This window comes from Scyliorhinus torazame, chromosome 16 (genome assembly GCF_047496885.1).
Source record: "Scyliorhinus torazame isolate Kashiwa2021f chromosome 16, sScyTor2.1, whole genome shotgun sequence".
In the NCBI taxonomy this organism is placed as follows: domain Eukaryota; kingdom Metazoa; phylum Chordata; class Chondrichthyes; order Carcharhiniformes; family Scyliorhinidae; genus Scyliorhinus; species Scyliorhinus torazame.
This window is the reverse complement of record NC_092722.1, coordinates 168,581,483-168,725,661: the sequence shown is the minus strand read 5'-3', so window position 1 is coordinate 168,725,661 and position 144,179 is coordinate 168,581,483. Positions and strand designations below refer to the sequence as shown.

Sequence of the window (144,179 nt, the reverse complement as noted above, 5' to 3'; positions counted from 1 at the left end):
TCAGGCCCACACTTAACAATTGTTTTCAGCAGTGGAGAGCTGAACCCGCCGATGAGATTGGTTCCTCGGATATCGGGGCGCCATTTTGAAAGAGCGCCCGATCTCTAAGTGAGCTTGAGGGCCCCCAACATCCCCCCCACACAAGGACAATGCCACCCCCTGCAGACATGGGTATTACCCCCCTCCCAAGTGAGCATACCCCGCAATGGAGTCACAGAGGGCTCCCCTCTTTCAGGACCCCACATTTTGGCTCCCCACTTCCCTCCAACCTTTATGATGCCACTTCATATCCTCCTTCACCCCCCCCCCCAATCCTTCAGAAGCCCCTTTCAGCCCCCTTTCATAGGCATGGCCCTCTGACCCTGACCCTTGGCAGTCCACACGTGAACTTTTCTGATAAATAACCATGTCTCTATTTTTTTAAACCAGATCTTATAAAACACACATCTGCGCAGAATCTAAAATCATTAATAAATTAATAGAAACAAAAATTTATACATTAAAAGGTTGTCAATGTAATTATGATTGACGCACCAAAGTATAATTTTGACAATGAGGTTGCCATTAATCTGATTGTTCCACTGTTTCAACTTGTGTTCCTCTTTAGACACTTATCTTTCTGTAAACATCCTTTCCTTTCTTGGAATTAGAGCCATCTATGTCATGGAATCCCCCAGCCTTCCAAAATCAACACCATTTCTGAATGGTGGGAAATCCTAACTGAAAGGCTGGCCAACATTTGTTGCATATTTGATGGATTTGATAACCTTTTCAACCTGAGCACAAGTGTAACATGGAGTTCGCAACAATTATACTACAGGGTACTCGAGTAATAAATACTTATTTTTATTGTCATATGAATTTATTATGCAAGATTGGCAATTCTTGCTAGAAACCTATTTGAAGGCAATGGTGTTCAACCTCTTCAAATTATGGCCCATGTATAACAAGGAATAACATTCAACCAGAATGCATTCACTCTTTTAAAGACTCCACTGCGTGCTACCATAATAATGCTACATTGTACTTACTCGTCAACAGATACCATCTCCACTGCAGAGCAATACAATATTTTTCATCTGCTTTTAAGTGAGATTTTAGTTGCAATTCTATTACTGATCACAGACTCTTGTTCAAAGCAATTTATAAAACATCACGGTTTTAAACAACCCATTAAAAATGCCAAATCTGTCTTAAATGTTAATACTGTAAACGCTTAGGGGATCACAATAGGCATGACCTCAGTTAAAAGGGAACATCTGTGTACTTTGTTCCCAGTTCACTGCAATAGGAATATAGAAATTGTGTTACCATGTTTAGAATAATTTATTTTACAATGAAAATCTGGGGAGCAGAACCACCTCAGTTGTACCAAGCAAGTCGTCCTGCTGAATTCCATACCTTCGCAAAGATTTCTGGTCACAAATGTGGATAATGTGGTAAGCCGTAGGTTAATGCGAACCACATTTTGACATTTTATTCAAAACTGACATGTTCAACGGCAAATAGAATTACTCGCCAGATTTGCAACTGAGGTACACAGCTGATGAAGAAGGACATTGGTTCAAAATCTTTCTTTGCTTCACTGCTGCGAAATGATTATCTAAATCCTATTATATTTCACATTACCCAGTGGGTGGCAGGTGCTTTAACAATGTTAAAAAATGGTTCTTTTCTAAAAGAGCCTGTGCCTGAAGGAATTGGAATACGGAAAACGAACGCACCTCAGACACTCCTGACAGCACACAATTCCCTGCTCAATTCACAGATACACAAATAGGAAATCAAAATGATCTAAAAGCGATGCAGTCCATCCTTTACTTATGAATTGTATCGAGATATTTGATACTATGCTAAGCTGAGTAAATGGCTTTTCACTTCCAATTAATTAGGATTATAATTAAATACTAACATTATTCCAAAATATCTAATGTATAAAATGAGGGATGGATATGGAGGGAGATTAAATTGAACTGGTAAGATCAACTGAACATCCAATTTCAGCCGTCACGTCTGTCGAACTGTTACAAACAAAGAAACATCCTCGGTATCAGTTAGCAGTTCCATAGAATACCAACAGCCACCAGCAACATTTCTGCTTAAAAACACAGAACGGGTGCGATTCACCCAGAAAATGTCAAAGATCTTCCGCCCTCGTTACACTCACGCTCAAGCGTAATGAGGCCGGTGAATAGCGGAAGAGGCCAAAAACAGGAACCGTGCCAGGAGCTGTACAGCCCACTCCCCTCGGCGAAATCGGAATCTCGCCGTAGCGTGGCGCGAAACCAATCATCACCACTTAAGCCCCATTTCCATACAATTAATGAGAGCCACACCTTATCCAACGGCCTCCCGTCATTCAGCGGCCTCCCCAGCAAGTGCTCACGCTGGCGCTGATTAGTACTTCTTTTGAAAACGTGAAGTTAATGGAAGGGCTTTTGTGGGGAGCCGAGGAGGTGAGTAGCCATCTTTGCTCACAGGCAAAGAGCCCGGGGGCTACCCCTGTGCTCGGAGGGGCATGGGGGACCCTCGGCTAGGGGGTGGGGAAATGCTCAGCAGGGGTGGGCTGCCATGGAAATGTGGGGGAGACGCGCTGGGGGGGGGGGGGGGGGGCATCTGGAGTGGAAATTGCTTGCGGCGCCCCCTAGATCCCTACTCTATTCCGGGGGCAACCCTTCTGCACCACTGATCACCCATAACCCTCACCGATTGCTGAGGACTCTGGCCTCGCGGCTGAGGGCTATTACTAATAGGAAATTGGCAATCGTGGGTAAGTGGTGGCAGGTTAGCACAGTAGCACTGTTGCTTCACAGCACCAGGGTCCCAGGTTCGATTCCCGGCTTGGGTCACTGTCTGTGTGGTTATCCCTGTGTCTGCTTGGACTTACTCCAGGTGCTCCGGTTTCCTCCCACAAGTCCCAAAAGGCGTGCTGTTAGGTGAATTGGACATTCTGAATTCTCCCTCCGTGTACCCGAACAGGCGTTGGAATGTGGCGACTAGGAGCTTTTCACAGTAACTTCATTGCAGTGTTAATGTAAGCCTACTTGTGACAATAAAGAGTATTATTATTATTATTTAGTGAGCACTTGACACATGCCAAGTGGATTCCCGTGGGTGGACGGGCCATGTAGCATGTGGGATTTATTGCCAAGCATCCCAATCGCACCTTGATGCCTGGACACTGTGGGAGGCAACACCACACACGCAACATCCGAACACCCAGGGGATGGGACACAGCTGAGGGTACATGTCCACGGCCAGAGGCTGGGTGAGCACCACGGGGCAGGGGGTTAACTGGAGAGATGGGCAAAGGGTCTGGGGGTCAGCCCACATTGTGGAAGAAAGTGACAGAGGCATCATAATGGTTGTGCAAGAAGTTATTGAATGTGCTGTACAATACCCCATTCCGGATAGTGCCGTACCTCCAACCCTCCCCAGCCTCCAACACCCCCCCCCCAACCCCATCCCCATCCTCCCTACCGAGGTGCCCTGAGTTCTCCTCAACGTGCCTGGCCCGTCTTACTCTACCAATACGTCTTGGTGTTTCCCCAGGATGCACATCTGAGGTGGAGCCAGCCAGCTGTTTACCTCATCCCGTGACCTTCGATGCCCCTGGAGGGCGTCTTCTGAGGGCTCTGGGCCAGCTGTGCCACCCTGTCCCGTGTGCTGACCCCAAGACGGGGCCTCATCAGAGGGGTAGGCACTCGGGAGAGCTGGTGGCCACCGTCACTGCCTCATAGGACGGGTCTGAGTTGGCTCTCAACGCCCCCTCCACGCAGTGGGTGACTGTTAGGCCCTATAGGGGTTCATCTTGGGATGGAGAGGCAGCTGAATCAAGCCTCGGCTTCCCCTGCATCATCTGGCTCTGCCAGCCCTGGCGGTTCCCCATGGTCCGCACCATCGCATCGACGCCCTCATCTCCAAAGCAATGCGCCACCGAAACACCAACAACGGGAGGCAGCTCTTGCTGTCATCTGCCAATCTGCTCTCCACACTTGCGTCGAAATCTCAGCTATAGTGCGAGTTGTAATCTTCAGCGTTGGCCTGGAAACCCAGGAACCCAACAATACAGATTCTTTCATACAGTGAAGTCAATTTAAGTTTGGTCTAAGTTTGAATTCCAACTTCAATGTGGAAAAATATTTCTTCAAGCAGTGAAGATAGAAAATAGTCTCAAGAAAAATCTGTTCTCAAATATCTTCATTGCTTTATCTACGTTCGATTGCAGCAGCTAAACTTTGTATACACGTAATCAAGGAGGGAAAACTAATCAGGGTCGTAAAATCTAATGATCTGTCTGTCCCTGGTGCTAAAATTCAGAGCCGGTGGAAATTGGAACATTTAAGATAGAGGATGTTCCGATGCTCATTACATTGGTCCTACCTATTAACAAGGGTGGGACCCTCTGGGAGTGTTTTGGCATGTCAACAGAAGAGTTCAGGGGCACTGAACAACTCTGTTCAGTCTGTTTCAGGAAGCCGTCCTGCAAGTATCACAGACACAGGGACAAAAATAGGCTCCGAATTAAAGAAAAACCCACAGTTAGCAGACTGACTCCATACTGAGGGCCATTTGGGCAAAGATATTACTTTGGAGCAGAGGTGTTCTCCTTGGCATGGCCAAGCATGCTTGTGAGCTCGTGTTCGAGTTACTCGGGAATCCAGGGTGCAGGAAACTTGGAAGGTAAGATTGAAAACCTGCCAGGGTATCCATTGTTAAAGCCGTTTGAGTGGGAGCGACATTTGGAGATAATTCCAAGGCAAGATCTTCAAAGGTGGAGATTTGAAACCTTCAGGAGAAAGATAAAGGGCGGGATTTTCCGGCTGCGCCTGCCTGGTGACCAGCGAGTTCCGCCTGAGGTCAATGGACTTCTCCATTGTCTGCCTCTCGCCTGTGGCGTTCTTGCAGCGGACGGGGCGTAAGAATCCAGGCCAAAGTTTCAGTGAGATTGGTTGACTCACAGTGTGACCGACGTCTGGATGATTTATTGAGAATTCCAAACACTCTGGGCAGAATTCTCCATAGCCCGACACCAAAATAGAGATTGGGCGGAGAATGGCTTCCGACGCCAGAATCGGGGCAGGCGCCGTTTTGACGCCGCTTTGTGATGCTTCGCCTCCTCTAAATCGGCGACATTGGGACACGCGCCATGCGCAGCCGCAATGTAATTGGCGCGTCATCAGTCGGCCCACCAGCGATGCTCTGCCTCTGATGGGCCAGGTTCCCAACATGCGAGCCACGTGTGGTCCCAGCGGTCGTGAGCCTGGTGTGCTGGCTGCAGACAGTGTCCAGCGCACCCACGCTCGGCCAATATCCGTGCTGCTGGCCGGGGGGGGCTTCTTCTGGGGCTCGGGGTGGCAGGTGGCCAGGGGTGGGCTGTGCGGTCAGGTGGGCAGGGCTGCCATTCACCATGGCCGGCGCCATGTTTTCCCGTGCAACCGCTGAGGGTGTAGGTTTGCGCGGCTGCAACATGCCAGCCCTGTGCATGAGTGGCCTAGGACACAATGGGCGCGATTCTCCACTCCTGCGCCAGTTGGGAGAATCGCCTGGGCCGCCAAAATTTCTGGGGATGCCGGTCCGACGCCCTCCCGCGATTCTCCCAAGCGGCGGGAATGGCCCGGTCGAGTTTCGCAGGCCGGAGAATCGCCGGAGACACCGAAAATGGCGATTCTCCGGCACCCCCGCTATTCTGAGGCCCGGATGGGCCGAGCGGCCAGGCCAAAACGGCGGGTTCCCCCCGGCGCCATCCACACCTGGTCGCTGCAGTCGTGGGCGGTGCGTGAACGCTGGGGGGGCGGCCTGTGGGGGGCGAGGGGGGATCCTGCACCGGGCTTCACCTGGAATGTGGGGTGGCCCGCGATCGGTGCCCACCGATCGTTAGGCCGTCCTCTCTGAAGGAGGACCGCATGCGCGGATGACGTCCGTTATGCGGCGCCGGCCGCGTCATCTATGCGGCGCCGCTTTTACGCGGACGACAAGGCCTGGCACGGGTAGATGACGCGGCCCCGATACTGGCCCATTGTCAGGGCCTGAATCAGTCGGGACCGGGGCCGTTCCACGCCGTCGTGAACCTCGACGGCGTTCACAACGGCGCGGCCACTTCGGCGTGGGGGTGGAGAATCCCGCCCAATGAGTCTCCAGCCGTTCTCCGCGGGTGTTTCCTGCAGCGCCGGTGCTAGCCCCTCAACGGTACCAGAAAAGGTGAGGGCTGCGCGCCGATTTTCCTGTCGTGAAACATCACACGTCCTCCGTTGGCGTTGGTACTTAGCCGCAGGAACAGGAGAATCCAGCCCTCTGTTTTGTTTGCCTTTGTCGTTTACCCTGTAGTGTGGTGTGTCTGACCACAGTTTCTCTTAATTCACATGTACTAACTCTGAATGTTACATTATAAGATAGATCCTGCAAGTCGTTCTGTCTTTCTGAACCTGTACAGCAAATTTTGTTTCTATTTGTCCAAAACCCGAGAAATTTTATGGCTTTATTCCAAATGCAGGAATCCTGAATCTCAACCTTTATCTACTTGAAAGAAAACATTATTGGTCCCCCACGTCCTCAGGTCTGGCCGATGATTGTAACATCAGTTACATGCATTTATACTACTAAAATAAATAAAAGGAACAACATTTATGTGCTAGATTTTACCACTGTATGACTAAAACCTGTACTTGCAAAAGTAACTGAATCAGCCACTTCTTAGCTCTCACAGTCTCCTTAACTAACAGGCCTGCTCATCTGCCCCTGCCCCTGGCTCAGCCGTAGTGTAATCATGAAGTTTCTGATCGTGTTTCTCCTTTGTTGTTGTATCAAAGAAAAATGCAGTTTAGCAGTTCGAGAGAATTAGTGTGAAAATTAATTTCTTAGGTGAAGAAAAAGTGCTGTTGAATATATGTACCCAAACCTAAAAAATAATTTTAAGTGCTGCCATATTACTGATCAAGTAATGAAAAGTTATTGAATATGTAAACTTAACAGTGCAAAATATCTGTACACTGTTACGCCACCCCGGGCAAGTGTGCGGTCAATTCTAGCCCCACAAAACAAGTGAATTAACCAATAATTATTATAAAGATTGTGAAGCTTTTGGCCCTTGGCTGCCCAATAATTACAGTCACCAGGTTTGTAAATTTAAACATGATTACTGTTTATTTATACCAAGAACTATCATGAAATATGCAGTAAATACATCAAGCTAATACCTACTACTCCCTTAAACTGTCCCACCCATCCTCTACCCACACAAACAAGACAGACAAACACAGAGGGGTGGAGGGGGGTAAAAATAATAAGAATGAAGGTCAAAAGATAACAGTCTTTGCTTCAAATGGTGGTTCTTTGGCATGCTTTCCAGACAGCATGCTGGTTGATCAAAGTCACTGGTTTACAGCTGGTAATGGTCTTCCTTGCAGACTCATTCATTCAGGGTCTCTGCAGGCGAGAAAACGCGGCACTTACAGGCAGCAGGCTTTCTGGCGAGAAGGTTTAATTCTTATCAAAGTGGACCTTTGGCTCGAGGTTCACATTCAGGCCTATATCTTGCTGTTTAGAAACTTTATTTCACATCAAACCATGCTTTCAGCTCGTGGTTTGACTTCAGGTCTTTGCCATCTCAAGAGAACAATGCCCAGATTTGCTGGAGAGAGAGTCAATCCTCACAGTGGCCTTCTGTAGAGTTTTAGTTAGTTCTTTCTGGAGACAGATGGTTAGATTCCTTCATCCAGACTGCAGAATCAAAAATGAAACCAAAATGGAACCCCGTGACTCTAAAAAATTCCACTGGGATAATATCAAATCACCACCTGTTACTGGGCGGAGCACAGCCTTTTGGGCTGATTCATTGGCCATCAGCCAAATCAATCAAACCGAGTCGTTCCTGATGCCGGCCAGCCTGCAATCACCAGTCTAAATCAGCACAGCCTTCCCGATTCTTCTGTTTGAATTTAAGGCACAGGCCACTGCTTCTTTCTGTTTGAATTAAAGATGCAGGCAGCCTTAAAGACACATGTTCATAAATCATCCGTGGATCAAAAATGTAACAGCAAAAATAAAAAAAGGGAGAAATAATGGAATAAACAGGAAGGACCCTTACAACACAAATGCATGTAATTGCATTTAAAAACCAAAACCTTTCTTTATAATTTGCAGTAGCCCCTGTATTTATGTTAGTGAATAAGTTAAACAAAAAGATTTCCTCATTAGCTTTTCCAAACTCCAGTTTACCAGAATCCCAGTACAATTTTCTCCGTTAGTTTAAACTATTGCAACTCCATTAAATCTTGAGCTTCAGGTAATAAACACTGAAACTTCCTGTGTTCTGTGGGAATGCTGGATCTAACATTTGTAGTATTATATTTCAGAAAAATTAGAAGCAAGATAACAAAAGAATAACCAAGAAAAACAGCAAGACAACATTGTATCATCAATATCATTCATAAATAGTGAGAGATTTTATTATATTTTGAAACATTTCACATTAAGCCCAAGTGATAAATCACTGTACTCCCATTAACTCAGCAATCTTGGTTATTTAATATTTACTTTGAACCTCCATTGGGTATTGTGAGTAAAGCATTACTGAACAAATAAGACTGTGTGAAATTTGTTATTTGTGCCCCATGTATTCTGCACGGATTACAAAGATTAATATGAGGGGCTTCAGAGCATCCTAGCTGTTATTATATGTTTCAAACAAACAACAACAAAGAACAATACAGCACAGTAACAGGCCCTCCGGCCCTCCAAGCCTGTACCGGTCATGGTTTCAAGAGCAACACTTCAAACATGGGTTTGAGGGTGGGGCAAAATTAAGTTCCTAGTTGTATTACTACTGTAAACATATTTTAAAATATGCAATTTCAGTGACAATTTCACTCCACATCACCAGCATAGAAATGTTTTGTCTGTGATTATAGGTGATAGATTCCAGCCAGACCTCTGTACAGGATATTCCAGGGTTCTCCATAACAACCTACTCATGATTTCCCCTGGTCTACTCATAGAATCCCTACGGTGCCAAGAGACCATTCAGCCCATTGAGTCAGCCCGACTCTCTGACCTCCCCCCCCCCCCCCATCCTATCCCTGTAACCCCATCTAACCGTTGGATACTAAAGGGCAATTTAGCATGGCCAATCCATCTAACCTGCACATCTTTGGACTGTGGGAGGAGGTTGGGGCTCCCGGAGGAAACCCACGCACACACTGGGAGAACGTGCCACCTTCACACAATCACCCAAGGTTGGAATTGGACCCTGACGTTGTGAGGCAGCCATGCTGACCACTGTGCCACCGTACCACCCCTACTGCTGATGAAACTTTGGTGGCAAATTGGATGAATCCTTGAGTAACTAATCAGCGAGGGTCATTTTATGTGGAGCTGGAAGATAGAAAGAACACAGAAGGAGGAAATATGTTAGCTGTAGGAATATGTCGGAGGCCACCATGAAATAAAATGAAAGGGTAACAGGACGGTGAGTACTATAAAATCAAGCAACCGAAGGCCAAGAAATTGACAAGCAGCACAAAGGGGGAGCATGAGGAATGCAAGGGAAAATATAAAGGACAATAACAAAATGTTCTTTAACTATATGGAGAAAAAGGAAGATCACCTGTTCCCATGGATGAGAAAATATTATGTGATGTGATTGCTAATGCACTGAAATCGCAAATAAATTCTTTCCCTCTATTAAGGAAAATTGTGGCTTCTTGTTTATAATAGCGCACCAAAGACACTATTAAAAGTAGACATAAATAAATCAAAATTTAAAAAATATATATTACTCTGTATTCGAAGTAATGGACATTAATATTTAAGCAAAGGAGTACCAGCTTGAGGCAGTGTAATTGTTAGTTAGAATGATGTGAATTACTTTGAGTTTCTAAAGCAACCTACGCCAAAGAATCCAACATCTTTCCCTGTGATTTCTTTCACCTTTACGCAGGAGTAGGAGGTCATTGCATTTCAAAAATATGTTAAGCAGTCTCCCATTGATGTACATCAGCAGCCACAGAAGCTAGACTCATGTGTTACGGAGCATGAATTATTGTTTCCACAGTAACTTGGATTAAGACGGTTCAGATTCAATTAGTTTCAGTGTTTGGTGTCACAAAAGGATTAAATGACATTTGTGTCAATGTTAAACAAAACAGTGGTACCAAATAACATAAGAATGACACAGTTGAAAATTATGTTGAAATCATAGTTTGATTTCATCAGTGTCACAATGAATATCTTTCTTATTTGCTGTAAAAATAACACATCTCATTATTATTTTACCCGCTTAATTTCTGTTTCACAAACTGTAGCCCTTGTACAAACCAATTAGAGGATGAAAGGCATAAAACCACGAGACACACATGCAATCGCCATGCTTTATGATTTTTTTAAAAATAGGCTTCGTGATCTGACCAGCAGGATGTTTCCCAGCCACATTATTTTCATGCGAGGATTGACAAACAGAGCAATGTTCCAGAATTTAGGTTGCTGCGAACAAAATTGTGAAAATGCTCCATATTCCCCGAGTGGCAGAAGAAAATAAGTGGATTCCTGAGAGGTTTACAGAGTGGTTTTCTGGCAGGGCGAGAGAGATTAACTTCTTGAGATTGAGGTCGCCTGAAATTTCATCGTGTGGGGTCATGTGAAGGTCCTGCAACTGATTCCACCTCACCCATTGCCACGATGGTTGGCTGGAACTGCCCTCGTTCCGACACATCTTGAATGGTGGTGGGGGAGAACTGTACTGTCAGAATCAAACTGAGAGACAGCATCCTCATCCATCCATATTATAACCATCATTCGTATTTCCCACTTTCACCCAAAGTTATTATTCAACTAAATCTCCAATTTTGACTAATATATCCAATAGGGAATTCAGGAAAAACCTCTTTAATCTGAGCTTGGTTCGAATATGGAACTCGACTCCACAAGCGGTTGTTGAGGTGAATAGCATAGATGCAATTAAGGAAAAGATAGATAAGCTTTTGAGGGAGTGAGGAATAGAAGGATATGTTGATTGGGTTAGATGAATAAAGGTAAGAAGGGGTTTGAGTTGGACATGAATACTGGCATAGATCTGTTGGACTGAATACCGGTTTCTGTGCTGTAATAGAATGACTCGTTATGAGTGGGATTTCCACAATGGGCAGCACGGTAGCATAGTGGTTAGCACAGTTGCTTCACAGCTCCAGTGTCCCAGGTTCGATTCCCGGCTGGGTCACTGTCTGTGCGGAGTCTGCACGTTCTCCCCGTGTGTGTGGGTTTCCTCCGGGTGCTCCGGTTTCCTCCCACAGTCCAAAGTTGTGCGGATTAAGTGGATTGGCCATGCTAAATTGCCCTTAGTGTCCAAAAAGGTTAATTGGAGGTTACGGGGATAGGGTAGATACGTGGGCTTGAGTAGGGTGCTCTTTGTAAGGGCCAGTGCAGACTTGATGAGCCGAATGGCCTCCTTCTGCACTGTAAATTCTATGAATCTATGAATGACTGTCTAACTCTGAATAAAACCTTATGGACGGCTTTTTCCAGATACCCCATGTCAGGGTTTGATGATGGGCGGGGTGGAAATTGTGGCAGAAGCCAAAAAGTCGGTTTCCTGCTAGGCTCGCCATTCCTGCTAGAGTCCAGTGAGAAACCATTCTCTAGCATTCCAAGGAAGCTCAACAGAAGAAAGGAATGACACTTCACCTTTCCTTAAACCTTCTGGGCTCAACATTGAGTTCAACAATTTCAGATTATAATCACTGATCCCATTTTATTCATCCAGTCGTTGCTGCTAATGATTTGATTTGTAATTTTCAGATCCTCCAAGCCCATCTTTTGTTTCTTTATTTGTCCCAATGCCAGTCACGTTTGTCTAACAACTCACCTGATGGAGGAGCTATGCTCCGAAAGCCAGTGATTCCAAACAAACCTGTTGGACTTTAACCTGGTATTGTAATACTTGTTACTGTGCCCACCCCAGTCCAACACCGGCATCTCCACATTATGGAAACAGTGGCAGTGAGCAGCTGTTTTTCAGACTGAGGGAGGTATGTAGTGGTGGTCGGTACTCAGACAACTGCCCTCCTCAATCACTTGGATTTACAAGGCACAAATCCAAAATTTGCAGACAACACTAAACTTGAAAGTGAACTGTGAAGTGGACAGTGATAGACTTCAGGAGAATATAGGCAGGCTGGGAATGGGACGGACACAGCAGATGAAATTTAGCGCAGAGATGTGTTAAGTGATGCATTTTGGTAGGAAGAATGAGGAAAGACAACAATAAAGGATACAATTCTAGGGCGGCACGGTGGTGCAGTGGTTAACACTGCTGCCTCGCGGCACTGAGGTCCCAAGTTCGATCCCAAACCCGGGTTACTGTCCGTGTGGAGTTTGCACATCCTCCCTGGGTCTGGACCCCACAAACCAAAGATGTGTAGGGTAGGTGAATTGGCCACTCTAAATTGCCCCTTAATGGACAAAAAAAAGAATTTGGTATTCTAAATATATACTTTTTTAAAAAAGGACACAATTCTAAAGTGGGTACAGGAACTTGAAAGGTCTGGAAAACACATGTGCACATTGAAGGTGAGAGGGCAGATTGAAGAAGCAGGTTAAGAAAAACCAGATAGGATCCTGGGCTTTATAAATAGAGTCAGAAAGCACAAAAGCAAGGATAAACTTATGAAGAACTTTTCTGGGACACTGATTTTGTCCCAGTCATAACTTTCAAAGGGGAATTGGGAAAGCACCATTTTTTAATTCTTTCCTGGAACATGGAGGTCACGAGCAATTTGTTGTGAGCATTTGTTGACCATTCCGAATTGCCCTTGAACTGAGTGGATGGTTGGCCCATTTCAGAGGGTAGTTAAGGTGCTGTGAGTTTGGAGTCACGTGTAGGCCAGACCAGGTAAGGTTGGCAGATTTTCCTTCCCTAAAGGACATGAGTGAACCAGATAGGTTTTTATGGTCACCATTACACAGACTAGCTTTCTTATACCACATTTTATGAAAGGAATTTGAATTGCCGAGGTGGAATTTCAACCCGTAACCCAAGAACATTCACCTGGGCCTCTGGTTTACTAGTCCAGTGACATTGCCACTACACCCATCATCACCCCTGAAAGAAAAGAGGGTGTCAGGGCATGGGATCAGGGCAGGGGAGTGGAATCAGCTAAATTGCTCTGGCAGAGAGCCAACATTACTCGACGGGCTGAACAGCCTCCTTCTGTGTTGTAACTATTTTGTGATCCTATGATTCTTCCAATTCTGATGAAAAGTCATCAGTCTGAAATGTTAATTCCATTTCTCTCTCTACAGAAGCTGACTGACTTGAGCATTCCCACACTTCCTGCTTTTAATTGAATTTTCAGTGCCATTAAATTGATTGGTTATGACTAACAGAAAAATAGGCACTTAAAAATAAATATGCTAGCCCAATTCTTCTTTATGGCTTCTTCGTATTTGGTGCCAATCTTAAAAGGAGGTTTGTTACACACTTCGTTACACAGCTACCAAGTCGGGTTTTGGGCAAAGTGCATAGGGGCGAGCCTCTCTTTAAATATAATTCCAAAATGATTGTGACCCCCAATCTATAAAGTTTATTAGGCCGACAAGTTTTTTTTTGTGAAAAGATAGAAAAGTTTTACTGTGAAAAAATAAAAAGATGAAGTACATATAGATCCTGGTGCATGTGTTCAGAGGAAATTTGACTGACCTCCGAGTTCAGAGATCATTAGACAAGCCCTGTGATAAATGGGAAGCATTTGCATGGAGTTTTATAGAACTAGGGAACAGTAATTGGCCACTTTAGGTAGAAAGGCATTTGTTTTTTGTATTGCAATGAAGCCTGTTTTGTTGAAAAATTGTCAATAATCAAACAAAGAAAACTATAGTGATCCCAGGACTCAGGATGATTCCAATTGACTGCCCTTGTGAAGCAAGGTAACTTAATTAGCCAGTTTTGTTTCAAGCTTAGGCAATGGTGGCATTGATAAAATGCTGGAAAATAGGAAGAAGTGACACTTGAATTGTGCGAGAGCAATCATTTGATTTTGATAATTAAACTTTTGCAAACCTGATAATCAATTTAGCTGAGGACCTGCTTTCTTTCTTTATTCCTTTCATAATAAGTTGCCAAGACAGAAAAACATATATAATTACAATTGTGTTAAATTTATCAAATTGTGACAAGGGGTGCAATTTCTGCTCGATAGACTAAGTGCATTCCCGGGTGGAGGTGGACAGGGAATATTCGAGGGTGCCCACCGTGGAGGGATTGGCGAGAAGGACAAAGTAAGCAAAGAGTCAGGCGATGGAGGAGCCCCTGGGGCTGAGGGAGGGGCTGGATAGTATCAGGGGTATGAAGTCGGGGAAGGCCCCTGGGCTGGATGGGTACCTGGAGTTTTATAAGGAATTTGCGTCGGACCTGGCACCACCTCTGTTGGGGGCATTTAATGAAGCACTGTAGAAGGGGGAGTTGCCGGAGAGATGATGCAGGCAGTAATCACACTAATCCCGAAAAAAGGGAAGGACCCGGCGGAATGTGGTCCTATAGGCCCATATCACTATTGAACACAGATGTGAAAGTATTGACTAAGTTGTTGGCGGGGAGAATGGAGGATTGTGTCCCGGGTGTGGTTGCAGAAGATGAAACAGGCTTTGTGAAAGGCAGGCAGCTTGCGAATAATATAAGATGGCTGTTGAATGTGGTGATGAATCCATTGGGGGCTCTGGTACCGGAGGTAGTGGTGTCCATGAATGCGAAGATGGAATTTGATCGGGTGGAGTGGCGGTACTTGTTCAAGGTTTTGGTTTGGGCCGAGATTTGTGGCATGGGTACGGTTGCTGTATGTGGCACCAAGGGAGAGGGTGAGGACGAATGATATGAACTCACAAAGCTTTGACTTACACAGGGGTACGAGGCAGGGGTGCTCCCTGTCACCGCTGTTTGCGCTGCCAATAGAGCTGTTGGCGATGGCTCTCAGGGGGTCGGCAGAGTGGCATGGGATAATGAGGGGACAGAGGGAGCATCGGGTGTCGCTCTATGCCGATGTATGTTCCAGATCCATTAAGGAGTATGGGAAGGATTATGGGCCTGCTGGGGAGGTTTGGAGCGTTTTACTGGGTACAAGTTGAATGTAGGGAAAAGCGAGGTGTTCCCCCAGAATGAGCTGGGATAGCGGGCTAATTTAGGTTGGATGCCATTTACGGTAGTGAGGGATTGGTTTAGGATTTGGGGATTCAGTTAGCGAGGGAATGGACGGGGCTCCATAAGTGGAACTTAACGAAGTTGGTGAAGGACGCTAGGGAGGATATTAAGAGCTGGGATACACTGCACTTAACATTGGCGGGGAAGTTCCAAGTGGTGAAAATATTCTGCCAAGGTTTTTGTTTATCTTTCAAGCTCTTCTGATCTTTATACCAAAGGCCTTTTTTCAGAAAGTGGACGCGATCATTTCTGACTTTGTATAGGTGTGGAAGGTGCCGAGGATGGGGAGGACTCTGCTACAGAGGCAGAGACAGCAGGGGGGTTAGCATTGCATTTGCCAAACGTGCTTCATTATTATTGGGCGGTGAATGTGGACAAGGTGCGCGGTGGTGGGATGGAGAAGGGGTAGAGTGGGTTAGGATGGAGGAGGAATCTTGTAAGGGGTCTAGTTTGAGGGCTGTGGTGACGGCAGTGTTGTCAATGGCTCCGAGTAGGTATTCAGGGAGCCCGGTGGTGTAGTCCATGCTGAAGTTATGGAATCAGTTGAGGAGGCATTTTCGGGTGAAAGGGATGTTGGTGAGGTGAGCGGGTGGTGGAAGATTAAGGAGAAATGGGAAGCGGAGTTGGGAGGGGAGATCAACTGGGGAGTATGGAGTGAGGCACTGCATAGGGTAAATGAGACCTCCACTTGTGCAAGGATGAGCCTGACACAATTGGTGCACAGGGTGCATATGACTCTGCAATAGGCAGTGAAGTGTTGGTGTGATGCTTAAAAAGACTGCGCCAATTCGACTTGCTTCCCAGGGAGCACTGGTGGATTCTCATCTGATAACAGAATTTTCAGATGCGTTTCCTGCCAAGGACGGGGCCAATGTAAGGCAAGATTGTGGCCAGTCACTCTGAGTTTCACGTACTTTAACGAGATGCTGAGGTCAGCAAAGAAGGTGTTAATGTTAATCTTTATTATCCTGAACCTTGTGTCTGTAGGATCTCATGGCGCATCTGCTGTGACTGGCCTGTGCTCTGGGCTCTTCCCCTGGGGCCTCAACATCCTCGTCCTCATCAAGCTCGTCCCTCGTGACATCCTCCTCATCCTGATAAGAAATGATCAAACCCTCCATCACTCCATTTGGCAACCCTTCCCCCGTTTAGAGCGCTAGGTTGTGTGGAGAAAGCCATGATGATGCGGGACACCCTCTGGGGTGAATACTGGAGAGAACCCCCTGACTGATCCAGACATCTGAAAGGCACCTTCAGCATACCAATTGTCTGCTCAGGCAAACAGCATGTCACAGAATGAGCCACACGGTAACCTCTCCTTTAAAGCACCCTCCAGCTGCTAAACTGGGCTTCATTAGCCATGGGCGGGTTTCTCTGTCCCATCGCACCGGTTTTCTGGTGCGGTGCACCCCGCCAGGAGTGGCATCCTCCGTTCCGTCAGCCAGCCAATAGGGTTCCCCATTGTGGGCAGCCCCACTTTCAGGAAATCCCCGGGCGTGAGTGCGCTGCCGGCGTAACGAAGAATCCCAAGAGCGGAGATTCTGGCCCCATGTTTTTTGAGAGTAGCCTTTGTCACCGATGAGCCATTTGTGAATGCACTGAGGGCCCTCAACAATCTGTGTCAGATGTGGGCGACTCAATCTGGTTGACTCTTAAATGCCCTCCAAAACACCTAGCAAGCCACTCAGTTGTATCAAACCACTAAGAAGACTACAAAAAGGAACTACACCAGATGGAAAACACGGCATCAACCTAAGCACCAGAAATGACAATGGCAAACCCAGCCCTACGGACCCTGCAAAGCCCACCTCACTAACGTCTCGATGAAGTGTGCAGGAGGGCGTCAGGAGCAACACCAGACATATATAAAAATAAGGTGCCAATCCAGTGAGACCACAACACAGGACTACTTGTGTCCAACAGCATGAACAGCAATAGTAGACAGAGCTAAGCAATTCCACAACCAACGGATCAGATCGAAGCTCTGCCATCTGCCACATCCAAATGTGAATGGTGGTGAACAATTAAACAACTCACTAGAGGAAGAGGCTCTACAAATATCCCCATCCTCGATGATGGGTGGCCGAGCACATCAGTGCAAAAGATAAAGACAAGACATTTGCTGCAATCTTCAGCCAGAAGTGCCGAGTGGATGTCCATCTTCGTCTCCTCCGGAAGTCCCCAGCATCATCGATGCCAATATTCAGCCAATTCGATTCACTCCACATGATATCAAGAAACAGCTGAAAGCACTGGATACTGCAAAGGCGCCCTGACAATATTCCAGCAAGAGTACCGAAGATTTGTGCTCCAGAACTTGCCGCACCCCTAGCCAAGCTGTTCCAGGACAGCTACAATACTAGCATCTACCCGGCAAAGTTGCTCAGATAGGTCCTGTACACAAAAAGCAGGACAAATCCAACCAGGCCAATTACCGCCTATCAGTCTACTCTCAATCATCGGCAAAATGATGGAAGGGGTCATCAACAGTGCTATTAAGCAGCGCTTGCTTGGCAATAACCTGCTCACGGACGCTCAGTTTGGATTTCACCTGAGCCACCCAGCTCCTGACCTCAATACATCCTCGGTTCAAACATGGACAAAAGAGCTAAACTCCAGAAATGAGCTGAGAGTAACTGCCCTTGATATCGAGGTCGCCTTTGACCAAGTGTGGCATCAAGAAGCTTCAGTAAAACTGAAGTCAATGCGAATCGGGGGGAAACCCTTTGCTGGTTGGAATTATACCCAGCACATGATTGGTGTTGTGGGGGTCAGTCATCTTAACTCCAGGACATCACTGCAAGAGTCCCTCATGGGGCCAGAATCTCCGCTCTTGGGATTCTTCGTTATACCAGCAGCCACTCACGCTCGGGGATTTCCTGACAGAGTGGGGCTGCCCACAATGGGGAACCCTATTGGCTGGCTGGCGGAACGGAGGATCCCATTCCTGGCGGGGTGCACCGCACCAGAAAACTGGTGCGATGGGACGGAGAATCCCGCCCATGGCTAGGACCAACCATCTTCAGCTGCTTCATCAATAACCTTCCTTCCATCATGAAGTCAAGAATGGGGATGTTCGCTGATGATTGCGCAATGTTCAGCAGCATTCATGAGTCCCCAGTCACTGAAGCAGTCCATGTCCAAATGAATCAAGACCTGGAGAAGATGCAACAAGACTAAATGCAACAAGACCTAGACAACATTCAGGCTTGTGTTGAGGTGGCAGCTAACAGTTACGCCTCACAAGTGCCAGGTGATGACCATCTCCAACAAGAAAGAATCTAACAATCGCCCTTTGACATTCAATGTGATTACCATCGCTGAATACCCATCTATCAACATTCTGCAGCTTCCCATTGACCAGGAATGTAACTGGACGAGCTATATAAACACTGTGGCTACAAGAGCAGGTCTGAGACAAGGAATCCTGCAGCGAGTAACTCACCTGACACCACAAACGCCTGTCCACCACCTACAAGGCACAAGTCAGGAATGTGATGGAATACTTCTCACTTGCCTAGATGAGAGCAGCTCCAAAAACAATCAAGAGCTCGACCCCATCCAGGACAAAGCAGCCCGCTTGATTGAAATTCCTTCCACAAACATGCATTCCCTCCACCGCCAAAGCACAGTAGCAGCAGTGTGCATCATCTGCAAGTTGTACTGTCAGAACTTACCAAGGCTCCTTAGGCAGCACCTTCCAAACCCATGACCACTGCCACCTAGAAGGACATGGTCAGCAGGCACATGGAAAAACCACCATCTGAAGTTCCCCTCCAAGCCACTGATCATCCTGATTTGGAAATATATCGCCATTCCTTCACCATCGCTGGGTCAAAATCCTACAACTTCCTCCCTAACAGCACACAGTGGATGTACCTACACCACATGGTCTACAGCAGTTCAAGAAGGCAGCTCACCACCACGTTTTCAAGGGTAATTAGGGGATGGGCAATAAGTGCTGGCTTTGCCAGAAAACCCACATCCCTTGAATGAATTTTTAAAAAGATGTGTGAGCTCTCGGGTTATCTCACACAGACCTGCATAATCGGCTTTTTGTGATCACAGATAGCTGCATGTTGGTAGAGTGGAAGCCTTTTCTATAGATGAGTTGTTGTGGCTGCTAGCAGGAAGCTCCAAATGCCACATGTCTACAGTCGATGACATCCTGTACCTGTGAGAAGCCAGAGCTTTCTGAAAATCTGGACCTTGGTTGAAGTTTATTCAGTGGTCACCTTTCGAGCCATTGGTAACGGTCGTCCCCCAATCCATGCGGCATCAGAACTTCCTGAAGAATTTGGCAAATTTGAACCATCACATCCCTTGACAAGCGAGGGCATCTTTGGCACGGTCACTAGCTCACCTGCAATGTACAAGAAACATCTTCTGTACACCCTGGGTCACACCAAATATCTCTGTGGAATTGCTCTCTCCGCCTCAACTTCTAGGTCTTCATGTGGGCCTTCCTGGCCCATGTTCCTCAGGGTCAGGTTCTTCCCTGACAGTGATGGGGCCCTTTGTCTCTTCCTCAGTTGCACTAAAAGCCATGTATAGAACCTTAGTTAGGCCACACTTGGAGTATAGTGTTCAATTCTGGTCACCACACTACCAGAAGGATGTGGAGGCTTTAGAGAGGGTGCAGAAGAGATTTACCAGAATGTTGCCTGGTATGGAGGGCATTAGCTATGAGGAGAGGTTGAATAAACTCGGTTTGTTCTCACTGGAATGAAGGAGGTTGAGGGGAGACCTGATAGAGGTCTACAAAATTATGAGGGGCATAGACAGAGTGGATAGTCAGAGGCCTTTCCCCAGGGTAGAGGGGTCAATTACTAGGGGGCATAGGTTTAAGGTGAGAGGGGCAAGGTTTAGAGTAGATGTACAAGGCAAGTTTTTTACGCAGAGGGTAGTGGGTGCCTGGAACTCGCTACCGGAGGAGGTGGTGGAAGCAGGGACGATAGTGACATTTAAGGGGCATCTTGACAAATACATCAATAGGATGGGAATAGAGGGATACGGACCCAGGAAGTGTAGAAGATTGTAGTTTAGTTGGGTAGCATGGTCGGCACGGCCGAAGGGCCTGTTCCTGTGCTGTACATTTCTTTGTTCTTTGTTTGTTCTTTGAAGAAGGCAGCCTTGCTGAGATACCCTCAATTACGACTCAGGAGAGAAGATTGATAATTTAAAGGCTTTAATTACCAGAGAACCAGACAGCTGCCGAGAAGAGTGCTCACTGCACGCTGCCTACTGAACGTAACCTTATACACAGTTCCCTGGGGGTGGAGCCGGAAGCGGAGTCCCCCAGGGTTCCAAACCCGGTCTTAAAGGGGCCTACGCATTAAAGGTACATGTGTATACAGATATCATTCATCACATTCACCCCATGTTTAAAAAAACGCATAGTCCGTCGGGGGTGAAGTGGCATTACAAGTTCAGTCTTTTGGGTGGTCTGATTGCCCGTGTCAACCTTCTCAGCTCCAGTGGTGGTGCGGTGGATACGGTCGTCCTCGGTGGTGGTATATCCGGGAGCACGGTTGTCTGAGCCTTTGCCCGCGTTGGACCGGGGGGGTATCCGGGGTGACTAGGGTGACTGGTACCGTCGCTGGCTGGGGGGAGGGAGGCGCTATGGGGGGTGCGCTGTCGGAGTCGACAGCCGGTGTGGGAGGGGAGCTTCGGTAGAAGGGGGGCGTCGGTGGGCGAGCCAGCGGGTGCCAGGTCTCGCAGGGAAACGGTGTCCTGCCTGCCTTCGGGGTGCTTGACATAGGTGTATTGAGGGTTTGCATGTAGTAGTTGGACCCTCTCGACCAGTGGATCGGTCTTATGGCTCCTCACGTGCCTCCGGAGTAGAACTGGTCCCGGAGTCGTCAGCCAACGTGGAAGCGAGACCCCAGAGGCGGACTTCCTGGGGAAGACAAACAAACGGTTGTGAGGGGTCTCGTTCGTGGCCGTATAGAGGAGCGACCTAATGGAGTGCAGGGCATCGGGTAGGACCTCCTGCCAGCGGGCGATTGGGAGACTTCTTGACCGTAGGGCTAGAAGGACAGCCTTCCAAACTGTCACGTTCTCCCTCTCCACCTGCCCGTTTCCCCGCGGGTTATAGCTGGTCGTTCTGCTCGAGGCGAAGCCCTTGTTGAGCAGATATCGAAGCAGCTGATCGCTCATGAACGATGTACCCCGGTCGCTGTGGATATAAGCGGGGAAACCAAACAGCGGAAGATGCTGTGTAGTGCCTTGATTACGGTGGCCGAGGTCATATCGGGGCAGTGGACAGCGAAGGGGAAGCGGGAGAATTCATCTATAACAGTGCGGAAATAACTGTTGCGGTTGGTGGACGGGAGGGGCCCTTTCAAGTCCACGCTTAGTCGCTCAAAGGGCCCAGAGGCCTTTACCAGGCGAGCCTTGTCTGGTCGATAGAAGTGCGGTTTTCACTCCGCACAGATCTGGCAAGCCTTGGTCATGGCCTTGACCTCCTCGGTGGAGTAAGGTAGGTGCGTGACTTTATGAAATGGGCAAGCCGGGTGACCCCCGGGTGGCAGAAGTCATCGTGGATGGCCCTCAGGCGGTCTTTTTGCGCGTTGGTGCACGTGCCGCGGGACAGGGTATCTGGGGACTCGTTGAGCTTCCCCTGACGATACGTAATATTGTACGTGTAGGTGGAGAGTTCGATCCTCCACCTCAGAATTTTATCATTCTTTATTTTGTCCTGTTGTGTGTTATCGAACATAAAGGCGACCGACCGTTGGTCGGTGACGAGGGCGAACCTCCTATCGGCTAGGTAATGCCTCCGGTGCTGCACGGCCTCCACTATGGCTTGTGCCTCCTTCTCGACTGCAGAGTGTCAAATTTCCGAGGCGGTGAGGGTTCGGGAGAACTGGTCTGCCCGCCTGGTTGAGGGTAGCAGCCAGGGCGACGTCTGATGCGTCGCTTTCTACCTGGAAGGGAATGGTTTCGTCCACCACGTGCATGGCGGCCTTGATGATATTGGCCTTGATACGACGGAAGGCCGACTGAGCCTCAGCTGTCAGGGGGAAAACCGTGGTCTTAATGAGTGGACGGGCTTTGTCCGCATATCTGGGAACCCACTGGGCATAATAGGAAAAGAGCCCTAGGCACCGTTTGAGTGCCTTGAGGCCAAGGGGGAGGGGAAGTTCCTTAAGGGGGCGCATGCAGTCGGGGTCTGGGCCTAGGACCCCGTTTTCCACGACGTAGCCGAGGATGGCTAGCCGGGTTGTGTGGAACACACATTTCTCTTTATTGTATGTCAGATTGAAGGCCCGGGCGGTCTGGAGGAACTTCCTCAGGTTTTCGTCATGGTCCTGCTGGTCATGGCCGCAGATGGTGACGTTGTCCAAGTACGGGTATGTAGCCCGTAAGCCGTACTGGTCCACCATTTGATCCATCGCCCTTTGGAAAATGGAGACTCTGTTTGTGACACCGAAAGGGACCCTGAGGAAGTGGAAGAGCCGACCAGCTGCTTCGAAGGCCGTATAGGGGCGGTCCTCTGGGCGGATAGGGAGTTGATGATAGGCAGATTTTAGGTGACCGTGGAGAATACTTGATACTGGGCGATTTGGTTCACCATTTCTGCTATGCGGGGAAGCGGGTATGCATCGAGTTGCGTAAGGCAGTTTATCGTCTGGCTATAGTCCACCACCATACGTTGTTTTTCTCCGGAGCGGACTACCAGTACTTGTGCCCTCCAAGGGCTGTTGCTAGCCTCTATGACCCCTTCTTTTAGTAGCCGCTGAACCTCTGACTTGCTGAAAGTCATGTCTTGGGCACTGTATCGCCGACTCCTGGTGGCGACGGGCTTACAGTCGGGAGTGAGGTTCTTGAAGAGCGGGGGTGGTGCAACTTTGAGTGTCGCCAGGCTACATGCCGTGAGCGGGGGCAGGGGTCCACCGAACTTCAGTGTCAGGCTTCGGTGGCTGCACTGAAAGTCCAGACCGAGCAGCAGGGGGGCGCAGAGGTGAGGGAGAACATAAAGTTTAAAATGGGCGTATTTGGCACCTTGAATAGTGAGGTTCGCGACACAGTACCCCGTGATTTGGACCGAATGAGATCCAGATGCGAGGGTGATAGTTTGGGAGGTGGGATAGGTGCGCAGGGAGCAGCGTCTTACCGTGTCTGGATGGATAAAACTCTCCGTGCTCCCGGAGTCAAAAAGGCAGGGGGTGTTGCGGCCGTTGATTTGAACCTGCATCATTGAGTTTCGCAGGTGCTTCGGCCGACATTGATCGCTCCTAGTCGTGGGCAGTCAGAGTCCTCGGTTAAATCGGACTCGCAAAATGGCCGCCGCCGTCGGGCGCATGTTTTGGGTTTTGAAAATGGTCGCCGCCAAGATGGCCGCCCCACGACTCGCACCGGACGTAGGCGTGTCCAGCCGTCACGTGTCCGGCCGCCATGTGGCCGCGTTGCGGGGCCTGTGGTCCCGGGAGTTTGATTTCTGGGCCCGGTGTTTCTGGCCTTTGGGCTCAGCCAGGCAGACCTTCGCGAAGTGCCCCTTCTTTCCGCATTCGTTGCAGATAGCGGAGCGGGCCGGGCAACACTGGCGTGAGTGCTGGCCTTGCCCACAGAAATAGCATGGGGGGCCCCCGGTGTGAGCGGGCCGCCGCGTGGCGCAGGCCTGTAGCGTGGCCGAGTCTGGAGGGGATCGAGAGGGGTTTGCAAGGTCCGCGGCGTATGTGCGGAGTTTATGGTGGGCCGCTTCCAGGGAAGAGGCGAGCGTTACCGTGCCTTGGAGGTCCTTCACTCCGTCTTCTAGGAGCCGCTGCCGGATGTACGTGGATCGGATACCGGACACGAAAGCATCACGAATATGTAAGTTCCTGTGGGCTTCTGCTGTCACCTCTTTATGGTCGCAGTTCCTGGTGAACGCGGTGAATCTCTCCAAGTATTCGTCTAGCGTTTTCCCGGGAGCGCTGGCGGCAGCTCGAGAGCAAATGTCTGGCGTGTACCTCGTTTATCGGCTTTACGAAGCGCTTCCATAGGATTTTGACCGCCGTTTCGTACGTCGTAGCTTTCTCGATCATGGAGGATAGTCGGTGGCCCACCCGGGAATGTAGTAAGCTCAGCTTGCGAGGTCCGTCAACTTCAGTCTCTGAGGAATTCAGATAGGCCTCAAAGCACCGGAGCCAGTATTTAAAAATTTCAGTAGCCTCCGCCCACCGAGCGTCCAAATTGAGCTTCTCCGGCTTTAGACCGCTGTCCATCTTGATGTAGTCTGGTAATTAAATCGAGATACCCTCAATTACGACTCAGGAGAGAAGATTGATCATTTAAAGGCTTTAATTACCAGAGAACCAGACAGCTGCCGAGAGGTGTGCTCACTGCACGCTGCCTACTGAACGTAACCTTATATATAGTTCCCTGGGGGTGGAGCTGGAGGCGGAGTCCCCCAGGGTTCCAAACCCGGTCTTAAAGGGGCCTACGCATTAAAGGTACATGTATATACAGATATCATTCATCACACTTGCATGCTGCCTCCATTGTGTCTGTTGCGAAATCGATACGAGACATGATCGAACATTACCCTGCAATGATCACCTTCCATCGCCAAGCTGGGGACACATTACGAGTTGCCCTCATTCCAGGCATTCCATTCCCAGATCCTCCCTTGCAGCTGTAGCACAGCCTTAAGGATCACTGGAAGCTAATGGATTCTCACAAGAATGTGCACTGTGAATTAAATTGTCCAAATTCTTCCATTGGAATTTGAGTGCCTCTTACTGAACATGTTGAACCTTGCTCTTTGTGGCCTGAAGCAGAAATTAATAGGGTGTCACTTCAACCGGCCCAAAACTGCAGTCATGGACTCCTCCCACAAGCTCTCAGACCCCTCCCCGCCAACTCTTTTCGAAGATTTTGTCATTCCATCGACTGCCAAAATGGTGCTGCTCTGCCTCTATTCTGAGACCAGCTTCCCTCATCCCCTTGCCTTCCCCGTCACCAAACCATCGCGACTGTCCAAGTCCATATCATCCTGGAAGGACAGAATGTGCAGTTTCTCTCCCTACGATCACTCTCCTGCCTCCCCTTTTCTTCCTGGAGCCCATTTTAATTCTTGTAGATATCCCCGTCTTCCTCACTATGTCTATCCTGAGTTGTTTCCATGCTCTATACAATAAAATCCATTTTCCTTCTAAAATAAACCCACCCTCTGGCTGTTTCCAAAACAATTGCAGTCAGCCAAACTTCCCCCAGGCTTTATGGCGTATTTTACGGCCATCAAATGAATAAGCACATGTGCTCTTGTAGAATGAGGGATTTCCTGTGCATGCACAGTGTTGGTTGGCTCGAGTGGGTGGTCTGCATTCAGTATTTCAGGCCTCTGCCAGCGACCACCCAAAATGTGACAATATAGCTCGCATTTTGAGTAGCAGCAGTTAAAAGTCACTTTGGACAGTTGAAAGAAAATATGCCTGCACATGAAATTTCCTTTTTATTTTTTGAAAGTTTTTTCTATAAGTATTCCAAAAGGAAGGGACAGGAGATGAAATTAGACCGTCACTTCTGTCACTGCCTTTAATATGCTGATGAAATGAATGTAGTGGGTCGGATCTCAAACAACGATGAGTCAGAGTACAGGAGGGAGATAGAAATCTTAGTGGCATGGCGCAATGACAACAAACTCGCCCTCAATGTCATCAACTTCAGGAAGTAAAATGTCATCCATTCCCCTGTCTGTATCAACGGTGCCGAGGTGGAGATGGTTGACAGCTTCAAATTCCTAGGTGTAAACATCAACAATCTGTCCTGATCTACCCACGTCGATGCTACGACCAAAAAAAGCACAACAGCAACTATACTTCCTCAGGAAACAAAGGAAATTCGGCATGTCCACATTGACTCTTACCAATTTCTGTAGATGCACCATAGAGAGCATCCTATCTGGCTGCATCACGGCCTGGTATGCCAACTGCTCGGCCCAAGACCGAAAGAAACTACAGAGAGTCGAGAACACAGCCCAGGGAACAAACTTGGCCTATCTACAAATCTGTCGACAAATAGTGTCTAAAATTTCAATAAAGTCTGGTGGAAAGAAAGTTATGAATGGAAACCATTTGAAGGAATTGTGGAGTCCACATGGCTCACCAGGAGAGAAAAGGCGGCAGTGTTGACGATGTCGGCTGATGTACAGGAGCAAGGAGAGAAGTTGAAGGGGGTGGAGGAAGCTCAGTCGCAGCATAGCGACCAGTTCACCTCGATGGATGAGGGTGATGGAGACCAACAAAGAGCTCAGAACCAAGGTGGAGGACCTGGAGAATAGGTTGAGGCAGCAGAACTTAGGAACAGTGGGCTTGCTTAAGGGGGTGGTGGGCCCACGGCCGACTGAGTACTTCGCGAAGATATTGGCGGAGTTGTTGGGGGAGGGGGAAGAACCCTCCCGCAGGGTGAACTCCATGTCCTCGTGTGTGAGGCTGGGCTTGATCCAGTTTGAGGTAGTGTTTAGGGCACACCTAACCAAAGGGAGGATGAGTAGTTCTTCATAGAAGATGGACGATAGGTGTGAGCGATACTCCAGAGGTCTGGCCAACCACATGCTGGTCCTGTCAAACTTGTGAGCTTTTGGGTATCTTTCTTTAGCACCATGTCGGCGATTCTCAATATCGAACTGGTGCCCTGCTCTTCAGTTGCCTTAGTGGGGTGTCAGGCTCGCTGGGGCTGCAGACGGGGACGGAGGCAGATGTATTTGCCTTAGCCCCATTGATTGCCCAGAGGCGGGTCCTGCCAGGGTGGAGGTTTCCAACCCCACCAAGTGTCCCAGCATAGTTAGGGGATATTATGGAGTTTTTACACCTCAAGAAGGTTAAGTACACCGTAAGGGGATCAGCCGTAGGGTTCTACCGGAGGTGGGGGTCTTTTATTACCTGCTTCAAAGAACTAATCACCATCAGTTGCTAGGTGGAGGAGGGGAGGTTTGGGAAGGTTGGTGATGGAGGTGGGGCGTGTGGGATTGTATTCACTTTTGTTTTGTTTGACGTTTCAAGGGTTTTATAAAAATGTATATGTAAGATTTTGTAAAATTGAAAGCTTTAATAAAAACTTTTTTTTTTTATATGAAGGACAAAACTGAGAATTGATAGTGGCAACAGGGGTGAAATGGAGCATTCATTCAGGTTTGGCTTTCGACTTGAAATAGGTTTCTATTGTGGAATTGTCACTGCATGCCAGCTGCTAAGTGCGACTTGTACCTTATTACTGAAGACAGGCTGAAAATATGCGAATGTGAAGTTTAAAATAATCTTGTTCTATTCCATTTATTGGATAAGTTCATGAAATTTAGAGATAGTATTCATTAGCATGGGACAGAAATAATGTTACTTTATGCTACATATTATTAGACATCATGTGTCCTACAAATTCATTCTGTGCTAGGTTTGCACTTATCTATGGTAAGCATAAGATATCAGATTTCATTCTCGAAAATAAACCACAGGCCTTTTAAACGGTATCAACATTTCCTTTTGGAAATCTGAGATACGACTGCTGCAATATTTTCCTCCTGCATTGCAGCGTGTTACAAGTATAAGTACGGTTGTCTTTGTTACTTTGTGTTTTTGTGAGAGGCTTTATTGAACTGATCTCAAGATGCCAGCCTCCAGAGGCAGCCTCATTGCATGGTCACATGACTACTGAAACCATGAGGTATCAATCAGACTGCTTACATTTCAAAACCGAAACATTCCCCCTTTTATAGTCAATTAAAGGTACAAACAACCCCCTTTTCCTCGAGAACAAAAGACACATTTGCATGCACGACACTTTGTGACTGAGTTACCCAAATTTCCCACTATTCACATGCATTAATACTGTTTATTTTACTTGCCAGTTGCTGGACAGGCATTGCGCACATAGTCTTCAAATCATACAGAACTCTTACTTATCTTTTAATCTCTCATTTTCACTCCAAACTCTCGTATTGAATACATAACACTCACATGTAATAGTCACTGTTCAAAATGTGCATTCAAGGCTTTCAAAATCTCTGCCATCTATTCCCTTTGATCATCTATTAGATTTAGGGTGGTATACAATTTTTAGCAGTCCCATTCCAGCAGTGTTAACAGTATGACTACTCTTAACTTTTCAGGCTTGTTCATTAAGTCCGTTGCAATCTCATAGTTTTGCCATTGTAAGTGGAAAAACTGCCATGTATGCCATACATTATCATCTATTGTAAGTGGGGATGGGATTGAAAAAATTACTGCAGCCTTTTTTACTCATGCAGTTGTTTATCAGTCATCTTTGTCTGTGTTTCCTTTTTTCTGTGACCAGTAACTTTACTTGCAGCCTGCATGTGCTTTTCGTTTTGTCCTTTTTCTATAGCCAGCAACTTAACTTGCAGCCTGTGTGATTTTCTTTTGTCTCGTGCCGCCTTCGCCTGTTTTCCTTTGTTCTTTTCAGTAGCTGTTTGCAGATTTGAAACCTTCTGCATTCCTTGGTTCTCAATGCCATCTGTAATAATCCACAGGAGGCAGGGGTACCGTCACTAACCAGTATTTATTTGCAATAACTATATCCAAGAGCAGCTCCAAACAGTGCTGCTAGCATTCCAGTCAACTAAAGACTGGTTCACAAAGCCTACACAGGTGCTTATATGGGCCCTCTCAATGAGCTATCATTGAGGGAGCTCATACTCCAATTGGCCAACCAATAATGCCAATTGGAGGTCATTACACATCTCTGCTCCTTTTGCAGGTTTGAAAAACATCTATTTTTTGCCACTCTCTCCTGACACCATGTTGCAATTATAAGGACAGCAGTCTTCATTCGTGTGTGTTTTTGTGGGAGGTTTATTGAACTGATCTAAGATATCTGCCTCCAGAGGCAAACTGCCTTATGGCATGATGACATGACCACAGAAAGCCTGAAGTGTCAATCAAACTGGTTACATTTCAAAACTAACACAGTTACTTGAACGCTCACCAAATATTCTCTAACATTTAATTTTGATCATTTATGTATCATAAAAAGTTGATGGCATCATCATTTAAATAAATACATTCAGCCATTGCCATGTTACACTTACTTTGACACCAAAACTGGGCACGTGAATCATTTGAGAAACTACTGGATATTCCATTCGGCACTCTTTGATTGAATCAAAATGAAAAAACTTTCCTAATCTGTAAGTAGTGACCTGTAAATATTGAGTGTAATTCTTTGCTGGCATGGGGTTGATAGGAGGGAGTATCACTGTTTATCACATGGGTGTCATCTCCAACACCTACATTCAAAGGAATGGTGATAGCGCCAGACTCTATTTACTTGCTGGAGGAAAAGTGATAAAGTTAATGCAAACAAAGCATTTATCACTTACTTGATACATGTGCACTGCAGATGCTTCTTTCAGTGAAAGGATCCTGTAATTTCAAAGCTCTGGTAACGTTCACTGTTATAGGATAAGCCATCAACACTCAAGGTCAAACTGCACCAGTCGGTAATGTCTGTGTCATTCTCACTTGAAGTTGAGGAAATGAGGGTAAGTTCCCCCTTGCATGCCCAGATACAGGTGGAAGGATGTAAATGTACCACCCCATGATGTGCCCTGAATACGTGAAAAAGAAAAAAAAATTGCATTTATATAGCACCCTTTGAGAGTTCAGGATGTTCCAAGCACATATCAGCTACTCAATTACTTTTTACCTGTTGTAAGGTTGAAGGTGCAGCACTCAATTTTACACACAATAAGGAGCCGAGTCTTCCGAGGAATGGCAATCACCATCAGACTGCCATTCCAGCACGGTAGCATAATGGTTAGCACTATGGCTTCACAATGTCAGGGTCCCAGGTTCGATTCCTGCTTGGGTCAGTCTGTGTGGAGTCTGCATGTTCTCACCGTGTCTGCGTGGGTTTCCTCCGGGTGCTCCGGTTTCCTCCCACAAGTACCGAAAGATGTGCTGTAGGTAATTTGCCCATTCTGAATTCTCCCTCTGTGTACCCGAACAGGCGCCAGAATGTGGCGACTAGGCGCTTTTCACAGTAACTCCATTGCCGTGTTAATGTAAGCCTACTTGTGACAATAAAGATGATTATTATTTGTATTCATTTATCTTGCCTCAGAGCTCCACATTTCTTAGACTTCTGAACCAGGCCTACTGAGAAATGTGGAGCATATCGGCTCTTGGAGTCCATCCGTCATTGTGTGGGAGCATCATGGGAAGCCAATCCATGGCCCCTTTTTACCCCTTTTTAAGGCACTGGCTGCTGTATGCCAGTAAATGTAAATGTCCCAAAGCCACTTTGATATGCTGTGGAGGGAACATAAATGTGCAAGCTCAGTGGATGAAAGGTAGGGTGGGTCGGTGGGTGTGGGGTAGTCAGGGGGCAGGAAAGTGAGGGGTGGTCGGAAAAGCAGTTGGATGGACTTCCGGTTGCGGCGATGCGGAGCTAAGCCGCACATTTCGGCAGCTCCCGCTATCACGGACTTTTGGGCTCTCCAGAGGAGCCCCAACGAAAATGGTTTGATTTAATCCCGTGTGGGAAGGTGAAGTAAGGTTCCCCCCTTACGTGGTATGGTGGAAATTAGCGGTGGCAAGGAGGAGAGCTGGCTTCAACCGGGCCAAGGCGGTGCTGCACAAGAAAAGAGTCAGGTTCGTCATGCTGCAGCCTGCGCGACTGTGGGTCACTTATCAGGACCGACACCATTATTTTGAAACGCCAGAAGAGGCTTGGACCTTCATCCAAACGGAGAAATTGGACTCGAACTGAGGGGCTGTGGCTGTGGGGGGGGGGGGGGGGGGGGGATGTTGGTTGCATACGGGGTTGTAAAGAAGGGTAAAGAACATTTCATGGGTGGGATGAGGGATGGGGATGTGGGTAGAGTTCTGGTTAAAATTCCTTTTTCCTTTCTTCTCCTTTCTCTGTAAACAAGATGGTGGGGAATGTGGGCGTCGGTGCTGGAGGGAGGTGAGACTCGGGGATGGGGGAACTGGGAAAATGGCCGCAACAGGAGCTGCGCCACAGGGGGCGGGGCTGGCTCAGGAAAGCGTGGGCTTTTTTCCACGCTGGGGGGGGGGGGGAGGTAAGGAGGAGGAGAGACTCCCACACAGGGGAGATCAACGGGAAGGCGGGGGAAGCCGGGGGAAGCAGAAGTCAGCTGACTCACGGAAGTAATATGGGGGAGCAAGACTGCTCGATGCGGATCTAGCGGGGAGGGGGGGAGGGAAGGGGGGAGATATTAGGGTTGCTGCTGCACTGTCCGAGGGGGAGCTGAACATGGTCGGGGCGGGGGTTCCCCGTCTGGGGGACTGGAGAGTGCGGGAGGTGCGGGCACGGGACTGGCCTAAGAGAGGAGATGGCTAGTCGGGGGTGGGGGGGGGGGGGGTGGGGGGGGGGGGTGGGTATCCCCCAATCCGGCTGATCACGTGGAATGTGAGAGGCCTAAATGGGCCGGTTATGAGGGCCCGAGTGTTCGCGCACCTAAAAGGCAGACGTGGCCATGCTCCAGGAGACACATCTGAAGGTGGCAGATCAGGTCAGGTTAAGGAAGGGATGGGTAGGACAGGTGTTCCATTCGGGGCTGGATGCGAAGAATAGAGGGGTGGCAATATTGGTGGGGAAGCGGGTATCGTTTGAGGCCAAGAACATAGTAGCGGACAATGGAGGCCGATACGTGATGGTGAGTGGTAGGTTGCAGGGGACGGAGGTGGTACTGGTGAATGTATATGCCCCCGAACTGGGACAATGCTAGATTCATGAAACGGATGTTGGGGCGTATTCCAGACTTGGAGGTAGGGAGCTTGATAATGGGTGGGGATTTTAACACGGTGCTGGACCCAGCATTAGATCGCTCCAGATCCAGGATGGGGAAGAGGCCGGCTGCGGCCAAGGTGCTTAGGGGGTTTATGGATCAGATGGGGGGAGTAGATCCGTGGAGCCAGGCCTTTGGCCTTTGGCCTTTGGCCTTTGGCCAGAGAATTTTCTTTTTTCTCCCACGTGCATAAGGCCTACTCCCGGATAGATTTATTTGTTCTGGGCAGGGCATTGATCCCGAAAGTGGAGGGAACGGCGTATTCAACCATAGCCATTTCATACCATGCCCCGCATTGGTTGGAGCTAGAGCTGGGGGAGGAGAGGGACCAACGCCCGTTGTGGCGGTTGGATGTGGGACTGCTGGCAGACGAGGAGGTGTGCGGGAGGGTGCGGGGGTGCATCGAAAGGTATCTGGAAGCCAATGACAACGGGGAGGTGCAGGTGGGAGTAGTATGGGAGGCGCTGAAGGCGGTGGTCAGGGGAGAGTTAATCTCCATCTCCATTAGGGTGAAGAGAGAGGGCAAGGAAAGGGAGAGGTTAGTGGGGGAGATTTTAAGGGTGGACAGGAGCTATGCAGAGGCTCCTGATGAGGGACTACTCAGGGAGAGACAAAGTCTCCAGACAGAGTTCGACCTGTTGACCACAGGGAAGGCAGAGGCACAGTGGAGGAAGGCACAGGGGGCGATATATGAATATGGGGAGAAGGCGAATCGGATGCTGGCACATCAGCTCCGTAAGAGGATGGCAGCGAGGGAAATAGGTGGAATCAAGGATGACTGGGGAACTACGGTGCGGAGTGCGGGGAAAGTGAATGAGGCATTCAAGGCCTTTTACGAGGAGCTGTATAGGTCCCAGCTCCCAGGGGGAAAAGAGGGGATGCGACGATTCTTGGACCAACTGAGGTTCCCGAGGGTGGAGGAGCAGGAAGTGGCTGGTTTGGGGGCGCCAATTGGGGTGGAGGAGCTGGTTAAAGGACTGGGGAGCATGCAGGCAGGGAAGGCCCCGGGGCCAGATGGGTTCCCGGTGGAGTTTTATAGGAAGTTTGTAGACCTGTTAGCCCCGTTGCTGGTAAGGACCTTCAATGAAGCAAGGGAGGGGGGGACCCTGCCCCCGACAATGTCGGAGGCGACGATCTCTTTGATCTTGAAGCGGGATAAGGACCCATTGCAATGTGGGTCGTATAGACCGATCTCGCTCCTTGACGTAGATACTAAGTTGCTGGCAAAAATGTTGGCCATGAGGATTGAGGACTGTGTCCCGGGGGTGATTCACGAGGACCAGACGGGATTCGTAAAGGGTAGGCAACTAAACACCAATGTGCGAAGGCTCCTAAATGTGATAATGATGCCATCGGTGGAGGGAGAGGCGGAGATAGTGGCAGCCATGGACGCGGAGAAGGTCTTTGACCGAGTAGAGTGGGAGTATCTCTGGGAAGTGTTGAGGAGGTTTGGGTTTGGGGGAGGGTTTATTAGTTTGGTCAAGCTCCTTTTTAGAGCCCCGGTGGCGAGTGTGGTCACGAATCGGCGGAGGTTGGAGTATTTTCCGGCTGTATCGAGGGACGAGGCAGGGGTGCCCCCTGTCCCCTCTGCTGTTTGCATTGGCAATTGAACCTTTGGCCATGGCATTAAGGGAGTTGGGGAAATGGAAGGGGGTGGTCCGAGGGGGAGAGGAACATCGAGTGTCGTTGTACGCAGACGACTTGTTGCTGTATGTGGCGGATCCAGTGGAGGGGATGGTTGAGGTCATGCAGATCTTAAGGGAGTTTGGAGATTTTTCGGGCTATAAGCTCAACGTGGGAAAGAGTGAGCTCTTTGTGGTGCATCCGGGGGATCAGGGAAGAGGGATAGACGACCTACCGTTGAGGAGGGCGGAAAGGAGCTTTCGATATTTGGGGATTCAGGTAGCTAGGAGCTGGGGGGCACTGCACAAACTTAATTTGACGCGGCTGGTGGAACAGATGGAGGAGGATTTTAAAAGGTGGGACATGTTGCCGCTCTCGCTGGTGGGCAGGGTACAGTCAATTAAAATGGCGGTCCTCCCAAGGTTTCTTTTTGTATTCCAGTGCCTTCCAATCGTGATCACCAAGGCCTTTTTTAAGAGGGTAGGCAGGGGCATTATGAGTTTTGTGTGGGCGAGCAAGACCGCGAGGGTAAGGAGGGGGTTCCTGGAGCGTAGCAGGGATAGAGGAGGGTTGGTGCTGCCGAATTTGGGTGGCTACTACTGGGCAGCCAACGTGGCGATGATCCGTAAGTGGGTGATGGAGGGAGGGGGGCGGCGTGGAAGAGGTTGGAGATGGCGTCCTGCAAAGGAACGAGCCTGGGGGCGCTGGTGATGGCACCGCTGCCGCTCTCGCCGATAAGGTACACCACGAGTCCGGTGGTGGTGGCAACACTAAAGATCTGGGGGCAGTGGAGACAACACAGGGGAGCGCTGGGTGCCTCGGTGTAGTCCCCGATTAGGGATAACCATCGGTTTGTCCCAGGAAGGATGGACGGGGGGTTTCAGAGCTGGCATCGAGCAGGGATTAGAAGAATGGGGGACCTGTTCATCGATGGGACGTTTGCGAGCCTGGGGGCCCTGGAGGAGAAATTTGGTCTACCCCCGGGAAATGAGTTCAAGTACATGCAAGTGAGGGCGTTTGTGAGGCGGCAGGTGAGGGAATTCCCGCTGCTCCCGGCACAGGGGATTCAAGACAGGGTGATTGCTGGCATATGGGTCGGAGAGGGCAAGGTGTCGGCGATATATCAGGAGATGAAAGAGGAGGGGGAGGCTTTGGTAGAGGAGCTGTAAGGTAAATGGGAAGAGGAGCTGGTGGAGGAGATTGAGGAGGGGCTGTGGGCTGATGCCCTAAGTAGGGTTAATTCCTCTTCCTCGTGTGCCGGGCTTAGCCTGATACAGTTTAAGGTAGTGCATAGAACGCATATGACGGGGGCGAGGCTGAGTAGGTTCTTTGGAGTGGAGGACAGATGTGGGAGTCCGGCGAACCATGTCCATATGTTTTGGTCATGCCCGGCACTGGAGGGGTTCTGGAGGGGAGTTGCGGGAATTGTATCTAAGGTGGTGAAAGTCCGGGTCAAGCCAAGCTGGGGGCTAGCACTATTTGGATGTAGTGGACGAACCGGGAGTGCAGGAGGTGAAAGAGGCCGGCATTCTGGCCTTTGCATCCCTAGTAGCCCGGCGAAGGATCTTGTTAATGTGGAAAGAGGCGAAGCCCCCCAGCGTGGAGGCCTGGATAAATGATATGACAAGGTTTATCAAGTTGGAGAGGATAAAGTTTGCCTTGAGACGGTCTGCGCAGGGGTTCTACAGGCGGTGGCAACCGTTCCTAGACCATCGCGCGGAGCATTAGATGAAGGTCGGACAGCAGCAACCGCAACCCAGGGGGGGAGGGGGGGGGGGGTGGAGGGGGGGATATCTTTCGTTGGGGGGGGGGAGGGGGAGGAATGGAGGGGGAAGGTTTTTTTTCTGGGGGGCATTTGAGCAAGAAAACACATGAATGATCCAGAAAACTGCCATGTACGGGAGGAATCCAATGTACAAAGTTCTGTATCATATTGATTTGCCATGTTCATGTCCGGCTATGCGTGCATTCTTTCTTTGTTGTTACCTTGGGGGGGGGGGGGGGGGGGGGGGGGGTTTGCTTGTATGGTTGGGATGCTGTCAGTAGTACAGTTATTCACGAGCCAGAACTGGTTTTAACCCTAATTTTTCCTGGCTATCTATTTGTAAGTGCGACGGAACTGTCTGAAGTCTCAGACTTTAAATCAGAGTTTCAGAGGGTTTCAGATGCATGGAAATTGCCCAATGGGCGTTGAAACTGACCGGGAAATTCCAGTGCAGTTATACATGGGGGCTTCAGAGGGGTCGCCCAATGCATCTTCCAGGGTATCTCCCAGGTGCACCTACCCAGAGATTGGAAGATCTGGGCCAATGTCTCACAAACAACATTGTGATAATGTCCAGAGAATTGCTCTTCGTAATATACATGGAGGGAAAACACTGACCAGCACATTGGGAATAACTCCTCGACTCTCGTACGAAATAGATCCTGTGAGAGGGCAGATAGGGCCTTGGTTTAATGCCTCACTTGGAAAATGGTACCTCTGACAGTGCAGCACCTGAGCGCGGTTCTCCGAAATGGAGTCTAAGTGCTGACGCCGGAGTGAAAACCGGAGTGTTTCACTCCGGCGTCGGAGCCCGCTCCTAGACCCCTATTCTCCCGCCCCCGGGGGGTTAGGAGCGGCTTCGCGCAATTTACGCGCGCTGGGCCTTGGCGCCGCATAAAAAGCGGCGCCGCGTAAATGACAGCTTCCTCCCCAAGGCCGCCCCGCAAGAAGATGGCAGATGGATCTTGCGGGGCGGCGGAGAGGAGGTCCGCACCGGCGGGTGGGCACCGATCGCGGGCCAGACCCCTTTTGAAACCCCCCCGGTGCAGGAACCCCCCTCTCCCCCCCCAGCGTTCCTGCGCAGTTCCCTGCGGCAGCGATCAGGTGTGGATGGCGCCGGCGGGAACCTGTCGTGTTGGGGCAGCTGCTCGGCCCATCCGGGCCGGAGAATCGCCACTCGCCTTTTGCAAACGGCGAGCGCCGATTCTCCGAGCGGCCAGGCGATTCTCGACACGCTGGTTTTGGGGTGGACGGAGAATCGTGTGCGGGTGGCGGGGCAGCGTGGCGGGACTCGCGGGGCACCCCGGCGATTATCCCACCCGGCGTGGGCGGGGAGAATTCCGCCCAGGATTATTTGCTTAGATCATGTGCTCCATTCACTGGAGTGGGATTTGAACAAACAATGCCCTGAATAAGAGGTAAAAGTGTCACCCACGAAACCTTTGTGAAGGTGCTGTTGCACCTCTATTTGTTGACTGCTCAAGCCCCTTTTTGATTTCTGAATCATGCGGCATGATTAGAGCACCTCAGTACCCACCCTGACCATTTTGCAAAGGTGCAATAGAAATGAACAGGGATGCATTGATCGGGAAAGAGCAAGATACAAAAGTAGAGGACTTCCCAGCAAAGAGAATCTAATGCACAATGCAAAACATTAATCTAAACACGCAATTTATTTTTAAAGACTGGCAGGAAAATCTGTGGAGCAACAGCAGAGAACTGAAGGCGCAGGAGGTGTCATCTGAACAAGAGCTTTCAAGGCTGATTCCCCTTTCCAGCTCTTGCTCTGTGTAGCCTTGTGGATTACAGAGCCTATTCCAATGCAGGGTGGGGGGGCGGGGGGGTGCTACTGCCGCTTCACCACTCTTTCAGCAAGTGAGTACCAGGCCTTCACCCTCCATCAGGTGAAAATATTTCTCAATACCCTTCTGATCCATTATTGAAACAAAGGAGGGTCCTTGTGTTTCACACAAAATTTGCTCACCTCAGAGTTCCTTGCATCCAGCTGATGCTGCTCAAAGAACCGAGCAAAGTCGAACACCCATCTGAAGAAGCAAAAACAGATAATTATTTAAAATAATGAATGTACCTTCCAGAAATATTTATTGCATGGAAATGAGTCATGATTAATAATCAGGGAGCATCTAGTCCCAATGATATGTCACCGTAGAAGAGTTTAAGTAGGTAAGTCAGCCTCGGGTTAAAGCAATAACGCTTATATATGAAATCTGTGCGTTTTATTGTCAGAAGGAAAATGGGATTTTCAGCAGTCAAGCTTGTTTATTTGCATTTTCAGAATCTTAGGTTAATGGTGGTTGAATTAATGAACCAGCTGCCTGAATTCCATTAACATTGGATCTGTCTAGTCCCTTCGGTATTTTCATTTAAATAAATTGGACCGCAATCTGAATTTAGGGGACCATTAAGATTCTAGTCAGATTCTAACCATCCATTTACTATTTCCTTTCTTCTGTAAGAAATAAATAAGTTGCTGTCACAACTTCCTGATTGGGAAACACATGCTGGAATTCCATTCGCAATTGACGTTTACGCACAAGCTTGTTCGAGATAGAGGTTTGGCAATTCCAGACAGGTGTCTCGGAGAGGGAAGCAGAGGGTTCCTTCCCCAATAACATGGGGGTGAATTTTCATTTAAGGGTTGGATTCTGATACCCAGAAAAGCTCCAGTTCCCAACACTGCTGTAATGTGGGGATTGTAATGTAGACTTCCGGTTGCGGCTATGCGGAGCTAAGTCGTACATTCGACGGCTCCCGCAAAAACAGACTTTTGGGCTCTTTTCAGGGCCCCCAACGGGACTTTTTTGACATTTCCTGGTGTGGGAAGGAGATGACAACAATTCCCCGATAGTATATGGCTTTAGCCATGAGTGGGGCAACTAAAAAGGTGGTGCTGGGCTCGAAGAAGGTCCGGGGAAGAAGAATAAAATGGCGGTGGGCGGGGACCAGGCAGCGTGGATGCAGTGGGCGCAGGAGCAACAGGAGGGTATCCAGCGCTGCTTCAGAGAGATTAAAGCGGACCTGCTAGAGCCGATGAAGGCTTCTATTGATAAGCTGCTGGAGACACAGACGGCCCAGGGGGTGGTGATCCGCGAGGCCCGACAAAAGATCTCTGACAATGAGGACGAGATCTTAGGCTTGGCGGTAAACGTGGAGGCGCATGAGGCACTCCACAAGAAATGGCAGGAACGGTTCGAGGAGATGGAGAATCGGTGGAGGCGGAAGAATCTGCGGATTCTGGGCCTCCCGGGGGTGCTGGAGAGGCCGGACGTGGGGGCCTATGTGGTCACCATGTTGAACTCGCTGATGGGAGTGAGGTCCTTCCAGGGGCCCCTGGAGCTGGAAGCAGCCCATAGAGTGTTGGCGAGGAGGCCCAAGGCTAACGAGCCTCCGCGGGCGGTGCTGGTGCGGTTTCATCGGTTCGCTGATCGGGAGTATGTGCTATGGTGGGCCAAGAAGGAGAGGAGCAGCAGGTGGGAGAACGCGGAGGTTCAAATATACCAGATCTGGAGTGCGGAGGTGGCGAAGAGGAGGGCCGGGTATAATCGAGCGAAGGCGGTGCTGCACAGGAAGGGGGTGAAGTTTGGCATGCTGCAGCCGGCGCGACTGTGGGTCACCTACAAGGACCGGCACCATTATTTTGAGTCTCCGGAGGAGGCGTGGGCCTTTGCTCAGGCCGAGAAGTTGAACACAGATTGAGGGTCGGGATGGGCGTTTGGGGACTGCAGTTGATATGTTACTTTTTGAGGGGGGGCCTTTGCTCTTGGTTTCTTTTTCTTTGTGTTTTTCTCTTTCTGGTCGGTGAGTGTGGTTAGGGCGGGTTGGGCACTGTTTGGGTTGGGTTGGTCGGGGGGGGGGGCTCTTGGAGGGGAGTAAGCAAATGGAACAGGGGTGGATGGCCGGCAGTGAGATGGGGCCCCGCGGGGGAGGGGGAGGCCCGAGTCGGGGGTGAGGGGACTTGGCCTGTAAAAGTAGCTGCGTCAGAGGTGGCGGGGCCGGGGCCGGGGCGGGGAAGCGAGGGTTGTTTCCCGCGCTTAGGATGGAAGGGGGAGGGGCAGAGCCTGTGGATGGGGAACGGAAGAGGAGGGTGTGTCACACAATGGGAGGAGTCAAAGGAGAGGCGGGAGTGGCCGGGGTCAGCAGGAGTCAGCTGACTTGCGGAAGCGCAATGGGGGGAGTAAAGCAGCTAGGTTGGGTCCTAGCCGGGGGGGGGGGGGGGGGAGAGAATCGAGTTGCTGCTGATATGGTCAAGGGGGAGCTGGAGCGAGTGGGGGGGGGGGTCGAGATGGGGGTCTGCCGCCGTGGGGATGGGGCCGGGCGTGGGGTGCGGGCGCGTGGCTGGCTGAGGAGGGGTTATGGCTAGTCGGCGGGGGGAGGGGGTCGGGTAGCCCTCTGATCCGGCTGATAACCTGGAATGTAAGGGGACTGAATGGGCCGGTCAAGCGGGCCCACGTATTCGCGCACCTGAAGGGGCTGAAGGCGGATGTGGTTATGCTCCAGGAGACACACCTGAAGGTGGCAGACCAGGTACGATTGAGGAAAGGGTGGGTAGGTCAGGTGTTTCATTCGGGGCTGGATGCCAAAAATCGAGCGGTGCCGATCTTGGTGGGAAAGAAGTTGTCATTCGAGGCGTCGAGCATTGTGGCAGATAATGGTGGTAGGTATGTAATGGTCAGTGGTAAGCTGCAGGGAGAGAGGGTGGTACTGGTCAATGTGGCTGCCCCGAACTGGGACGATGCGGGTTTTATGCGGCGCATGTTGGGTCAGATCCCAGACTTGGAAGTGGGGGGCCTGATAATGGGGGGAGACTTTAACACGGTGTTGGATCCGGCACTGGATCGCTCCAGGTCTAGGACAGGTAGGAAGCCCGCGGCGGCTAGAGTGCGAGGGGGTTTATGAACCAGATGGGAGGGGTGGACCCTTGGAGATTTGCAAGGCCAGGTGCTAGGGCATTTTCATTCCTCTCACATGTCCGTAAGGCTTATTCCCAAATTGATGTTTTTATTTTGAGCAGGGCGCTGATAGCGAGAGTAGAGGATACTGAGTATTCGGCGATAGCCATTTCGGACCACACCCTGCGTTGGGTGGACTTAGAGCTGGGGGAGGAGAGGGACCAGCGCCCGTTGTGGCGCTTGGAGGTGGGGCTGTTGGCGGACGAGGAGGTGAGCGAGCGGGTCCGAGGAAGTATAGAGAGGTACCTGGAGGCCAACGATAACGGGGAGGTCCGAGTGGGGATGGTATGGGAGGCGCTGAAGGCGGTGGTTAGGGGAGAGCTGATCTCCATTAGGGCCCACAAGGAGAGGAGGGAGCGGGGGGAGAGGGAGAGGCTGGTGGGGGAGATGGTGAGGGTAGACAGGAGGTATGTGGAGGTGCCCGAGGAAGGATTGTTGAGGACGAGGCGCAGCCTCCAGGCCGAATTCGACCTGGTGACCACCAGGAAGGCGGAGGTGCAGTGGAGGAAGGCCCAGGGGCGATTTACGAGTCTGGGGAAAAGGCAAGCCGGATGCTGGCGCATCAGCTTCGGAAGCGGGGCGCAGCTAGGGAGATTGGGGGAGTTAAGGACAGGAGAGGGAATGTGGTGCGGAGTGGGGTTGGCATCAATGGGGTCTTCAGGGTCTTTTATGAGGAATTGTACCGGTCCGAGCCCCCACGGGAGGAGGGAGGGATGGGCCGCTTCATGGACCAATTGAGGTTTCCGAAGGTGGAGGAAGGACTGGTGGTGGGATTGGGGGCCCGGATTGGGCTAGAGGAGCTGACCAAAGGGATAGGAAGCATGCAGGCGGGGAAGGCACCGGGGCCAGACAGTTTCCCAGTTGGATTCCATCAAAGATATCTGGACCTGTTGGGCACGTTGCTAGTTAGGACCTTCTATGAGGCAAGGGAGGGGGGGGGGGCATTGCCCCCGACGATGTCCCGGGCACTGATCTCCTTGATCCTGAAGCGGGACAAGGATCCCCTGCAGTGTGGGTCTTACAGACCGATTTCCTTGTTGAATGTAGATGCCAAGGTGCTGGCGAAGGTCTTAGCCACGAGGATTGAGGATTGTGTGCCGCAGATCATCCACGAAGACCAGACGAGGTTCGTGAAGGGGAGGCAGTTGAACGCGAATGTGCGGAGGCTTTTGAACGTTATCATGATGCAGGCAAGGGAGGGGGAGGCGGAGATAGTGGTGGCGATGGACGCTGAGAAAGCCTTCGATAGGGTAGAGTGGGGGGTACCTGTGGGAGGTGCTGAAGAGGTTTGAGTTTGCGGAGGGGTTTGTCAGGTGGGTAAGGCTGTTGTATGAGGTCCAGATGGCAAGTGTGGCCACAAACAGGAGGAGGTCCGAGTACTTTCGGTTGGATCGAGGGATGAGGCAGGGGTGTCCCCTGTCCCCCCTGCTCTTCGCACTGGCGATTGAACCCCTGGTTATGGCACTGAGGGAGTCGAGGAACTGGAGGGGGTTGATGCGGGGTGGGGAGGAGCATAGGGTGACGCTCTATGCGGATGACTTGCTGCTATATGTGGCGGACCCGGTGGGGGGAATGCCGGAGGTATTGAGGATCCTTAGGGAATTCAGGGATTTTTCAGGGTACAAGCTCAACATGAGGAAGAGCGAGCTGTTCGTGGTTCACCCAGGGGACCAGGAGAGGGGGATTGGCGAGCTCCCACTAAAAAGGGCGGAGAGGAGCTTCAGGTATTTGGGGGACCAGGTGGCCAGGAGCTGGGGGCCCTGCATAGGCTTAATTTCACAAGGCTGCTGGAGAAAATGGAGGAGGAGTTCACACGCAGTACAGGACAGGGTGCTCTCGGGGGGGTGGGTGGGATTGGGGAAGATCTCGGAAACTTACCAGGTGATGCAGGAGGAGGAGGAGGCCTCGGTGGTGGAGGTGAAAGGTATGTGGGAGGAGGAGTTGAGAGAGGAGAGTGAGGAAGGGACGTGGGCAGATGCCATAGCGAGGGTGAACTCTTCCTCATCGTGCGCGAGGCTCAGCCTCATACAGTTTTAGGTGCAGCGCAGGGCACACATGACTGGGACAAGGATGAGCCGGTTTTGTGGGGGTGAGGACAGGTGTGTTAGGTGCTCAGGGAGCCCAGCAAATCACACCCATATGTTCTGGGTGTGCCCAGCGCTGGAGGAATTTTGGAAGGGCGTAACGAGGACGGTGTCGAGGGTGGTAGGATCCAGGGTCAAACCGGGCTGGGAGCTCGCAATATTTGGGGTCGCAGAGGAGCCGGGAGTGCAGGAGGCGAAAGAGGCCGGAATTCTGGCCTTTGCGTCCCTGGTAGCCCGGCGAAGGATTCTTCTTCAGTGGAAGGATGCGGCCCCCAAGCGTGGAATCCTGGATCAATGATATGGCAGGGTTTATTAAGTTGGAGAGGGTGAAATTTGCCTTGAGAGGGTTGGTACAAGGGTTCTTTAGGCGGTGGCAACCATTCTTAGACTTCTTGGCAGAACGGTCGACATTGGTCAATGGCAGCAGCAACTCTGGGTTGGGGCGGCGGGCGGGGTTACTTTATTTTTGTTCATGTAATTTACACTGGGGGGTCTGAGGGGGTGTATACACCTGTTGTGTTAAGTTGGGGTGTTAATGTTCATTTATTATTTATGTACAGGGAGGAGGGGGGTATGGAGGGTTGCTTTTCTAGACTGTGTTTTGTACTTAACCCTGTTGGGTTCCTTTTTCATTTTGTTATTGATATTTTATGAAAACCTTAATAAAAATTATTTTAAAAAAAGACATTGTAATGTGTATGTGCAGCTGCAGCTTATCGACCTCCCGAGTGTCAATCATGGATCCGGCGAATCCCGCACCGTTTTTCATTGGAATCGATTGTGTTCCACGCGGTGCCGTTGCTAGACCCTCCGCAGTCGCTGAATCGGTCCAGGTTTAGCGCCAGTTTTGCTGTTGTGAAAGTCCACGAATCCTGCCCTGGCATCAACACTTTAGTCTCAGGACAGGGGAATCCAGCCGGTATTCTTCCTACAGTGAGCCAGACTAACAGCAATGACTAGAGGTGGCCACAAGTGCCAGCAGCCTCATGCTCAAGACGTCAAACACTCTCTCCTCACACAGTCGAGCCTCTCAGCTCCAGAGATAGAAACCCTGTGCCACTGCATGAGGAAATGAGTTTCACTCTCTCCTTTTATACAAGTCCTTCACACTGCAGTCTCTCTGCTTAAACACGCCCCAGACTGTTGCTCGCCTTTCTCCTACCAAACCCTACAATGAGCTCAACAAGCAATTCATCGGAGGTGTGCGGTTTCCAATCTCCCCTCAGCTTTGAAAATCTAAAATAGCCACTGAGACATTGAGAACCAATGATACCTCCTCAGTGCACGATTTTCCCAGCCTGTACCTGAACTTGTCCACACTGGAGTTTGGAACATCAGCCCACAGTGACCAAAGGGTACTATCGGCAGAACCAACCTTGTAGACTTGCCCAGGAGTCTCCAGGAACTTAACATTAATCTCCAGGACTCTGAAGTGAGCAATGCTGCGAGAAAGTTCATCGGGGCGTTTAAAAGAATTGTGAGATTTTTGTTTTCATTTTCTTTGACATAGTTTAGTTTATCAATTACGAAACTAGTGGCGATGCAATATGGGCGAATGAAGTTGAAAATACTGGAAAAAAAATCAGCAAATCTGGCAGCATCTGTGGAGCGAGAACCAGGGTTAACATTCAGGTCCGCATGACTTCCTCAGAGCGACATTGGCCAATTTGTGACTGTCACTCAAATAGCCTATCAGGTAACTAAGTGTTCATTTTTCCAATCGGGTGGAGCGATACATAGAACAGTACAGCACAGAACAGGCCCTTCGGCTCTCGATGTTGTGCCGAGCATTGTCCGAAACCAAGATCAAGCCATCCCACTCCCTGTCATTCTGGTGTGCTCCATGGGCCTATCCAATAACCGCTTGAAAGTTCCTAAAGTGTCTGACTCCACTATCAGAGTAGGCAGTCCATCCCACACCCTAACCACTCTCTGAGTAAAGAACCTACCTATCCCTCCTATATCTCCCACCCTGAATCTTATAGTTATGCCCCCTTGTAACAGCTACATCCACCCGAGGAAATAGTCTCTGAATGTCCACTCTATCTATTCCCCTCATTATCCTATAAACCTCTATTAAGTCACGGACATGTCTGACAACTAGTGAAGACTGGGCACTTGGAGGTCAGAGCTCACGTGATTAAACCCTCCAGGAATACCCGTTAAACTAGAGCCTATCAATAGAGCTGCCATTCTTTCCATCACAGGGACTGAATACATGCACCTCTGTAACATCACCGTCTCCATAGCTGCCTCAGTACACCTGCTGCTGAGATCGTGCTCTGACGAGTCAAACTCAACTATTCAAACACTCTCGTCGCTTAATCGAAAAATAGATTAGAAACAGTTTACTTCACGCAGTAGATTTACTGGTTTGTTGTATCTCGGGAAGCTTTATCCCAGCTTCTGTGCAAATAAATTAACTTTACTGTGCACTTTACACAGCAGGTGTCCAGAGAATGTCGGCAGAAATGTTTCTTGGCCTTCATTTACATTCAGATGGAAATGAGAACCTGCCTGTTGTTAGTGATGGCAATTAATAAATTCAACATTCTAAGTTGGAGACAGCTGGTTATTTAAAGCAGCAAAGTTTCTTGTGAAGTCAAGTTGTGATCACAATGTCGTTTAGCAATTCATTCTGAATGGAGGTTGAAATGATTTCAGTGTTTGCCTATTACAGGCTGCTTATGCGCTCTGTTATTCTGTACTTTATAGCTAGGTAAATTTTCTTTTAAATTTTTAATCAGTATGCTTAATTAATGAATTCCTTCTGTTGTATTGTATCATGTCAAACTTTATACCTGTACATTTCGATTTTAATATATTTTTAATATAATGTTAGTTGTTGACCAATAATTTTTCAGCCTGATTTCTCACAGTTGACAACTTTAATTTTCTGTAAGTTATGTATCTGGCCAGTGATAGGATACTCCAGCTACAAATAAATTATGGGATTTCAATTTCTATTTTTTTATTCCAGTAAAAACATTCCAAGTCGCATCACAAGGGCACAATCAGACAAAATTTGGCACAAAGAAGATATTGGGAGGGATTCTTTGACCGTTCTCACCAGCGGGACCATCTGGTCTCTCTGATGGCGAACCCGTCAAGGGGTTGATTCAATGGAAAATCCCATCAACAGTGGCAACCAATGGCAGGCCGCATTCTGACACCAGGAAACACGCCGTGAGGAGGCTAGAGAATCTCGCTCATTAGCTTCAGTGAGGAGGCAGGTTTTAAAGAGTGTCAACAAGTAGGAAAGGGAAGAGGAGAAGCAGTAATGTTCAGGGATGGGATTCTAGAGCTTCGGCCCTAGAGCTGGAGGCACGGCCACCAATAATAGGCAGAGGAAACTTGGGATGCACAGCATCCGAAATTGGAGGAACACAGAGATCTTTGACGCTTGTAGGGCTGGCGAAGGTAGCAAAGATCAGGAAGGGCAAGACCATGAATGGCGGTGGGGGGACGGGGAAAGAGGGTCGGCGGTGGCAGGTGGAACAACCAGGGTGGGGGCAACAGCCGGCAGGGAGGGGAGGACAGCTGGGGGGGAGGGGGCACATCCAGTGGCGGGCAGCAAGGGGGGACAGAGAGGAGGGATAGCAAAGGTGACAACAAACTAGCTGAAGCCAAGTGCCGACAGCAACAGAGGCGGGTGGCAACCTGGGCACCCATCCACCCATTCCTCCAACCACCATTTGCCCCACCTATGACAGAGCCTGTAGCTCGCGCATTGGACTGCTCAGTCACCTGATAAGATATTTTTGTAGTGTGGAAGCAAATCATCCCTAACTTGAAATGAAATGAAATGAATGAAAATCGCTTATTGTCACAAGTAGGCTTCAAATGAAGTTACTGTGAAAAGCCCCTAGTCGCCACATTCCGGCGCCTGTTCGGGGAGGCTGGTACGGGAATTGAACCGTGCTGCTGGCCTGCCTTGGTCTGCTTTCAAAGCCAGCGATTTAGCCCTGTGCTGAACAGCCCCTGTTCCCTAACTTTGAGGGACTGCTTAAGAAACAAAGCACTTCTGGACCTTGTGGCAATCCCCAACCCATGATAATTACCCACGATCAACTCGTAATGTCCTACACTAGTGCCAGCTTGCGAGTAAATTCCAAAAGACATGCTGTTAGGTAATTTGGACATTCTGAATTCTCCCTCTGTGTACACGAACAGGAGCCGGAATGTGGCGACTCGGGGCTTTTCCCAGTAACTTCATTTCAGTGTTAATGTAAGCCTACTTGTGACAATAAAGATTATTATTAAATAAACATAGACAGCATTATGTCATGTGAAGTTTGTGTCTTCCCCAGAGCCCTGCACTGCTGGTAGTGAATGTTCCTCATGTCATTGCAGAGTTTTACCATCACTTGGCCCGTTGCTATCAATTTCAACTGGCTTTTGTAGTTTTTGCTCAGTTGTGTTGTTCTTTCTTCAGTGAAATTCAACTGAAATTGTTGTAACCGGTGCAAACGACTGCAGCATTGTGAGGCCAAATTGCATTTCCATGATCTTTTGCATTTGTTTATTTTTTTAAAACATTGCGCTGGAAGAAAGCCCTGCCCAGAAAACGGGCCAAAATTCAAGGAGTTACTACATCACCATTGGGAGCTTCTGCTAACTGAATGTTCAAGGAGACTTTAAAATTAAGTTAATCCTTTTGGGTGAACGGAGACTAAAATATTCATTTTAAAAGATCTTAATGTAATTTTTGTTTAAATCTACTAAAAAAATTGACCACATATTTTTAAAAAGAAGATAATTTAATATCTGGATTAGCCAGCGATGATGAATTAACATGGTGATTAAAACACTTTTGTTTTTGTTCTAAGACCATTTTCAGCCACTTTAATCAAACTTCAGGTTACCGCTAAAGTTATAAAACAATAATGTGATTGAAGTACGAAGCTTAAACCTAAATTATTACATTTTACAGTTCATGGTAGATTTTGCATTTAGAGATATGCAAGTGATGTTGAGTGGAAGCTAGGGGTGGAGAAAATACCTTTTTGAAAACAGGCACAATTTTGAGCACAATTTATTCCAGAATCACTGCACCGAAAGCCAAAACTCAATATATTTTACTCTAACCCAGTGATAGGCAATATAGGCTAGTGAGTGGGCCGCATGAGTATTTATCTTAGCGGGCCGGAAGATTTTAATCGCGCATGTTCTTTAACCATCATCCCGTGGATAAGATTACATACATTTAATACATGACAAATATTTTATAATGAGTGATAGAAAACGCTTAATCATTCATACATTAATAGAACTTCCAACTTCAAATGGTATAAACAAAATAAACATTTACACATTTTGATTGCACGCAGACGGCTATCACAGTCAATGCTGTGTGCAGTCAGTATGCAGCTTACTTCACGTGTCCTTTCTTTACCTGCACATCAATTCAGACATACGGTAAGAAAAAAAAATCTATGTGGGTGGAAACCAGCGGAATCTGGCAACACGGCGTTTGGGCAATGGTCAACAAAATGTCTCATGGGCCCCACTCAGGACCCTGATGGCTGCAAGTTGCCCACCACTCCTCCAACCCCTATCCAGGGAAATGCTAAGTCGCAGTCTGAATTGTGTTCTCGATCTGCAGTGTGTGCTGAATCTTGGCAACGCATACGATCATTTTCACCTATTCGTCAGGAAGCGACATTTGGAATACTAAGCCAAGTTAGTCTCTCCTCCTGTATCGTGCAATGTTCACTGTCTGGGAAAACAAGCAAGTTTGCCTGTCACTTCAGAATAAATTCCGTGATGGCCTGCCTGGAGGTATGGATCCGGTTAGCTCATCTAATTTAGCTGCAGGGAAGTGTCAAGATAATGTTCAGTGCTTCCTCTTAACTGGCTTGGGCTTGAGCCTCAGAACAAGCAGGCAATCTCAACATCCTTCTATTCGACAATGCCACATGCTCTACCTTAATGCAATGAATTATATCATTTATCAGATTCCCTTCCTCCCTGCCCAACAGGACACTGTCTTAGCATCGGAGAATATAAGGATTTTCTGATCATTTTGATGTTCCAGCTAAAAGATAAGCAGTTACAGAAAGAATCTGTTTGGTGTTAAATAAGAATTGAGTGGTGGGAAAAGAAACATTGATGCAGAATTTCAGACTTAACAGGATAAGCTTTTGCTTAATAATGTAAAACTGGTAATAGTTCACCAACAGGGATACACCAGTGAATGCATTAATATTTACTCATCTCAGCAGGACTGACTGCTTATGGAAAGAAAAGGCACATTTGTGCTTGCAAAGTCACCTTGAACAGGACAACCCAGTGCTAATGCTCTTCAAAGCGCTGAGAGCACATCTTATGGTAATGAGACTTCAAATTAATCAAAAAGATCCTGTTGAGGAGTCACAGTACAAAGGTGCACCTAAATTATGTGAACATTACCTCGGATTCATTGATGAATTTTTAAAAAAAAATCATATCTTGGAACAATGAATCTATGTCACATTGCACAGAACAAATCAACACTGCTTACGACTATATGAGTATTTGAGAATAGATTTGTGTTAGCTCGGGGATGTGGAGCATAATCATTTTCTTTAAAACTGTGTGGTGCACTTATTTTAAATAGAAAATAATTATGTAGTTCCCAGCAGATATTCTGTGATACTGGTCGCAGGTTGGGTCCAAACAGTTAATCTACGATTTAACCTTTCCCTTCAGGATCACCAATCCAAATACACATCAACCATTTTGTAAAGTCCTTTCCACCTTCTCAGCTGTGAGTGAGAACGCTCCAACTTCTATGTCTCTCTTCACAACAGCAGCTCTTCAACCCTGGTTCCACCCCAAAGTACCTCTTCCTTGCTTTTACATCTTTCTGCTAAATGGTAGCTAAAAATGTAAGTTATAGTACAACTGTGCCTGTGCCATAAGTAAGGTCTTGGTTACGTTTAACATGGCCTCTTTCTCAAATATTCTATGTTTCCAAATATTAAAAACCAGAGATTACATCAGTCTAACTCAAGATCATTCATATTTTCTGAAAACTAGTACTAACCACATCCACACAGGGAGGTGTAAGACAAATTGAGGGGCTAGAGCAGGGTTAGATACACCCATAAACTCCAATCCAAATGGAGAAAACTTTGCGAGTGGGCAAACACCAGACATTAGATACATGCAGTGGTATGGTCAGAATTAAATGAGTTAAACTGAAAATAAAAATGTGTCTCAAGGCCTGGAAACTGGAGGCATGAAAAAAGCTACCCCCGCATCATACCTTCATCACACCACACTGATCCGCCCACCCCCACATCTACCCCAAAACCACTACCCACCCATCTCCCCATCACAAGGCTCAAGACCAAAAATAAATAAAAATTCAGTATAAAATTGGTGATCCTCATGGCTGATGGACAAATACGGGAGTCTGTAGCTGAGGGCGGGCTGGGGTTGGGGGAAAGAGGTGCTGACAGCTGTGACAGGCCCAGATCAGAAAATTTAACACTTGGAAAATAAATAGAAATAACGGAGAGTGAGCCAGAAAATCAGATGGCTGAGAAAAACAATCTGAAACGTATGGAAGAATATGTTTGAAAGTACAAAGTTAAAGAAATATGTAGACATTAAGAGCCGGACAGGCCAAAACTCAATAAATAGATAATTTAAAAGATAATAAATGTCTGCAATTGGGTGGCACATTTATTTATGGGGAGTACAATAATTAATTGATATGTTTGTGTATAACCATGCACAAAACTTACACATGTCACAGTTGCTGTGTGGTGCAACAGGTTGGGTGAATTTGTGACATGAAGATGTTACACTCTTCAAACTGAAACTCATTACTGCACAGCCCACAGATGTGTCAAGCACTATAATGGGCATTTCCATGCAAGACAGGTTCAATGACTCATGCAGCAACATTAACATATAATCAATTAACATCCTACGGCTTTGCAGACAACGGTACAGACCAAGGGCATTTTTCAGGTTAATAAAGTTAGTGGTTGGTAAGATAATTTAACCAAGGTGAAGAAGGGATAGGATAGAGAGAAAAGAAGAAAGAGAATTGGTGGGGTGGTGGGAGAAGGAAAGGAGAAGAGGGGTTGAGGGTAGGAGTGTTGCTCTCTCTGGTTGTTTCTAAATATGGTCAATATGGTCGCCTTCCTTAATTCTAATTACGTTTGTTTTAGAGTCGCCAGGTATCTTTCGATACCGCCACAAGGTTCAAACCCGTATACTGATCAAAGATTTGGTACACCAGTTAGTTAGTTCAAAGACAATACTATTTATTTACATACTCCAGCAATATATACTCATGCACGAAATACTACAGGTTAAACTATCACTACTGCTAAAGCCTATACTTAGCTTCAGGCGCCCACTCAGTCAGAGGAACAATGGCCATTGTTCGGTTCTGAGGCTGCTGGGGTCGAAGTGGTAGAGGGGAACAGCTAAGGTCGTCCGTCTGGTAGCGAGCGTTGACCTTGGACTTACTTGCTTCTGGTGTAGCTGGTGGAAGGGTCTCTCCGCTTGAGAGCCGATTCCAAGAGAGCGATTCTCTCTTGGGGCCTTCTTCTTATACCCGAAGGGGGCTTCGTGCACTTTTGGGCGGGCCTTGAACTTGGCCCCAATCAATTGGGCCATTTCTTGATCATTCGCATTGATCCTGACCAATAAAGGGGTGGGTGCCCTGATGGCTGGGTGTGCCCTAGGTGGCCGTTGGCCTGCTTTGTTTCCTGCTTTCAGTTTGGGGAACTGGCACCGCGAGGTCTGGGGCCAGATCAGTTACTTAAGTATCTTCCTTTGTTCCCGGAGATGGGCCATCCATATGCTAATGGGCCTACAGTTTCAGTCTTGTCTGGGAGCTGTTTCTCCAATATGTAGACAGGCTTTGTGCCTGCTTGCTTTCTCAACATTGTCCATTTTTCCCTGCAATCTTTGCAAATGTCCATTTTGTATTCTGGAAGTGGCCATCCCAGATGACTACAGAAGGAAAGGAGAAGAGGGGTGGGGGTAGAAGGAAATGAGAAGAGGGGTGGGGGTAGGAGGAAAGGAGAAGAGAGGTCGGGTAGGAAGGAGGAAAGGCAAAAGGGCTGGGGGAGGAGAAGGGTCGGTGGGGGGTAAGGAGAAGGAGTGGGAAAGGAATGGAGAAGGGGAGTGAAGGGGGTGGAAAGGAATGGAGAAGTGGGGTGAGGGGGGAAGGAGAAGGGTGTGGGGAGGAAGAAAGGAGAAGGGGAGAAGAGAGTAGAGGAGAAGAAGGGTAAACAGAAGAAAGATGTGAAAAGAAACCAAACTACCCACTAACCCCATAACTCTTTACATTATTGTTAATCATAAATCGTAATCTCTACTTTAAACATACTCAATAACTGAGCTTCCATGGCCCTCTGGGGCAAAGAAGTCCAAAGATTCACAACCCTCTGAGTAAAGAAATTTCTCCTCATCTCGGTTCTATGTGGCTTTCCCCCTTATTTTGAAATTGTGTCCCCTGGTTCGAGACTCCCCAACCAAGGGAAAGATCTTTCCTGCATCTACCCTGTCTATTCCTTTAAATATTTTGTAGGTTACAACGAGATTATCTCTCATTCTTCGAAATTTTAGAGAATACATCCCGCCATCCATGGAACAAGTCTGGTGAACCTTCGTTACACTCCCCCTATAGTAATTATATCCTTTCTGAGGTAAGGGGGCCAAAGCTGCACACAGTACTCCAGGTACAGTCAAACCAATCTTCTATACAATTGAAGCAAGACAGCATTGCTCCTGTACTCAAATCCTCTTGCGATAAAGGCGAACATTCCATTAGCCTTCTTCACAGCTTCCTGCACCTGCATGGTAACCTTCAGTGACTTATGGACAAGGACACCCAGGACCCTTTGTACAGCCACACTTTCTAATTTCTTACCATTTAAGAAATACTCTGCACATCACAATCTTATGCTACATAAACAGCAGAGACTCTATTACCTTTATGACCATTATATGGTATTTTCAGCGATCCATGAATTATCCTTATTTATGCTCGAGCCTTTATTGGTAGCTAGGATTAATTTATTGCTTCTTTCGATTTCTGCTGTCCTTCAATATGTAAACTTATTTTAGTCTGGACATTGGCAAATCAATGAGTAGCACTCCTGGCAAGGGGGATTGAGGTTTCCAGCTTGTCAAAGAGTGACAAAGATGCCCTTTGCAAATTGCACATTTGGATGTATTTCACATGTGTGCTCTTTGAAAGTGACACAGAAGTGGAGAAGTCAGAATTTAACCAGGGCAGGTACATTTCAAAAGAAGTTGAATCTGATGAAACAAGACTGCTTCAGAAACATTTTGATAGAAAATGAATCAGTAAACTGAAATGAAAGCAAGAATATAGCCACATAAAAGGCTATTCAAATGTAAATAACTTAGATCTCATTATTGGCATTGCTCACAGGCAATAATATGCGCCCTCTCGTAAACATTTGTCTGTTCCGCTTTCTCTCTCATTTGCCATCTGGTTTCTTTTGTGTCCTCTATTCTTTGGGGAAATATGACAATTGCCATCTCCAACCTCTCTTTGCTCAACAAAGTCTTTGAATGTTTTGGCACCTCTTAAATGTTTTCCATAATGTGGAGATGCCGGCGTTGGACTGGGGTGAGCACAGTAAGAAGTCTTACAACACCAGGTTAAAGTCCAACATGTTTGTTTCAAACACTAGCTTTCGGAGCACTGCTCCTTCCTCAGGTGAAGATTCACCTGAGGAAGAAGCAGTGCTCCGAAAGCTAGTGTTCGAAACAAACTTGTTGGACTTTAACCTGGTGTTGTAAGACTTCTTACTGTTTCCCATAATACCATTCTTGAATCCCTCTACTCAGGTTTCTGCCCCTGTCCAAATCATAAATTGCATGTCATGTGATTGTGACTGTCGTAAACATTCCTTCTTCATCTTTCTCATACTGTTGAAGTGTTCAGCGCACCATCCTCCACCAAAGCCTCTCTTCCATTATCAAGCTGGATGGCACTGTCCTCACCTAGTCCCATGCTGATCTACCCAGTCATAGCAATGGTTTCTCTTCCCATTCCCTTGCTGTTACATCTGGAGTCCCGCCCAAGGCTATACTCGATGACATCATCTGAAAATATGTCATGTATGGTACCCACATCCAGCTCAGCCTCACAAGTACCTCTTCTCAGGCTTCAATTTCTTTCAACGGAATATTGTAAAGATCAAAGCCATTGTCGTCATTCCCAGCTGAAACTCCATTATTTAACCACTGACACCAGCTCCCCTCCCTGACAACTGTCTGAGACTGAATTGGACTGTTCACAACCCCAGTGACACATTTGACCCTGAGGTGAGCTTCTGATCACTTGCACCTTTGGAATTAGATTGGATTTGTTTATTGTCACATGTACCGAGGTACAATGAAAAGTATTTTTCTGCGAGCAGCTCAACAGATAATTAAGTACATGAAAAGAAAAGGAAATAAAAGAAAATACATAATAGGGCAACACAAGGTACACAATGTAACTACATAAACATCCGCATCAGGTGAAGCATACAGGGGTGCAGTGTTAATCAGGTCAGTCCATAAGAGGGCCGTTTAGGAGTCTGGTAACAGCAGGGAAGAAACTGTTTTTGAGTCTGTTCGTGCGTGTTCTCAGACTTTTGTATCCCCTGTCCGATGGAAGAAGTTGGAAGAGTGAGTAAGCCGGGTGGGAGGGGTCTTTGATTATGCTGCCCGCTTTCCCCAGGCAGGTATAGACAGAGTCAATGGATGGGAGGTGGGTTCGTGTGATGGACTGGGCTGTGTTCACGACTCTCTGAAGTTTCTTGCGGTCTTGGGCCGAGCAGTTGCCATACCAGGCTGTGATGCAGCCAGATAGGATAGGATGCTAACGTCACCTGTCCCAACCCCACTTCAGCATATCTGTTGCTGAAACCCCGATCCTTGCCTTTGTTAGCTCTAAACTTGAATAATTTAAAGCATATTGTTCCCAGACCAGCATCTTTAATTTCAGATGGTTCCATTGCCTACAATTCTGAGGTCCCTGCAACTCTCCACAACTAGACGCCCGAGCTTCTCTGATTTTGATCAGTCCACCAATGGGAGCCTTGCCTTTAGCTGTCTGGGCCCGAAGCTCTGGAATTCCCGATGCAAACCTTTCCACCCTCTTTCCTCTTTTTTGACACTTAGTAAAATCTGGCTCTTCACCTGTCCTAATATTAATGTGATTTAGTGTCAATGTTTTGTTTTACAGTGGGCCCGATTTAATGGAAGAATTTCTAAGTGTCGTTTTGGGTGTGATTGGTGGCGTGTTTTTTGGCGCCTGGAGCTCCAAGAACATCACCTTGCCGTTTTGTTGGGCCTCAGTGAGGAACGCCCCGCTGAGGCCGCACTGACATCATTTCCTGCACTGACGAACTCAGTTCACCAGATTTATGTCGCTGTTCGTAGTTGCGGTGTCTCACGAGATTTCGTTAAAATCCCGCGAGGCACTTTGAGCATCGCAAATCTCGCGAGAGGCCTTTCATGAGATTCAACGTCCTCATCGCTCCACCAAGTCAAGACCAACGAGGCCGTCATCATTTCTATTAGGAACCTTGGATAGTTTTAAGTACACTAGAAAAATGCAAGTTGCCGTTCCTGCTCGGAAATTCAACATTATTCGACCTGACCCCGAAAACCTCTGTGTTCCATGGGTTTGTGCACAATAATAGAATAGTGACATAATGCAACATGGAACTCATGGACAGATCACGTGGCAGGCTAATTATTGTCTGAAAATGTATTTGAAAGAGTCCTTCCTCTAATGCGATCTGGAGCATCAATCAATAGGCTAAACACCTGAATATAACAAGCACTACCAGGGAGACATGTACCTTTCACTAAATTGGTGTTATTGCTATCCTTCTTTCGCATGGTTTCAGAAATGAATTTTCCAAATTTTGTTTGAATCTTTGAACAGCAACATAAATCTGGACTCATGTTTGTGGCACTGGCTCTGCAGCTTTAGTTAAGAGAACTCATTATTTCTGAGTTACGGTTCTCTATTTGCAGGAAGAGGTAATACACCGGCTCAGTCCGCATTGAGACAAGTTTTCACATTAACACATGTCTACAGGGCTCTGTCTCTGAGAAGCTGTCTGGAGAAATCTGTTAGCGACAAGTCGTCGCTGAATTCAGCACACTCCTGTTCGGTGGCAATCAAAGTCTCAAGAAGAGACAAGGCACCTCTCGGAAACGCATTCAGCTGCATCTCACAGCACTTGTCTGGCAGTCTGGGAACAAGTGCTTTGAAGAGGCAGGATATGATTCACACATGCTGAAGTTGGTCCTTTAAAGGACCTTCATTGGTCTGAAACAGATTCTTTCCTGCTGTGTCTGCCATAGATCTTGCACAGAAATTGGACCTAATAAGCAAATAATCTGGAGTAAGACATTAAAAAAGCCGAAGGTGAAGCTGAAGCTGATCAGTAGAGAGAAGAATGGCCTGTTGTAGAGTCTAATTATCCTCCTGTCCTGGCCAACATTCCATTTTCAATCCCTGCTATTAATAAAGTAACTCAGGGGACGTCCACTTGCGGCTATGCGGAGCTAAGTTGCACATTCGGCGGCTCCAGCAAAAACTGACTTTTGGGCTCTTTTCAGGGCCCCCACCGGCATTTTTCCGACGTTTCCAAGTGTGGGAAGGAGAGTACAACAGTTCCCCGACAGTATATGGCTTTTACCAGGAGCGGGGCGACTAAAAAGGTGGTGGTGGACCCGAAGAAGGTGCGAGAGAAGAAGAACAAAATGGCGGCGGGCTGGGACCAGGCAGCGTGGATGCAGTGGGCGCAGGAGCAACATGAGGTTACCCAGCGCTGCTTCAGGGAGATTAAAGCGGACCTGCTTGAGCCGAGAAGGCTTCTATCGATAAGCTGCTGGAGCCACAGACGGCCCAGGGGGTGGCGATCCGCGAGGCTCGACAAAAGATCTCTGACAATGAGGACGAGATCTTAGGCCTTGCGGTAAAGGTGGAGGCGCACGAGGCGCTCCACAAGAAATGGCAGGAGCGGTTCAAGGAGATGGAGAATTGGTTGAGGCGGAGGAATTTGCGGATTCTGGGCCTCCCGGGGGGGCTGGAGGGGCCGGTCGTGGGGGCCTATGTGGTCACCATGTTGAACTCGCTGATGGGAGCGGGGTCCTTCCAGGGGCCCCTGGAGCTGGAAGGGGCCCATAGAGTGATGGCGAGGAGGCCCAAGGCTAACGAGCCTCCGCGGGCGGTGCTGGTCTGGTTTCATCAGTTCGCTGATCGGGAGTGTGTGCTCAGGTGGGTCAAGAAGGAGAGTAGCAGCAGGTGGGAGAACGCAGAGGTTCGAATATACCAGGACTGGAGTGCGGAGGTGGCGAAGAGGAGGGCCGGGTACAATCGAGCGAAGGTGGTGCTGCACAGGAAGGGGGTGAAGTTTGGCATGTTGCAGCCGACGTGACTGTGGGTCACCTACAAGGACCGGCACCATTATTTTGAGTCTCCGGTGGAGGCGTGGGCCTTTGTTCAGGCCGAGAAGCTGGACACAGATTGGGGGTCGGGATGGGCGTTTGGGGACTGTGGTTGATATGTTACTTTTTCAGGGGGGGTCGTTTGCTCTTGTTTTTCTTTCTTTCTGGTTCGGTGACGGTGGTTAGGGCGGGTTGGGCACTGTTTGGGTTGGATTGGTCGGGGGGGGCTCTTGGAGGGGGGTAAACAAATGAACAGGGGTGGATGGCCGGCAGTGAGATGGGGCCCCACGGGGGAGGGGGGGGGGGGGCACGAGTCGGGGGTGAGGGGACTGGGCCTGTAAAAGTAGCTGCGTCAGAGGTGGCGGGGCCGGGTAGGTGGAAAGCGCGGGCTTTTTCCCGCGCTGAAGACTGGAGGGGGGTGGGGGGGCAGGGCGGGGAAGCGAGGGTTGTTTTCCACGCTTGGGATGGAAGGGGGAGGTGGAGAGCCTGCGGATGGGGAATGGAAGAGGAGGGTGTGTCACACAATGGGAGGATTCGAAGGAGAGGCGGGAGTGGCCGGGGTCAGCAGGAGTCAGCTGACTTGCGGAAGTGCAATGGGGGGAGTAAAGCAGCTAGGCTGGGTCCTAGTTGGGGGGTGGGGGTGGGGGGTGGGGGTTGGGGGTGGAATCGGGTTGGAGCGAGTGGGGGGGGGGGGGGTCGAGATGGGGAACGGGCCGGGTGTGGGGTTCGGGTGCGTGGCTGGCCGAGGAGGGGTTATGGCTAGTCGGCGGGGAAGGGGGGCGGGTAGCCCACTGATCCGGCTGATAACCTAGAATGTAAGGGGACTGAACGGGCTGGTCAAGCGGGCCCGTGTGTTCGCGCACCTGAAGGGGCTAAAGGCGGATGTGGTTATGCACCAGGAGACACACATGAAGGTGGCAGACCAGGTAAGACTGAGGAAAGGGTGTTTCATTCGGGGCTGGATGCCAAAAATCGAGGAATGCGATCTTGGTGGGAAAGAAGGTGTCATTCGAGGCGTCGAGCATTGTGGCAGGTAATGACGGTAGGTATGTAATGGTAAGTGGTAAGCTGCAGGGAGAGAGGGTGGTACTGGTCAATGTGTATGCCCCGAACTGGGACGATGCGGGTTTTATACGGCGCATGTTGGGTCGGATCCCAAACTTGGAAGTGGGGGGCCTGATAATGGGGGGAGACTTTAACACGGTGTTGGATCTGGCACTGGATCGCTCCAGGTCTAGGACGGGTAGGAAGGTGCTGAGGGGGTTTATGGACCAAATGGGAGGGGTGGACCCTTGGAGATTTGCAAGGCCGGGGGCTAGGGAATTTTCATTCTTCTCACATGTCCATAAGGCTTATTCCCGGATCGACTTTTTAAATTATGAGTAGGGCACTGATAGCGAGAGTAGAGGATACCGAGTATTCGGCGATAGCCATTTCGGACCACGCTCCGCATTGGCTGGACTTAGAGCTGGGGGAGGAGAAGGCCCAGCGCCCGTTGTGGCGCTTGGAGGTGGGGCTGTTGGCGGACGAGGAGGTGAGTGAGCGTGTCCGAGGAAGCATAGAGTGGTACCTGGAGGCCAACGATAACGGGGAGGTCAGAGTGGGGATGGTATGGGAGGCGCTGAAGGCAGTGGTTAGGGGAGAACTGATCTCCATTAGGGCCCACAAGGAGAGGAGGGAGCAGAGGGAGAGGGAGAGGCTGGTGGGGGAGATGGTGAGGGTAAACAGGAGGTATGCGGAGGTGCCTGAGGAAGGACTATTGAGGAAGAGGCGCTGTCTCCAGGCCAAATTCGACCTGGTGACCACCAGGAAGGCTGAGGTACAGTGGAGGAAGGCCCAGGGGGCGATTTACGAGTATGGGGAAAAGGCAAGCCGGATGCTGGCGCATCAACTTCGGAAGCGGGACGCAGCTAGGGAGATCGGGGGAGTTAAGGACAGGGGAGGGAGTGTGGTGCGGAGTGGGGTTGGTATCAATGGGGTCTTCAGGGACTTTTATGAGGAATTGTATCGGTCCGAGCCCCCACTGGAGGAGGGAGGGATGGGCCGCTTTCTGGACTAATGGAGGTTTCCGAAGGTGGAGGAAGGACTGGTGGTGGGATTGGGGGCCCCGATTGGGCTGGAGGAGCTGACCAAAGGGATAGGGAGCATGCAGGCGGGGAAGGCACTGGGGCCGGACGGTTTCCCGGTCGAGTTCTATAAAAAATATATGGTCCTGTTGGGCCCGCTGTTAGTTAGGACTTTTCATGAGGCAAGGGAGGGGAGGGGGGGGGGCTTTGCCCCCGATGATGTCCTGGGCACTGATTTCCTTGATCCTGAAGCGAGACAAGGATCCCCTGCAGTGTGGGTCTTACAGGCCGATTTTGTTGCTAAACGTAGATGCCAAGGGGCTGGCGAAGGTCTTAGTCACGAGGATTGAGGATTGTGTGCCGCAGATCATCCACGAAGACCAGATGGTGTTCGTGAAGAGGAGGCAGTTGAACGCGAATGTGCGGAGGCTTCTGAACGTTAACATGATGCCGGCGAGGGAGGGGGAGGCGGAGATAGTGGTGGCGATGGACGCTGAGAAAGCCTTCGATAGGGTAGAGTGGGGGCACCTGTGGGAGGTGCTGAAGTGGTTTGGGTTTCGGGAGGGGTTTTTTCAGGTGGGTTAGGCTGTTGTATGTGGTCCCGATGGCAAGTGTGGCCATGAACAGGAGGAGGTCTGAGTACTTTTGGTTGCACCGAGGGACGAGGCAGGGGTATCCCCTGTTCCCACTGCTCTTCGCACTGGCGATTGAACCCCTGGCTATGGCATTGAGGGAGTCGAGGAACTGGAGGGGGTTGGTGCGGGGTGGGGAGGAGCATAGGGTGTCGCTCTGTGCGGACGACTTGCTGCTATATGTGGCGGACCCGGTGGGGGGAATGCCGGAGGTAATGAGGATCCTCAGGGAATTCGGGGATTTCTCGGGGTACAAGCTCAACATGGGAAAGAGCGAGCTGTTCGTGGTTCACCCTGGGGACCAGGAGAGGGGGATTGGCGAGCTCCCACTAAAAAGGGCGGAGAGGAGCTTCAGGTGTTTGTGGGTCCAGGTGGCCAGGAGCTGGGGGGCCCTTCATAGGCTTAATTTCACAAGGCTGGTGGAGCAAATGGAGGAGGAGTTTAAGAGGTGGGACGGGTTGCCGCTGTCCTTGGCGGGTAGGGTGCAGTCAATCAAAATGACAGTGCTCCCAAGATTTTTCTTCCTGTTCCAGTGCCTCCCCGTGTTTATCACGAAGGCCTTTTTTAGGCGGGTCAACAGGAGTATAATGGGGTTTGTGTGGGCGCGAAGGACTCCGAAGGTGAGAAGGATGTTCCTGGAGCGGAGTAGAGATGGGGGGGGGCTGGCGCTGCCCAACCTCTGTGGGTACTACTGGGCCGCCAATGCGATGATGATGCGCAAGTGGGTGATGGAGGGGGAGGGGGCTGCATGGAAGAGGCTGGAGACGGCGTCTTGTGTGGGCATGAGTCTGGGGCGCTGGCAACGGTGCCGCTGCCGTTCCATCCAAGGAGGTATACCCTCAAAATCTGGGGGAAGTGGAGGCGGCACAGGGGGGACGTTGGGGCCTCGGTGTGGACCCCAATGCGGGGGAAACCACCAGTTCGTCCCAGGGAGAACAGATGGAGGGTTTTCGGGGTGGCACAGGGCAGGGATACGAAGGTTGGGAGACCTGTTTGTGGACGGGAAATTCGTGAGCCTGGGTGAGCTGGAGAAGTATGGGCTCCCCCCCCCGGGGAACATCTTCAGGTACTTACAGGTAAGGGCGTTTGCCAGGCGGTAAGTCGTGGAATTCCCGCGGCTGCTGCCACGCACAGTACAGGACAAGGTGCTCTCGGGGGGGGGTGGGTGGGAGTGGGGAACATCTCGGAACCTTACCAGGTGATGCAGGAGTAGGAGGCATCGGTGGTGGAGGTGAAAGGTAAGTGGGAGGAGGAGTTGGGAGAGGAGATCGAGGGAGGAACTTGGGCACACACCCTAGGGAGGGTGAACTCTTCCTCATCGTGCGCGAGGCTCAGCCTCATACAGTTTAAGGTGCTGCACAGGGCACACATGACCGGGACAAGGATGAGCCGGTTCTTTGGGGGCAAGGACAGGTGTGTTAGGTGCTCAGGGAGCCCAGCAAATCACACCCATATGTTCTGGGCATGCCCAGCACTGGAGGAATTTTGGAGGGGTGTCGAGGGTGGTAGGTTCCAGGGTCAAGCCGTGCTGGGGGCTCGCAATATTTGGGGTGGCAGAGGAGCCAGGAGTGCAGGAGGCGAAAAAGGCCGGTATTCTGGCCTTTGCGTCCCTAGTAGCCCGGTGGAGGATTCTTCTTCAGTGGAAGGATGCGAGGCCCCCAAGTGTGGAATCCTGGATCAACGATATGGCGGGGTTTATTGAGTTGGAGAGGGTGAAATTCGCCTTAAGAGGTTCGGTACAAGGGTTCTTTAGGCGGTGGCAACCGTTCTTAGACTTCCTGGCAGAACGGTAGACATTGGTCAATGGCAGCAGCAACTCGGGGGGGGGGGGGGGGGGGGGGGGGGGGGGGCGGTGGGTTTAGTTTATTTTTGTTTTTGTTATTTACATTGGGGGGTCTGAGGGGGTGTATATATTTGTTGTGTTAAATCGGGGTGTTGATGTTAATTTATTATTTATGTACAGGGGGGAGGGGGGTATGAAGGGTTGCTTTTTTTGGACTGTGTTTTGTACTTTACCTGTTTGGTTCCTTTTTCATTTTGTTACTGATATTTTATGCAAACCTTAATAAAAATTATTTTTAAAAAAAAATAAAGTAACTCATTATCTTCACTACCATTTGTGGTAAATTCACTGCTGTGTTTTCCTAAAAACTGCAGGCCTGAATTCGACAGCCACTAATTTTTGTAATTCTATATTTTGTGTTTTATTTCTGCTTTACTCGAGTTTAAGCCTATAGTGAATACTTAAGTGTCACATTGTATTTTATTACTTGGTAGACATTGATCTTAACGCATCACGTGCTTTGATTAATTAATCAATAACAATCAGTAGTGACCTGGGGCGAGATTCTCCGACCCCCCGCCGGGTCGGAGAATCGCCGGGGCCAGGCGTGAATCCCGCCCCTGCCGGTTGCCGAATTCTCCACCACCGGATATTCGGCAGTGGCGGAAATCGCGCCGCGCCGGTTGGCGGGCCAAACACCGGATTCTCCGGCCCGGATGGGCCGAAGTCCCGCCACTAAAATGCCTGTCCCGCCGGTGTAAATTAAACCACCTACCTTACCGGCGGGATAAGGCAGCGCGGGCGGGCTCCGGGGTCCTGGGGGGGGGGCGCAGGGCGATCTGGCCCCGGGGGGGGGGCCCCCACGGTGGCCTGGCCCGCGATCGGGGCCCACCGATCCGCGGGCGGGCCTGTGCCGTGGGGGCACTCTTTCCCTTCCGCCTTCGCCACGGTCTCCACCATGGCGGAGGCGGAAGATACTCTCTCCACTGCGCATGCGCGGGAATGCCGCGCTGAGGCTCCCGCGCATGCGCCGCCCAGAGATGTCATTTCCGCGCCAGCTGGCGGGGCACCAAAGGCCTTTTCCGCCAGCTGGCGGTGCGGAAATTCGTCCGGCGCCGACCTAGCCCCTTAAGGTTGGGGCTCGGCCATTTTGGGCGCCATTTTGGGCGCCAGTCGGCGGACATCGCGCCGTTTCCGGAGAATTTCGCCCCTGTTTTTCCAGACTTTGGGCTGGATTCTCCGCAGCCCTGTGCCAAAATCGCATTTGCCGCAGGGGCGGAGAAACAGCATTCGCGCCGAAATCGGGCCCAGTGCCGCTCCGCCGATTCTCCGGGACCGGAGTAAATCTGGGATGGCCATTGCCAGAGAACCTCCCAGCGATCCTCCACTCCCGACTTGCCGAGTTCCCGATAGCGTGGAATTAACATGCTATGGCCGGTCGGGACTCTACCCTGGTGGGGTGCGGAGGGACCGGGCACTGGTGGGATGGGGGCTTATGGGTGATGCGGCAGGGGGGGGGGGGCTTATGAGCGGCTGGGGGAGAGATTGGGCCAGACGGATCCTCAGGCACGCGACCGATCGGGGGATGATCGTGGACTGAGTCCGCCATGGCGCTCGGCGCAGCCGCTGGACGTTGTCTCTGTTTGTATGCGCGGACTCGAAACCGGAAGTGCGGGGGCCCGTATCCATAGCCAAAGCAGCATGAAGCACTCCGGATCCCTGCTAGCCCCCTGCAGGGCATTGAATCAGCTTGTATTTTTTCAGGAAACTCGGGAGTGCAACGCCAGCGTTTTTACACCGGCGTGGGGACATAGCCCTATTTTAGGAGAATCCAGCCCCTTCTTTGTAAGCTGAAATGCCATGTTGGTCTTTAGACTATATTTTCCATTTTTTTCAAGCTAAATTAGTAAAACAATATTTTTGTATATATTCTGAAGTATGGCAATTGGCCAGAGAATCCCCGTTTGTGTCAATATCGGGGGTGGCGGCGCTTTTACGATGCATCCACCCCTCAAATACGGCGTACTCAGAGTATGCCGTACACCGTCAGGATGGCCTCAGGGTGTCAGCTGAGGCCCTCCCCCGATGCTCCACCTCCGATGGGCTGAGTTCCCGACGGCGAGCAATACTTATCCTTTTTTTTCTACTGGACCCTGCGTGGCGGCTGCGGACTGAGCCCAGCGCCGCCAGTCGGGTGGCAGGGGAGGCTGGTGGTGGTGGTGGTGGTGGGGGGGGTCCAGAGGTGGCGAGGCTGGTTACAGGGGGGCAGTTTTGGGAAGACTGGGTCCGGGCGCGGCCGCAGACCCGGCAATTCTCCGGCCGTATCTGCAGGTAAAGCCAGGGGCTTTACGCTGCGCAGCTGCTAGCCCATACCGAACGGAGGATCGGTGTAGCTTTTGCCTCGTTTTTTTTCTGGCATAAAGCTCCACTGTTCCCACGCTGGCGTCTGCACTTAGTCTGCAAATTGGAGAATCCAGCCTCACGCCTTTTGGAGCATAACAAGGAAAGGTATGATACATACACTGAATTCTATAATCTCACACATCCGCCACTAGGATGTTTATCAGGAGACAGGACTGAGAAGGAGCTAACTGGTAACCAAGAAGCTGGTTTTATTTCGCTTAAAATATCAGACTAAACAGAACTGATATGGAATGCAATATAATCTCTTCTAGTCCTGATAACATGAAAATACCAATTGCACAAACATGCCCTAGTTTCACATTTATAGTCAGCAATCACTGCGCCAACTGGGTTTAACCATGGAGGTTAATCGAAGAGTGTTTCCATTATCTGTTGAGTGTTTCCAGCATTCTCTGTATTTATTTTATATTAATGCACCTTTATTCTCTCTAGATATTTCACTGAAACCTTTACTAACCTTTACAGATTGGTGCTGCTGCTATATTCGGTGCATTTAGCCTCAATGCTTTCTCCTTGGGTGTCAGTCTTGGTCCAGTGATAATTCTCTGAATCAGGAAGATGTGAGGTCGGGCAGCACGGTTTGCGCAGTGGTTAACACTGCTGCCTCACGGCACCGGGGACCCGGATCACTGTCCGTGTGGAGTATGCACATTCCTCCCCCCGCCCTGTCTGCATGGGTCTCACCCCTACAAAAGATGTGCAGGGTAGGTGAATTGACCACGCTAAATTGCCCCTTAATTGGCAAACGAAAGAATTGGGTACTCTAAATTTATTTTAAAGAAGGATAATGTGAGCTGAAGCCATATTTTAAAGTCTTGAGCAGGAAACCTAGATGAGAGTGCTTTTCTGCTCTGTCTGAGGTGCTGTCCTTGGACGAGTTCTTAAGCCAATATCTTTTCATCTAGAATCCATTTAAAGAGGAACAGCATGTGTTATTGTTTCCCATCTCTTCCCAGTTTGCAGCCAAAGTTCCGATATTACATTTATTTTCCTGTTCCAATATCGGTTCTATTTCACCTAATTTATTTTGCACACACTGAGCATTGCAACCTATGAGTTGATTCTTTGTTTGGTTTACATTTAAAGCTACTTGTTCCATTTGTGAAAACTAATAAACCTTGTTCCTTTACCATCTTTTTCCTTCATTGTATTTTCATTTTCTACTCCTGTTGGTCCATTTGAATGCTATTCTGCTAAATTCGTTAGTTGTTTTATCTCATCTATCTTATCTGCTCTTTGATTTTCTGTCCCCTCTTGCTTCTTAGTTTTATTTATCCATTTTCCCAGTTCATCAGTTTCTTTCCTGCAGTCGATCTTTGTAAAAGTCTGCCCAAAGCTGGTGTCAATGTGTCAGAAAGTAGAAGCCTTTTTCTGGCACCACATTTTTATTGTTTTAAGTTTTCTATTCTTTCGACCATTCTTTATCTTAGTAGTTGACTGAGTAACCATGCTCACGTTTTGCTCCTAAACGTGATTCATGATCTCCTAAACTCCTTTCGCATAACTTTGAACCTCTTTTTCCTCACCGAGTGCCAGGTTCACAAGCAAAACTGTATTTATAGGCCTCCAATAAGTAAACTCTGCTGGCAGTCTTTGTAGCCAGGTGGGCCTTTCCTGTGAATGAGCTCCCTCCCCCTGCTTTGTATCAGGCATCAGCATCCAGATCAGTGAACCATCCCAACCAGTACCCATCATTTATAGTTGTCCCACTTGAAGTGCAGCTTCAAGGGTATAAAGCTGCCCTTTATCAGCTGGCAACCTGGCGATGACCAACAAGCCAGAGCCGCAGAGTGGCCACAGCGCCTGATCCACCCTAAAAGCCACACTCAGTCTCTTGACCAGGGAAGACCACGACTAGTTTGACGAGAACAATCAGAAGATCCAGGATCTGAACTGGCAGCTCCACCAAAACTCAAACAAGAGGAATTAAGCATCCAGGCAACTGAAGGCTGAGGTGCAACAAAGTAGTTGTGGCCTAAAGAACAGATAGTGGGTGGAATGAGTGCAGGAGATTCAGCAACCTGCCGACAACCGCGACGTGCATGGCTTCTTAGTGTAATTAAAGCCATCAATTTCATGAGACTTGAAACCCTACCCAAGTGAACCTACGCCAGAGAGCCACAAATGGAGAGACTGTCATTAAAGACAGAGAGGCAGTCAACTCCCGCTAGAGAGAGCACTTCAAGAACCGCCTCAACCAAGATGGAGCCCTCGACAAATGTGCCCCATATGCCATCCCGCCACCATCTCAGCACAATCCCAGCATGTGTGTGTTCGAAAAAACCATCCAACAGCTGAAAAACAAGACCTCCTGCGGAGGTGGAATCCCTGCTGAGGTACTAAAATACAGTGGAGAGGCACTCTTGACATGAATGCATGATCCTATCACCTTTGTCTGGAAAGAAGAAAGAATGCCGGGAGATCTCAGATATGCCATAATTGTGACTATCAAGAAAGGAGACAGGTCCGACTGCGGAAATTACAGAGGGATTTCCCTTCTGTCTGCCATGGCAAAGACCATCGCGAGAATCCTCAATCGCCTCCTCCCAGTAGCTGAAGCACTCCTCCCGGGGTCTCAATGTGGCTTCCATCCATCTAGAGGCACAATGGATATGATCACCAGTGTGCGACAAACCCAAGGAAAGTGCAGGGAGCAGCACCAACCCTTCTACCAGCCTACAGGGGCTGGTTTAGCACACTGGGCTAAATCGCTGGCTTTGAAAGCAGACCAAGGCAGGCCAGCAGCACGGTTCAATTCCCGTACCAGCCTCCCCGAACAGGCGCCGGAATGTGGCGACTAGGGGCTTTTCACAGTAACTTCATTGAAGCCTACTCGTGACAATAAGCGATTTTCATTTCATTTTCTTCGATCTCGCAATGGCTTTAAACTTTGTCAACCATGAGGGATTGTGGAACATCCTTCTCAAATACGGCTGCCCAGAGAAATTCGTCACCAATTTCCGCCTGCTTCACGATTCATGTGCAAGCCGTGATCCTCACCAAAGGATGTGCCACAGATCCAATATGAGTGAAAACCAGTAAGAAGTCTTACAACACCAGGTTAAAGTCCAACAGGTTTGTTTCAAACACTAGCTTTCGGAGCACTGCTCCTTCCTCAGGTGAAATGCACCAACGTTCTTCTCATCCTTCCTCACTGCTGGCACTCCACCCCATCACCATGTAGCTTCTCACGAGAGTGGAATTAACCTCAGGACAAGTGGGAAACTGTTCAACCTTCAATGCCCCCAGGCCAGAATCAAGACCATCTGAACTTCTGTCAAGGAGCTGCAGTAGGCAGATGACGTCTGCATGTGCGCACACTGAGGCCGAAACGCAAGCCATCATCAACGCATTCATCAAGGCATCGGATTGATTGGGCCTCAGAGTAAACAACTGGAAAACAAAGTTCTCTACCAGCCCACTCCTGCCACTCTGCTGATGCTGTAAATTCATACTGCAGTATGAATTGATGAATACATAACAAATGCAAAAGAAAAGCTGTGAAGTATTTTAGGATGTCCTGCATTGTGAAAGGTGCTTTATAAATGCAAATCCTGTCTCTCTAAGAAAGAATGTAATTTGGCTATGCAAATGACCAAACTTATACGCAGAGCGCTGATCAGAAGTATAAATATCCACAGTGTAAAATGGAAAGTGCAACAAACAATGCATCAATTGCTAGTTGTGGTCTATCATTTTCAGAACAATACTTGCATATTTCCAAGTTTACAAGGTAAATACCATGAAGAATAACACATTTCACGGCTTCCTCTTTATGACACAGTGGTACTTTGTCACAATGCCCTTTCAGTTGTCACCTCAACAGTTTATCATCAGTCCTGCCTCTGATTACCGATAGTAATGAGGGAACAAAGTTCAAATCTTGAATGAAGAACAAATTGCCCCAATTAGTACCAAATACTTAAGATGCATTGTGCAAAAACAATGCAAAAAAGTAATTGCTTCTTTTGTGAGATTGCAGCAGCACTTCTGGAGCCTTGCATCACGCATAGCGTGCTTTACATCTGACTTGACAATGCTCAGTGGTGTGAATGGCTCGAAAGAATGAAGAGCCATGACTAAAAATGTATCATTAACCCACAAAAGAAATACATCCGATGTCTCAGCGGGCATCTGAAACATTCAGAATGTAAGCTCATTGCTTCAGTAACTCCATCTGTGCCGAGTTAGTTGATTTCATCCACAGCACAGTGATAGTGCGACAACTGACTCTCGCTGTCAAAGCTCAGTGGGTCATGGAGGGTTAGATCAGCCAGGTTCACATTCGACAGCAGCAGTAATGGGCATTTCTGGCTATCTTGAGAGAATAGAATTAACCTGTTAACTAATATTAAAGCTCTGGCATTATGTCAAAACGGTGAGCAGATGTGTAGCACTGCGTGATTCTTTGTCAATAGCCAAAATAGTGAAATTATTGCAAAAATTAGATAAGAGATGTACCGGTATAAAAACCGAGTAAGGAGTCTGGACTGGGCAGGCTACCTTCTCCATTTAGCACTGCTGTCTCAGCACAAAGGATCCGGGTTCAATTCCAGCCTTGGGTGACTGTGTGGAGTTTGCACATTCACCCCTGTCAGCATGGGTTTGCTCCGGTTTCCTCCCACAGTCCAAAAGATCTGCAAGTTAAGTGGATTGACCACGTTAATTTGCCCCTTAGTGTCCAAAGATGTGCAGGTTAGGTGGGGTAACAGGGTTCCAGTGATAGGGCGGGGGAATGGGCCTAAGTATGGTTCGGTTCGGAGGGTCGAATGACCTCCTTCTGCACTATAGGGATTCTATTAAAAAAAAGACTAGGACTTGAAGTCTTTTGCTGAAAGTGGCGTTCAGGAAGAAATGAGTAAATGAAAAACAATGTAGAAACCAAAAGTGATGATTTAGACAGAGTTGAGTGGATCGGACAGAGGGTGACATTGACTGGGCCACTGTTGATTAAGCCAGGATATTCCAGTGAACTAAATGTTTCAACCTCATGGTTGGTTAGCCTATTTAAAGGCATCATGAAATAAAGCAATTAAGTGTGGAGATATCACGAGTCAACTTAAAATTACGTAGTCGAGTTTGCCAAGTTAATTGCTTATGTAAGTCTTTCTGCTGAACATATCTATAATGCCAATGAAACATCCCTGTTTTGACATTATATACCAAGGGAAAATTTAGCTACAGATGATGAGAAGGCATCAACAGGTTTAAAAGAAGCAAAAAGATAGGCTTACTGAGCTTGTGCTAATGCAGCTGGGACATACGAGTATAAATTGTGTGTTTTGGAACCAGTCAACTTCCGAGATGTTTCAAGGGGGTAAGAATATTCACAGCTCATTATTGCTCAAACGGGAGAGGAGGTGACCAAGCATATTTGTTCGCACTGGTTTAAGAAGCACTTTGTTTCCAATGCTCACGCTCATTCTAAGCCAGTTGAATTTGATGGGAGTGTTCAACAATTGCTCAGCGCATCCCGATGTTGACCCTCTCGTGAAAGACAATGCATTTGGCATTTTGTTTTACCTCCAAACGTAACTCACTGTTGCAGCCAATTGCACAGGGAATTTTAAGGTCCATCAAATCTATGAAAAATGAATTTATAAGGTGTTTGTGCTGTGAACCAAAACCTTTGGATAGCAGAGTTCCAAACATATTTTGTGAAGAATCTCATTTGGCTGCTGCGCATGCATGGGACCAAGTGAATAAAGATGCCATGATTAACACTTTGTGTTAACCCATGGTTGGCAACTATGTTTAATGTTAGTGAAGATGATAATGCTAATTTTTAAGGGTTGATGTGTCTAATGAGAAGAAAATTATTTCAGAACTGTTAAAGAGTATTAATGTCAGGCTGCACAGTGGTTAGCACTGCTGCCTCACGGCGTCGAGGACCTCGGCCTTCCCTGCCCCTCTCTGCTCCAGTAGATCAGGAGCGTGAAGCTGAAGTGCAAGCAAAACTTCAACAATTTGACAAAAAATTAAAAAGGGGGTGCAGCCTATAAACACGTAACATAGATGTGGTCCACGGACTCCACAAGGCCGCAAAAAAATGGCAGGCTTCTTGGGAGTTCGTGAACCGGTGGTTGTACGCCACTGCTGCATGCAACACCCTACGCCCCAGGTCCCCAAGATTGAATTGGAGGACTTCCCCATAGAGGAACGTCCGCCGCCGGATGGCAACAAGGCACGCCATGGCGCGTCCGGACGACAGGCAAGGGCTTAGCGGTGAAGGGTGTGCAGCAGCAGCCCGTATTGGGAACTCCTCCGTGCAGTGCAGAAAGGCACAGAGGACAGTTCAGTGAAGCGGCTAGGATTGTGAGCCAGACGTTCACCGCCGCGCGTTGTGCTAACACATGGGGTGCCATCCAGCCCTCTCCTCCGCCACCGAGCATGTCCCTTATTCTGGTCACCCCGGCATCCACAACGCGCTCCTCCGCCAGCCACTCGAAATGTTTTACCAGGATCTGCTGAAAGTGTGGAACATGGTCGCCTCGTACTGCAGCTCCCCCGCCCCCCCTCGTCAGGAGTAGCGACTCCCTGACAACAGCCACCACTCCTGACGGTGGGGAGGATCCTGGTAAAAAGATGGGCAGCACCTGCAGAGGGTAACGAAGACCCTGCAGATCTATGAACAGGAGCCGTGCATCTGCCGAAAGAAATGCTTCGCCAGGACACACCATCGTGGAGGGGGCTCAACGTAAAGGTATTGCTGCAGGGTCTGAAGGCGGAAGGTCGCTACCTGGGTGCGAAGGCACACCAGCACTTGGACCCCTCCCTAAGCAGGAGACTCAGAATCTCAGCAGCGACCCAGTGTAGTCTCTTGTCCCAAAACTCTACAAGCATTCTAGGGGTCAAAGTGACCAGCTGGTACAAAACATGGAGGCTATCCGTTGATTATGACGGGAAATTGATCCCTTGAAGACTGCACTCGGAGCAGTCTTGTCCAGCACCTCAAGGGAGCGCTGACCTTGGCCTCCAGCTCCTGCCGGTTAGCTGGCCAGGATTCCTCAGCCAGACAAAGATGGACTCCCAAGTAGAGGAGGCTGGTCCTGCTCCAGGTGAAAGGCCTGAGCTCCTCTGGGAAGGGGTCCATCTGCCACGGACCGACCAGATCGGAACACAGTTGATCCAGGCGGAGGCGCAGCGGAGTACACAGCCTTGCATTCTCACATCCTCCGCAGGTCAGCAGGGTGGGTGAACATGAGGAGCACATCACCAGAGTAAGTAGAGAGGACCACTCCAATGCCCGGCCCACGTAGCAGACCCAACCTCTTCCGCAGGAGCGCACGAAAGGCTCCACGGAAATAGAAGAGTTGGCCAGACAAGCGCAGCCCTGGCGCACACATCTCCCAAAGGGGCGCCATCAGGGACCGTTAAACTTAACGAGACACTCTGCGGCAGTGTACAGAACTCGGATCCGGGCGACGAAATGCATCCCAAACCTAAATGCTTGCAGAGTCACGAATAAATATTTGTGATTCATCCTTTCGAATGCGTTCTCCTGATAAAGGGACAGGGAGGCGCTCGACAGATCAGCCCTCTGGGAATGATGGATCAAGTCGCAGACCAGATGGATGTTGTCATGGATTGTGCGGCCCGCGACTGTGTAGACTTGTCAGGGAGGTTCATGGGGTCCAACACGGTGCCAAGGCACAACACATCATTTTGGTGAAGATCTTGTGATCCGTGTTGAGGGGGACCGGTCACCAGTTTTTAAGGTGGCGGAGATCCCCCCCCTCTTTGGGAGCAGGGTAATGGTGGCCTTGTGCCACAAGAGGGGCATCTCCCCAGTTGCGATACTTTTCCCTAGGACTCCCGTGTAGTAGCTCCCCAGGACACCCTGAAGAACTCCACGGTCAGCCTGTCCAGCCCTGGGGTTTTGCCTCTGAACAGGCTGTCAAGGGTGCCGGTCAGCCCCCCCAGGCTTATAGGGGTATCAAGCCTCCTGGCGCCCTCCGGGCTGACCTGCGACAGTTCCTGCCACAAAACTCTACAAGCATCCTCAGGGGACAGGTCCGGGGAGAAAACGGTACTGTAGAAGTTTCACCTCCTCCACATCCAACACGTGCGGAGCATGGTCGGAAATTACAATCACAGGGTACTCCGCTTTCTTTACCCCGGCAGCAGAGCCCTCCCTATTATAAAAATAAATAAATCGATACACGAGTAGACCTTATGCACAGGTGAGAAGGAAAATTCCCCCCCTCCCCCAGATGTAAGAATGGGCATGGGCCGCTCCCCCATCTCTATGATAATCAACAATATCATCACTGCACCCCCCCCCCCCCCCGAAGGGGGAATCGACTTTGGCCTGGAGCAGTCCTCTTTTGGGTTCAAGACCATGTTCAGGTCTCCCCCTCTCAGAATCACCCCGTGTGCCCATGGCTGGTATCGCCACCACTATCCTCTTTATAAAGCCTGCATCGTCTCACTTCGGTGCATGAGCACTGAACACTCATCACCATCACATAAATACCTCACCATTCCCCCCCCCCCCGATCTTCCTCTACCTTCTCCATCTAGAATCGGATTCTTTTGTTCAGCAGAACTGCTACTTCCCACACCGTACTTTCAGAGCCCAAATGGAACACCTGACTTACACCTTTACAGAACCTTATCTGGTCCTTCACTGGGAAGTGGGTCATCTTCAACAGCACCACATCAGTTTTCAAACTTATCAAGTGTGCGAAAACCCTCGAAACGTTTCACCGGGTCTCCTAGCCCCTGGACATTCCATGTCATCAATTGGATGGGGGGTTCTCAAAACCCCCCATCTCAGCCATTATCCTTCTGGGGGATGCTCCCACTCAACTTCCAGGTCCCATACAAGATGGCACCTTACCCTACACAATGGGTGGTCCAGCCACTTCCACCCCTACGTCAGTTAGCAAACTAACCCATCTCCCCCGTCCCCGTCCCAAAAAACCCCCACCACTTCCTCTCGATACCACCTCATCCCCATACTATTCACACCTGCTAGGCTCACCAAAACCTACCAGAACAGGATCGGCAGACCACAGCAACCCACCCGCCTGCTAGCTAACCAAAGCTTGCTAGCGCGGGTGCCCCTAAACCAGAGTCCCCTCCCCCCCCCTACCCAAAGGAATAAAAACCTCACCATCCCGTCCATCAACCTACCGATCAGAAAAAACAAAACACCCACCAAAGGATCGGGCCCCGAACTCTTACCCCCTCCCCAGCTCCCCTCCAAGAAAATAAAGTCATTAGAACAGCTAGGTAAACAAAAATGTACAAATTTATCAAAACATGAGTTCCACACCCGCCACAACCCACTACCAACACCTCTCATCCGCCACGATCAGCCAAGTCCCAGTCTTTCTTGCCTCTGCATTCTCCACAGTCTCAAAATAATTGGGCGTGACTCTCATTTTCATCAGGTACAACATCCCAAAATACACTCCACTCTTATACAGTGGCAGCTCTCCTTTTCGGCAAAACCGTGAGATCCTGGTAAATTTGAATCACAGTGCCTTCCCATTTCATCTCCTGGCAGATTAACGCTCAAATCCTTCCTCCCAGTTTTTCCGCAGGATCTTGGTCATCCTCCACCAACTACTTCAGATGGGGACAACCTTTCATGCAATTTCCCCATAAAACAAACAGCTGAAAAGGGCCCAACTGGCAGGAGCAACCAAATGTGCGATCTCCTCCTACATGCCGCTGCCGGAAGTCCCCGTGAAGATTTAATTAATGTCCTAGAGCAACACCGCTTCATAACAGAGTAAGAAAGATTTATAAGATAAGAAAAACAAATCACGAGCAAATTAACGTAGCCTGTTCTTTTACGTCTAAAGCTCTTGAAGCAAATCCCGAGAATTGCAGTTATTCAAATTGTTGTTGCAGGATAACTGTGATGGCTGCACATTTCAGACTTAAGGACAGGGTCCATTTACCTTTTTTAAAAAATGTTGTTTTGTATTTGTAACAGAACTTGATTGGCTGGATGTGACAGACATTTTACACAAACTATATATGGAGTAGGAAGGGATCGTCTTGGGGAGTGAAGGGGTAATTTGTAATGAACTAGGCCATAATTGTTAATGAGGAGGAGGATATTACAATGAATGCCAGAGTAAAATATCCCTTATGCTCAATCCCAAAATATTCACATTCAGCATTATAAATTACCAATTTGCGGCAACGAAAAAAAAAATCATGAACAAAATATACGGGTTAACAACAGTAATAGAAGTTCTTATTCATCGGTTACTTCCTAATTATTCAAGTGTTATTCATATCTTGCTTGAAGGGTGAATTATGCAATATGCAACACAGCATGAACACATCAACAGAGAAATGTCTCATGGATGTAGATTGAATCTCCTTCGTTGACAAGGTCCATCTCAGGAACAGCAGCTTTGAAACTGGGAAGCTAGTTACAGATTAATTGCGCAACATAACGGCTCAACAGTTTTGGCAATTGAAGTGAACTTTCAACGTGCCGTTATTCAGAGCTGTTTGGCTTTCAGAATGTGAAGAGTACAGAAGAAATAATTCAGATTACGTTGTGTTCTTTATTTTGTTTTATCATTGAAATGCAGCTGAACATCAATCAGCTTCTTTTACTTGTTCAGTGTTTTCCTGGGGGTTCATCTTCAATTGCTTGCATGCTGCTTCAGATGAAACTAATTCCGTGCAGGATTCTATTGCTTTTACTACTTCATCTATTGTCCATTTCTCCTCTTGAAGGGCATGTTCATCCAATGTGAAAGGGCCCTGTTTGGTTCTGATCAACTCCTTCACATGGGCACACGAAGAAAGTTCTTTTTAAAAAAAAGAGTAAAATATTGTATTAGTATCCGAAATGGCATTTCATCGGAATTGCTCCAACAGGGAGAAAAAACTGTTACTGCTTCTAATTTTAGCAGCTTTCCAGCATTGTGTTTTTTGCAAGTTAAAATTGCTTATTTGTTCCTACCTTTGCCGAGGTCATTAACCAAACTGCGGACATAAAAACCACCTCCACATTCAACATCTGCAATAAAAACACAGCACTTTAACCAGCTAATTTGGAGCAGTCCTTTTCCTTCCTTTACCACCATTTTAAAAGCCAGAATGTCTGCATTTTGGATGGCAAAACCAAATTTTATTTTGTAAGTCCACAATGTACAAATATATAACATCCATATGGAGAAAACGCTTGATACAGAAGACTGAGCTGCTACAACTTGGGATTAACAGCTCTGGATCCACTTCAGCAGGATATATTCCGAATTCATCACAAATAGGTAGAGTGAGCATGGCCATTTTACCTTATCTCAGAAATCCCAAAACCCCTGTCACAACATCTATGTTTCACATCTTCAGCATTTTTGCCCAGATTATTCTACTTAAAAACCATGTGTTGGTTGCTCACTATGCAAGAACAGTTTCACATCAGTCCTTAATTTGTCCTTTAGTAATATGAACTTACCCCATCAAGATTTAGATTGAACGCGTGTTCTGGATCTACTTTTTTGCCATTTACAGACCTCTCGACAAGATCATCATTCAGTCACTTGCCTTCATGGCTGAAAAGACCAGGTTGAGTATTTTCGCCTTCCTAACTCAATCTTCCTAACTGGCATGGAGCTTGACGATAGAGCCGGGTGCATTACAAATTGAATAGTGGTGACTGTAGGAATTCGGTAGAGTGGAAGCAGGTGATTTCTCAAATGCAACTCAAAGGAAATGAAGATTCAGAGCCAGAGGATTCCAAAATAACCATCAAGGTTACCTATCTAGGTATCTAGTACTTAGATTGTATGCGTTTAGCATCTTGGTGGTTTTTGCTAAGCTCGAGTAAATAATTCAGTCACTGGGTATTTATCTTTGAAGAGTGACTAGAAAAAGAGCAGTGTAGTTTAAGTCTAGCTAATAATAATTATACAAATCTTATATTTTTAACTAATTTTAACTAGAATGGAGAGACATCTATGGGCTGTATAGCTTGTAATTATGCATCATGTGGAAACTGAAAGATGCTTCATGTGCTCTAGGGGGCTATATGCACAGCAAGTGTTTTCAGCGAACTAAACTCATGCTGAGGGTTTCTGAGCTTGAGGCAGCCGAATTCACTGTATGGGTATATGGGTGGCCAAGTTTTTCCTGAGTCATGGATACTAGGATGGAGATCATCCTACAATTAGACAGAATTCAGAAAGGCCATACAGATGAGCATGAAGAGGGAGATGGTGCAGGAATTCTCTGAGGTTGTGGTCCTCACAACGAATATTTAGCATTGAATACCGGTTGGTGTGACGCCAACATATCGCAGTTGCGTGATAACTGTATTAATTGTTTTTATCGTGTGCAAGTGGGTGGCATTAACTGAGGATTCATTTGTGCCACTATAAATAGACACCCAACAAACTGTGGTTGCTAAGTTAGGAGGTGCTCTGTAAATAAGAACTTATAAAACTGTGTAAAGATTGGCTACAGCTCCACTCTTCACCAACTGGCCTTTCCATGTCTCACCATTGAGCAAGTGAACTCCATGGGGAATATAGCCATGTATAGGCAGGTGATGGCACAGATGGGTACTTCTGTCACCATTAACACGAGATCCATATGATATGCTGCCTCTGTGCCGCCAGGGTAAGGGACATCACGAAGGGGAGGGGAAAAAAGAGCTGTGGCCATGTCACAACCAATGTGGTTAATAAGGTTGTTGAGCTGCAGGTGCAATAGGATGGGGATAGAATGCAGTGTCAATGACTTAGACCTGACTCAAAAAAGGGGAGCACTAAATGCTACATTTTCCTGATACAAGGTCATCAGGAAACAGAGGGAAGGAAAAAGGAGCAGGGGTAGCAGTTCTGATTAGTGAAAATATTACACAACTGAAGGAAGAAAGAACATCAAGAGAGAAAAGACAGAATCTATTCAGTTTGAATTTGGAAACAATAAAAGGAGTTTTTACCCTTATTGGTGTATTTTATAAGCCAAAGGTTGGTCAGGAGTTCTGAGAGGTGCAAGAACTATTGAGTTATGATAATTGAACATTTTTAACTGCCCAATATTGAATAGGGCAGCAATTATGTTAAGTGCAGAGAAGGTGAGGAATTCCCTTGATTAGTATGTTTCCAAAGCAATGTGGAAGAAAACATTGATGGATCCAGTTCTGGGTAATGAAATGGGTCAAGTGGAGAAAGTCACAGTTGAAAAGCATCTCTGAACTAGTGATCATATTGCTGTGAGGTTTAGATCAGTTACGGAGAAGGGAAAGGATAATAAAATGAAACAAAAATATTTAACTGGAGGATTTATTCAGTAGATTGAGGAGGGATCTGGCCCAGATAAACTGGAGTCAAATGCCTGACGGGCAGAAATGTAATGGAACAATGGGTGGCCCTTAAAGATGAAACAGTTCAGATAGATGCTTACAAACATGAAAGGGAGGACAACCTAAGCCCAGACTCCCTGGGAGACCAAGAGTTGGAGAGTAGGATGATTTATTATGGGTAAAACGTGTTTGACTAACATGATTTGTATTTTTTGACAAGATGCGGTGTCCCGCAGGGTTCAGTGTTGGGGCCACAGCTGTTCTCTTTATATATTAACGATCTAGATGACGGGACTGGGGGCATTCTGGCGAAGTTTGCCGATGATACAAAGATAGGTGGAGGGGCAGGTAGTATTGAGGAGGTGGGGAGGCTGCAGAAAAATTTAGACAGTTTAGGAGAGTGGTCCAAGAAATGGCTGATGAAATTCAACGTGGGCAAGTGCGAGGTCTTGCACTTTGGAAAAAATAGAGGCATGGACTATTTTCTAAACGGTGACAAAATACATAATACTGAAGTGCAAAGGGACTTGGGAGTCCTAGTCCAGGATTCTCTAAAGGTAAACTTGCAGGTTGAGTCCGTAATTAAGAAAGCAAATGCAATGTTGTCATTTATCTCAAGATGCTTGGAATATAAAAGCAGGGATGTACTTCTGAAGCTTTATAAAGCACTAGTTAGGCCCCATTTAGAATACTGTGAGCAATTTTGGGCCCCACACCTCAGGAAGGACATGCTGGCACTGGAGCGGGTCCAGCGGAGATTCACACGGATGATCCCAGGAATGGTAGGCCTAACATATGATGAACGTCTGAGGATCCTGGGATTATATTCATTGGAGTTTAGGAGGTTGAGGGGAGATCTAATAGAAACTTACAAGATAATGAATGGCTTAGATAGGGTGGATGTAGGGAAGTTGTTTCCATTAGCAGGGGAGACTAGGACCTGGGGGCACAGCCTTAGAATAAAAGGGAGTCACTTTAGAACAGAGGTGAGGAGAAATTTCTTCAGCCAGAGAGTGGTGGGTCTGTGGAATTCATTGCCACAGAGGGCGGTGGAGGCCGGGACGTTGAGTGTCTTTAAGACAGAAGTTGATAAATTCTTGATTTCTTGAGGAATTAAGGGCTATGGAGAGAGAGCGGGTAAATGGAGTTGAAATCAGCCATGATTGAATGGTGGAGTGGACTCGATGGGCCGAATGGCCTTACTTCCGCTCCTATGTCTTATGGTCTTATAACAGAAGGTAGATGAGAGTGGTGCAGCTGATCTAGATGCAGACTTTCAAAGGCATTTGATAAAGTAACATATTAGGCTATAATTGACAGAACATAGAACATACAGTGCAAAAGGAGGCCAAAAGGCCCATCGAGTCTGCACCGACCCACTTAAGCCCTCACTTCCACCCCATCTCCGAACCCAATAACTCCTCCAAACCTTTTTGGACACGAAGGGCAATTTATCATGGCCAATCCACCTAACCTGCACGTCTTTGGACTGTGGGAGGAAACCGGAGCACCCGGAGGAAACTCACGGGGAGAACGTGCAGACTCCGCACAGACAGTGACCCAGAGGGGAATCGAACCTGGGACCCGGGCGCTGTGAAGCCACAGTGCCAATCACTTGTGCCCACCGTGCTGCCCAATTCTATGTGATAAAATGGCAGAAGCAACATGGATTCAAATGTGGTGCATGGTTGTTCTTCAGACTTGCGGGAGGTATACAGCAGCACTCAATGTTCGGTACTGGGGCCACTGCAGTTTCTGATATGTATTAATAACTTGAACTTGGGAGTACCCAAGTACTTGGGAGGCCATAATTTCAAAATTTGCATAAAACATGAAACTGTAGCAAACAGTAAAGAAACAAAAAGCTGGTGTCTATTCATTTATGTTCCTACTAATAATCTGAAAATTCTAATCTCACTGCCAGTCCATTTGGCATTCATAAAATCCATGTGTGCAAAAGGAGGCCATTCTGCCCATCGAGTCTGCACCGACCCTCTGAAAGTGCAGCCCACCTAGACCCACTCCCTCGCCCTATCCCCGTAATCCCACCTAACCTGCACATCCCTGGATATTAAGGGGCAATTTTATCATAGCCAATCCACCTAACCTGCACATCTTTGGACTGTGGGAGGAAACCAGAGCACCCGAGGAAACCCACGCAGACACGGGGAAAATGTGCAAACTCCACACAGACAGTCAACCGAGGCCGGAATTGAACTCGGGTCCCTGCAGCTGTGAGGCAGCAGTGCTAACCACTGTGCCACCGTGCCGTCCGTATTGACAGTAAAATAACAGCTGTTAATTCTATATTTAATTGAATTCACCTCTTCACTCTATCCCCACCAGGTTGATAAGTGAAACTTTTTTCAAATAACAAACTGTAACACCGAGCTTGCATGCATCGCCATGAAGTGACAGAACACGCGACTTGGCTTACTTAGAGTAAAGAGAGGAGGATTGTAATCTTGTAGAGAAAGATCAAAGACCACAACAGGCCTGGCAGGTTTAGCTTCTACAGCTTCTCCTTTCTTTACCAAACAGGAAAGACGTTGTCCATTTTGTTTCAAAGCAGAATACCTGAAAGCAAGAATGTTAAAACAATTAATAAATATATTTATAAAGGCTAAATGCAAAAGGTACCTATGTGATTCCAATAGATTTAAAAACATTCCAGTTACAACCAGGTGTTAAAAAAATAAAAGTGGACAGCATATGATGGCGCAGTGGTTCGCATTGCTGCCTCACGGCGCTGAGGACCCGGGTTCAATCTCGGCCCCGGGTCACTGTCCCTGTGGAGGTTACATATTCTCCCCGTGTCTGCGTGGGCTTCACCCCCCCCCCCCCCCGAACCCAAAGATGCGCAGGTAGGTGGATTGGCCGTTCATCGGAAAAAAGGAATTGGGTACTTTAAATTAAAAAAAACATTTGGAAAAAAAACCAACTTGCACAGCAAGTTACTTCCACAGCTTCCTTCCTTCTGCTGCCAAGAAAAACGAGAGACAATAGAAGTGTCTAGCATAGCTTTGAGACATTCTCTAAACAGGACCCTATCTGCAGATTTCCAACGATCATTAAGTGCAAGATTCCTGGAGTACTTAGGAAGTACTTGCAAAAGGTGATAAAGCATTTATACGTTTTCAAAGCAGGATAACTAAATGTATACGACAAAGCCATAACTGTATAGCAAATGCTTCATGAATATCAGTATCTCTGGAAGAGGCTTTTGGAACAAATAACCTGGAGTTGCAAAAGTTGCAATTTAGTTAAATAGTTTTCAATAACAATTACAAAATCGAGACTAAATTACAGATTTTAGCTTTATGACTCAGCGATGCACAAAGAATAGCCAATGATGCAAGGCTAATGGCCATATTTTTTTTTAAAAAATAATTTTTATTACAGGTTTTCATAAAATATCAATAACAAAATGAGAAAGAAAAAAGAACCAACAGGGTTAAGTACAAAACACAATCTAAAAAAAAAAGCAACCCCCCAAACCCCTCCCCCCCTGTACATAAATAATAAATTAACATTAACACCCCGACTTAACACAACAGGTGTATACACCCCCTCAGACTCTCCAGTGTAAATAACATAAACAAAAATAAAGTAACCCCCCCCCCCCCCCGAGCTGCTGCTGCCATTGACCAATGTCTATCGTTCAGCCAGAAAGTCTAAGAACGGTTGCCACCACCTAAAGAACCCTTGTACCGACCCTCTCAAGGCAAATTTCACCCTCTCAAGGCGAATTTCACCCTCTCCAATTTAATGAACCCTGCCATATCGCTGATCCAAGATTCCACGCTTGGGGGCCTCGCATCTTTCCACTGAAGGAGAATCCTTCGCCGGGCTACCAGGGATGCAAAGGCCAGAATTCCGGCCTCTTTCGCCTCCTGCACTCCCGGCTCCTCTGCAACCCCAAATATTGAGAGCCCCCAGCCCAGTTTGACCCTGGATCCTACCACCCTCGACACCGTCCTCGCTACGCCCTTCCAAAATTCCTCTAGTGCTGGGCATGCCCAGAACATATAGGTGTGATTTGCTGGGCTCCCTGAGCACCTAACACACCAGTCGTCACCCCCAAAGAACCGGCTCATCCTTGTCCCGGTCATTTAATGGCCTTACTTTTGAGGAAAAAAGTTTTTTTAAAGTAAGTTACAGAACTTGGTACCTAGCATGAATTATATTGAAGAATAACGGTCACCCAGGATGATTAAAAGCCAGCAATAATGACAAAACAGAAGTCACAAGTTCAAACAGTTGCTTATCGTTCCAAGAGAAGATAGCTGCCTTGTAATGATTTGATGCATCAGCTTTTACAAAAGGAAAATTATGTTGTGAGAGTATGTGGTGATATTATGTTTTGACAATTTTTTGGTATCAGCCATGGATTTCATGTCAGACATCAGCCCAAGTGGACTGGGCAGAGAGAATAAAAGATCGGAGAGCAGCAAACATTTAAGAAGATATTAAATTCCTCCCAACTAAAATATATTCCAAAGAGGGAGAAAAATTGTAAGGGGGGATAATGTATCCATTCTAAGCAAGGAGGTTAAAGATAACAAAGGGAAAAACTAAGACATAGCATATTGCAAAGGTCTGTAGCAGACTGGAGGATGGGGAAACTTTTAAAGACCAACAAACATACTAAAAATGTAATAAAAAGAGCAAAGGTAAATTCTGAAAGAAGCCTCGCACAAAGTATAAAAACGGATAACAAAAGATTCTATAAGTATACAAAAAGGAAGAGAGTAGCTAAAGTCAATGTTAGTCCTTTGGAGGACAAGACTGGGGAGTTAATAATGGGAACACAGAAATGGCAGAGACACGATCAATATCTTGCCTCAGTTTTCATGGTGGAAGACACTGGAATCATCCTAAAAGTATCAGGTAATGCAGAGGTTGTTGCAAAAGGAGGAGCTTAAAACAGTCGCCATCACGAGGGAAAAAGTACTGAGCAATCTATTGGCATTAAAGGCAGACAAGTCCTCAGAATCTGATGGCCTATATTCTGGGGTCCTAAAGGAAGTGACAGCAGAGATAGTGGAGGCATTGGTAATAATATTCCAAAATTCCCATGATTCTAGAAAGGTTCCAGTGGATTGGAAAAAGGCTAAAGGCCCGTTCAAAAAAGGGGGAGAGTCAGAAAACTACAGAGCAGTTGGCTTAACATCTGTTGTTGGGAAATTGTTGGAATCCATTATTAAGGAAGTAGCAACAGGCCATTTGGAAAATCAAAACGGAATCTATCAGAGTCAGCATGGTTTTATGAAGGATATATAGTATTTAACTAATTTGCTAGAGATCTTCGAAGAAGTAGCAACCAAGTGGATAATGGGGGTCCTGTAGATGTAGTGTATCCAGAAGGTATTTGATAAGGTGTCGCGCAAAAGGTTAATACACAAGGCACGATCCCATGAGGTTGAGGATAATCTCTTAGCTTGGATAGAGGATTGGTTTACAGGGGCTGGTTTAGCACAGGGCTAAATCGCTGGCTTTTAAAGCAGACCAAGGCAGGCCAGCAGCACGGTTCAATTCCCGTACCAGCCTCCCCAAATAGGCGCCGGAATGTGGCGACTAGGTGCTTTTCACAGTAACTTAATTTGAACCCTACTTGTGACAATAAGCAATTTTCATTTCATTTCATTCCAGGAAGTAAAGAGTGGGGACAAATGGGTGTGTTTCTGGTTGGCAAACTGTAACGCGTGGTGTGCCACAGGGTTTGGTTCTCAGGCCCCAACTATTTACAATGTATATTAATGACTTGGAAGCAGGGATATACTGCAAGTTGAAAATCACTTATCCGAAATGCTTGGGATCGAGTGTGTATCGGATTTTGGAATTTTTTGGATTTCAGAATATACTGTGCATGTGCTTCATGCGTTGGGAACTGCAAATTGCCAGGGAGCCTTGTGGGATTTCCCACTCGTGATGTCACGCCAGCGCTCAAAAAAAAAAAAAGTGGATTTCAGAATTTTTCGGTTTTCGGATAAGGGCTGGTCCATCTGCACAGCCAAATTTGCATATGACACTGTAATAGGTGGGAAAGCAAGTTGCAATAAGGAAATAAAAATTTTTAAAAAGGGAAACGAACGTGGAATGGGTGAGGATGAAGGAGTCCTCCTGCATTGGAACGGCCCTCCGAGCCCTCTCCACGACAGTGCTCCCGTCCCTGCCGGCAAAACACACATGTAGCCCAGTGGTAGCAGCAACACTAAGAACCTGGAGCCAGATGACACTTTGGTTCAACCAAGATATCCACCATGGCCTTCAACTGTGGCAACCATTGGTTCCCACCAGACATACTAGATGCCACCTTTAAGAGATGGAGGCAGGATGAGGGGGATGCCCGTGATCAGGGATTTTTACGCGGGGGACAGACATGTGACCAGACGGGGGAGAGATTGAAACTACCGGAAAGGAACTCCATCATTTAAAAGTCAAAAATGTTCTCCCCTAGAGCCCTGAGACACACAATGTTGGAGAAGCTACTGGATGCAGACAGTGTGGAAAAAGGGAACTGCGGGGACATATAATAATAATCTTCATTAGTGTCACAAGTAGGCTTAACACTGCAATGAAGTTAATTTAAAAGTCAAAAATGTTCTCCCCGAGAGCCCTGAGAGACACAATGTTGGAGAAGCTACTGGATGCAGATAGTGTGGAAAAAGGGAACTGCGGGGACATATAATAATAATCTTCATTAGTGTCACAAGTAGGCTTAACACTGCAATGAAGTTACTGTGAAAATCCCTTAGTTTCCACACTCTGGCGCCAGTTCAGGTATACAGAGGGAGAATTCAGAATATCAAATTTACCTAATAGCGCGTCTTTCTGGACTTGTGGGAGGAAACTGGGGCACCCGGAGGAAACCCATGCAGACACAGGGAGAACGTGCAGACTCCGCACACAGCGACCCAAGGAGGTATCGAACCCGGGACCCTGGCGCTTATGAAGCAACAGTGCTAACAATTGTGCTGCCCAATGGACAACTTTTGGAAAGGGCAAGATCACCAATGGACAAAGCAAGTCAGAAATGGGAGGAATAATTAGGGACGGAAGTACGGTAGGGACTCTGGAGCGAAGCACTGAGCAGGGCCAACTCTACCTCCTCCTGTGCAAGACTGAGCCTCATGCAGTTTAAAATGGTGCACAGAGCTCACCTGATAAGAACCTGAATGAACAGGTTCTTCCCGGAGGTGGAGGACAATGTGAACGGTGCCAGGGAGGCCCGGCCAACCCCAGCCACATGTTCTGGGCTTGTCCCAGACTTGTTGGCTTTTGGACAGCCTTCTTCGAGGTGATGTCCAAGGATGTTGGGTGAGGGTGGAGCCATGCGCGAGGGTAGCAGTCTTCGGGGTATCGGACCAGCCAGAACTTCAAATGGGGAAGAGGGCTGACGCCCATGCCTTTGCTTCCCTAATCGCCCGCCGAAGAATCCTGCTCGGCTGGCGATCAGTAGCACCACCCACAGCTGCAGACTTACTGGCAGACCTGTCAGAGTTTCTCTACCTGGAGAAGATCAAATACACCATCCAAGAGTCAGACGATGGCTTCCACAAAGTGTGGGGGCCACTCACCAGCCTGTTTCAGGACCTGTTTGAAGCCAACAATGGATAAATGGGGTGAGGCGAGGGGGACGCACGGGAACCACAGGAAGCAGACAGGGACGGGGAGGGGGTGCGTGTAATGGAGACCCAAGGAAACGCGAGGAAGGATTCCAGAGAGAGACCGACACGGGGGCCAGAAGGCAACCCCCTCCCCACAAAGCTTTAAGACAAAACAAGCGACAAATAAACCATCTATGGCGGAGGAAAGGGCCCAAGATAGAGCCCAAATATAATAGAAAAGGGGAGGGAAGAGGGGGTGCCAAAAAGGACCGTGTAAATAATAACCGTTTCAGTCATCTCCTGTAGTATAAAAATGGCAAACTTCAATTAAAAATATGTATTTAAAAAATTTAATTTTGGCATTCATTGCTAATGGAAGAGAGTATTAAAGTCGGGAACTGATGTTGCAACTGTATAGGGCATTGGAGAAACCTCAGCTGGAGTACTGCGCACAGTTTTGATCCCCTTACTTAAGATGGTTCAGAGAAGGTTCACTAGATTGATCTCAGTGATGAAGGACTTGTCTCATGGCGAGATTGGGCAATGTAGGCCTATACTTGCTGGAGTTTGGAAGAATGAGAGGAGATCTAATTGAGGCATGTAAAATGTTAATGGGGGCTGTCATGGTAGACATAGAGCATATGTTTCCCCTTGTTGAATATTCTAGAATGAGGGGCCATAGTTTCAGGCTAGGGACTGGCATACTGGTGTGACAATAATCTCTTCCTCAATGTCAACAAAACGAAGGAGTTTGTCATCGACTTCGAAGCGTAGTGGAGAACATGCCATCTACATCAATGGGAACGAAGTAGAAAGGGTTGAGAGCTTCAGGTTTTTAGGTGCCTAGATCACCAACTACCTGTCCTGGTCCCCCCATGCTGACTCTACAGTTAAGAAAGCCCATCAATGGACTTCCGGGTGCGGCGATGACCAGCTAAGTCGCACGTTTCGGCAGCTCCCGGTGGAACGGACTTTTGGGCTCTTGATAGGAGCCCCAACGGCAATTATAACGGCTAAAAACACTGTGCGGTAAACCAGAAGGGAATCCCCCCTGGACACGGATGGAAAAAGGAGAGGAAAGTGGCCGGATTGCGGTGGATCCTTTAGAGCAGCGGCAAGGAAGGCAAGCAAAAACCAAGATGGCGTCGGAAGGTGGCAGTTTAATATGGGGCCCTGAACAACACGAGTTTTTGAAACGCTGCGTGGAAGAGCTTAAGGAGCTGTTGACCCCGATATTACAGGCGATTGAAGGGCTAAAAGATGAGCAAAAGATCCAGGAGCGGGAGCTTCGGGTCGTGAAGGCAAAGGCTGCCGAGAACGAGGACGATATACAGGGCCTGGTGGTGAAGACGGAGATGCACGAGGCACACCATAAACGATGTGTGGAAAGGCTGGAGGTGCTGGAGAATAATGCGAGGAGGACGAATTTAAGGATTCTTGGTCTTCCTGAAGGTGCAGAAGGGGCGGACGTCGGGGCATATGTGAGCACGATGCTGCACTCGTTGATGGGATCGGAGGCCCCGACGGGTCCGCTGGAGGTGGAGGGAGCCTATCGAGTTATGGCGCGAAGACCGAGGGCTGGAGAAATTCCTCGAGCCATAGTGGTGAGATTCCTCCGTTTTAAGGACAGAGAGATGGTCCTAAGATGGGCAAAGAAAACTCTGAGCAGCATTTGGGAGAACGCAGTGATCCGCGTATATCAAGACTGGAGTGCGGAGGTGGCGAGAAGGAGGGAGAGCTTTAATCGGGCCAAGGCGGTGCTTCACAAAAAGATCAAATTTGGAATGCTGCAGCCGGCAAGACTGTGGGTCACATATCAAGGGAAGCACCACTACTTTGAAACGGCGGATGAGGCGTGGACATTTATTGTTGAAGAGAAATTGGAATGAGTGGGTTATTAAAAAAGAACGTTTGAGACAAAGTGGTGGGGCGAATATGGGGGGCGAAGAGGGGGGAAAAAGGGGGGAGAGATGATTTTTATGTTGTTAATCCTGCGACCCGGTAACTTTTCTCTCTTCCACAGGTTGTGGGGGAGGGAGGAAGGGAGGTGGAGGAGTTGGGGGCGTTGGCCATTGGGGGCGGGGCCAAAAGGGAAGTGCGGGCTTTGTTCCCGCGCTATGATAATTATGGCGGGAATAGGGAAGCAGGAAGGAGGGGGCGTCGCACGGTGCGAGCCGAGGTCACGGGGGGAAGCCGAGGTCGGCCAGAGTTTGCTGACTTCTGGGAGCAACATGGGGGGTGTAACTACGCTAGTGGGGGATCTAGCGGGGGGGGGGGTGGGAGGGGGGGATTTACTGGGTTGCTGCTGCTGGGGAGAAGGGGGAGCTGGTATGGGGTGGGGTGGGCGGGGGGGCACCACCTGGGGGGGGGGGGGACACAGCTGCGTGGGAACCGGGTGAGGAGCTGGGTAAAAGGGGATGGCTAATCGACAAGGGGGGGGGGGGGGCGGGTAAAGAGCCCCCAACCCGGCTGATCACGTGGAATGTGAGAGGGCTGAACGGGCCGATAAAGAGGGCACGGGTACTCGCACACCTAAAGAAAGTTAAGGCAGATGTGGTTATGTTACAGGAGACGCATTTGAAACTGATAGACCAGGTTAGACTACGCAAAGGGTGGGCGGGGCAGGTGTTTCATTTGGGGCTAGATGCGAAAAACAGGGGGGTGGCTATATTAGTGGGGAAGCTGGTAATGTTTGAGGCAAAGACCATAGTGGCGGATAGTGGGGGCAGATACGTGATGGTGAGTGGCAAATTACAGGGGGAGGCGGTGGTCTTAGTGAACGTATATGCCCCGAACTGAGATGATGCCAACTTTATGAGGCGCATGTTAGGACGTATCCCGGACCTAGAGGTGGGGAAGTTGGTAATGGGTGGAGATTTTAACACGGTGCTGGAACCAGGACTGGACAGATCGAGGTCCAGGACTGGAAGGAGGCCGGCAGCAGCCAAGGTGCTTAAAGACTTTATGGAGCAGATGGGAGGAGTAGACCCATGGAGATTTAGTAGACCTAGGAGTAAGGAGTTTTCGTTTTTCTCCCATGTCCACAAAGTTTATTCGCGAATAGACTTTTTTGTTTTGGGAAGGGCGTTGATCCCGAAGGTGAGGGGGACGGAGTATATGGCTATAGCTATCTCGGATCACGCTCCACATTGGGTGGACTTGGAGATAGGGGAGGAAAAAGAACGGCGTCCACCCTGGAGAATGGACATGGGACTAATGTCGGATGAGGGTGTGTGTCTAAGGGTAAGGGGGTGTATTGAAAAGTACTTGGAACTCAATGATAATGGGGAGGTCCAGGTGGGAGTGGTCTGGGAGGCGCTGAAGGCAGTGGTTAGAGGGGAGCTGATATCAATCAGGGCACATAAAGGAAAGCAGGAGAGTAGGGAACGGGAGCGGTTGCTGCAAGAACTTTTGAGGGTGGACAGGCAATATGCGGAGGCACCGGAGGAGGGACTGTACAGGGAAAGGCAAAGGCTACACGTAGAATTTGATTTGCTGACTACGGGTACTGCAGAGGCACAGTGGAGGAAGGCACAGGGTGTACAATACGAATATGGGGAGAAGGCGAGCAGGTTGCTGGCCCACCAATTGAGGAAAAGGGGAGCAGCGAGGGAAATAGGGGGAGTGAGGGATGAGGAGGGAGAGATGGAGAGGGGAGCGGAGAGAGTGAATGGAGTGTTCAAGGCATTCTATGAAAGATTATATGAAGCTCAGCCCCCGGATGGGAAGGAGAGAATGATGTGTTTTCTGGACCAGCTGGAATTTCCTAAGGTGGAGGAGCAGGAGAGGGTGGGACTGGGAGCACAGATCGAAATGGAGGAAGTAGTGAAAGGAATTAGGAGCATGCAGGCGGGGAAGGCTCCGGGACCGGATGGATTCCCAGTTCAATTTTACAGGAAATATGTGGACTTGCTCGCCCCGCTACTGATGAGAACCTTTAATGAGGCTAGGGAAAGGGGACAGCTGCCCCCGACTATGTCAGAGGCAATGATATCGCTTCTCCTAAAGAAAGAAAAAGACCCGCTGCAATGCGGGTCCTATAGGCCTATTTCCCTCCTGAATGTAGACGCTAAGATTCTGGCCAAGGTAATGGCAATGAGGATAGGGGATTGTGTCCCGGGGGTGGTCCATGAGGACCAAACTGGGTTTGTGAAGGGGAGACAGCTGAATACGAATATACGGAGGCTGCTAGGGGTAATGATGATGCCCCCACCAGAGTGGGAAGCGGAGATAGTGGTGGCGATGGATGCCGAGAAAGCATTTGATAGATTGGAGTGGGATTATTTGTGGGAGGTGTTGAGGAGATTTGGCTTTGGAGATGAGTATATTAGATGGGTACAGCTGCTGTATAGGGCCCCGATGGCAAGCGTGGTCACGAATGGACGGGGGTCGGCATATTTTCGGCTCCATAGAGGGACGAGGCAGGGATGTCCTCTGTCCCCATTATTGTTTGCACTGGCGATTGAGCCCCTGGCAATAGCATTGAGGGGTTCCAGGAAGTGGAGGGGAGTACTCAGGGGAGGAGAAGAACACCGGGTATCTCTGTATGCGGACGATTTGTTGTTGTATGTAGCGGACCCGGAGGAGGGGATGCCAGAGATAATGCGGATACTTGGGAAGTTTGGAGAATTTTCAGGATATAAACTGAACATGGGGAAAAGTGAGTTGTTTGTGGTGCATCCAGGGGGGCAGAGCAGAGAAATAGAGGACTTACCGCTGAGGAAGGTAACAAGGGACTTTCGCTACTTGGGGATCCAGATAGCCAAGAATTGGGGTACATTGCATTGGTTAAATTTAACGCGGTTGGTGGAACAGATGGAGGAGGACTTTAAGAGATGGGGCATGGTATCCCTGTCACTGGCAGGGAGGGTGCAGGCGGTTAAAATGGTGGTCCTCCCGAGATTCCTTTTTGTGTTTCAGTGCCTCCCGGTGGTGATCACGAAGGCTTTTTTCAAAAGGATTGAGAAGAATATCATGAGTTTTGTGTGGGCCGGGAAGACCTCGAGAGTGAGGAGGGGATTTTTGCAGCGTAGTAGGGATAGGGGGGGACTGTCACTACCGAGCCTAAGTGAGTACTGCTGGGCCGCCAATATCTCAATGGTATGCAAGTGGATGGGAGAAGAGGAGGGAGCGGCGTGGAAGAGATTGGAGAGGGCGTCCTGCAGGGGGACTAGCCTACAAGCTATGGTGACGGCGCCGTTGCCGTTCTCACCGAAGAAATACACCACAAGCCCGGTGGTGGTGGCTACTCTGAAAATCTGGGGGCAGTGGAGACGGCATAGGGGTAAGACGGGAGCCTCGGGGTGGTCCCCGATAAGAAATAACCATAGATTTGCTCCGGGGAGAATGGATGGGGGATTTGGAACATGGCAAAGAGCAGGAGTAACACAATTGAGAGATCTGTTTGTAGATGGGACGTTTGCAAGTCTGGGAGCGCTGACCGAAAAATATGGGTTGCCCCAAGGGAACGCATTCCGGTATATGCAACTCAGGGCTTTTGCGAGGCAACAGGTGAGGGAATTCCTGCAGCTCCCGACGCAGGAGGTGCAGGACAGAGTGATCTCAAAGACATGGGTGGGGGACGGTAAGGTATCAGATATATATAGGGAAATGAGGGACGAGGGGGAGATTATGGTAGATGAGCTGAAAGGGAAATGGGAAGAGGAGCTGGGGGAGGAGATTGAGGAGGGGCTGTGGGCTGATGCCCTAAGTAGGGTAAACTCATCGTCCTCGTGTGCCAGGCTAAGCCTGATACAATTTAAGGTGTTACACAGGGCGCATATGACTGGAGTACGGCTCAGTAAAATTTTTGGAGTAGAGGATAGGTGTGCGAGATGCTCGAGAAGCCCAGCGAATCACACCCACATGTTCTGGTCATGTCCGGCACTACAGGGGTTTTGGGTGGGGGTGACAAAGATGCTTTCGAAGGTGGTGGGGGTCCAGGTCGAACCAAGCTGGGGGTTGGCTATATTCGGGGTTGCAGAGGAGCCGGGAGTGCAGGAGGCGAAAGATGCTGATGTTTTGGCCTTTGCGTCCCTAGTAGCCCGGCGCAGGATACTGTTGATGTGGAAGGAAGCCAAGCCCCCAGGTGTGGAGACCTGGATAAAATGACATGGCAGGGTTTATAAAGTTGGAACGGATTAAGTTCGCCCTAAGGGGATCGGCTCAAGGGTTCACCAGGTGGTGGCAACCGTTCATCGAATACCTCACATAAAGATAGAGGGAATGGAAAAGAAGAAGACAGCAGCAGCAACCCAGGGGGGGGGGGGGGGGGGGGGAAGAGGAACCAGAAGGACTCTCAGGGATGTTAGTGTACATGTATAATATGCATAGGTTGTTGTTATAGGTAATTGTATATTGGACTGTTGAATTGTATTTTTGGAGAGTATTTATTTGGGACAAGGCAGTCGCCATTTAGTTTTGTTTTTTAATTTTGATGTTGTTTATATATTATTTATTTCTTGCTTAAAACTGGCCATTGTTATTTATATTGTTATATTACTGTGTAAAGGATACACAATGTACTGTCATGGTTGGCCAAAAAGTTTGAATAAAATATATTTTTAAAAAAAGAAAGCCCATCAATGACTCTACTTTCTCAGAAGACTAAGGAAATTTGGCATGTCAGCTGTGACTCTCATCAACATTTACAGATGCACCTTTGAAAACATTCTTTCTGGTTGTATCACAGCTTGGTATGGATCCTACTCTGCCCAAGACCGCAGGAAACTATAAAAGGTTGTGTATGTAGCCCAATCCATCACACAAACCAGCCTCCCATCCATTGACTCTGTCTGCAATTTATATCAGTGATTAACATTACATTCTGCAGTCTCTCCTTCCTTTCCTATGTACGGTATGTGTTGTCTGTATAGCATGCAAGAAACTATACTTTTACTGTATATTAATACATGTGACAATAATAAATCAAATCAAATTTAAAACAGGAACGGGGAAGAATTACTTCACTCATAGGGTCGGGAATCTGTGGAATTCTCTACCGCAGAGTGCAGTGGACACTAGAACATTCAGCAAATCTGAGGAGATAGATGGGGACTCTATTGAAAGGCGGAGCAGGCTCGAGGGGCTGTATTGCCTGCTCCTGTGCCTAGTTCTTATGAGAACTGTGAGGAAGATAGGGACTTCAAGAAGACATTGTCAGACTGCTGGAGGTATAGATGGAAATGTTGCAGAAGAAAATGCATGGAGGTGAGATGAGAAATTGTATATTTTGGCAGGAAGAAGGAGCAGTAATATAAAATAATGGGCACAACTCTAAAGGGAATTCATGAGCAGAGGGACTTTGGCGAATATGTGCACAAATCATTGAACATTCAGGGCAGATTGAGAGAGGGATTAAAAAGGAGTGTAGGATCCAAGGCTTTATAAATAGAGACATAAAATATGAAAGTAAAGAATTTAAGTTGAACCTTTACAAAACACTGGTTTAGCCTCAACCAAGTACTGGTTACAATTCAGAGCACCACAATTTAAGAAGAAGAATGTGAAGTCTTGAAAGCAGACACAAAATTATGGAGAATGGTTCCAAGAATGAAGGACATAAATTATATGGACAGATTGCAGGACCCGTTTTTTCCTGAGAATAGGTCACAAGGAGATTTTATAGAGGTATTCAAAATTATGATGGTCTAAAGATACAGAAACTGCTCCTCTTGGCACAAGTGTTGCGAAACCAGAGGTCACCAATTTAAGGCGATTGGCAAAAGAACCAAAGGTAGCATCTGAAAAATCTCTTTTATATAAAATCTACACAAGACATTCGCCTCAACCAGTCCATGCTGGTGTTAATATTCCACTCGAGTTTCCTCCCATCTTTTCTCTTCTAAATCCATCACAGTCACCCTCTCTTCCATTTTCCCTCATATTATTTTTCTAGTTTCTATTAAATGCATGTCTGCTATTTTCTTCAACCACTCTTTCTGGTAATGAGCTCCACATTTCTGCCACTCTTTTGATAAGGCAGTTTCTTCTGAATTCCCTGTCGGATTGCTTGGTGACCTGTAGTATGCTTTTCTGACTGGTTAGGATCTGGAAATGAACTGGTAGTGTGGTGGTGTCAAATACAAATGTGGTTTTCACAGTAGCACAGTGGTTAGCACTGCTGCTTCACAGCACGAGGGACCCGGGTTCAATTCCCGGCTTGGCTCACTGTCTGTGAGGAGTCTGCACGTTCTCCCCGTGTCTGCGTGGCTTTCCTCCGGGCACTCCGGTTTCCTCCCACAAGTCCCGAAAGACGTGCTTGTTAGGTGAACTGGACATTCTGAATTTTCCCTCAGTTTACCTGAACAGGCATCGTAGTGTGGTGACTTGGGAATTTTCCACAGTAACTTCATTGCAGTGTTAATGTAAGCCTACTTGTGACAGTAATAAAAATTATTATTAAAAAAGAGGATTTGATAAACACAAGAGAAAATATTTGCAGGGTTAAGGACAGGGCAATGGAGCTAGCGGAGTTCCTCTTACAGAGAGTAGGCAAGGACACATTTTGCAAAATAGTTACAGCACACAAGGAGCTATGATTTGAGACCCTGACACAAGACAAAATAAGGGCCCCAAGCCTGAACTTCTGGAAGCTGAATCAGCTCAGTGATGTTACTGGACGTGGTCTTGTAACTGACCCCCTCCAAGCTCACCAACCGATTAAGGATTGCAGTAGGCTCCTGATGCTTTGGCCCAGAGGGCTGCAAAATGGAGGTGCCCCCAGACAGGCAATATAAGTAATAAATTTAGGATGGTCGAGGGAAAAAGATCCCGTCATCTGAGGGGTCAATCCCTCCTGGGGGATTGTTGGGGCAGTGGGGGCAGCCTTCCCTGGTTATGGTTCACTCTTTGGGTTATGTATCTCTGGATCTGAAGTCCACCCAACCCCACCTGACACCCCAGGCTGCTGCAGGGAGGGCATCTCTATGCAATAGGAAAATGCTGCTCAGCCATCAACAAATACTGATGAGCCTGCTTAATGGCCTCAAATAGGCTTTAATCACGTGAATTGGATGCTGTCTTCATGAAGCAGGTAGCCAATCCACACAGCCACCACTGGGAAACTTCCCTCGTAGCGAGACTGTCAGGGAACAGTACTAACACTGTTACCAGCTCTGACTCACCACCTCTGTTCCTATCACCAGGGATAGGTAAAATTCAGATCTATGATTCTAACTGTTGCATAATAAGATGATCAATTCAAGACAAAAATGTTTCTTTAAATTTATCAAATGGCAAGTAGATCTGCAGGTTCAGCAATGCAAAATATCCACACCAATTACCCCACCAGTTTCACATTGCCAAAAATGCATAAGCATTAACTTACAATGGAGGAGTCTGCATAACATTTCCTGTAAATTTCTTCAGAATGCTGTCCAGATCATTCTTTGTTATGTGATCTAGTTAATGGCAAAATAAAACACTCAAGACCTTGCCTTCATGCCAAAGAGAGAGAAAAAGTATTATTTCAAAAACTATTTTCATTCAAAGTAGTCAACAGTATCACTGTTGGAAGAGATTTTTGGATGAATCAATGATCCATGGATGCTGTGTTCCATCACCAAAGATTTAGTAGATCGTAATGAGTTAAGACACTGTTTTCATTTCTGGGCTGAACCTAGACTTACTTACATGATCAATAACCTTTTTATGTTTCTTTTGTTATTCAGTTGAAATTAATCTGGGTCGATAAGGCTCTGTTCCTACTTGACACAATACCCCAAATTGCACTTAGAAAGAGCAAGGGGAACTATTGTGAGAGTCGCAAAAATAATCAGGGAAGATTTGGTTAAGCCACAATAGTGCGGAGATGTCCTTTCATAGACAAGCTGGTGGAATCGGCTGACATATAAACAGATGAAATCCAATGCAGCAAAGTTTGAAGCGACACAGAACAGAGTAATAAAATGGTAACATTTTAAAGGGGTACCAGAAGGCAGGCCTGAGGGTGCTTGTGCACAGAATTTTAAAGGTGACAGGACAGGCTAACAAAGCAGTTGGGATCCTGGACTTTGCAGAGAGTGTACAAAAGCAAAGACATTATGCTAAACTATATAAAACAAGTTCAGCCCCAGGGATTAGTTGTGCGGATAAAATGGAAAGCTGAGATTGTTCTCCTTTAAGCAGAGAAGGTGAAGAGGAGATTTAATAGAAGTGTTCAAAATTATGAACAACCGACGTAGAGTGAATAAAGAGCTGTTTCCAATGGCTGGAGTGCCGATAACCAGATGGCACAGATCAAAGGTGATTGCCAAAAGAACATGAGCAGGAACCTTTTTTGTGGTTAAGATTTTGAATGCACTGCCTACTAAGATATTGGTGGATAAAGATTAAATGGTAGCCTTCAAAAGGGAATTAGATAAATACTTGAAGAAACTGCAATGCAGGGATATAGAAAAGCTTGGGAGAGTGAGACAAACTGGATTCTCTTCAAAAGAAAAGGCGCATATCTGATGGACCAAATGACCTTCTGTGCTGTACTATTCCACAGTTCTACGATGATTGGGGCACAGAAATCAAAGCATCATTCTGCTTTGAGTGCAAACTAACATGGTTCGGGGTTGCTCAACAATGATTGTGCATGCCTAAAACAGAAAATATTTAGTCAATTCCACAGCCACAAAAAGATACTGCCTTAAAATGGCAAAATTAAAATGCGTTTCAGACAACTTCCAAAATGAGGATGGAATTTCCACAATTAACCACTATTTGTCACTATTAACCATTGTTTCTCCAACTTGCTGCCAAGTTGCAACAGGAAATTGAGTAAACCCCATGGAAATCTCTTGATCATCAACATAGTAAGCAATGTGGGACCAAGTCAATATAACAACAGGAAGATCACAAGCTCTGTTACAGTCAGTGCAAAGTTAGTGTATTTCAGCCAGGTTGGTAATAAAGATTCACAGTAGCCTCAACATGTAACCCCATTATTTAACCCCATTTTGCCAGAGGCAATCAATTAAGGTCAATCCTCAATATTTAATAGCACAGAAGCTCGACTTAAGTGCAGGGAATTGCTGAATAGCTCCATTCCAACAGAATCAGCCTAGCACTCTATTTACAGTTCGTGTTTGTCTTTACTCTGAAGTAGGCGAGGAGAGGAGGTAGGCTGGAGGCACTTACCTAAAAAACAATTTTGAGGTTAACAGTTTAACAAATGTTTTGTAACCTGTAGTTGGAAACAGAACAAGAGGACAACTCACTTCACAGTCACCACTTTTTGTGTAGACAATGTTCCACAAACAGCAATGAGATGAATGATCCATACATTTTGGCAGAGTTGGTGGAGGAAAATTTCCTGCTTCTTTGAAAATGTGGCACAAGGGCTTTTATGTTCACTTGAACAGGCAAACAAGGCTTCAGTTTAATGTTTTGCTGATAAGGCAACACAGCACTCACTCTGTAACACTGAAGCGCCAGCCTAGGTTATTTACTCAACTCAACTGAAGTGGACCTTGAACCCACAACCTTCTGCCTCCGAGTGCACTAACCCTGAGCCAAGATTTTTTTTTTTTTTTTTTTTTACAAATAACGCAACAAACCCCCAAACTGGTGTAATACAGCATAAATTATTCTGCGTACATGACTACACAAAAAGACAGGAGAACACCAACACAATTGGCTCAGCTTAATCATTTAGCTTGGTTGCACACTTTATACAAGGAAAAGCAATGGACGGATAAACTAGAGAATGGGGTGGGGAGAAAAAGAGGATAAAGCCATGAAATCATGGTGAAATGGTGTACACCTTCACGTGAAGTGATTGAGGATAAATCATCACGCCACGATCGGGCACGCACCAATGCATACCTCCCCCAACTCCAATTCTACCAGGTGCATCAGTGACACATTATAACGTCTTTTTCTCGGATAGGACACCTACCTGTACATCTGCAGGAGCCAGTTAACAATTCTTTAACCCCAAAATAAAGAAAAATACAGAAAAAATCCAAAGCCATTAGTTCTAAGTGGATATTTTTCATTAACTGCAAGACGCAACACATCCCCAAAATCTGGGACAGTGCAGAGTGATCATTATACACATATGGAGGGGACCAGATAGATCATCAACATAGTAATTGGTGTGGTCGGCATCTCCCTCCATATGGAAGGTGAAAGGATACCAGAAAGAGCAGGGGATCTCAGGATGTAAAGCCATAAACACATGGCACTAAAGATTTAATAAACCTATCGCATTCTAAAGTTTAAAAACACAGGTAATCTTAGAAAATGCATTTGGAAGAGAATTAGTTTAGATTGCTGAAGCTTTCTTACCATACGATTGTTCTTCTGTCACCATCCCGAGAGCATCAAATGTGTCTGTGGCTTTTCCAAGTTCCCCAACTGTTGTATATTTCTGAAAATAAATTGAGACAATTAAATTGTACAAGATTGTACTGCCAAATATAACCCATAGCATATGTTCAAGGTAAACCACTTTTATCATTTCCATTAAACTGTGGTGTGGGTAGATATTGTTCCATACCCAAACATTTTCATTATCCTTCTTCTTTACAGTACTTTTTTAATGACTTTGTTGTTGTTAGCACTGCTGCCTCACAGCGCCAGGGACCCGGGTTCAATTTCGATCTTGGATGACTGTCTATGTGGAGTTTGTACATTTTCCCAGTGTCTGCGAGGTTTCCTCCGAGTGCTCAGATTTCCTTTCACCGTGCAAAGAATAGCAGGTTAGGTGGATTGGCAATGCCAAAATTGCCCTTAGTGTTCAAAGGTTAGGTGGAGTTACGGAGATAGGGTGGGGGAGTGGACCTAGGTTGGGTGCTCTTTCGTTGGGTTAGTGCAGACTCGATGGGCTAAATGGTGTCCTTCTGCACTGTATTCTTTGATAATTAGCAGGGAGGTGGTGAATGAGAACATTAAAAGAATTAGATCATGAATCTGGCTTGCTTGAATGTGACACAGATTATCTAATCACCCTCCCTAGCCTAAACTAGCAGCTGATTTGTCAAACACAAGTTAAAAATGATAAAGATTATGGTGAATTACACAAAAATGAAACCAGAATGAATTTGATTTGAGTGAATTACAGAATCATTATTTCCAATCACTGGGTCTTAACTCATAGTATGATAAAATTAAATAAAGGATAGTTAAGATGCTTTGGTGACTTGGCGATTCTTAATCAGTGCAAAACAAAAAGCTTTGACAGAATGTCATTTTTTCCAAGCAATAATGTGCAATTTATTAATTTCTTCCCCTCAGCTTCCTGGACACTACATCCTGGACTTGATTGAGGGCGAATGAATATCCAGGAACCTTTTTCTAGGTTTCAGCAAAGCCAGTAAGAGTTGGAAATGTGGTTGAAGGTGAATCCATGTTAATTTCTCGGCTTTTAGCCTGACTCTTGCCTCCTTAAAAGATGCTGTGCCTGACGGGCAGGCAACTAGCAGCAAGCCACATACAAGGCCATATGTTAGTGAAAGCTGGAGTCAAACCACTGCCCCAGCAGTCATGCAGCATACTGATACACCCTACCAGTGATTGCACTTGGAGGGCTAAATTAATATACCAAAAATTGCTCATTACCCTGTATTAATAAATCAACGGTCTAATGGAATTGAGAAGCAGAATGTTATTGTATTGTTATAAAATAACCAATTTACTCATATTTTCCTTTCCGAGGTCATAAAGCACCTCTACCCACATAACCAGGGCAGCACGGTAGCATTGTGGATAGCACAATTGGTTCACAGTTCCAGGGTCCCAGGTTCGATTCCGGCTTGGGTCACTGTCTGTGCGGAGTCTGCACATCCTCCCCGTGTGTGCGTGGGTTTCCTCCGGGTGCTTCGGTTTCCTCCCACAGTCCAAAGATGTGCAGGTTAGGTGGATTGGCCATGATAAATTGCCCTTAGTGTCCAAAATTGCCCTTAGTGTTGGGTGGGGTTATTGGGTTATGGGGATAGGGTGGAGGTGTTGACCTTGGGTAGGGTGCTCTTTCCAAGAGCTGGTGCAGACTCGATGGGCCGAATGGCCTCTTTCTGCACTGTAAATTCTATGATGAAACCAATGGTGATCCAAAATCATACACTTTTGTCATGATTTTCTTAACATAAACTAAAGCTGTGGAGTTCAAACATAATCAGTCTGAAAAGTGATATAAATCATTAAAAAGTCTAAGTTTTCAAATTACAACCTTTCAAAAATGAATTGGGAATTATAATATTCATATTACAATGCAGTAGCAGTCAATTCTCACCCTACTAATCTGGTCGTGCAGCCTAATTCAAAGTACAATATTACAATAACACAGCAGAATGGTAATTGTAGAAATTAAGATGTGGAATTAGAACCAAGTACATTTTAAAAGTCCAATATAGCTTTCATTACACTTTAATGCTAATGGCAGATAGCCGTAAAAATTACATTATTTATGAGAAGGCGGTCATGAAAGTTCAACAGTCAAGAATGTAGTATTGAGCTTTCAGAAATTCAATGTTGTGACTGGCAGCTGTGCAAAACATGCCCGATTGCCTCCTTGTGCTTTCAGATGAGGTTTTGTGCCGAGAGAATTTCAAAAGTTAGGTACCCAGCAATAAAATGACATGGGGACGAAGGTCATGTTCATAACACATTTCAAATCCCAAATATTTAAGCAAAAACAAAACATTTGACGTGGCAAGTAAATTCAAGGCTATTGCTTTATTTTTCATCCTCTGTCCTATCTAGCTGCATTTTGAATTTCAAAAATTATCTACCTCATCACCAACCTCACTCTCACCCGAAATTGGGTGGTGCACAGATTTCCAACGTTCTACAGCACTGGGCTGGGGCAATGTCTGTCGTATAATTCAATGTCAGCTTAAGTATTTCAATTATTGGGGCGGCACGGTGGCGCAGTGGTTCGCACAGTTGCCTCACTCGCCGAGAACCCGGGCTCAATCCTGACGCGGGTCACTGTCCGTGTGGAGTTTGCACACTCTCCCCTTGTCTGCATGGGTCTCACCCCACAACCCATAAAATGTGCAGGGTAGATGAATTGGCCATGCTAAATTGCCCCTTCTTTGGAAAAAAAGAATTGGTACTCGAATGAATTTCAATCATCACTTGAAGTCTTTGTTTAATCATTTAGCACAATAATAACAGGCTTGTCAGCAAAGTCAAAACCCATGGAATAAAAGGACAATGGCGTGGCATGAGCGTGGATTAGCGACAAGAAACTAAAAGTAGTGGTGAACTGATTTTCACAATGGAGGAAGGCATATATGAAGGTTTTCCTGATATTTTTAACATATATTAATGACTTAGATGCAGGTGTGCAGCATAATTTCAAAATTTGCTGGTGACATCAAACTTAGAAACATTGTGAGCTGGGAGAAGGATAGTGATAGATTTCAAGAGGACACGGACAAGTTAATAGTACGGATGGGCACGTTTGTAGATGAAATTATAAATTTTAGAATAGAATCCCTACATTCCAGAAGGAGTCCCTTCCGCCCATCGAGTCTGCACCGACCCTTCGAACGAGCACCCTACCCATATCCACTCACCCAACCACCCCACCCTACCATGTAACTCCATAACCTAATGTGCACATCCCTGGACACTAAGGAGCAATTTAGAATGGCCAATCCACCTAACCTGGACATCTTTGGACTGTGGGAGGAAACCGGACGATACCCACGCAAACAAGGGCAAATGTACAAACTCCACACAGTGACCCAAGGCCGGGTCCAGACGCTGTGAGGCAGCAGTGCTGACCACTGTGCCACCGTGCCGCTCCTTTGGTAAGAAGAGCAAGAGGAGGCAACATGAATTGAAGGGTACAATTCTAAAAAAGGTGCAGAAGCAGAGGTATTTTGGGAGCATATGTGCACAAATTATTGAAGGCAGTTGGGCAGGTTGAGAAAGTGATTAATAAAGCATATAGATGCAGCATTATGGTGAATGGACAGAAGAAGTGGGACTAACCGAGATGCTCCTGTACGAAACTGCTGTGATCCCAACGGACGTTACTACCGGACAGGCCAGATCACAGGGTGGAGCCTGGCTTGATAGATTATAACTTTAAGCAAGTTCAGCAAGAGCAAGTCTATCTCACCCTCTTCGCTATGGGAAGCCCTTAATGTGGTTATGAGGGGAAGATAATCTCCTATAAAGCATATATGAAAAGGACTGTGAGGGAGGAGTGACAGAGGCTGGTGGATTCCATCCTTGAGGTTGACCATCAGTACTCGCTTGTCCCTTCCCCAGAATTGCTTGCGAGCAGGAAAAAGCTCCAGACGCAATTTGAATTATCAACAGGTAAGGTGGTGAGTCAGCTGTAGCGCTTGAAGGGGGTACTTTAGGGGAAAAGGCCAGTCATTTTTTAAGCTGCTTCCCTAGAGGTTGGCAGCATGGTGACACAGTGGCACTGCTGCATCACAGTATCAGGAACCAGAATTCAATTTCACCTTTGGTGTCTGTTTGCGTGGAGTTTATGCATTCTCCCCATGTGTGTGTGTGGGTTTCCTCCAGGTGCTCCGGTTTATTCCCACAGTCCAAATATGTGCAGATTAGGTGGATTGGCCACGTTAAATCGCTTCTTGGTGTCTAAAGGGTTAGGTGGGCTTACTAGGTTTCCGGGATGAGGGTAGGGGCCTGGGCCTAGGTGGCGTGCTCTTTGAGGGCCAGTGTAGACTCGACAGGCCAAATGGCCTCTTAATGCACTGTAGGGATTATATGATTGTACAGATTAGGGACTCGGGTGCATTTGGTTTCCACCACCTTTATAGTTAATGCAGCTTTCGATGGTAGGCACGGTAGCACAGTGGTTAGCACCATTGCTTCAAAGCTCCAGGGCCCCTGGTTCGATACCCGTCCTGGGTCACTGTCTGTGTGGTCTGCACATTCTCCCTTTGACTGCATGGGTTTTCTCCGGGTGCTCCGGGTTTCCCCCAAAAGTCCCGAAAGACGTGCCGTTAGGTAATCTGGACATTCTGAATTCTCCCTCAGTGTACCCGAACAGGCGCCGGAATGTGGCAACTATGGGCTTTTCGCAGTGGCTTCATTGCAGTGTTAATGTAAGCCTGTTTGTGACATTAAAGATTATTATTATAAAGCATTCTATAGGAATCTTTATAGATCAGAGTCCATGGAGGAGAGTTCAGCCACGGTGGAGTTTTTAGATGGGTTGTCCTTCCCATTGGTGGAGAGAGAAAGATGGGAGGAGCTGGAACTGGAATCATCATGGAATCTGGAAGAGATTCTGAAAGGTGTTGGGTTAATGCAGATGAGTAAAGCTCCTGGCTCTCACAGATTCCCCATTAAGTTCTGTAAGAAGTTTGCAGGTCAGTTGATTCTGTTAAAATTGGACACGTTTCCTGTTAGGGTGCCCTGTGCCTGGCGTGGCGGGGGGACCCGCTGGAATTCTTGACAAGGTCAAATTTGAACTGAGAGGAAGGATGGGGGGGTTCTACAATTCATGGGCGTTATTCATTATGCACTTTTGAGAATTGGATTACATCGAACATTGGGGGAGGGTTGGGGGCTGTATGTGTTAATGATGACTATGGGTGATTTCTGATTCCTTTTTGTCATTTGTTTATGTTAACGTGCAGGCTAATGTTTGGGGGTTTGGTGGGAGGATGGGATCGTTGTTATTGATATGGGGATTGACATTGCATTCGTTGCTGTTTATTGTTGGGTGTAAATTTGGGAGAAAATGTAAAAAAGGACAATAAAAATATTTTAAAAAGAAAAATTGGACAGGTTTAGTGACTGTCCTGGGGTTCGTTGCCCATTACACTTACACAGGCTTCTATTTCTCTTATCCTGAAGGACAAGGACCCTATGCACTGTGACTCGTATCACCCATGTTGTTTTTGAACGTGGACGCTAATTTACATGTTGACTATGCAAATGGAGCCCTGCCTCCCAGAGGTGTGGAAGACCAGACAGGCTTTGTTAAGGGTCAGCAATTGTCAGCCAATATATGTCGACTGTTAAATATTGTTCTTTCCCCCTCTTCTGTGCCCAAGCCAGAGATGATTGTATCCATGGATGCTGAAAAGGCAGTTGATAGGACTGGGGATACCTTTGAGATTCGTAGGAGGTTTAGTTTGGGGCAAACATTCATATCTTGGGTTTGGTTGCTGTATAGAGCCCTCATGGCAATCGGCGCACTAACGCCTTGAACTTGGGGTATTTAGTGTTGAACAGGGGTACGAGGCAGGGATGTCCACTATCTCCGCTTCTATTCACTTTAACGATTGAACCATTGAGGCCTTCCGATAGGTGGAAGAGGATAGGTATGGGAGTGATGGAGCACAGGGTGTCCCTGTATGCTGATGATCTCTTACTTCATGGTGATGGACCCGGTCCCCACCATGGGCGACATAATGAAACTGCTGAGGTTCTTTTTCAGACTACAAGCTAAATCTGCGGAAAAGCGAGTGCTTTCCAGCAAATCCCATGGGGAGGGGAATTAATCTAGGGGTGCTACATTTTCGTATGGCTGGTTCCAGCTTCAGGTATCCAGGTAGCCTAAGTAGCCCGGGATTAGGCCCTTCTCGATAAACTGACCTATACGAACTTGGTAGGTAGGTCAAGACCGATCTGCAATGGTGAGATAAGCTTCCCCCGTCTTTGGTGGGTATGGCTCAGTCACTCAAGATGAATATTTTGCCAAGAGTTTTGTTTTGTTCCAGTGTTTGCTGGTCTTTCTCCCGAAATACTTTTTTGAGGAGTTGAAAAGTTGATAAATCCCTTTATATGGGCGGCAAGACCGCAAAGATTCGTAGGGCAGTCCTTCAAAGGGATAGACAGTCAGGGAGCTTGGCGTTGCTGAACCTGATACTTTACTACTGGGCAGCTAATGCAGAGAAGGTGATAGTTTGGTGCAGTGACCCAGGAGCCAAGTGGGTGCAGATGGAAGCGAAGTAGAGTAGAGGGTCTTGTCTGAGGGCATTGGCGATGGCCTTGCTTCCGTTCTCACCAGCAAAGTATTCGGCAAATCCAGTGATTGTCTCCACTTTGAAGATACGGAGTCAATTCCAACAGCATTTTAACTTGGGGTCAGTGCCTAAGCTGACTCCCATTTGTGCAAACCATCTGTTCGAGCCTGGGAAGCTGGATGCCACTTTCGGGGGTGCGAAGTAGAGGGGCTGGACAGAGTGGGTGATTTCTTCCTGGAGGGGCGATTTGCCAATCTGGAGGAACTGATGGAAAATTTCAGGATCTCGCAACTGGACTTATTCAGGTATTTGCAAGTTCACAACTTTGCGAAGCGGATTTCCTCGACATTTCCTGTGGTGCCGACAACCTCTCTCATGGAGAGGGTTCTTTCACTTGCAGGGTCGGGGGAAGGGAGCACTTCCTGTATTTAATGACGGATTATGGCAGAGGATTCAGTGTCGGTGGTGGGGGTGAGGTAAGGCCAGGTGGGTGTAGGAGTGAGGGCCCATATTAGATGATGAGATTTGGAGTGAGGCCCTTCGCAGGGTGAATTCCACATCCTCACGTGTGAGGCTTGAGTTTAATCCAACTCAAAGTAGTTCATAGGCACACCTAACTGAAGTCCAGAATGAGTCGCTTTTTTGCAAGGGTGGAAGTGCGAACACTGCTTAAGGGGTCCAGTTAACCATGTGCACATACATGTTCTGGTCTTGCCCCAAGCTTGTGGATTTCTGGGTCTCCTTTTTTAGCATAATGTCGATGATACTGAAAATTGAGCTGGAGCCTTCTCCCTTAATGACCATATTTAGGGTGTCAGACTCTCAGGAGCTGCAAATGGACCGGGGTCCAATGTCCTGGCCTTCGCCTCACTGATTGCCCGGAGGAGAGTACTGCTGGAGTGGAGGTCTGCTTCTCCACCCAATGCTTTAAGTGTGGCTGGGAGATCTGATGGAGTTCCTCTACCTCGAGAAAGTCAAGTACATCGTGAGGGGAGCAATTGGGAGGTTTTACTGAACATGGCAGCCATTAATTGTTTACTTTAAGGAGTTGGTCACCATTAGTTGTTAAGGTGGGGATGGGGGGGGGGGGGGGCGGGGTATTCTGTGTTTTGGGGGTTTTATGTTTGCGCTTGTGTTTTTTCTGTTTTGTATTATACAAAATGAAAAACTTGAATAAAAATATATTTTTTTAAATGCCGGCGTGTTCCTTTTATATTGTAATCTGCAACATCAGTTTTACATTATGTTGTTATATTGTTATAAATAAAAATATATTTATTTTTAAAGTCTCCCCGGCTACCAAACAAATAGATTCTATGAACATCAACCCATGATGGAGCCCAGCATATAACTTTGTTTGCAAGTTTCTTCAGCCAGAAGTGCCATATGAATGATCTCACTTGGCCTTCTCCTTATCTGTTGTCATAGATACCAATTTAAGCCAATTTGGTCACTTCACAAGACATTAAGCTGTGGAGCGCTTTCAATTCATTGAAGGCTACAGACTCAAACACCATCCAAGATATCATGCTGCAAACCTGTGCACTAGAACTACAGGTTCCAAAGATTGTGCCTACACCGAGTTTAGAAGAATAAGAAGTGATTTTATTGAAACACAAGATTCTGAGGGGATTGACAAGGTAAATGTGGAGAGGATATTTTCCGTCATGGGGGAATCTAGAACTAGCGTCACTGAATGCTGCCCCATGTATAACTTGTCTGATAATTAAACAGCCTATATCAGCAGATATGAAAATTATCTTTGGGACAACAAGCAGATGATAGCATTTGTGGATATTGGACACCCCAACAACAAGACCAGCCATTTCTCTGTGAACTGCAACAGCATCACCATAATTGATTCACTATCATGGAAGCAGAGGCCACTGACCAGCCACGTCAACATTACAGGAGTAGGGAAGAGGCTGGGTGCTCTGTGATGAATGTCCCATCTCCTGATTCATCAGTGCCTCTCCATCGTCATCAACACTCAAGAAAGAGGTGTGGTGTAAAGCTCATTAATCACCTTGCTGCCATGGCAACATTCATGAAATTTACACCATCCAAGAGACTATTTAGCTGATATAGATGCTCATGGTAGGGGTGGAAAGGAAGAACGAGAGTCATAACCAGATAGGCTATTTGAAGTACAGTAAGATTCAACCTTGGACCAGGAGTAGGTCATTCAGCCCATCGAGCCGGTTCTACCTTTCAATTAGATCATGGATTCACATCTCAACTACATTTGCCCTCCTTTTCTCCATATGCCTCGATATCCTTGCCCAACAAAATTCATCAATCCAACTGTTCCAGCCTTTTTGCTGAGAGAATTCGAGATAACTTCTACTAATGTGAAATAGTGATTCCTGATTTTTCTTCTGAATGATTTGCTTCTAATTTTAAGTCTGCCTAGTGTTGATTTCTCGCTCTCTCCACCCCATCCCCCTCACCCCCGAGGAAATAGCTTCTTTGTATCTATCCCATTGTAGCCGTTTAACATTTCCCCTTTGATCAGATTATCACTCAATCATCAGCACAAAATGGAATATAAATTTATGCAATCCGCCCTCGTAATTTAGTTCTCCAAGCTTGGAGAATCTGCACTGCGTCCCCTCCACAGCCAGTATATTCTTCTTGGGATATAGTGCCAGAACTGAATGCAGTGCTCCAGATGGGATCTGGCCAAAACTCGGTTCAACTGAAGCATAACTTCTCTCTTTTATAAAATCCATTTGCAAAGCACACTATTCAGCTGACCAGTCACATCCCAAGCAAGGTTCATCCATCCGGTCAGCTGCACATGAGTGCTTGGGGTAGAAAGGGCGGCACGGGAGCAGAGTGGTTAGCACTGTTGCTTCACAGCTCCAGGGTCCCGGGTTCGATTCCCGCCTTGGGTCACTTTCTGTGTGCAGTCTGCACGATCTCCCTGTGCCTGCGTGGGTTTCCTCCGGATGCTCCGGTTTCCTCCCACAAGTCCCGTGTTAGGTAATTTGGACAGACTGAATTTTCCCTCACTCTACCCGGAATGTCGCGACTAGGGGCTTTTCACAGTAACTTCAATGTAAGCTTACTTGTGACAATAAAGATCAAAATAAAAGTCAGCTGGTTACTATAAAGGTTGATTGACCCACAATGCCAGTTATATGCCTCTGGGCAATTTGAAAATCTATACCATTATGTTCTGTAGATCATATGCTGTTGATTATAAATCTTTCTGCTTACAGTAATTCAACTTATTCTTTTAGTTCATTCATGGGATGGGAGTATCACTGGCAAGGTCAGCATTTACTGCCCAATCCTAATTACCCCTGTTGTTAATTTACCCTGTTCTTAGACTGATAAAATTAATGTTGAATGTATTTTGTTAAATGGTAATTTATTTCAGCATACTCACCTACTCAATAGTGAGGAAAGGAAGGAAAACCTCTTCTCATCTCTATTTCAATTAAATCTAGTCAATGTTGCACTTGAGCTTTTTTGTTCTGAATCATAATCCAGGTTAAACATTCTGCTTACATCTATATTACTCACACTTCCAATTACTAAAATAATATTCATGCTGATTAATTATTAAACTTGGTGAATAAAATATGATCAACAGATCTGTTAAAAGCTATGGTCAGAAAGCAACAGCCCGAGTGAATTTTCTGGAGTAGTGACTAACATATAATTTTTAATATACTTCCTGAATAAGGGGTTTTGTAAACAGGACAAATCTGCTGAAAAAAAAGACATCTAGGAACTCCGGCAACCCAGAGTGGAATACTGCAATGGACCGGTCAAGTATTTTCTTTCATCCAACGAAACAAAAAAGGTCAGATAAAATCTACTGATCAAATCAGTTGAAACCTAAATCAGTAGCTCAGAAATTATTTTTGTTTATTGGATCTAAAGTACACTAATTATTAAATGCAAAATGTTGAATTTGGGTCTTTTGAAGATTCTCCTAGGCAATCTGTAAATCAATCTAATTGCATATATGGCATAATAAATATAAAATAAAGCTAATACGCCAGTTTTCCATTGCCTACTTAATTTAGCTGCTTACTGATCAACTTTCCCGAAGGTTATATGCACGAGTAACAGATGGATAACAGCCTTTACGTGTTTAAGTAACATGGATGATTTTTGGATACATTAGGAGAAAACAAAACAAATTTGGCAGCCACTCCCACGTTTTTCTGCCATCAAATGGCCATTACGGTTCACTTTTCATATTAAATAAAAAATAATCTTTACTGTCACAAGTAGGCTTACATTAACACTGCAATGAAGTTACTGTGAAAAGCCCTTAGTCGCCACATTCCAGCACCTGATCGGGTACAGAGGGAGAATTCAGAATGTCCAAATTACCTAACAGCATGTTTTTCAGGACTTGTGGGAGGAAACCAGAGCACCCGGAGGAAACACTCGTAGACACGGGGATAACGTGGAGACTGCGCACAGACAGTGACCCAAGCAGGGAATCGAACCTGGGGCCCTGCTGCTGTGAAGCCATAGTGCTAACCACTATGCTACCGATGCACAAAACCTCTATGAGCTAGTAAAAAAGATAACAAGAGTGATCTCACGAGATAACCCGAATGGTTGCTGGAATCCCCAAAAGGCTAAAGTGCAAAGCTGTCACCTGTCATGTCAGAGGTCCAAAAAGATCAAATTGTGAGTTATGCTGTGGCAGATTTTTCAAATCTGATTTACCCCAGAAAAACAAGACAAAACAGCAATATTTCAGGGCTTTCAAACTATCACCAGGCAAGACCAAGAAAGTTATTTAGGACATGTTCATGTTACGCAAGGTGCATGTCTCCCTTTATTAAATGTCCAATTGGTAAACCCTATCGGAAATGTGTATGGGTGTTTTCTGCAGCAACCACTCCATTAGGTTGTCATAAGAGGTGATCCCACCAATTCGGCCTCCAATGGCCCTTGCACTAAGTCTGTCAGCTTTGTACATTAGGAAACGATGACAGAAATGGGGCCCAGCAACTGTTTACCATTATGAAAGCTGCAATTTTTTAAAAAATGCTATTTAAAACATCTTCTTACATAGATACATAGAAGATAGGAGCAGGAGGAGGCCTTTTGGCCCTTCGAGCCTGCTCGGCCATTCATCACGACCATGGCTGATCATCCAACTCAATAGCCTAATCCTGTTTTCTCCCCATAGCCTTTAAACCAATTCTTCCTAAGTGCTATATCCAGCCGCCTCTTGAATATATTCAAAGTTTTCGCATCAACTACTTCCTGTGGTAATGAATTCCACAGGCTCACTTTGTGTGAAGAAGTGCCTCCTTATCTCTGTCCGAAATGATTCACCCTGAATCCTCAGGCTGTGACCCCTGGTTCTGGACACACCTATCATTGGTAACATCTTCTCTGCATCTACCAGTAGGTTTCAATGAAGTTAATGTGAAAAGCCCCTGGTCGCCACATTCCGGCGCCTGTTCGGAAAGGCCAGTACGGGAATTGAACTCGCGCTGCTGGCATTGTTCTGCATGACAAGCCAGCTGTTTAGCCCACTGTGCTAAACCAGCCCCTATTCTTAAATCCCTTTGGCCGTAACAACGGGAGCCAAGATGTAGTGAGGAAACATTTTCAGCATAAACACCTCAATAATACAGTAAATGGAGCAGGCACTTTTCTCCTCCTACCATCCCCAGCTCCACATAGTGGTTAGCACTGCTGCCTCACAGCACCATGGACACAGGTTCGATTCCAGCCTTGGATGACTGTGCGGAGTGGAGGGTCAGTGCAGATGGGCTGAATGGCCTCCTTCTGCACTATAAGGATTCTATGGATATGCCTGTCTCCAAGATTTGTTACGGGTCAGTACCTTAGCAGAAAGCAGAACATTCACCCCAGCACCAATAACCAGGAATTTGGCAACGTTACCAAAAAAGGAAATAAAATACGCAAACGGTGTTAATATGCATGTTATAAATGTGCCTAGGAAGAGCAGTAAATGATAGGATGCAAGAGGTCCACCAACATCTGCTTAGAAACAGCAGTAGCCAGTATTCAAAAGGCCAGATGAGATACGTCTCTCCCAATGATAAGATTAAAATCATAGAATTCCTGCAGTGCAGAAGGAGGCCATTCAGCCCATGGAGTCCACATGACCCTCTGAAAGAGCATCCTACCTAGGTTCAGGAGCCCACTCTATCCTCAAAGCCCAAGGATACTAAGGAACAATTTAGCAAGGCCAATTCACGTAACCTGCACATCTCTGGACTATGGGAGGAAACCAGAGCACCTGGAGGAAATCCACGCAGACATGGGGAGAAAGTGCAAACTCCACACAGAAATTCACCCAAGGCCAAAATTGAACCCGGTGGCTGGCACTGTGATGCAGCAGTGCTAACGACTGTGTCACCGTGCAGCACCCCCCGCCCCCCCCCTTTTAGTGGGCTAGATTAGAAGGCAGTTTAGATAAGGATCAGGTGTGAATGGCTAATGAGCAGAAACAGTTTACATAGACGATTGGGAAAATCAAATAGCTATATCAAATAGATATGTTTGCTGGAGAGTCAAGGAAGTTCATGGGGAGAGACAGCCAAATACACAGAAGGCATGATCAACGGAGAACAAAGGTATAATTGATCAGACCCTCAGAAGCAAGGGAAGCCAGTTAACATCTCGCCGGCTCAGGAACAGACAAGCCAGTTTCCAGCCACCAAGCCTGAAAGCCACGAATTACAGCTAACAGCCTCTAAGTCCCAGAGCCAAGGCAGTGTAGAAAACATTCTCAAGGAAGTTTAAGCATCTTTGCTCGACCAGGAAAAGATGTTTCCCTGGATTTAATAACCATCTCTGCATTGTGTGGTAACTATAAACTGGTGTAACTTGCAGATTTCTTTATTTTGAATGTTGTTTGGGGAAACAGGGTAGTTTTAAGGAGTCTAGGAATCATAGATATATTTTGCAATAAGGGGTACATTCTACATAAACGGTGCATGTGCAGTAATTCATATGCCTTAATTGTCCTGGAGTAGAGTCGGCCTGTTTGCACGTATTTGTCTCCTCTTTACTTTTACAAATAGTCTTTAATAATTGTTACACAACGACTAGGGTGCTTATTCTGACTGGGGCTTCACTCGTCCTGTCACACCAAAATAAAACAAAACTATACACCCCCACGAACTGGTGAACCAAGTTGGGATACCGTCACAGGTATCATCCATCAGTGTGCTTCGTGGCACTGCATTATTGCATTAATTCCTTGCGGCTGTGGCAGAATAAAAGAATGTGCAGCCCTCCGAGTCATAGATCACAATCCAAGCAGAGAAAAGATGATGGGTGCGTGTGTTGGGAGAGCAGACGGTTAAGGAAGAAGGAGAACAGGCGTAAAGCAAGAACTTGCAAATTTAATTAAAATGCATATAAATGATGCATTACGTTTCAATAATCATTTCATGTACTATATTTTCCAGTTTAGGTGATATATTGTGTAATATCCTAATTTTCTTAATTGCTGGTGTTCAGTTGAGTGCAGACAGCAGGGGGAAAGGGAAAGAACAGATTGCTTTACTTATAAGCTGAGGAACTGAAATGTTCTCCAACTGTATAGTTCACAAGTTTCAAAATTATGTTGCCTTCGTATATGAACCAGTCAAAATCTTGAAACTATTTTTGACATTTTGCTCCTCTTGATTTATTCAATTACTTTCAGAAATAACATTTGTAACATAAAAAGATCACAGGGCCTGGCTCTAAGAAAAACAATGCAATGGCCTCGGTTCAACCCTGTACAGGGTAACGCAAATGTGGTGTCAGATTTAAATCTAGGTCCCAGAGGAAAAGACAAAGGGCAGGATTCTCCATCAGCCAACACCAAAATCGGGAAAGGCTATTGGGCGGAGAATCGGCCCCGACGCCGAAATTATAGCCAGCGTCAGGTTCATGCCAAATCGCAATTCTCCGGGGCCTCGACAACGACGCCAATGCGTTCTACTCCACAAGTACAGTAGCCGTTTGCTTATTAGCTGGCTTGACCCTGCATTCTCTGGGCCTCCGCGATCCTCCACAGGGGAATTCCTGATGGTAAGGTTCACTTGGGCTCCTAGAAATCGGAAACAGGCGCCGTGGCTGCTGAGGGAGAGAGGGTGTACGAAAAGTATCCAATATTGCTATAGCGTGCTGACTGTTGTACCGCTGGCCGAGGGCTTCTGCCAGGGCTGGAGGGTGGGGGAGAGAAATGTAGTTGGGGTGGTCAGGAGGTGGGTCTTAAGGCCTGGCACAGAACACCAGTGTCACATCCTGGAGTGGAGTTCTAGTATACGACTGCAGCTAGTCAGTCTTGAGTAGCAATCCCGAACCTGGGAATCCAATACTGTTTTTTATTGGAATCTATTGTGTTCCACATGGCGCCGGTGCTAGCCCCTCAACGGTCGGTGAATTGGTCCAGGTGCGACGCCAATTTTGCTGCTGCAGAGGTCCACTAATTCTGCCCCGGTGTCAACACCTGTCTCAGGAACGCTCTTTATCAGCCAGCCAGTCTGCCTCTTAATGAGATTTTCAAATTGAGCTCCTTCAAAACAGAATGAGGCTGTTTAAAGGCTATCCTCAACCCTGCTCAGCAGAAATTAGCTGTCATGAGCCTGGAAGCTAACAAGCCTACAGTCAGCAAGTATATTATAAGATTTTGATTAGAAAACCTGAACAAGAATTCACTTTTATTACTGAGAGGTGACTTGAAGGAAGAAGTTAATGAACAAAAAGTGTAGATATAATTTTTTACCCAACATAAAAAGCCAACAGTTGATATGTCAAAGCTGTAAAAGGCTTTTACTGCTCAGCTAGATGAGCATATATCATTTCCACAGGTCACTGATTCTTTCCTAACCCAGGGCATAAATCCAGGCCCAATTTCCCTGGAAGAATTAATACAGTAACACATGATTGCTACAATAAATATTCACTTATGCAAAACAGATCAACTATGTTGGATGCAGAGGGAGAATGGGAGCAAAGGTACTCCTTAATAATCAATAAATGCAAATTTCCATTTATAAATACATATATAGCTGTCTAGACATTAAAAAAAGCAATATTCTAGCAACCCAGCAGTTACAAAATCGCAGATGTATTTTATGTTCAACCCTTGATTAGATGCAGACTACTATCACAGCTGTATTTTATGTTCAACCCCTCATTAGATGCAGACTACGAAGATTTAGACATTATGAAATGGATTCAGAATTTTAGGCAAACCAAGAATAGCAGTAACTAAAATAAAAACAAAAAATGTTGGAAAAGCTCAGCAGGTCTGGCAACATCGGTGGAGAGATACACACTTCGAGCCGCATGTCTCTTCTTCAGAGTTCTGAAGAATCCGTACTACGCATGTGAAGGGGGCCAGAGGTTGAAAATCAGGACTTGGAACTGAAGATGAAGTTTAGTTGGATATTGTTAAAATAAATAAGTTCAAAATAACGCATGCATACTTCCCAGCACACTTGGGTGTCCTTCGTGACACACCAATTGGGAACCACTGCAGTAGCGCATGAGATCCACCCAATGGCATCAGTGGATGAACGTGTCATCCAGTTAGCCAAAATGCACTGTCTTCACAAAATTAGATGCTAACAACAGTTGCTTTTGGACAAAGAATCCAGACTGCTAGCTACTTTTATCACCCCATTTGGTCGTTATTGGTTTAACAGATTACCAGTCAGAATTGTTTCTGCGCCTGGGATATTCCAAGGGACGATGGCCCATAGTGTCCCATAATGTCTGGATTCCTCAGCGTCGCATTTAAGGGGTAGCCCTATGATGTGCTGGGTATCCCACTTAGAAGTTCCCATGTATGGGTTGACCTGTCAATTGTCCAGAAGCACAAACTTCCTCTGGGCAATTGCACTGGGCTGGGAACAATCAGACAGAAGAGATTTAAATCTCTTAACTTTGGGTAGCTCTGCCAGTTTTGCCCTGATGGTTACTCTGAAAAAGAGTTAGAAGAGGGGGTAAAAAAGCTTTTAACTCCAGAGTAACCGGAGAGAAGTTCTCCGATTATGTCATGGAATTAAGGTTTAAAATTGAAACCAACTACAAATCTTTGGTTACTCTTCTTAGTCTAAAGGAAATTGCAAAATCGCCATCTAGAGTTCAATGTTTTCGACTGAGACTTGTGGGATATGATTCAGTTGCCGAGTACATTGAAGAGAAGAACCAGACGGCACAGCAGGAGCATTATCAAGAATACCAGTGAAAAGGAGTCAAACTGAAAGATTTAAATTTTACTGGGGAAGTGGCAACATAAACTTTGCTCCCATTAAACACTTACCAGCTACAGACAAAGTTACAAAAGATTAAGCAAGCACAACAGCAGATGATGAATGCGCCCAAATGTCTGAACAGATGGCCAGCTTGTACTCCGATCAAACCCAGTACTTTGCCAATACTTAGAACAGAGAAAACATCTACGATTGTTGATGATTTCATGGTTTTAACAACAGACTAGTCATCCATAAAACACTTTTGACTTGAAAATCTCCAGAGTATCCATCACGGATACAAGGGAATAGTGAAATGCTGAACAAGGGCCCAGCAGTCAGTCTGGTGGCCAGGCATTAGTCAGTCCACTGAAGTATGCCACAGCACACCCGTTGGGAACCACTGCAGTAGAGCATGTGATCCACCCAATGGCATGTCCTCTGGGCTCAAAACGTTAACTCTTGTTTCTCGCTCCACAGATGCTGCCAGACCTGCTGAATTTTTCCAGAATTTCCTGCTTTTATTTCAGATTACCTGCACCCAGTATTTAGTCAGGTTGGTTGATGAAATGGATTAAAACTCAAAATAAGAGTGTAAGTTATGATTTACTAAAATGAGGATTCATCTGGACCTAACAGATCTCTGACCAGACTTATGCAGAGCAAGTGCAACTCAGATGGCAACCACCGATGAGAAACTGGTAAGCAGCAGACTGAACAACTGAATTTTGGCTTTAGAATTCAGCTTTAATTGACAAACTTTCGGAGTCCTCCATATCAACCAATTAATTCATTCTTAGTTCATCTGGCTACTGAGCAGATCCCCTTCATCTAAAATTACTCCCTAAAAAGTACTGTTCTAACTGAATTTATTAAAAGTCAAAACTAAGAAATCAAAGTCAGATGATGCCATACTCCACCTTCTCAGCATATGGCAGCAACTCCTCCACAATTGCACAATAAAACGAAAACAGTCATCTGCAACCCACACAGCAGTCATATCCACAAGCACAAAGTGCAGACCAGCTGGAGAACAACAGCATCCAAATATATGTTTTTACAAGATAAACTTATGATCTCAAGAACCTCCAATTGTGTATTTTAGCCAATAAATTGTTTTTGAAGTTGGAGGCATTTATCATTCAAGGATACGTAACAGCCAATTTGTTCACGAGATTCGGAAACCAGCAAATCACGAGTCCTGCATGAACACGTGCTTGATTCAAAGACGGTATAGCCAGGGAGCACAGGAACAACCCCACCCTTGTGCAAGTAATGAGACATGCTATGCAGGGACTGATGGCATGGGTTAAAATAATTTAATTGAACTTTAACCATTATATTTAAATGTCCATTCAGTCATATACCATTTACTGACAGAGCAGCATTTAGTTGATGACTTGACCAGAATAACAATGTATTGCAGATTCTCATCATTTAAGTTTAATCATTTAAGACTCGGGTCTGAGGCGTTCAAAACAGGCGACCCTGACCTGTACAAGAAATCTAGGTACGACCTCCGCAAAGCCATCAGGGACGCCAAGAGACACTACCAGACTAAGCTAGAGTCACAGACTAACAACACAGACCCTCGCCGGTTCTGGCAAACCTTAAACAACATAACGGGCTACAAAGCAAAACAGAGTAGAATCTCCAACAACAGCGCACCCCTCTCCCCGTTAAACTCAATGCATTCTATGCTCGATTCGAGCAGAAATCCAACAAACCGCTGTCGGCTGCCCCAGCAGCCTCGGACAAACCCATATCCACCGTCACAGCCTCCAAAATCAGATCAGCCTTTTTGAACGCGAACCCTTGGAAAGCAACAGAATCCTGACAGTCCCTGGTAGAGCACTCAAATCCTGCATGGACCAACTGGCGGCTGTGCTCGCGGACATCTTCAACCTCTCCCTACTCTGTTCAGAGGTTCCCACCTGTTTCAAGAAAATCACCATCATACCGGTGCCAAAGAAGAATCAGACAACATGCCTCAATGACTACCGTCCTGTGGCTTTGACATCTGTCATTATGAAGTGCTTTGAGATGAGACACGTCAACCCCATACTCCCAGAATGCCTTGATCCACTGCAATTCGCATACTGCCACAACCAGTCCACCGCAGACGCCATCTCACTGGCCCTACAATAATTCCTGGAGCATCTGGACAACAAGGGCTCTTAGGTCAGAAGCCTATTCATTGACTACAGCTCCGCCTTCAATACCATAATCCCAGCCAAGATCATATCAAAACTCTAAACCTAGGACTTGGCTCCTCCCTCTGTAACTGGACCCTCGACTTCCTGACCCAGAGACCACAGTCAGTAAGGATAAACAACAACACCTCCTCCACAAAAGTCCTCAATAACGGGACACGCAAGGCTACATACTTAGCCCCCCTGCTATATTCCCTATACACACACGATTGTGTGGCAAAACATAGCTCCAACTCCATCTACAAGTAGTGGATCAGATTTCAAATAACGATAAGTCAGAGTACAGGAGGGAGATAGAGAACCTAGTGCGTGGTATAACGACAACAAACTCTCCCTCAATGTCAGCAAAACTAAGGAGCTGGACATTAACTTCAGGAAGTAAAGTATCGAACACTTCTGTCTGCATCAATGTTGCCGAGATGGAGATGGTTGGCAGCTTCAAATTCCTAGGTGTGCACATCACCAACAATCTGTCCTGGTCCACCCAAGTTGACGCTACGACCAAGAAAGCACAACAGCACCATACTTCCTCAGGAAACTAAGGAAATTTGGCATGCCCACATTGACTCTTACCAATTTTTACAGATGCACCAAAGAAAGCATCCTATCTGGCTGCATCACAGCTGGCAGCTGCTCGGCCCAAGACAGTAAGAAACTACAGAGAGTTGTGAACACAGCCCAGTCCATCACACGTGCCTGCCTCCCTTCCATTGACTCTGTCTACACCTCCTGCTGCCTTGGGAAAGCGGGCAGCACAATCAAAGACCCCTCCCACCCGGGTTATTCTCTCTTCCAACCACTTCCATCGGACAGGAGATACAAAATTCTGAGAACACGCAACAGGATCAAAATCAGCTTCTTCCCTGCTGTTATCATACGCCTGAATGACCCTCTTATGGACGGAACGGATCTCTCCACGCATCTTCTCTATTGAGTAGCACTACACTTCTATGCTTCACCCGATGTCTATGTATTTACATTGAGTAATTATTGATATGTCCTATGTTTTTCATGTATGGAATGATCTGCACGCAGAACAATACTTTTCACTGTACCTTGGTACACATAACAATAATAAGCCAGCAAGCTGAATCGACTGCTGTTCTATGAAGTAATTATTTAAGAGCAATCTACTACTAATGCAATAGTAATAACCTTTTATTGTCACAAATATGAAGTTACTGTGAAAAGCCCCTAGTCGCCACATTCCGGCGCCTGTTCGGGTAAGCTGGTACATAAATTGAACCTGCGCTGCTGGCCTTGTTCTGAATCACAAACCAGCTGTCTAGCCCACTGAGCTAATGTTCCCAAAGATATCCTATTTTCAAAAGAAATTCACAGTAACAAGCTTTATGCACAACTGAAAATGATGTGGGTACGAGTTGTGGGATCAAATGGGGCGGCACGGTTGTTTGTATTGTTGCCTCACAGCGCCTGGGATTCAATACTGAGCGACTGTCTGTGTGGAGTTTGCACGTTCTTCCAGTGTCTGCATGGGTTTCCTCCGGGTGCTCCGGTTTCCACCCACAGTCCAAAGATGCAGGCTAGGTGTTAAATTGTCCCTTAGTGTCCAAAAGGTAAGGTAGGGATTTGCAGATCATGTGCGGTTGTGGGAATAGGACGGGAGAGTGGGCCTCAGTAGGGTGCTCTTGGGAGGATTGGTGCAGACTCAATGGGCCTCCTTCTGCGCTGTAGGGATTCTATGCATCTACGAAGACTGGTGTTAATGCAAATTTCCTGAGCTTGAAATAGCTTTGCTCCCCATTTAACTGCAGCAAAGCCTGTTGCCAACAGCAAATATCCAGGTTGAGCACTACTACTAAATTTCACACTGAGAAAAATTCCAAAATAAACATATGAAGGAATGCACATCCAAATATGAAGCATGGAGATGCACCAACTAGGAAGCTGGTGAGACTACATCATAAGGATTAAGTGCAAGGTTCAATGACCTAAATAAAACTCCAACGCTAATTTTGATACACAAGGCTAAATTAAGTATTCTATCTGTTTGAAAGCTACAGGTGGTGAACACAAACAGATTCAAATGCATTAAAAATGGCAGCTACCCAAGAATACTCTTTTGATATAGTATTTTTTCCCCCAATTTCAGCTCCTTGTGATTTCTATTTTGAACTTTATTTGACAGAATCTGGAACTCCAACCATCAGGTGGCTAAGAATGAATTGTTTCCAGACAGTCAAGGATTTAAAAAAATATGCTCATCTTTTATTTGATGTTCAGCAGCCGAACAAAAAAGCTGGCATCAAACAATTTTGAAAAACAAATTTGTAACTTTGCAGTGTATTCACAAACATTTTAAGAGATAAAAATGACACATGCACACACACCCATACAAATGGTATTGAATATTGTGCACCAAACAATGCCACTTCTGCCCTTACGTTGCAGGGAAGATCTTGACAAAGTAGCTGAAGATGGTTGGCCCCAAAGCATTCCTTTTCAATTTACAGCTGAATTATAGCAGCTAGAAAAATATCAGAAATCCAACAGAATAAATTATTCAAAACGTGCCCAACTGAATAAATTATTCAAAATGTTGGCCTAAATATGAAAACAGAACGTGCACTAAAAATTCAGAATGCGGGAAGTGGAGGAAAATCTTCAGGGCCAAGGTTATGAAATTTGCACCTCATCTGATGGTGATATTCCTATTTATTTTGGTTAACTTACATCATAAAGAGAGCTAAATTAAAGTCTCTCGTCTCCAATATGCTGTTGCACCACCTACTAGCATTTTGGAAAAGAAAGCATACATACAAATCAAAATTCAAACAAAGTGATGGTGATGATGTGGTCAGAGCTATATTTTGCTTTCAAAAGCAAAAGGCAGTCTTCCTCTCTTTGTGCCTCCCAAGTCCGAAATCACTTGTGGCACATTATAGTGGCTCTATCTGATTATTTCTAACTCAGCACACACCAGGAATCAAATTCCATTTGTACTAACTGCATTTACTATGAGGCAGGGAAGCCCATTTATGTTACTTTTTCCATTGCTTTCTTTAACAGGACACTCCCTCAATTGCAGTCTTTTATCATGGTTCAGTGGTTAATGCTGAGACAACTATCAGATTGATTTACGGACAGGCAAGGCCACCAGCAAATATTAATAATGGTTTGATACATTTTTCCTCTAACCCCCTCGACAGACAAGGGTTCAATTTGAAATGGAGTATGGAAAGACATTGACTATATCAGCACAAAGCCAAGATACAGTAGCTGGCAGCTGAATAAATGTTGGCCTTTATGTCTCAAGTTTTGACCTCACAGCAAAGCTCTGCAGCAGCTCTTTCTTTCAGAAACATCAAAAAAATTAACCCTTCAAGTGTAGAACTTTTGTAATGTATCACAAAAACCCCAACAGCTGTGCTATACATTTTGAAGATTAATTCCTCAGAGGTGTACAGATGTCCTAACATTGAGCCGCCTTGACACATGCTGTAATCTTAAAATTTCAGCAAAATAAATCACTAGTGTATAGGCACTGCATATATTTCCATACAAGATACACTGCGCACCACCAACCCACCCTAATTCTTGCAATACTGATGGCAATTTCATTTTTTTTTTTAAACTGTTCTCAAACCTTTCAATGGTGAAGGTCAGGCTTCTCCCAACCAGAGATTCAAAGCTTTCCCTCTCCCCCATCTAGGGAGCTGCCCTATCAATCACCACACTCCTTCCAACAAATTAAATTTCCCATGCTGCAGAGTGTAGTAGGAGACAGTGGTAGTGGAATGGGGGACCATTGCTGCAGACAGTGAAATAATATATATCTATTAATCCAGTGGATGAGTACTCTACAAAAAGGAATGCTCCATGCAGTCTTCCCTTCTCTATCAGTTATGATTGCATAACAACAAAAGGAAACACAAGATTAGACAATGTTTTACGCACTGCATTTGCTGATCGATTCAGCGCAGTGAATAGGAGGCAGTCATAGCCTATATGAATCACAAGCATCTGGTTCAATGGCGAAAATATATTTCCTCAGGGAAGTTTGTCTTTTTCTGCCTCACAGCAAGTACAGCTGAAAAGGGGAAGGTTAGGAGAGGAATATTTTCAGTAGAAAGTATCCTACTTCTTGAAACTACAGACAAGACAACCACCCCTACCTATGACCAATGACACAAATTTTCCATCTCATTTACAGGAATCCCATGCTTTTATATTTATTAACAAAACTACTATCTGCACCATATATTCCCAAGTCCATGCAGGAAGTGTAGTGCTACGATCCCAGATGATGCTACAACTGGACAGGATGGAACCCTGGCTCAAAAGACTGTAACGTATATATATTTTTTTATGAAATGAAGAGGAATAGTGTCACAAGACCACTAATTACTTTTAACAAGACAAACATATTTGTTGAAGATGAAAAGTCTGATTATTATACAATATTCCTTTACACTTCCCTTACCGTAAAAATCACACATAGATAACATCTTATGCTACAATAGTTTCATTGACAAAGTCCCTTTTAAGTACACAAGAAGACTGTGGTAAGACGCACTCCTCTCTGAACCCAAGTGAATGTCTGTGGAGTTCCCCTCAACCACGCCCCCCCTCTCCTCCTCCCCCACCCAGATGATTCTTATCCTGTGATCAACCTTGTCTCACTGAATTTCAGCTTCCACACGAGTGATTTTAATTTACACTTTCATAAGTCACACTTCCAAATCTTCTTATAAATTACACTTTCATCAAGGTTTCACTTTCAGGTTTTATACCCCTCCCTTAAAGTTTCCTTTGTCTTAAGAGGTTTTTAGGCAAACTCTAACTTCCAGTCACAGACTTCCACAATGATTTCAAATAATGTCTCCCAAATTGGAGTCATTTCTCACAAACCTTCGTACCACTGCAGATATTTTTCTAGATATCGTTCAGGCCTCTCAAGAGCCAATGCTTTTTCAACTCTGAGACTTTACTGAATCTGTTCTGGTTCCCAATTTCCTCTGTCTCATTACCTCCAGACTTCTTGGAAACTTCTCTTCACTTCTCTAGTTTCCTTAATTAACTGGACGTTAGGTTTCGTAAATTACCCCAGAATCCACAAAAACGACACGGCTGAAGCCTACGGAGGGAGAAATTAGATGGCAACAGTTTGTAAATAGAGAAACATAAGAAAAAGCCTTTTTTGCACAGTATAATAAATGAAAACGAACGGCAATGCACATAACTTTGAAAATGCCAATAAAAAGATTTTTTTTTTAAAAATCAATACCGTATTTCTAATGTTTACCAACACAAATATTTTCCTAATAGTTATATTGAGAACTGCCAAGTTGTGGGGTGGAGTGAGGTGTGGAGCAGCATGGTAGAACCCACAATGCTCAATCAAATCACGCAACTTATGAAGTGCCTGTACTCGCAAGGACTGTTGCGCTAGTCAAAAGCTGAGCTCAAAGAAAAGTATACTTTCGTAGTATGGAGTTTGCAAAATTAAAATAAAGACACTAAAGGATAAGCTTTTCAGTGGCAATGGTCATACTGCAACGGATGAAAAGCAAAATCACTGCAAATTAAACTTGAGTGGCTGTATCACATAAATCATAGAAGAATCTCAGAATACTACAGTGCAGAATGTGGTCATTTGCCCATTGAGTCTGCACCAAACCCCTGAAAGAGCGCCGACCTAGGCCCAATCCCCCACCCTATCCTCATAAACCCATCTAACTGTAGGACACTAAATTTAGCATGGCTTAACCTGCACATCTTTGGACATATCGAGACTAACTTGATTGGGTCAGCACCAAAGGAATTCTACCCAAAGCTTTGGGAAGAATTAGGTCACTGCAGCCTCACTGTTAAAAATGAACTGCTTTCTGACAGACAATTGGGCTGTTGGCAATTCTGTCGATATACAAAAGATAGCGTGTGACACATGGCTAGGTAGTATAGTGGGCTAGATTATACTTCGATCTCTGGAGGCTGGATTTAAATTAAGTCAAGGCTGAAGAGGAGATAGAAATCTCCACCTCCAAGTTGTCATAATGGATACAAGGGGCATGGATGGGTTTTGAAGTCTCAGCGTACTGCCTAACCAGTAAGGATTGGCCAGAAGGTGGGTATCAAAATTATAAAGGCAGTTTAACTCCACTGCCATCAAAATGGCCATTGCAAGAGAATAAATTATTCTTGCAGGATACTCGAAAGGAAAGGCTATTGATAGCTCCATTGAATTTTCTGCTTTGTCGGGAATTTAGCTCTTGCACGGTGTCACGGGAAAAATATCCGAATTTAACATTAAAACTACTAAACTTAAAGTGTTAAAATTAACACTTTAAAACTGACATTTTTTAAATGTTTTTTTCGCTATTTTCTTTTTCCATTTTCACAATTTTCATTTCTATTTGATTAAGCATTCCTATTATTCCAATACCTCTGTACATGTCCTCATCCCAGAGTGGAGACTCTATAAATTCTTCATCACAACTGGTTGAAAAACCTGCCTCTAAACCAGAGACATCACACCTTGTGCATCAGTAAAAAGGATTGACTTCTGTTATGAAAATGATTTATGTTTCAATGGATGTCAAGCACTTTACCGGTATGAGACAATTCATTGATGGCCCAGGACAGCAGGTACTGTCGTAATTGATGTTGTTTTGCTGGCAGCACTCCAGTGATTAACATCATGGTGCACTGGCATTAATGTCTAGCTAACAGCGTATCCACTCTAATGGCCTTGGCAGCTAACCAGCATGCAATCCATTTTCTGCTTTGTACAAAATACAGCAGGAGACATTTTTTTTTTGGTCGACATCAAAATAAAGAGTTCTGACTTGTTTTGATGTCTGTATCAAAGAAATATTCAGAAACTGGCCATCAGCCCTAGGCATTTTAAAAATTATGCTGCTCAGTGTGTTGTACGTATGTAACATTGTAATGGCGCAGAATGCAAATATACATACTTGGCACAGAGTTAATTTACACTTTGCTACCAGAACCTACTGTTTATGGCCCTAGCATGTCTACCCACCTTTGTACCTCCCAGTTGCCAGCCCAATCCTTTTCTCTTTTTTGTTTAATTCTGTGGTGTTCCTCTGCACTTGCTGCCTCTATCCTCTGCTGTTTACCATACTTGTTTCACCAGGTTGGCATTTTATTTTTAAGATATGCCTAGTGCTACTCTTCTACACTCCTTACTGAACTAGATGGTGTCCCCTGGCTTGATTGTAATGGTAGAGTGCAGAACCTGCTGGGCATGAGGTTATAGATTGTGCTGGAATACAATTCATCTGCTGATGGCCCATAGCGCCTTGTGGATGCCCAGTTTTGAGCCTTCAGATCGGTTCTGAATCTATGCATTGATCAACATAATGGAGTATATCCTCAGTGTGAAAACAGAGATGAAGTCCCAAGGACTGTGTTATAGTCACTTTTACCAATACCACTGCTGACAGATGGATAGGCAAGGATGAAGTCAAGGAGGTTTGCCCCTCATATTTATTTTCACCACATATTCTAGGCCTAGTCTGACAGCGGTGTCCTCTGATTAAGCCATCTTGGTCAGCAGTGGCGCTATTGAGTGACTTGCAAAGATGGTTCCTACACAGGGTACATTCTATCGCCTAACCGTTCTCAGTGCTTCTTCCAAATGGTGTTCAACATGGAGGGATACAGATTAATCAGCTGGAAGAGGCAGTAGGTTTCCTTGCTCGTGTTTGACATGATGCCACAAGGCTTCAAGGGTCATTACTCCACCACCTTTGGTGGGTCTATTCGGTCAGTCGAACAGAGTCAGGAATGAGTCTAGAATATTTTCTGGTAGCTTCACTGTCATCATTACTGGCACCAGCTCTATTTAGTTAAATAAATTCAAATTCCCAGTGCTGTGGTGAGATTTTAACTCAGGACCCTGGATTACTAATCGAGTAATCTAATCACCATGAAACCATATCCATGCCACTTTTGGATTTTGCTAACTATGCACATACTCTATTTGGTATAATGGGGTAATGGGGAGAGGGAGATGCAAAGACGTGAAAAAGGGGACGTCTAGGAAAGGCCTGAGACTGACAGGGAAGTAAAGCAAAGCAAAGACAACACAAGCTGAGGCAGGGTTTGATGATTTGAGGGAGAATAGAGCTTAATTTGAATCTGCTTGGTGATTAGGATGACAATGGACAAAGGAAAGAATTGGGAAATGAATGAGGGAAGATTGGGAGCAACGGGCTGTTACCTTGGACGAATTCTGAATCAGACAATGGCAAAAGATTAGAGGATGTGGGGAGCGGCAGGTGAGAGTGGATGAACACAAGGCACAGAATGATTGGATATGTTGAGCGGCACTGAATATAGTGAACTCAAAGCGCCATGGAGAGATGCTGACAAGGTAGCATACAGAGAACAAACAGATATTCCAATGAGGCAATGGTTGGAATGACATTAAGACAATCTGACCACATGCATGATTTGGCTTAAAAGTCATCTTGCAACCCCCACTCCAAAAGCAATCCTCTCACCAAGAGTTAGCATTCCAACCCCCCAACACAAGCACTCGACTGAATCCTTCCCAAGGCTAGACACCAGTGTACAAATTTGGCTTGCATCACTGTTTGCTTCTTCCCTGTATCAAAACACCATCGAGAAGGAGAAAATCACAAGACAAGGAAAACAAGGATACAAGAGATGGACAGTGGCGCAGTGGTTAGCACTGCTGCCTCACGGCGCTGAGGTCCCAGGTTCGATCCCGGCTCTGGGTCACTGTCCATGTGGAGTTTGCACATTCTCCTCGTGTTTGCGTGGATTTCGCCCCCCACAACCCAAAGATGTGCAGGGTAGGTGGATTAGCCACACTAAATTGCCCCTTAATTGGAAAAAATTAATTAGGTACTCTAAATTATTTTTTTGAAGTAATGCCAAAGGAGACCCACAATTAATACAGTTAACATCTCTCATCTATCCCAATGATGCATTACTTGAAGATTGTGGCACTTTGAGTCAGAGAAAAGAAATATGGTTCTTTTTAAAAATATATTTGTGATTTAACTCGTTCACTCTTTTTGTACTTTCATTGGCAAATTATTCTGATTGTTCATTAAGTTTGAATTGAATAAATCCTTGCTAATTTCTTCACAGTTTTCAGCATTTTTCATTTCTAACTTACCGGAGATCTGATTTGCTGCTGTTTGATTTGAATAATTCAACCAAAAATGATGGAAAACTGTTCTAAACTAACAGGGACTGTGGGATAGATGAAATATATTAACTGTATTAATGTGGGATAGATGAAAGATGTTAACTGTATTAATTATGGGTCTCCTTTGGCATTACTTAAAAAAAAAGAATTTAGAGTACCCAATTCATTTTTTCCGATTAAGGGACAATTTAGCGCAGCCAACTCACTTAGCCTGCACATCTTTGGGTCGTGGGGGCGAAACCCACACAAACACGGGGAGAATGTGCAAACTCCACACGTTAAGTGACCCAGAGCCGGGATCGAACCTGGGACCTCAGTGCCGTGAGGCAGCAGTGCTAACCACTGTGCCGCCCTCCTTTGGCATTCCTAATTGTGCATCTCTCGTATCCTTGTTTTCCTTGTCTTGTGATTTTTCGCATTCATCGCTTTCTTTAAGGATCTATTCATGGTCAGATGTGGAAGCATTGGAAAGGGTGCAAAGGGGATTTACCAGGATGCTGCCTGGATTGGAGGGTAGGTCTTATGAGGAAATGTTGAGGGAGCTAGGGCTTTTCTCATTGGAGCGAAGGAGGATGAGAGGTGACTTAATTGAGGTGTATAAGATGATGAGAGGGATCATCGACTTTTTCCTCAGGTGGATGTAGCTGTTACAAGGGGGCATAACTATAAGATTCATGGGGGAAGATATAGGAGGGATGTCAGAGGTAGGTTCTTTACTCAGAAAGTGGTTGGGGCATGGAACGCAATCCCAGCTATGATAGTGGAGTCGGACACTTTAGGAACTTTCAAGTGGTTATTGGATATATGGAGTGCACTAGAATGATTGGGAGTAGGTTGATTAGTTTCTGACTAGTTCTATGTTCTCAATGGTGTTTTGATATAGGAAAGAAGCAATCAGTGATGCAAGCCAAATTTGTATTGAAACTTACAGAATACTGCGTGACTTGGATAGATAGGACGTGGAGAGAATGTTTCCACTTGTAGGAAAAACTAGGAGCAGAGGACACAATCTCAGAGTAAAGGGACGATCCTTTAAAACAGAGATAAGGAGGAATTTCTTCAGCCAGAGGGTGGTGAATCTGTGGAACTCTTTGCCGCAGAAGGCTGTGGAGGCCAAATCACTGTGTGTTTTTAAAACAGAGCAAGATAGATTTTTCATCAATAAGGGGATTAGGGTTATGGGGAGAAGGCAGGAGAATGGGGATGAGAAAAATATCACCCATGATTGAATGGAGAAGCAGAGTCGTTGGGCCGAGTGGCCTAATTCTGCTCCTATGTCTTATGGTCTTATGTTTTAATCAAAATGTCAAAAATGTAATTGTGTTTTATTTTAGTCTTTCATAGGATGTGGGCGTCACTGGCAAGGCCAGAATTTGTTGCCCATCTCCGATTGCACTTGAGAAGGTGGTGATGAGCCGTCTTCTTGAACTGCTGCAATCCATGTAGTTATGCCCACAGTGCTGTTAGAATCATTTCCTTATTAAACAATCACACTTACCTTGGAGCAGGACAACATTCCGCTGAGCATTTTGGTCCCTTTGCCAATACCAACCACTGAGTCAAATAAAGAAAAACAGTAATTTTAAAATGTGAAGATAAAAGGAATTGCAGCAAATCAGCAATAAAAACAGGAAAGATTGGGATTGCGGTGCAGCACGTTAATCAAGAGACAGGTCTCAGGGTTATAGTGCATAAATAAATCTATGAGGCCATCAGCACAGGGCTCAGCTGCTGTTCACAGAATGATGAAGTACAATCAAAAGAGGTTGTATTGTCACTGCATAACTCATTGTCAGACATCAGCTGGACTACTCTGTGCAGCTCTGGGAATAATCAAAGAAAATATATTGCTCTAATGCTCATAACAAGATAAGAAGAAACATCGGGCTCGATTCTCCCCCAAAATTTTGAAGTTCATTTGTGGTGGGTTTTTCACGGATTTTCAAGCCGGTGGGTTCCTCACCGCTATTCAATGGTACTTAGTTATTTTTGGGGGCCCTTGGGAGTTTCTCGCTTGTTTAGTCCACACTTGGAATTATTTTTAGCACTGGGGAGCTGAACTCAGAGATCGCGCCGCCATTTTCAAAGGGTGCCTCGATCTCCAAGTGAGTTTATGGCTCCCCAAAACCCCCACCCGTGGGCAATATCACCCCCCACACACATGAACAGTACCCCATATCCCCCAAGTGAGGACACTCCGCTATGGGGTCCCCTGGGGATCCCTCCTCTTCAGCAACCATCAACCCCCCCCCCCACCAAGCCCACTCACAGCACCCCCTCCCATCATCCCCCCCCCCCCCAACCTCCCAGTACCCCCTACTTACCTGCTCTGCACACCCCCGCTCCTCAAACCCCACCTCCACCATACTTCCATGGACCTGGACCCTTGGTAGTGCCATCCTAGCACCTGGACACCCTTGCACTGCCACCCTGGCACCCAGGCAGTGCTCCTGCCAGCTTGGCAGTGCCAGGGTGGCAGCTGGGAAGTGCAAAGGCACCCACGCTCCAGGGGGCGACCCTGCCCTGTCCTTGACCACCCAGGGGTCTCTGATGGCCCAGGAGATCCCCCCCGGTGCCGTTCTGCCTGGTCCACGGTTTTGTGGACCAGTGCTGATTGGGGCCCAGCTGCAGCCTCGCTGTGGAGGCCAGTGGACCCCGCGATGCCAGTGGATACCGGGTAAGTTCGCTGAAGCCGGCTGTGCTATTTGTTCCCACCCCTTGTGGGCAGGATTCTGACTCCGACTTGGGTGAATCCCGCAACGCGTGAAAACTTGCGGGAAGCCCACGAGAGGGCTCTCCCAAGATTCACCGGCCGTACTACGCCTGAGCGCAATGCAGGGCGGGATTCGCCAGTCGCTGGGCCTGTGCGACCGGAGAATCCCACCCGAGGTAAATGGACTTTTCTATTGGCTGCATCTCGCCTCTGGTGATCTTGCGGCATGCGAGGCGGAAGAATCCAGTTCGCGGTCATTGGACCACGCCCATAGAAAATGTCCATATCTGAAATTTAAGCAGAGAACAAACAGGCTATACTCAAGCAAATTCCCTTTAAGGTGCATATGTACATGAATCTTAAACAAACTACATCCATGCAACAAATTCGCTGCTTGAAGGTGAGGGGCTCATTGGTTCAACATGAAAAGATCTCAGAAATGAACTTGCATTTTAATGAAGGAAAAACAAAGAGAACGTTTTCTAGGTCATTATGTAAATGTAGGCCAAATATTTGAACTTACATAAATATAAAACAACGAGTACAAATCTGACTATCTTCAGCCAAAGTGCAGGCTAGGTGAAGATTTTATTTCAATTGAATACCATCGACTGATGTGGTCCGGCCTATTTTTTATACAGTGGATTCAAAAATCAGTCATACCAGTGGCACATGAATAACTGCCTGCCCATTTAAACCCAAAGTTCCTAAAGGCTTTCTCAGTCACGTCTCAATCTAAAGGGGGCAGCACAGTGTCGCAGTGGTTCGCACTGCTGCCTCAGGAGCGCCGAGGACCCGGGTTCGATCCCGGCCCCGGGGCACTGTCCGTGTGGAGTTTGCACATTCTCCCAGTGTCAGCGTGGGTCTCACCCCCACAACCCAAAAAGATGTGCAGTGTAAGTGAACTAGCCACACCAAATTGCCCCTCAATTGGAAAAAAAAGAATTGGGTACTCTAAATTTATTTTTAAAAACATTTCCATCCAAATAGCGAAGTAAGAAAATATTTTGAACTTCAGCTGCTTTCCGCTTTTCATTGGTGACGGGAATCATCAGCTGATTGCACAATGAGCTGGCATTCTGCTGCCCTCACCAGCATTGTTTAAAATTGGTTAAAATGGACTTCCGGTTGCGGCTATGCGGAGCTAAGTCGCACATTCGGTGGCTTCCACAAAAACGGACTTTAGGGCTCTTTTCAGGGCCCCCAACGGCACTTTTTCGATATTTCCCAGTGTGGGAAGGAGTCTACAACAGCACCCCGTCAGTATATGGCTTCAACTAGGAGCGGGGCGACAAAAAAGGTGGTGGTGGACCCGAAGAACGTGCGAGGGAAGAAGGACAAAATAGCGGCGGGCGGAGACCCAGCAGCGTGGATGCAGTGGGTGGAAGAGCAGCAGGAGGGTATCCAGCGCTGCTTCAGAGAGATTAAAACGGACCTGCTAGAGCCGATGAAGGCGTCTATTGATAAGCTGCTGGAGACACAGGCGGCCCAGGGGGTGGTGATCCGCGAGGCTCGACAAAAGATCTCTGACAATGAGGACAAGATCTTAGGCCTGGCGGTAAAGGTGGAGGCGCACGAGCCGCTCCACAAGAAATAGCAGGATCGGTTCGAGGAGATGGAGAATCGGTCGAGGCGGAAGAATCTGCGGATTCTGGGCCTCCCAGAGGGGCTGGAGGGGCCGGACGTGGGGGCCTATGTGGTCACCATGTTGAACTCGCTGATGGGAGCGGGGTCCTTCCAGGGGCACCTGGAGCTGGAAGGGGCCCATAGAGTGCTGGCGAGGAGGCCCAAGGAGCCTCCGCGGGAGGTGCTGGTGAGGTTCCATCGGTTCGTCAAGCGGGAGTGTGTGCTCTGGTGGGCCAAGAAGGAGAGGAGCAGCAGGTGGGAGAACGCGGAGGTTCGGATATACCAGGATTGGAGTGCGAAAGTGGCGAAGAGGAGGGCCGGGTACAATCGAGCGAAGGCGGTGCTGCACAGGAAGGGGGTGAAGTTTGGCCTGTTGCAGCCTACGTGACTGTGGATTACCTACAAGGACCGGCACCATTAAGAACAAAGAACAAAGAAATGTACAGCACAGGAACAGGCCCTTCGGCCCTCCAAGCCCGTGCCGACCATGCTGCCCGACTAAACTACAATCTTCTACACTTCCTGGGTCCGTATCCCTCTATTCCCATCCTATTCATGTATTTGTCAAGATGCCCCTTAAATGTCACTATCGTCCCTGCTTCCACCACCTCCTTCGGTAGCGAGTTCCAGGCACCCACTACCCTCTGCGTAAAAAACTTGCCTCGTACATCTATTCTAAACCTTGCCCCTCTCATCTTAAACCTATGCCCCCTAGTAATTGACCCCTCTACCCCAGGTAAAAGCCTCTGACTATCCACTCTGTCTATGCCCCTCATAATTTTGTAGACCTCTATCAGGTCGCCCCTCAACCTCCTTCGTTATTTTGAGTCTCCGGAGGAGGCGTGGGCCTTTGTTCAGGCCGAGAAGTTGGACATAGACTGAGGGTCGGGATGGGCGATTGGGGACTGCGGTTGACATGTTATGTTTATTTTTGTTTCGAGGGAGGGGACCTTTGTATTGCTCCAGGTTTCTTTTTCTCTGTGTTTTTCTCTTTTTGGTCAGTGAGGGTGGCTGGGGCGGGTTGGGCACTGTTTTGGTTGAGTTGGTCGGGGTGGGGGGGCTCTTGGAGGTGAGATGGGGCCCCGCGGGGGAGGGGGAGGCCCAAGTCAGGGGTGAGGGGACCGGGCCTGTAAAAGGAGCTGCGTCAGAGGTGGCGGGGCCTGGTAGGCGGAAAGCGCGGGCTTTTTCCCGTGCTGAAGACTGGAGGGGGCGGGGCCGGGGCGGGGAAGCGAGGGTTGTTTCCCGTGCTCAGAACGGAAGGGGGAGAGCCTATGGATGGGGACAGGAGAGGACGGTGTGCCACACAATGAGAGGAGTCGAGGGAGAGGCGGGAGTGGCCAGGGTCAGCAGGAATCAGCTGACTTGCGAAAGTGCAATGGGGGGAGTAAATCAGCTAAGATGGGTCCTAGCCTTTGGGGGGGGGGGGGGAAGAAATCGAGTTGCTGCTGCTATGGTCAAGGAGGAGCTGGAGCGAGTGGGGGGTGGTCGAGACGGGGATATGCCTCTGTGGGGAACAGGCGGGTGTGGGCGCGTGGGTGGCCGAGGAGGGGTTATGGCTAGTCGGCGGGGGAGGGGGGCGGGTAGCCCCCTGATCCGGCTGATGACGTGGAATGTAAGGGGAATGAATGGGCCGGTTAAGCGGGCCCGCGTGTTCGCGCACCTGAAGGGGCTCAAGGCGGATGTGGTTATGCTCCAGGAGACACACCTGAAGGTGGCAGACCAGGTAAGATTGAAGAAAGGGTGGATAGGTCAGGTGTTTCACTCGGGGCTGGATGCCAAAAATCGAAGGGTGGCGATCTTGGTGGGAAAGGTGTCGTTTGAGGCGTCGAGCATTGTGGTAGATAATGGTGGTAGGTACATAATGGTAAGTGGTAAGTTGCAGGGAGAGAGGGTGGTACTGGTCAATGTGGCAGCACGGTAGCATTGTGGATAGCACAATTGCTTCACAGCTCCAGGGTCCCAGGTTCGATTCCGGCTTGGGTCACTGTCTGTGCGGAGTCTGCACATCCTCCCCGTGTGTGCGTGGCTTTCCTCCGGGTGCTCCGGTTTCCTCCCACAATCCAAAAGATGTGCAGGTTAGATGGATTGGCCATGATAAATTGCCCTTAGTAGGGTTGCTGGGTTATGGGGATAGGGCGGAAGGGTTGACCTTGGGTAGGGTGCTCTTTCCAAGAGCCGGTACAGACTCGACGGGCCGAATGGCCTCCTTCTGCACTGTAAATTCTATGATAATCTATGTGCATGCCCCGAACTGGAACGATGCGGGTTTTATGCGGCGTATGTTGGGTCGGATCCCAGACTTGGAAGTGGGGGGCCTGATAATGGGGGGAGACTTTAACACGGTGCTGGATCCGGCACTGGATCGCTCCAGGTCTAGGACGGGTAGGAAGCCGGCGGCGGCTAGAGTGCTGAGGGGGTTTATGGACCAGATGGGAGGGGTGGACCCTTGGAGATTTGCAAGGCCGGGGGCTAGGGAATTTTCATTCTTCTCAAATGTCCATAAGGCTTATTCCCGAATCGACTTTTTCATTTTGAGTAGGGAGCTGATAGCGAGAGTAGAGGATACTGAGTATTCGGCAATAGCCATTTCGGACCACGCCCCGCATTGGGTGGACTTGGAGATGGGGCCAGCGCCGCTGTGGCGCTTGGAGGTGGGGCTGTTGGCAGACGAGGAGGTGAGCGAGCAGGTCCGAGGAAGTAAAGAGAGGTACTTGGAGACCAACGACAACGGGGAGGTCCGAGTGGGGATGGTATGGGAGGCACTGAAGGCGGTGGTGAGGGGAGAGCTGATCTCCATTAGGGCCCACAAGGAGCGGAGGGAGTGGGGTGAGAGGGAGAGGCTGGTGGGGGAGATGGTGAGGGTAGACAGGAGGTATGCGGAGGAGCCCGAGGAAGAGGCGTAGCCTCCAGGCCGAATTTGACCTGGTGACCACCAGGAAGGCGGAGATGCAGTGGAGGAAGGCCCAGGGGGCGACTTACGAGTATGGGGAAAAGGCAAGCCGGATGCTGGCGCATCAGCTTCGGAAGCGGGACGCAGCTAGGGAGATCGGGGGAGTTAAGGACAGGGGAGGGAATGGGGTGCGGAGTGGAGTTGGCACCAATGGGGTCTTCAGGAACTTCTACGAGGAATTGTACCGATCCGAGCCCCCACGGGAGGAGGGAGGGAGGGAGGGATGGACCAATTCCTAGACCAATTGAGGTTTCCAAAGGTGGAAGAGAGACTGGTGGCGGGATTGGGGGCCCCGATTGGGCTGGAGGAGCTGATCAATGGGATAGGAAGCATGCACGCGGGGAAGGTACCGGGGCCGGACGGTTTCCCGGTTGAATTTTATTAAAAATATATGGACCTGTTGGGCCCACTGTTAGTTAGGACCTTCAATGAGGCAAGGGAGGGGGGGGTTTGCCCCCGACGATGTCCCAGGCACTGATTTCCTTGATCCTGAAGCGGGACAAGGATCCCCTGCAGTGTGGGTCTTACAGACTGATTTCCTTGCTGAATGTAGATGCCAAGGTGCTGGCGAAGGTCTTAGCCACGAGGATTGAGGGCCGCAGATCATCCATGAAGACCAGGCGGGGTTTGTGAAGGCAGTTGAATGCGAATGTGCGGAGGCTTTTGAACGTTATCATGATGCCAGCGAGGGAGGGGGAGGCGGAGATAGTGGTGGCGATGGACGCTGAGAAAGCCTTCGATAGGGTAGAGTGGGGGTACCTGTGGAAGGTGCTGAAGAGGTTTGGGTTTGGGGAGGGATTTGTCAGGTGGGTTAGGCTGTTGTATGAGGTCCCGATGGCGAGTGTGGTCACAAACAGGAGGAGGTCCGAGTACTTTCGGTTGCACCGAGGGACGAGGCACTGGCGATTGAACCCCTGGCTATGGCACTGAGGGAGTCAAGGAACTGGAGGGGGTTGGTGCGTGGTGGGGAGGAGCATAGGGTGTCACTTTATGCGGACGACCTGCTGCTGTATGTGGCGGACCCGGTGGGAGGAATGCCGGAGGTAATGAGGATTCTTAGGGAATTCGGGGACTTTTCGGGGTACAAGCTCAACATGGGGAAGAGCGAGTTGTTCGTAGTTCATCCAGGGGACCAGGAGAGGGGGATTGGCGAGCTCCCACTAAAAAAGGCGGAGAGGAGCTTCAGGTATTTGGGAGTCCAGGTGGCCAGGAGCTGGGGGGCCCTGCATAGGCTTAATTTTACAAGGCTGGTGGAGCAAATGGAGGAGGAGTTCAAGAGGTGGAACGCGTTGCCGCTGTCCTTGGCGGGTAGGGTGCAGTCAATCAAAATGACGGTGCTCCCAAGGTTTTTGTTCCTGTTCCAGTGCCTCCCCGTGTGTATCCCAAAGGCTTTTTTCAGGCAGGTTAACAGGAGTATAATGGGGTTTGTGTGGGCGGGAGGGACTCCGAGGGTGAGAAGGGTGTTCCTGGAGCGGAGTAGAGATAGGGGGGGGACTGGCGCTGCCCAACCTCGGTGGCTACTACTGGGCCGCCAATGCGATGATGGTACGCAAGTGGGTGATAGAGGGGGATGCATGGAAGAGGCTGGAGACGGCGTCTTGTGTGGGTACTGGCAACGGCGCCGCTGCCGCTCCCTCCAAGAAGGTATACCACGAGCCCGGTGGTGGTGGTGGCCCTCAAAATTTGGGGGCAGTGGAGGCGGCATAGGGGGAAAGTTGGGGCCTCGGCATGGACCCCATTACAGGGGAACCACCGGTTCGCCCCAGGAAGAACAGGTGGAGGGTTTTCGGGGTGGCACAGGGCAGGGATACGAATGTTGGGGGACCTGTTTGTGGACGGGAAGTTTGCGAGCTTGGGTGAGCTGGAGGAGAAGTATGGGCTCCCCCCCGGGGAACACCTTCAGGTAATTACAGGTAAGGGCGTTTGCCAGACGACAGGTGGTGGAATTCCCGCGGCTATGGCCACACACAGTACAGGACTGGCTGCTCTCGGAGGGGTTGGTGGGAGTGCGGAAGATCTCGGAAACTTACCAGGTGATGCAGGAGGAGGAGGAGGCCTCGGTGGTGGAGGTAAAACGTAAGTGGGAGGAGGAGTTGGGAGGGGAAATTGAGGAAGGGACGTGGGCAGATGCCCTGGGGAGGGTGAACTCTTCTTCATTGTGCGCGAGGCTCAGCCTCATACAGTTTAAGGTGCTGCACAGGGCACACATGACCGGGACAAGGATGAGACGTTTTTTTGGGGGTGAGGACAGGTGTGTTAGGTGCTCAGGGAGCCTAGCAAATCACACCCATATGTTCTGGGCATGCCCAGCGCTGGAAGAATTTTGGAAGGGCGTAGCGAGGACGGTGTCGAGGGTGGTAGGATCCAGGGTCAAACCGGGCTGGGGGCTCGCAATATTTGGGGTGGCAGAGGAGCCGGGAGTGCAGGAGGCGAAAGAGGCCGGAATTTTGGCCTTTGCGTCCCTGGTAGCCCGGCGAAGGATTCTTCTTCAGTGGAAGGATGCGAGACCCCCAAGCGTGGAATCCTGGATCAACTTATTAAGTTGGAGAGAGTGAAATTCGCCTTGAGAGAGTCTGTACAAGGGTTCTTTCGGCGGTGGGGTTACTTTATTTTTTGTTTTTGTTATTTACACTGGAAGGTCTGAGGGGGTGTATATACTTGCTGTATTAAGTCGGGGTGTTAATGTTAATTTATTATCTATGTGCAGGGGGGAGGGGGGTATGGAGGGTTGCTTTTCGGGACTGTGTTTTGTACTTAACCCTGTTGGGTTCCTTTTTCATTTTGTTATTGATATTTTATGAAAACCTTTAATAAAAATTATTTTTTTTTAAAATTGGTTAAAATGCTGAAAAGCAAAGTAAACACATGTTGACCGCAAATTACTGTCCTCTCTCGTAATGTTCAACTCCTGGTACCGGAAGAAGACAGTGGACACTGACAAACAGTGCCCAAGAAATCAAATATAAATAGCTAAATGTTTATCCATTGCTACAAAGTACTTCTTACCAAGCACTCCTGACGCTGCACTGTCAAGGGTTCCTCCGTGTCCCAGCTTGAGAGCTTGTCTCTTTCTCTTCTTTGGATGTTGCTTGATGCCAGCCTCTGTTGAGCAGTAAAACTAAAACGTCAGGCTACACATTATGATACTGTGGCGTTTTAAGATTTATTGTACATCTTTTTAAAATATTTTGAAAATACCACAATAGTGTTTTGTTCTACCCATTTGTTAGAATGGACTTGCTGCCACGCATGCTTGGCTGCATCTTTGGAGAAAGCCTACCATCAACATCTCAACGTCCCGACCATCATCATCTCAACGTCCTGACCTTCATCATCTCAATATCCCGAGAATGAGCATTGAAAAAAAAATAGTCTTGGAGATGTATAGGATACGGGTTTTCTACAGCCTACTTATTTCATCAATTATTTAGCCATCCATCACCAGATTGAAAGGTGCTGTCAAAAGAGCCTTGGCAAGTTGCTGCACTGTATCTTGTCCACCTTGGAGATGTTCATTGCCTGGCATTTGTGTGGCGGAATGCTATTTGCCATTTATCAGCTAAAGTCTGAATCTAGTCCAGGTTTTGTTGCAAGCGAGCATGGACTGCTTCATTTTCTGAGGACGACATGCTGTGCAATCATCAGCGAAAATCCCCACTTCTGACTTTATGTTGGAGAAAAACTCATTGATGAAGCAACTAAAGATGATTGGGCCTAGGACTCTACTCTGAGGAACTCCTGCAGCAATGACCTGGGAGTGAAATGATCTGCCTCAAAGAACCATAACCATCTTCCTTTGTGCGAAGTATGGCTCTCTGGTGTGGAATACCTCCTTTTCCTCTCTACACCCTTTGGCATTGTCAACTATCTTCCTCCAACACCCTGTGCCTCTTGCCTAACTCAGTCCAACTCCCCACACTTGGTTCCACTCTTAACGTATTCAATCATAGCCAGAACATCAGCAGTAATGGTTTCTCTTCCTGCTCCTACATAAATCTCCCAAAAACCTGCCCTCGCCCCCCCCTTCTTCTTTGATTACGTGCTGCTCCTTAGTGACTCAATCTGAAGATATGGGATTAGACTCCATTTGTATGCTGACAATACCCAGTTCTCTTGCTACCTTTCTTAAAACTGACCCAAAACCAAGATTTTGATAACCAACTCTCGCTTTTTTAGTCTCATTACACCCAGCTGAGTCTGATTACATCTCTGTAAAGATCATTGGGTGTCTTCTACTTTAAAAGATGCCATTAAATACATGTCATTGTTCCCAATCAAGCTATAATATTCCATTCCTGAATGAATTGGCCGCAGGTGAGATTCCAGAGGGTTGGAGGATAGCCAATATTGTACGGTTATTTAAGAAGGATTGCAAGGATAATCCGGGTAATTATAGACCAGTGAGCCTGATGTCAGTGATAGTGAAATTATTGGAAAACATTCTCAGAGATAGGATCTTGCACATTTGTCTGATTAGCGACAGATAGCATGGATTTGTACGAGGGAGGTCATGTCTCACTAATTTAATTGAATTTTTTGAGGAGGTGACAAAAATGATTGACAAGGGAACGGCTGTGGATGTTGTCTACATGGACTTTAGTAAGGTCCCTCATGGCAGGCTGGCACAAAAGATTAAATCACATGGGGTCAGGGGTGAATTAGCTGAATGGATTCAGAACTGGCTTGGCCACAGAAGACAGAGGGTAGCAGTGGAAGGGTGTTTTTCTGAATGGAGGTCTGTAACTAGTGGTGTTCCTCAGGGATCAGCACTAGGACCTCTGCTCTTTGTAATATATAGAAATGACTTGGAAGAAAACGTAGCGGGTCTGATTAGCAAGTTTGCAGATGACACTAAGATTGCAGGAGTTGTGGATAGTGATGAAGATTGTCAGAGAATACAACAGGATATAGATAGGCTGCAAAATTGGGCAGAGAAATGGCAGATGGAATTTAAACAGGACAAATGCGAGATGATGCATTTTGGTAGATCCAATTCAGGTGGGAGCTATAAAATGGCAGAAACATCAGGAACATAGAGACAGAGTGAGATCTAGGCGTGCAGATCCACAGATCCTTAAAAGTGGCAGCACAGGTGGAAATGGTGGTAAAGAAAGCATATGGCATGCTTGTCTTCATAGGGCGGGGTATCGAGTACAAAGTTCGAAAATTATGTTACAGTTATACAGAACGTTGGTTAGGCCACATTTGGAATCTGTGTCCAATTCTGGTCACTGTACTACCAGAAGGACTTGGAGGCTTTGGAGAGAGTACAGAAAAGGTTTACCAGGATTTTGCCTGGTATGGAGGGTATTAGCTATGAGGAGAGATTGAGTAAACTGGGATTGTTCTCCCTAGAGAGACGGAGGCTGTGGGTCAACCTGATAGACATTTATAAAATTATTAGGGGTATAGATAGAGTGAACAGTTGAAGGCCTTTTCCCAGGGTGGAAATGACAATTACAAGGGGGCACAAGTTCAAGGTGAGGGGAGAAAGTCTTTTTTTTAATGTTTTTACAGAGAGTGGTGGTGGCCTGGAATGCACTGTCAAGTGAGGTGGTTGATGCAGATACATTAGCAACCTTTAAGACTTTTCTGGATAGGCACATGAACAGACGGGGTATAGAAGGATACAGGCGGTTGGTCGAGATGGGACACGTGGTCGACGCAGGCTCGGAGGGCCGAAGGGCCTGTTCCTGTGCTGTATTGTTCATTGTTCTTTGAATGTAAAATTATTGGACACAGGCATTACTGACAATGAACTTTGCGCTTCGGAAAATCCCATTCTACAACTTTTCCAGTCCTGATTATTTGTTCACTATGAGGTCAATTGGTTGCAATTATTCAGCCAGGAAACTGAACATTTCCAGCTCAAATGTTTGTAAACATTATAAAGCAGAGGTGGCTGGCCAACATTATAAAATAAAAGTACGTCTGGTTATAATTGATGATCCCAGGTCTGAACATAGCGCTGAATTTGTCTGTTGATTGTCAATTCTGCTAATCTCGATCATCAGTGCGTAGAATCACTGCAGTGCAGAAGGAGGCCATTCAGCCCATCGATTCTCCACCGACCCTCTGATAGAGTACACTGCCTAGGCCCACGCCTCCACCCTATCCCTGCAACTCAGTAACCCCACCTAACCTTTTGGACATTAAGGGACAATTTAACATGGCCAATCCACCTAATCTGCACATCTTTGGACTGTGGGAGGAAACCGGAGCACCCGGAGGAAACCCACGCAGACATGGGAAGAAATGTGCAAACTCCACACAGAAAGTCAACCAAGGTTGGAATTGAACCCAGGTCCTGGGTGCTGAGGCATCAGTGCTAACCACTGTGCCACCAGTTACTACTCTATAGCTTACAAGGTCCTTAGTAAATGTATCACTTTTGATGACATTTACCCAAGAAATAGTGATATCAAATATAAATACAACACCTTTAAGTACTACACAGACGAACAGCTTTTTAAAAAGAAATCAATCGTGACCTACATACTATTTGTATTGTCTGAAGAAATCATACAATCACTTAAATCCATACTAGATGTGCCAGTAAAGGTCTGATTTGGAATAAGGTGGAACAACACTTCCCAACATTGAAGCGTTAAGGATAGTGTGTGTTTAATAGGAAAAGTCATTTCATTTCCAGGCCAAGATGTGACCATTTTGCTCTGAAATCAGAGAGCAGGTTCTTGCAATTATGATCAAGCAATAGCTTCACATTCACTCTGATTTCCAATCCGTTAGATACAATATCAGCAATGCTTGTGTAAAGAAGCCAATTGAGAGTGTATCAGCGCCAAGTTTGATCTTGTCTTGTTGACATGCACATAATGCACTTCCACAAAATACAGACATAGGCCTTTCAATCAATACAGGAAACACGTAGCTCCCTATTGTATCATTGAACTGGAAATTGAATGAATCTAAGGGTTTCACCTTCGCTAGCCGAACATTTCAAGTGTCAATCACTAAGTTCTTCTTGACATCTGCCCTAAAATGTCCTTTCACCAGTTAAATCTCCCTGATTCCAGTGCTTCAAATTATTCCGACTACTCCAGATTGAATTTTCATATGCCAAACAATATTTTATACTCTTTACAGTTACCTCTTCATCACCTCCTTTCAAACAACAAGATTCTCCAATTTCTCCCCATTCCCACATAACAAACAATTCACAGCTGAAATAATGCCCAAATGATCTATCTTCACTTTGAATACCGAAACTAGTATAATACTTGAGGAGCAATTTTATTTGCACCTTCTCTTTGCATTTCTAGCCTCCAGCTTATATGTAATGTGAACGTTAAAGATAAAAACGTGCACTTGTATAGCACCTTTCGTAATGTCCTAAAACATTTTACAGCCAACTGAGGCAACATAGAGAAATATAGCAACCTACTTGTATATAGCAAGGTCTCAGGATGAACAGAGATAACTGACTGGATGGTCTTTTAGTCATAGCCGTTGAAAGATAAGTACTGGTCAGAATAAAAGAACTTCCCCTCTGATGCTAACTGCGTTCAACCTGCATTATTAAAAATGACATATAGTTCATTGCTCTTTGCGGAACTGTGCTGTGAACATACTAGCTGCCGAGGTTGCCTATATTACAATTACGACACTTCAAAGTACTCCACTGATTGTGAAACATTTAATGTCCCATGGTCATGAAGAGAATTATAAATGCAAGTTCTTTGCCTCCTGAATCCCACAATCATGTCAGCCACAATCTTACTAAATGACGGAGCAGGAATGTAGGGTTTGGGAGCAGGAACGTAGGGTTTGGGAGCAGGGCTGGGCCATTTGGCTCTTTGACCCTGTTCCATCAACATTCGATAAGATCGTGGCTGATGTGGTTGTGATTTCATCTCCACTTTGGGCTCTGTAGAAGGATTGTTTAGATCCAAAAGGTTAAAACGTGAAATCTGTTTCTTTCCACAGATGCTGCCAGACCTGATGCATTTAACCAGCATTCGTGCTTTTTTATTCCACTTTCCTGTCTGCCGTCCATAACCCTCAACTCTATTGACTTTCAAAAACCTACTCAACTCAGCCTCGAATAAATTGACCCAGCCTCCATCGCATTCCGGCCAACAGAAATCCACAGACTACTGACCCTCTCAGAAAAAGAATGTCTCCTCATCTCAGTCCGGAGAGCTCTTATTTTTAAACTGTGCTCCCCTAATCTCCCACACAATAGGATTAATTACCCCAGTAACCACCCTGTTAGCTGCGGACAGCACGGTAGCACAAGTGGCTAGCACTGTGCCTTCACAACACCAGGGTCCCAGGTTCGATTCCCCGCTGGGTCACGTGTCTGCGTGGGTTTCCTCCGGGTGCTCCAGTTTCCTCCCACAGTCCAAAGACGTGGAGGTCAGGTGGATTGGCCATGATAAATTGCCGTTAGTGTCCAAAAAGGTTAGGAGGGATTGGATAGGGTGTAAGTGTGACCTTAAGTGGGTTGGTGCAGATTCGACAGGCCGAATGGCCTCCTTCTGCACTGTATGTTCTATTAAGATCCATCTGGATCTTACGTATTTCAATAAGATCACCTCTCATTCTTCTAAACTCCAATGGGTCTAGGCCCAACCCGCTCAAACATTTTTCATGTGATCCAGGAATAAATTGAGTGAATTGCAGGCTTGAGGGGACAAAGGGCCTAATCAGGCTCATAATTCTTTTGAAGTTATGATCGTTTGATCCAACGCCACAATTCTCCAAATTGTCCTGGTCACACTCTTATTTCCTCCCAGAGGTACAAAACCTCTGCATCTGCTACCATTCTGTCATTTAGATTTTATGAAATCGAAGCTACTATGCTGATCAAGACTTGATGTGGAGATGCCGGTGTTGGACTGGGGTGAGCACAGTACAAAGTCTTACAACACCAGGTTAAAGTCCAACAGGTTTGTTTCGATGTCACTAGCTTTCGGAGCGCTGCTCCTTCCTCAGGTGAACGAAGAGGTCTGTTCCGGAAACAAATATATAGACAAATTCAAAGCTGCCAGACAATGCTTGAAATGCGAGCATTAGCAGGTGATTAAATCTTTACAGATCCAGAGATGGGGTAACCTCAGGTTAAAGAGGTGTGAATTGTGTCAAGCCAGGACAGTTGGTAGTATTTCGCAGGCCAGGTGGTGGGGGAATGAATGTAATGCGACATGAATCCCAGGTCCCGGTTGAGGCCGCACTCATGTGTGCGGAACTTGGCTATAAGTTTCTGCTCGGCGATTCTGCGTTGTCGCGGGTCCTGAAGGCCGCCTTGGAGAACGCTTACCCGGAGATCAGAGGCTGAATGCCCTTGATTGCTTTAGTGTTCCCCGACTGGAAGGGAACATTCCTGCCTGGTGATTGTCGCGCGATGTCCGTTCATCAAGACTTTGGCCAATTTTAACCAAGGTTTGAGGCCAGCAACTCATTCGAAATCAGACGACCGAACTGATTAGGGTCCAATCTGGAATCTTCCCAACTTGACTGGCTCAGCGTCACAGCATTATATAGAATGCGGTCCAATGGCCAAGCTGCACCCGATGAAAAGCAGCTCGCCACGGCGCAGCGTGGCCAGTAAAAGCTCCCAGGATCTGCACGCGCTCAACGCCTCGCGGCATGCAAATGGGCGGGATAATTTTTTGGCAAATTTGCATGTTAGAGCGAGACAGCTAGTCTCCCTCTAATATGCTGATTCCCGAGATACCTGAGGCGTTGGGATTCATCCCCTTCGCCTCGGAGACTGACGTTCAACACTGGTTTCCACAAACGGGGACCAATAATGGCACTCTTCGGGGTATCGGAGCAGCCAAAACTACACATGGGGAAGAGGGCCAACGCCTTGGTGCTGTTGATGTCTACTGGGCACCTTGGCAGTGCCACCTGGGTGCCAGTGTGGCATGGTCATGGTGACCAGGCGACACTGGAGGGTGCCACTGCTAAGGTGGCACTTTTTTGCGCTTCGGGGTCCTCGGATATCAGGGCACGATTACACAAAATGGGGCTAAGTGCTGCCTCGGCCACGTATCCTCCTCTGAGGCCCCTTATACATCGCGAGTAGTGTTGTATAGGCATGCGTTTCTCGGCACTGTGAGCATCGGGAAACATGCGGCTAAACATACTCACTATGGGACTTTGTACCCAATTAGTTGAATCATACCCATAGTTTATTTGCTACTAGTGATCAGTAGTTTACAAATCTAGTATACCACAATAATGAATTTAAAAACTCATCAATGATGCAGCACCCCCTACACCAGATCGACAACAGTTTTCAAAATAGACAGGAACTGAACCTATTAAAAAAGCCTCCCTTACTGGACAGAGCCCGAACACCACTGGACGGGACCAGACAAAAATGGGAGGACGAACTGGGGACAGAGGTAGGATGGGGGCTTTGGAGCGAAGCACTGAGCAGGGTGAGCTCCACCTCCTCAAGGCTAAGCCTAATGTAGCTCAAAGTGGTGCACAGTGTACACCTGACCAGAACCCGAATGAGCAGGTTCTTCCCGGAGGTGGAGGACAAACGTGAGCGCTGCCAGAGGGGCCCGATCAACCACACCCACATATTTTGGGCTTGCCCCAAGCTTGCTGGGTTCTGGACAGCCTTCTCAGAGGCAATGTCCAAGGTTGTGGGGAAGCGGGCCAACGCCCTTGCTTTCGCTTCCCTAATCGCACACCGAAGAATCCTGCTCGGCTGGCGATCAGCAGCACCACCCAAAGCTGCAGACTGGCTCGCTGACCTCTTGGAATTTCTCCACCTGGAGAAGATTAAGTACGCCATCCAAGGGTCAGATAAAGGCTTCCTGGATATTTGGAGGCGGTTCGTCAGCCTGTTCCAAAACCTGTTCGAGGCCAGCAACGAGGAGTAAGGCAGGGAAAAAAAAGATGGCAGAACCAAAGGACTGCGCAACCTGGGGTGGGGGTTGGGGAAACCACAAGAGAAGAGGAAGGGTTCTGAAACGTCCTTTCGGGAAGGAAATCTGCCACCCTTACTTGGTCTGGCCGACATGTGACTCCAAATCCACAGCAGTGTGGACACTCAGTTCAAGGGGAGTCAGGGATGGGCACTAAATACTGGTCCAGCCAGCATTGCCCATACCCTCCATAAATGTATTTTTTAAAGTTACTGCTCACATACCAGATGAGAAACTATGCAAATATCATCACCCAGCTATGCCAACTCACAAAATGAAGTAACATGGGGATTGCAGTCTTTCCACTCTCCCCTTCTCAATATGGATTTTACCCCTTGTTAGATTTCAAAGAAATGTTCTTTTGGACACCAATATTAAATACACGTTAGATGGCAGAAATGATGCAAAACTCTTAAAACGAGCTGCTTGACGCAAACACGAGCTGTAAAACGCGTGCGTACCTTTCAACAGCTTAGTTTTCAAGATATTCAGCACATCGGCTGAAGTGGGGCCTTTCTTTTTGTGAATAGCAAAGAGACCATTGAGACTCTGCAGTTTCTCAGCCAGAGCGATGGATCCCGATCCGGCCGCCATGTTGATTGCTCAATCCCCTTCAGCGCCCCGGCCAGGTGCCAGCCTCGGCTCCCTGTGCATTCTGGGACTTGTAGTCCGCCTTCCGGAGAACTCGGGCACAGCCAGCACTGCGCCCTGTGATTGGAGAATTCAGACACACAGCCAGCACTGCGCTCTGTAATTGGAGAATTCAGCACAGCCAGCACTGCGCTCTGTGATTGGAGAATTCAGCACAGCCAACACTGCGCCTTGTGATTGGAGAATTCAAATAGCCAGATAGCACTGTGATTGGGAATTCAT

The 144,179-nt window shown here is 47.3% G+C and overlaps 1 protein-coding gene across 1 annotated transcript; it reads right to left on the bottom strand.

The window, feature by feature from the left end:
* Positions 1–73,632: 73,632 nt before the first annotated feature.
* On the bottom strand, positions 73,633–143,958 carry trub1 (TruB pseudouridine (psi) synthase family member 1). Its single transcript, XM_072479457.1, has 8 exons — positions 143,768–143,958; positions 135,403–135,498; positions 126,606–126,661; positions 96,898–96,979; positions 93,947–94,019; positions 79,446–79,585; positions 74,663–74,719; positions 73,633–74,507 (listed from the first exon to the last, which is right to left on the bottom strand). Exons 1-8 carry the CDS (start codon positions 143,898–143,900, stop codon positions 74,293–74,295), a joined length of 852 nt encoding a protein of 283 aa, XP_072335558.1. The 5' UTR covers positions 143,901–143,958; the 3' UTR covers positions 73,633–74,292.
* Between the last annotated feature and the right edge of the window lie 221 nt (positions 143,959–144,179).

Excerpts from the sequence above, each read along its gene's own strand:
- trub1 (XM_072479457.1), bottom strand. The coding sequence starts at position 143,900 with ATGGCGGCCGGATCGGGATCCATCGCTCTGGCTGAGAAACTGCAGAGT. Across the intron at positions 126,662-135,402 it reads TGCAGCGTCAGGAGTGCTTG|TGGTTGGTATTGGCAAAGGG; the intron begins GTAAGAAGTACT and ends TATTTGACTCAG. Across the intron at positions 74,508-74,662 it reads GGTTAATGACCTCGGCAAAG|AACTTTCTTCGTGTGCCCAT; the intron begins GTAGGAACAAAT and ends TTTTTTAAAAAG.